At 48.5% G+C, this 108,064-nt stretch overlaps 2 protein-coding genes, 3 long non-coding RNA genes and 1 other non-coding gene across 6 annotated transcripts in view; 2 read left to right on the forward strand and 4 right to left on the reverse strand.

Annotated features, from left to right (window-relative positions):
- The window catches only part of LOC144145743 (uncharacterized), a 265,611-nt gene extending 258,460 nt beyond the window's left edge, over positions 1–7,151 (forward strand). The window contains exon 12 of the mRNA XM_077677448.1: positions 4,286–7,151. Within this exon, the coding sequence (XP_077533574.1) occupies positions 4,286–4,544 (259 nt within the window). The 3' untranslated portion in view covers positions 4,545–7,151. The remainder of the gene's footprint in view (positions 1–4,285) is intronic.
- Positions 7,152–8,875: 1,724 nt separating this feature from the next.
- LOC144144350 (uncharacterized) lies at positions 8,876–14,541 on the reverse strand. The gene is made up of 4 exons (XM_077675767.1): positions 14,333–14,541; positions 12,809–12,874; positions 10,101–10,205; positions 8,876–9,203 (listed from the first exon to the last, which is right to left on the reverse strand). Exons 2-4 carry the CDS (start codon positions 12,867–12,869, stop codon positions 9,091–9,093), a joined length of 279 nt encoding a protein of 92 aa, XP_077531893.1. The 5' UTR covers positions 12,870–12,874; positions 14,333–14,541; the 3' UTR covers positions 8,876–9,090.
- An 18,231-nt stretch (positions 14,542–32,772) lies between these two features.
- Positions 32,773–67,110, reverse strand: LOC144144351 (uncharacterized). Its single transcript, XR_013317222.1, has 4 exons — positions 67,074–67,110; positions 65,757–65,836; positions 35,460–35,543; positions 32,773–32,969 (listed from the first exon to the last, which is right to left on the reverse strand). It is a non-coding gene; the product is annotated as an uncharacterized LOC144144351 (long non-coding RNA).
- On the forward strand, positions 51,136–57,105 carry LOC144144352 (uncharacterized). The gene is made up of 3 exons (XR_013317223.1): positions 51,136–51,340; positions 53,718–53,794; positions 55,421–57,105. It is a non-coding gene; the product is annotated as an uncharacterized LOC144144352 (long non-coding RNA).
- An 11,386-nt stretch (positions 67,111–78,496) lies between the features above and the next one.
- Trnak-uuu (transfer RNA lysine (anticodon UUU)) lies at positions 78,497–78,569 on the reverse strand. Its single transcript has one exon. It is a non-coding gene; the product is annotated as a tRNA-Lys (tRNA).
- Positions 78,570–83,207: 4,638 nt separating this feature from the next.
- On the reverse strand, positions 83,208–95,864 carry LOC144144353 (uncharacterized). Its single transcript, XR_013317224.1, has 4 exons — positions 95,619–95,864; positions 95,140–95,215; positions 84,595–84,693; positions 83,208–83,356 (listed from the first exon to the last, which is right to left on the reverse strand). It is a non-coding gene; the product is annotated as an uncharacterized LOC144144353 (long non-coding RNA).
- Positions 95,865–108,064: the final 12,200 nt, after the last annotated feature.

Here is a 108,064-nt window from a genome sequence, read left to right on the forward strand (position 1 = left end):
GGAACATTTTGCACAGCCATACCTTCCCGATTAACACCTGGAGGGATATTTCGGAACATTTTGCACAGCCATACCTTCCCGATATTCGGATATGCGTTATAGGAAAACTGCAGTCAAGAGGAGGCGAAGGAGTAAGGGGAGGAGGGGAAAACTTTGTTTAACAATTAAATCGATCTGGTTAGTGGGCCGGGTCCTCAGTCCAGGACAAGAGAGTAAAAGTAATTTTCTTCAAATCATAGAACGCCATCCCGAGTAGAATAGGATTTGTTCTTCGCGCCTGGAAGGGTTGAAAAGCAATAAAGAGCTACTTGGAATTCTTCTTCGGTTTCGAGTCTTGTAATATATGCAGGTATACTATTTATTACGTTAGTTAGCGAGTATATCATGCCTTCAACACCGTTATCATGTCATCATTGTTCGAGTTGAGAGTCAGTTCGTGACGATAACGATATAATTACGATAGAAATTCGGAGCACAAAAGCCGCCTTCGAGTACTATGGACTACGTTGTTTAGGGCGCGATCGCGGTGGCGCAGTACAAACCTTCTCATTGTATTTGAAAGTGAATAAACAAAGCACGCTGCGGATATGCACCTTCTTGCATGCAGCCGTAATGAAAGCCAATTTGTGAAGAAGGGAATGTATGCCATACAAAATGAAGGAAATACCCACACGACCTTTGTGAGGCTCCCAAACATCCCAAAACCTCCTAATAAGAAGTTGGTGACGGCGCAGAAAAATTAATGCGTTGGGCAGAAAAAAAAGCAAGAAACATTAATCCCATACAAGACAACAACGAAAGAAACAGAAGAAAGCCGCTTTATTTCCTGCTGTGCGATGAGCGTGTAGAGGCCGCTGCTTGGTACGTAGTATTAGACTGTTGAGTCTTCATAGGAGCATCTCAAAAATACTGCAGGGAAGCCTACGCATTTTGAATATTTATCGAGAAGCTCTGATCACTGATCCTCGCGAATAAGCAAGAAAGGACGAGTTACACACGATCTTCTGACCGATACTCTGAAGAAAGTTGTTCTCTATCTCTTCGTGTGTTGCAAACTTGTGGGGGATACAGCTTCAAATTATTCAGATGCGTCAGAAGCTGGCAAAATAACTGAGTCGCTAGAAATACGCTTTTTAACGCACTACAGCAACGAAGCGGGCGATTTGTAGCCCAGACACTGTTGCTCCTCACAAGCGGAGTGTAGCAGACGACAGCGGCGCGAATCCCTAAGCCGACGTCAGAGCCAGGGGGCGCCACTCAAAGATCTCACCGCCAATAGCATTGATAACCTCCAAGAAAGAAATTTTACTGACACAAGGCTGGTCATCGATTTTTTACACTACCTTGTTTACGTACATGCATTATTATCTTGCATGCGCAACGTGTCGTGTTGGTCTCCATTCGAGGCCTTTCCGATCGTTGAACGTATCTCAGCAGGGAGAACGTTTTCTCGACATCGAAGCTTCCGCTAGCTAGGCACAACAATGTCAGTGTAGCAGTTGCCAGCCCGGAGTAGCGAGCGGTAGAGTTATGGCAAATTTCAATACTCAATGAGTTCGAAAGCTGTGTTTGTGGGGCTTTCTTCCAGCAAGTACTGGTTGAAAACGGCGGACCGACAGCCCACGATTGTGCATATTGCTACTTTGGAAAGGTCCGTTGGGGGAGAAATCTGGTTTAATCCGTTTCTCCTGAAACATGTTCAAGGTGTAAAAATCGGGTAAAATCAGGTTTTACCTGAAAACGATCAACCCTATTTATCCTTCGCTGCTGCTGCTTAATTTCGGTCACGACAAATCGCATGTCAACACCGACCAATGTGGCTCGGTACCCAATCCATTCTGTTGCTGAACACGAGGTGGCCGATTAGATTCCTGCTTGTCAGTTGCAAATACAGTTAAACCTGGATGTAACAAACCTGTGTGTAACGAATTCCTGGATTTAACGAAGTTTTTCAATTCCCCATCGCCAGCCACATTGAAGCCCATGTGTTTGCGACCTCTATTTAACGAAGGCGTTTCTACGGTTAACCTTGATGCAAAGAATTCGCTACGCTGATTAGTCATTAATTGTTTACACTTATTCTGAAAAATCGGCTGGAGACCTGCACTAATGTAGCTAATTTAGCCCGCACCGAAAACTACCATGCGTTTCTAAGTGTTTTTTTTTTTTTCGGTTTCTAAGTGTTTGAGTGCAGTGTCGATTAGGTGCTTGGCATTCCTGTAGGCGTGTAGTCGAGCGTGTCCACTCCTATAATTTCTATCTGGTGTGTCAGTTCGTCCGTGATGACTTCTGCTGGAAGAAAACGAAATGTTTTGTCTTTTTAAGACAGTCTGGCAATTACAAATTCCATCTCTGCCGGCGAGAAAGAAGAGCGTCGCCAACCGGTAGAGTATCCCAGCTAGCACCCTCTCCCCGATTTTGTGTGCGGAAAAGAACATTACCTTCATCGAATTCATGAAAAGGCGGCCTATCAAAATAAATTTGGTCCATGAAACGCATTTGGAATAAAAAAAAGTGCAAAGGCGAAAGTGATACTAAAGTTGCGTTTGTGAATATACGGGGGTAAGAAAGCGACCTTGCTTCTTTGGAGGGCCGTGTAGTTACTAAGCTCGTGGGAAAGCAGTTGGCGCAAATTACGCTGTTTTCACTGCGAATTAAAACCTCGAAGAGTGAGTTCACCGTCACCGATGTCCAGCATTTTTATTTCGTTTTTCCTTCATTCACGCGAGCCTTAAGTCGGAACCTGCATGCAACGAAAACCTGGATGTAACGAAAAATCGTGAATTTTTGTCAACTTCGTTACATCCAGGTTTAACTGTATGTTGTACCGCGACATATGACAGTATGTCGCGGTACAACATATGAAGTGTATGACAGCTGCATCTTACCGGTACTCACCTACGGGGCAGAAACTTGGAGGCTCACTAAGAGGGTTCAACTTAAATTGAGAACGACTCAGCGGGCAATGGAGCGGAAAATGATAGGTGTAACATTAAGGGACAAGAAGAGAGCGGAGTGGGTCAGAGAGCAAACTGGTGTTAAAGACATATTAGTAGAAATTAAGAAGAAATGGACATGGGCAGGGCATGTAATGCGAAGGCAAGATAACCGCTGGTCATTAAGGGTAACAGAGTGGATCCCTAGAGAAGGCAAGCGTTGCAGAGGGCGGCAGAAAGTTAGATGGGCAGATGAGATCAAGAAGTTTGCGGGGATAAATTGGTCACAGTTCGCACAGGACCGAGGTAATTGGAGAATAATGGGAGAGGCCTTTGCCATGCAGTGGGCGTAGATAGGCTGGTGATGATGATGATGATGTACCGCGACAAAATGCTTTGCGGCAAAGCCAACTTTAGCAAATCCAGCAACAAGTCAGGCGCTGCCTTTTCGCTTTCCTTCTTCCTTTTGAGTTCACACGATGCGCTGGCGTCACATGGCTCTGAGCGCTCGTTCCCGCAGCCGACGCTGATAGGTTATAAAACGTGCATTCTTTAGCGTGCGTTTATAAAACCGCGCTGCAATTTTGTGTCACGCCGTGTGATCGTCGCGAAAATTTTCTGGTGGGCACGAAAGGCAAAGATGTGTACAGTATTTCAGGGCATGTAGGTGGCCAGATTGCCTACGTTAATCTGTGTGTTTGCACCACACCATGACTTATAACAAGTGCAGCCGCAGTTAGTAAAGCACCGATTTGAAAACACAATTGCTTTCATGTACGAGTATAAACTGTTTGAGCCCACCAGAAGTACTTTTCATGAGAACTAAATTAACCTTGATTCATGCAGTGCAATGCGACTGGCACGGTTTTACAGTCGAACATGGTTGCGGAAACGCCACTGGGAAGCCTGCCGAATAATGCTTGCCGAGTGGATTCGCATAAATCAATAAACAGAACTACTTTTATCTTGAGATTATTGCACTATATTTAGCGAGGGGATAGGAGGAGGAAAATATTCGTTCTTTGTTCGCACACTTGTCAAGGGCGTCTTGTTAACCTTCTCACTAAATTTGTTTTAAAAACTACTCTTTACAATGCCGCTTTCGTAGTGAGAGTGAGCATGGCCTTTTACAGATACGTTCCTATTTTTTGTGTGGCATTTTATACAACTCTCTCTCTCTCTCTCTCTCTCTCTCTCTCTCTCTCTCTCTCTCTCTCTCTCTCTCTCTCTCTCTCTCTCTCTCTCTCTCTCTCTCTGTCTCTCTCTCTTAAAGAACGTGCGCTCGTGTTTTGTAACCAGAAAGAAAGCAAGCGTGTTTTTTTTTTTTTTTTCAACTGTTTGTCATGCAGGACCGTTGGGCCCAAGCCGTTGACGGGAACGCTGAGTTGTCCCGCCACGCCTGTGACCAGTGCGCCCTCGTCTTGCGCAACGTCCACACCGGCGGCGACCACACCGTCCAAGTCAGAGAACGGTAGCGGCGGCGAGGCGCCGTCGTCCCCCGCCGCACCAGTCACCTCCGCCACTTCCCTGGTCATTGCCGAAGAGGAGAGGCCCCCGAACCCGTTCCTGCAGCACGGCCTGCGAAAGGTCAACGTGCGCCTCCACTGACTGAACGGGCCGAAGGCGGAGACCGTGGCTTGTTGTTCTAGCACCGGTGGCTCGCAGGGTCCTCGACTCGCCAGCGACGAGCCCATGTGTCAAATATGAGTCCCACGAGAAGGGCGGGAGGATACGGTGTTGCGTGAGAGATGCGTCGGAAAGAAAGGACTGAGTGGACGTTGTCTTCCGTTATGTCTTCGTCTCTCCGCGTCGTCGTCGTCCTCTTGTGTGTCGAGACTGTTCCTCGCCTCTGCTCTTCTACGGGCGTGCCAAGCGTTCTTCAGGGGCGCCGGTGATCCCTGCGGCGCTGTGTCCTGAGAGAACGGCTTGATCGTGTCGTTCGCCACCTGTTCTCTTCCCTTCCTCGAGAACGACCACTGCTCGGCCTTAACAGATCACGGACACATATTGGCGCTCGGTGATGTTCTTAGAAGCTGAGCAAGCAACCTTCCATGCCCGTTGGAAAGCAAGAAGCGGGCTCAAATGAGTTGTTCGCTTCTGAGCGTCTGCGGACGCTTTAGTGGATTGGTCTCCCGCGCGCCTGCGTATATGAACCAGAATTTAACCGCTCTGTGGATTGGTGTGAGCGCATATACAGGGATGTTCGCTTCCGGGCGGCGCTGCTGATTAAAGTGAGATAGTTGACGCATATCAAAAATAGATGAAACCGTTGTCATTTACCGGTGTTGAGGTAGCACGCATCAGGTCTTCACGTTAAATGGCCAAGAAAACACGGTGGCGTTTTCAGTAATCTCTTGCGTTCCACAGTGCGGCTCACCTGGACATCGCGTTTGCTGAGGGCCAGGCAGGCGGGTGGGAAACCCCCGCTCCCTTGAATAAAGCTTCGTAACTTTTTTTTCTTGCGTGGTTTCCGTGTGATTCATATGATCCAAATGACTTGCGTGAAACCACAGCGATGAGAAAAAAAAAACAGCAAAGTCCCCAATTTCACATTTCTCTACGAACACTTCGTGACTATTCGCTGCAACTTTTTTGTCGCAGGTAATTGTAAAAAAAAAATCGTACGTCCGTGCCGTAGGGTAGTTGAAGGTTAAGGCACGGACTGCATAATTACTCACTGTCCACAACGTCTAGATGTGGTGAATGCCCCGGCATAGTGTTGCCCGGAGAATGTCCACCGTTGCTTCTATTGTGCCGCTTTCCCAGGGAATGTTTTATTGCGTGCCACACGATTTCCTCAGTGTACCTCGTGGGCCTTGTCACGTGCTGCTGGCGCAGGCGAGCATTTGAAGGTCACTTGAAGGAGACAGGCGCTGTGTGCGGCCACGAACATTTTATTTCGACAGCATCTGTCGGCTGCATACTCTAAACTCGATGAAAGAAAGGGTAATCGCATCTGTATAGCAGGCTTGACAGACAAACTTCGCTCCTAACCCCAGCTTGGCTTATTTCGTTTTCCCCTGAAGGGGGCTAACTTGTTCTGTTTATCAGTATTTTTGTTGCTTTTGTACATAGTTTCGGATTCTCGAAAGCCTGCGCGTGAACGGATTTTATGCGGTGTTTACGGCTTCTATATTCCTATATAACGCGCGCAGGGCCTCTTCTACCATTCGAACTTATTGTTAAAACTATTTTTCTTCGTGATTACGCGAAAAACATGGCGTCATCGTATTACTTCTCCACTCTTACAATGTTACGATACCATTCAGTGCTTAGAAAGTTTTTTCTCCCTTCTTGAATTTTCGTCTGTCATAACCTGTAGATATAAATGACGGTTGTTGTTACATCTTTCCAGATTTTATGCGTTTGTTTTCTTTCCGCAATGTTTTTTTTTTTCCTTTCCTTTGCTGCAATGAATAAAAAGTGCGAATTGCTAACGTCGTTCTTGCAAGAGCTCTGCAAGTGAAAATGAGCCTTGCTACGACTGGAGTTCGCCCTCGGACACAACTAATTAGTTTTTCTTTTTTTTTTTTTGTAATATTTTCTCTGTTGCAATCGAAAGTTTATTAAAAGACAGGGTTTTGCGATTTCGTAAAATATTTCGGAAACATTTATGTTGCAAGGTAAGTGTGATTTATGATGCGTCTGTCGCGACTAAAGAGGCAGCTCAGTCTGTTTGGGGATACTGTTCAAAAACGTAGATTTCTAGCAACGCATAATTATGAGCCACAAAAGGTGTCATTTCTTACACCCAGAAACACAGCTACGTAGGTTTTCTTTTTCCACGTTATTTTTCAGGCACAAAGCGAAGTATTTCCGTGTTCGGTGTACTGGTATATATGAAAGGGGTCAGGGAGAGTACAAGATGGCGGCGTGCCTTTGGCGCACAGCGCAGAAAGACCACGCTTTCTTCAGGTTGCTGGCGTCATTACCCGAGGTGGTAATGTTGTTAAGACACGTTCAGTCCATACTCTGCGCAGGCATGCCGTCAATGCAGCCGATACCATGTGCGGGAACACTCGCGGATTTCTCCGGCCATGCTCTGTTTATCAGCCTGGTTTCTAAAAGTAATAAAAAAAAAGCACGGCGACAAAATCAGTGCGAACGTTTCTTGCTTCCATTTCTTTCCTTGTTAATGTGCCTCTGTGTGTGCGCGAATGCGTGTGAATGTGTACTGTTTTGCAGATGAAAATAAAGTCTTCAGAGAAATACAGATTGGCTGTTTATAAGTGTCCTCTTTCTGTTCGGGAACCTAGCCTTGAATTGGCTCACAAATGGGGCCGCTGGGTTAACAGAATGAAGAGGAGAAAATGAAACACCGAGGCTCAATGTCAAAATTGCCATGATGATGATGATGATGGTTTGGTTTTTATGGCGCAAGGCCGACTAAGGGCAAAGAGCGCCAGAGAAAAGGTTATTTAATGAAGTGAAGTGGTTACCACAAAAAGGTAGAAAAAAAAATTGCCATGATTTTATATCCTCGTGCTCATCCTTAAAGGTGCCCATGCCTTACCGTCGCCAATGGCGGCCATTTAGATAGTCTGGTCGTCGTTGGCCTTGCCGTCACATGTGGAAAAGGACGTTTGTGACGTGCAATTCGTAAGTAAAACCTTTAGGTTAGCAGACTGGATTGCTTCATTTGAGTTTCGCGGCCTTCTGAAGTTATGTTCGCCTGGTTGGCCAGTTGCGAACATCCCACCATGAAGGGGTAGGGGTAGGTACCACATGCAAATACTCTGGACGTAAGTGGAACGAAGCTTCGGGTAATAATTGCGCGAGGGAAAAATAGTTTCTCGGTGTCATGTAGGGGCAGAGTATTCTCAAGCATGCTTCTCGGAAAGACACAAGATGTTGCATGCGAGCACTGCGGTCTTCCTCTTCCTCATCGCTTCGAAAGGTGTGCATTGGCTTAAGCTTTCTTGAACACGGACTCTGGATCGGCGCACAGAGCAAATCACGTGACCGCACATGTGGATAGACCTGCTATTTCGGAACCGTCGACTAGAACAAAGCAAATTGTACAAGAAAAATGAAAACTACGGCGGCGCTTCTGACACCACGCGCTATCCCCCTTCCTTCTGCAACCTCTGAAATCATCGTAATTGGTCGAAGTGGTGGTTACGATGGTCAACTTCTGGTTCCGGTTCATAGAGTTGCGGCTAAGAATACCTGCGTTAAGAAGCCGACTTTTTTGTTTTCCACTTCGGTTTGTTCACTAGCACTCCCGAAAAGTAACGGGAGTGAAAGGAGGGACGTGTGGAACAGGAGCACCTCTCCTTATATTCCTACGCGGAACACCAGTTCGCATAGGAGCACGCTATACACTGGAAAGGATTAAAATGTCCTCACATTAAAAATCTGCAAAAGCTCGAAGAGTTCTCTACTAATGCACAGCATTCTTACAGCGCATGTCTAGAGTGTGAGTTCTGTACAGCCAGATTTGAATATGGCTAGCCAAAGGCGTTTAGTTATTTTATTTTATTTTATTTTTAATTTCTCTTTCGCTTCTTTTCGCCAATGATGTTAAATTCTACCCTTACTGCGATTAAGTGCCTTTAACTCGCCAATTATGTGTTTTTCTGCATATGCGAGGTGTAGGGCCGGGTTGGCCTGTTTTCGCTATTTTTTATTCGTACTTCCAACGCTCTTTCCAGAGTCCTTTATTAATAAAATTTTTATTTTTCTATTTTTCTTATTTTTGGTTTTTCAAAATTCTCGACAAACTACCTCTGTTTACGCTATTATAGCGATTAAATGTTTTACTTCGGCCAGTTAGGCATTTTTGTGCGAATGCAGGCCGCAACGCGGTCCCAGCTGTGGTGGTACGAGGCAAAGAATGGTACTCATCTTTTAAAAGAGACATAAAAACCGGTCACGTTCTGCCCGTCGTGGACACTCGCATTTTCACAGTAAGCCAACCTTCTTGGGAAAACATCCGACTCATTCAATTTCATCTTTATTTGAATATTTTGAGCAAGTTTTGTCCCAAGAATGCAGGCAAAATGATTATTTTCGTAACTGATTCCCAGTGCCAAAGGGATGTGGGAAAGAAACGAGGGCGAACGGCGAGGCCGTGTGTATTTGCCCGAAGAGAGAGCGCCTGGTAAGACATCGTCCGGAGTGCGCATCTTCGGCGCTGAATGCGCGGCCGTGTTCACTTCTTCCCCACGGAGCCGTAACAGTAGCTGGCGGGAGCGCACCGCGGGCAACTGCCGCTCGATGACGGAGGGTAGTAGCAGGACGAAGAACATACGGGACACACCGGCGCTGCAAGTACATGACGAAGGTGCACAGATGAATAAAAACGCACAACGCGGTTTCCACGTGAGCAATGGTTCTGTAAGGAACGACTCGCAGGGTAAACTAATACTCACTAATCTGCGAACTCCTAAATTGCGCCACTAGCGTGCCAACGATAAATGACAGTGCACCGAGTGTTTACTACTGCCCTTCGAAGCACCATTGTAATCCCAGTGAATGATCAATAAGGTAACAAAGAAAACTGGGCGAGATGGTAATAAGGGTTCACGGTGAAAAGAAGCGCGAAGAAACAACGACTACCAGGAGGAACAAATACAATGGGACGTACGGGGATGGTCAAGTCTTGAAGGGCGTGGCCGCCAAGTTCAGCGGAAAATTCGGCAGCAGATCAACGGCCGTCCAACTAGGCCTTAGCCTTCACATTCTTTAAAACGTCCAAGCACCCCCGTTCCGTTGTATTTGTTCCTCCTGGTTGTCGTTGGTTCTTTGCGCTTCCTTTCACCATGATCAACAAAGTCCTCGGCAGGTTCACCCTAAGGCCGCTTGAAATTATGTGCTGAACTTTAACAAAACAGCGCGAAGCACGGGACAAAGGGAAGATGAAGACAAAACAAGCGCTTGTTTTGTCTTCATCTTCCCTTTGTCCCGTGCTTCGCGCTGTTTTGTTAAAGTTATGTACCAACTTGCCCAACTACAAACCCTGCTATGTGCTGAACCACAGGAGGAACGTACCAGGCGTATCACGGCCTGACGAACGCTAAAAGCCATCGACATGAAGACAGCTTTGGCACAGGTATTGACCCCGCTAAGTTACAAACCAGCAACAGACGTTTTGTAACGCAGCGATATACACACACACGCTGCTTGTGTGTGCATATCGCTGATATGAATGCGCATACTTACGGCAGACGCATATCCCGCACCCGCTGGGGTACTCAAGGCCGAGCTCACAAGGGCAACGACATGGCAAGGATGGTAGACAACCAGCTGCTGCATTTTTGAAAGAACCTGTGGTCAGGGACACAGAACAAAGTTTAGCCATATTGCGAACTTGTATAACAAGAACGTTCCACAGTTGTGTGTGGATGATGACTTAGTTTATGTACAAAAAACCTTGGTTTTCACGGGTTCGCATACATTAAAATACTTTTTCTGTCTAACTGCACGAAACTTCTTCAGTGGCAGTTCTAAAAACTTTTCCCGCGCATTTAGCATAGAATTGGTCACAGTATGAAATTTGGGAGGGAGCGCCCTACCAGGCTGCAATGACAGACTAGTGCAAGCCGTGAGCGCAACCTGAACGCAAAATTTTAGTGCGTAATTATACGACAGTTCTAGAGAGTTCTACCACGGCCCCCTGATCGAAGGGCCGTGGTTCTACCACGGCCCCTCGACCTTGCGTGCGCTTGATCGAAGGGCCGTTGTTCTACGAAGTTCTCGCTCACAGCTAGTTGCTCAACGAGAACCTTCGAAATGCTCTGTGCGAAATATGAGCTTTACAAAAAGCATCTGCTACAGGTTTCCGTTACCAATTTGTAAGCCAAGCTCGATGCAACGCTGTCAGAGTAATTTTTTTGTCTGTTAATGTATTTCACTTCCTCGCGTTTCTGAAATGAGTACTTCGTGCCAGAAAGTCGGAAGTACGAGAACCTTTACAGAATATAAAGCAGAGTGCCCAGCGTGTCGCTTCATTTTAACGGGATAAAAAGGATTGGGGTGAGATCAACCGTTGCTCACTGTTGACCTCATTTAAGTTAGGTACTGCAAATGGCCACATGACATTTGACACTACTGCGTATCCTCACTTCGCAGCCAAACAGTGTCAACCGGTTGTTTTTGGGAACTGAACAAGTGAACTGAGACGGGCTAGTTGGTGCATGATGCTACTTAAAAAAATCGTGCCAAAAATGATACGACGGGGAGTAAAGACAAACACAGAGCTGAAATGCCAACTGAGTTTTATTTAGGTTGTTTTTACATCGTTGAAATTTAAGCGAGAACTAAAACAGGGACAATAAAAGGGGACGACACCAGCGACACCAGCGCCGGTGTCGTCCCCCTAACTTGTTCCTGTTTTTATTCGTGCCCAAATTTCAGCGATGTATGTTCACCAACTAGCTCGTCTCTCCATTTTACTTTGGTTGTTTTTATCGCACAATGCATACCTCGCTCAACAGACACATTTGTCCGTACGTAAATATGTAACAAAATATCTCCAGTTCAACTTCAATTCTATATACTCTCCCTAGTGGCGCAGTAGCTACGTCCAAAAAAGATTAGAAACACATGTATTTCTTTGCTGCATAGGTATTTTATGGGTGTCCTGCTCAAGCCTCTAGGGTACGCGTTTTCGCGAAAGGGTTTTTTTTTTTTATTTCTTGTTTTTTGCAGTGGAAAGGCAGGCGCAGTGTCATTATCACAATGGTGCTCCTGGTGGTGGTTTTACGAAGGTCCCGACAACGTATACACATCATGGCTTCACTCGATCTCCTTGTGTGCCCCTTAAAGGGACCTGCAACACTCTTCATGCAGTGCAAGTAAACCTGCGCGACGTTTAGATTAGACTTCCAGGAACACCCGAGCCAAATATTACACATGCACGTGAAGCGGTAATCGCGCAAATCGCCGTGAAAGACGCGGAAAAAACCAACCGCCCTCTCTTCAATTCTCCTCATTATGCACCCCTGGCATGGCCTCTGCGACGTCAATCGGGCCATGGCTGTCCTGGCTGTCCTATTGGCTGTCGCTGGTCAACTTCGCGGCTAAATTCTGGCATTTCCTGTGACGATCAGCCGTCGTCGGCGCTGTGTATGAACATCTTCTATGTCTGAACCTGTCCGCATGCTTTTGGTGTTTCTTTTGTTCTGAGTGCGCGCGGAGTTTGAGTAGGGATCTAAATATTCCACTTTCAACGAGCCCACTCGACAACAAACGTTTATTGCTCCAAAAACGCCCTACCAGCCTGAGCGCTTGCTTGCGAGCAGGCCACCATGCCTGCTTTTTTGTGGCACCAGACCGGAAATAGACCCGTCCACGTTGCGGGGAAAATGACGAAACTCCCCGGCCTGTGACATATCGAAGGCCGCCGAACAGAACGCCGCGCGCCGCCCCCCTCTCCGGGAGAGAGCGCGCAGGTTTCGTCGCGTTGTCCGCGGTTGAGTTGAGAGGGAACATTTATGCGCGATTTTTCATCGCGCGTAGTTTCGGTGATAGTGAACGGATTTTCATAATTCATGCGGGAGGAGATTGCTGGGACAATAGGCTTTACCCCAAAATACATTCCGAGTAGTCGATGGTATGTGTTGCAGGGTCCTTTTAACAATTTTGTATCACTCCTCTCTACGTTATTCCCTCTACCGGTATTATTCAACACTCGTTTGGTCTATCACTTCTCTGTGTCACATATTCTACAATGGTCCCCCTTACTCGGCAAATTTGTGTTAAAATGTCTACCACCACAATCTCGCTCCCTACTCTATCAGCTCACTGCGAGAATGATGGATTATGGAGCCCTTTAACTCCGTTCCCGCGTTCGCTTGGGCATTTTGAAATTCCCGCCTCAATGACGAAAGACTTGGCTAACGCGCCAAAGTTCTTCAGAATTGGCTCACCCGAGGTTGCTTCAGAATAAACAGACACAAGTGCGAGGACGAGGACCAGCTTGAGAGACATGGTATCTGTAGGTAAAACATGGTGTTAGGCATTCAAAAGAGCTTCAATTGTAGTTTCACACTACGAAGGCACACCAGTGCTATGAGGCGCACTGTAGTGGAGGGCTACGGACTTATCACATCACACCTGCGTATTCCGCGTGCGTGGAAACTTTGTAACCAGCCATGTGAGTAGTTAAGACGAAAGGCTTAGATCCCTACGCAAGGACGATCCAGTCTACGGACTTTTCTGTCCAGGGACTATCCGGTGCACAGACATTTTGGTATAAGGATGTCGTCACCAAGTGTTTTAGTCATTATATTTGTACCTCCACCAGACAAGATGTCATACCATGTTGTGGCCGTAGAGAATATTCGATTATGAACGGGGCGTACATAGACCTCGCCACGTATGGGCGCAGAAGGCAGAACCCGTGAGCACATATTACGCCAATTCTAAAGCTTCAATTTTCATGTTATAACAAAAAGAAAACGTTATACCGAGTCTCCTGCGACCAGCTGTCGCCGCTTTCCCGTTGCTACGACAGTTCACAGCCACTTTACATTTTTTGTTGGTTTTTCATGGTGTCTTTTGCCTTGCTTTCCCATTAGATGAGGATGCGACAAGACTTAACGCATCCTTTACTGTTTCCCGTAAAATTTCCCATCGCACCCTTGCGAGTGCCCACGCTACTCGGCTGAAAGAAAAAAGCTGTCGTCAGCGCTGAGGAACCTGGACTCTCGGCGGCCATTTTCGGAGGAGAAGATTCTGTGCCACTGGCCTTCTCAGTCATCCGCTCAGGAGGCGACTAAGGAACTATCACGTTTTCTACGGTCGACGAACTTGAACACTAGGCTATAGACTGAGAGCCTCCAGTGTCAATCACTGTCAGTGCCTCAGTGCTGGGCGTATACGTGTCTGGTCCAACTTTTCCTCTTTTTTTCCTCTCTCTTTTTTGTTCATTTCCCCTTTCCCACGTGCAGGATAGCAAACTAGGCTCTAGCCAGGTTAACTTTCTTGCCTTTCTTCTACATTCTTCCTTGCTTCCTTCTTCCCATCGCACCCATCTCATTGGCTCAGTTGCCAAGACATTCGGCAGTTGAGCACGAATATTTAAGCTCGATCCCGCCCGCGGCGCCGCTTTCCTAACGAAGGCGAAAAACAAAAACGCCCTTTTGTCGAGATTTTGGCGCACTGTAAAAATACCTAAGCGTCAAAATTAATTTGTAGTCCCCCACTACGGCACGCTTCGTAGCCCAGGTTTAGTTTCGGCACGATAAACACCCCAAATTGAAAATCCACCGTCACCACTTGATCTTATTTCTCCCAGCGAATCATTCGTCGAAAGAATTATAACGGTTTCAGTAGTTACAAAGCCGCAATAATAGTAGCCACCGCCACTTTCTATTCTTTAGAATTATTACAATTAATCTCACGCGTAGTTGATCGAGAAGAGGAGGTATAGCAGGTCCGCCTATACTCACCTTGCACCGTTGGATGACTGAAGTTCCGAAGAAAACGAGTAGGACGGCGGCCACGTTTGAGCAACTGGATGGTGCAGTCAGTGACGACCTTTTTAAGCACTGAGTTGCCTTTACTCCGGAAGTACGTCGAGGGGTCGACCCTCTTCTCCCCACCCTCCTCCTGTCCGCCTCCACCAGCTGCGCATCCCAAGTTCGCACGTGCCAAGTGCGGCGGCGAGCATTTCGAACTCCGTCCGGGACCACAAAATGAAAATCTATTAAGCTTGGTGGCACGTGTAGGTTAGCGGGATTCATGAGCCTCAGAGGACTCTGAATCTATATTCAGCTCCACAGGACCCGTGGACCTCACCGCAGCTGGCGGATGTTGTTCATAGGCCACAGGAAATGATACGCACGAGGAAAGTAGCTCTATTGATATAAAAATGAGACAATGTTAACCTGCAGCATGGCTGTAATTAAAAAGCACGAAATGTTTGGTGGGCATCTTATTGGGGCGTGACACATTGCGGGCCGTTTCATTTATTTCATTTCATCATCAGCCTGTCTACGCCCGCTGAAGGGCAAAGGCTTTTCCCATTAATCCCAAATTATCCCGGTCCTGTGCTAACTGCGACCAATTTATCCCCGCAAGCTTCTTGATCTAATCTGCCCATCTAACTTTCTGCCTCCCCCTACCACGCTTGCCTTCTCTAGGGATCCACTTTGTTACCCTTAATGTCCAACGGTTACCTTGCCTTCGCATTACGTGCCCTGCCCACGTCCATTTCTTCTTAATTTCTACTAAAATGTCCTTAATACGCATTTGTTCCCTGACCCACTCCGCTATCTTCTTGTCCCTTAATGTTACACCCATCATCTTCCGTTCCATTGCGCGCTGAGTCGTCCTCAAGTTAAGTTGAACCCTTTTTAGTGAGCCTCCAAGTTTCTGGATAAAATAAAAAAAAGATGAAATAAATTTCATTTTTTTTTCTTTCTTAAAGGCTCAAGGGCATTGCATAAGGGAGGGCAAGTGACGAGGTGCAGTACAATATTGAATATAACATACAAAAAACCAAATAAAGAAAGAAAGCATACAGAAACGAGAATCGAATCCACGTAGACAGTATGAACAACGAAAAACGGGAATGTTGCCACAAAACTAAAAAAATTATATAGGAATTACAAATTTAAGGTACGTAAAACTCTAAAATTCTCGACAGAAAAACATGAGGTAGTCAAATTATCAAGAACGAGCATATTGCTCAGACAAGTGTTCGGCGAACTTAGGGCGTAACATTTCACGGTCGGTGCATGATGCGCAGTGCTCCAGTAGAGCATCCACGGGACCATTGCGTGGGGAGAAAATGAAGTGTCATATTCAGATGTCTTGCCGGTGATACGAGCAATGGGTCTGCTGGGATTAGGGCGTGCTGATGTTCTGTGCGCAGGTTGAAGCAAGGGATGCCTTGAGCGGGGATGATAGTAGTATCTGTGAAGAAGTGATAGACGGGCAATAATTCGGCGGGATTTAAGCGTTGGGAGGGAGAGATAGTGTTTTAGTGCAGTGACGCTGGTTCTATGGGAGTATTGTGAAGATATGAAGCGAGCGGCACGGTTTTGAATAGACTCTATAGTTTGGTTGTTAGGCAGGCTTGTGATGGATGTCAGATTGATCCTGCATGCGAAAGTAAAATAAGCTTTTTTTTTTACTTCAGTGGATGCGCACTTGAGGTTGCGTCGAATATAGCCAAGAGATCTCGATGCTGCAGGGAAGATTGTATCGATATGGGTAGTCCAGAATAGCGATGATGTCAAGTGAACCTCGAGATATTTATAAGATGCTACCGAGGCGACAGAAGTGGTATTAAGGGAATAATGGGAGGAAACTGCTGTACGTTTACGGGTACAGGATAATGATTTGCACTCAGCTATGTTTACCGGCATGAGCCATTTATCGCACCATGCAGCAATGGAGTCGAGGTCGCCTTGAAGATCTGAGACATCGTCGGGGTTGTTTATGACGGTGTAGATGACGCAATCATCAGCGAAAAGCCGAAGATGGGATTTTATGCAAATGGGAAAATCATTAACGCAGATTAGAAAGAAGAGAGGCGATAAACCGTCGCCTTGCGGTACACCGGAAGTTACTTTGGTGAGGGCTGATTTGTAGTTGTTGGTTGAGGTAGACTGCATGCTTCCTGATAGAAACTTCTGAATCTAACTCAATAAATTAGCAGGGAGACCAAGAGAGCTTAGCTTGTGAATCAGGTGATTATAAGGTACACGATCAAAAGCTTTGGCGAAATCGAGAAAGCACCTACCTGAAGGTTGCTATTCATGAAACGGAGTATGTCTTGCGCAAATTCGGCGAGCTGTGTGTCACAAGAATGATGTTTGCGAAAACTGTGCTGTTGCGGATAGAAGAAATTAATTGATTCAAGGCGGTTTATGATACTAGAGGCTATAATATGTTCAAGTAGTTCTAAAGAAACGTACGTCAAAGAGATTGGACGGTAGTTAGCAGGGATTGACCTGTCTCCTGACTTGAAAACTGGTGCTATCTGGGCTTTTTTCCAATCGTCCGGAACGGTGACAGTTGGAATGGATTGTGTGAAAATTAATCAAGAGTGTTTTTAAGAAGTTTGGAAGTACTGCAATCACAGCCAGCGGAGAAAGAAGCTTTGAGGTTCTGTATTATGGCGGGAATTCCGTCAGGGCGGATTTCGGAAGTCGGAAAAGTAGAGGAGAAGATCGGAGGGGGGAGGTGGAGGAGGAAGCAGTTACATTCGCGGGAGTAAATGTTGATGTGAAGTAGTCATTCAGAACGGATGCGCAAACTTCACGATGAATTGGTCTGCCATCGTAATCAACCAGTTCGACTAGGGTGGCCCTTTACTCAGGGGAATGCAATCGCCAGAACTTATTAGGGTTCGACTTCAAAATTGATAGCAAATCTACGGAGAAATATTTTTCTTTAGTTTCAGCCAGTTATCTAATATACTGATCTGCGCACTGGTGATATTTTACCCAAACATCAGTAGTGTTTCTCAATTTCGCAGACCTGTACAGGCGCTTTTTTTCTGTTGAGTAGTGATTTTCATCGTTTTGTAAACCAGGGATTGTGTGAATCAGTTTTAACAGAAATTGCCTATTTATGGCGTCGTAGTTCCCTCGTTTATAATCGGTGATCTGTCTAGATTTGGGCGATTTTTTTTCCTAAAGGCAAGGATAGGCAAATGTGCAAAAAAATGTGATCAATGAAACCAGGTAACGATGACGCTCTTTGCCCTCGTTGGCCTTGCGCCATGAAACTCCAACCATCATCATCATCATCATCATCGAAACCAGGTAACGCACTCTAGTTACACCAGTTGCATCATCAGGGTTCGTTGTAAGTAAAAGATCTAGGGTGTGGCTACCTCTAGTGGGGCATGAAATGACTTAACGTATGCAAGTTGAAGTCAAGAGCAAACTGGATAAATTGGTTAGGATCGTTTGTTGGGGAGGTATTTGGAGTGGAAAGTAGGGGCCAGCAGACTGAAGGATAATTGAAATCGCTGAACAAAAATATAGGTGCGTCGGGAAATTTTTCTTTCACGGTGTTTAGGGCGCGCATGAGCAAAGAACAGAACGAATTGTGGCTATGGGGAGGCCAATAGTAGATGCCATATACACCAGTCAGAGTACGATGCCGCACACATACCCCAGCCAGTTCGAGGCAGTCGTCGCACGATATGAAAGAGGATGATGAGAACGCCACCACCCCTGCGATCCAACCGGTCGCGGCAATATACGGTAAACTTAAAGGGGCCCTAAATAGGCTGCCAAATGTTACGATTTTGCGTGCGCAGTCACTGGAGTACTATCCAAGGAACGTCATCCCGCAAAAATTGTTTAAATTCGTTAAGTATTAGCCGAGTTATCGCTCATTAAAAGGGGCCACCCATAAGGCCTGGGGCTCTCCTCCTCTAGTAGCTCCTCCGAAGCACTGTGGAAGCCGCGACGTCATCGACCCGGCGCAAGACCACCGAGAGAAACAGGGCACTCCATCACCCTCCTTGATGTACGTGCAGTCATTGGCTGCGCCAAGCCCTGCGCGCGCTTTTTTTTTTTTTAGCACTCGACGCACATGCTCCGCCTACCAGATTCCGGTTGTGCGGTGAGCGCTGTCGCTGTGGTTCGCGTTCGCGGCGCCGCACTGGGCAGTGTCTCGTGCGTCATAGAGGCGCGTCAGAGCGGGAAAGAACTGCGTCAGAGCGCGCAAGTGTGGCGGCAAGGTATGGTTGGTGAGCCAGGAGAGAAAGTGAAATCTTTTTGTCGTGTTTGTGCGGCCCCTGCTTTACGCAGAGGTGTAATATTTGGTACACGTTGTCGTGAAGGGGTACTCTAGCGATTGCGCGATTGAAATGGCGACCTTCGGAAGCCTATTTAGGGCCCCTTTAAGATTAGTCGGGGGTACATCATTATCACCTACCTCAGGGTGTAGCCAAGTTTCTGTTAGGAGTACGACGTCAGTATCTAGGTATTCGATTAAGCTGTGGAGATGATCACGTTTTGGTAATATGCTGCGACAATTTGTGAAGGTCACGCTTAAAGGTCGGTATGATAACGGGCGAGGGCGTGATCAGACCGGGGAAGGACTGCCGTGCGCGGGACGTCAGTCAGTGCTAGGCGATGCATTTGCAAATAATTCACTTGTCTACTCCGCTGAGAACTCTGGCGCATTCAGAGACCGAATGATAAGAAAAACGGCATTTGCCGACCAGACGTTAGTCGAGTTTTAGTGTAAAAGCACATTTTGCGGGACGGATGTATTTGAGTAACTTACAGCGAGCCAGGCGAGTGACGCAGCAACAAAATCTTCTCTGATGGCGTAGTTAGTACCTTTCAACTTGGTTCCACAATATAGGATGCCATCTTTTGCCTTCAAGTTAGTAAATTTGACGATAATGGGACGTTTTTTGTCTGTTGAAAAGGCACCGATGCGGTGCGCTCGCTCAACGTTGCTAGAAAGCAGTGGCAAGGTGAGCTGGGTCGAACAAAATGCTTTAATCTTTGCTTCTGATTGTTGCCAGTCTTCTTTGGGATCATCATCGATACCAAAAACAAACGAACATTATTTCTGCGCATGCGGTTGCTCACATCGATGTTAGCAGCTTTTAGGGTGGCAAGTTCCTGTTTTGGATGACCTGTTTCAGCATGCACAGAAGCATTTGATTATTTGTAGGGTTTAACACGCCAACGCAACGCAGGCGATGAGGCGCGCCGTAGTGGAGGGCTCCGGATTAATTTTGACTACCTAGGGGGCCTTTGACGCACACCGAAATCTCGAACACACGGGCGTTTTTGCTTTTCGCCTCCATCAGAAAAGTGGCTGCCGCGGCCGGGAATCGAACCCGCGACCTCATGCTCATCAGGGCAACACAGAAGCATTTGGTGAACACTGCTGAGTTGTTTCGACTGCTTTCATGCGCTACTCAAACGATTGATTTGGATTGATTGTGGGGTTTAACGCGCCGACGCAACGCAAGCGATGAGGCGCGCCGTAGTGGAGGACACGGTGGAAGAATAGACTCTTCCACCGTGGTAGAGGGCTCCGGATTAATTTTGACCACCTGGGGATCTTTAGCGTGCGCCGAAATCTCGTACACACGGGCGTCTTTGCTTTTCGCCTCCATCAGAAAAGCGGCCGCCGCGGTCCGTAATCGAACCCGCGACCTTGTGCTCAGCAGCGCGACGCCCTATAGCCACTGAGCCACCGCGGCAGGTGCTACTCAAACGAGGATAGAAGGTTGGAGTGGTGGCCGAATACTTATTTAATTAGCTTGTTTAACTCAGCACGTAGTTCGGTTTGACCGGCCTCAGCTGCTTTATGGCATCCAATACAGATGGGACAGGTTTAGGTGGCCCGGGGTTTAGTTCAACATCTCCAAAGAGCAGTAATATCAAATCGTACAGTAAAGCGCAGGTAATCATGTCACAGCACAACTCAAAGTTAAAAGCTGTTGAGGATTGATGGGGCACAACATCAACAGCAGAAAATGATCACTAGAACGATAGTGTTCTAAACAGTCAAGGTAACTAACCCGGAAGGTTAACAGTGAGTTGAACATGGTGGGGCATACTGTGTTGTGCCCCAAGCAGGCGGAGTGGCTTGCTGATCTAGGTAGCACTCTGTCGGGCCATGTGACCGGTGACGTAGAGGTCAGCGGTTGTTTCCATGCGAAGCGCGATCCAGCCAAAACTGGGTTTTCGGGTGGGTTTCGATGCTGCAAGGGGACTTCGGCGCTCCAGGGTTGAAGCATAGGAGCTGATCCGGGTGCCCATAGAGGGCTAGCTTGGAGACGGCGCGGTACTGGCTGGAAGGTTAACAGTGAGCTACTAACCTGGCAGGTCAACAGTGAGTTGAAAATGGTCGGGCATACGGTGTTCAAGTTGCAGAGCTATCCGACGACGTTGTTAGATGCCATTTTTGCTGAAGGAGTTCACTATGTTATAACGGAGCGGATAGCGCCAGTACTTCAGTGAAATCGTTCAAAGGTGCATGATAAATGGGTATAAGAGTGTTCTTTTCAATATATAAGAGCGCTTACCTCGTCTCAAATAGCATTCAAAGCATGCTCAGTTGGTAGAAGTGTTGTTTAGTCGTTTAGTTTATGCCCTCTCACGAGGTGTTTCAGTGCGATCAAGAAAACAAGAGCGGAATCCGTACGATGTAACTTGAACGTCCATCCGTACCTCTGTCTTTTTCCTCCCTTTGAAGTGCCGCTTCAAAGGGCCTGGAAGGTAATGGCGAATGAGGGAATGGGGTCCGTTCTCTTCCCTTCTCTATCCGCCAGTTGAAGGCACCGCTTTCCAGCTCCCTACGTCAAAATCAACTTCTGCTGGTCGAGAGGGCCGGCCGAGCCATGATAGCATGTGGTTAGCTTTAAATGAGGATGACGCCGGACAGGAACGTCGCGATTGTGTGTACACCGGCGCACTCCTCCATGAGAGGCAACGAGCACGCCCATCTCACGACCCGAGATCTCGCCCACCAGGTCACCGAGGGGACACCGGAACCCACGCCCCTCACAATCTTCCTCGAAATCACGCAGCACTACAGGCTCAAAGAAGAACATTCCCGGCACCACACCCAGAGCTCACAAGAAACCAAGAAACTGCACTCCGACTAATACAGACAAACACGTTTCCCCATCCAGTCGGGATGCATTTGTTATTCCAGGTTCAATTCGACGCACAACGCAAATTTTGTATTCAATCAGGCACTCTAGGCCCATAATAATAGAAGTGCGACAAAAATCCAGACCCGCGACCTCCTTTTCCTTTTCCTGCCCTGAACTATGGGGGATACTGCTGTCCAGCTCCCTACATCAAGATGAACTTCTGCTGGCCCAGAGCGCCGGCCGAACCGTGACGGCACGTGGTTACCTGAAATGAGGAACTACTCCACGCAAACCATGCTCAATACAGAAGTTTTGTCTCCATCGTCGACGCCTGCGTTGGGCTCCATGTTTTTCTGCGCAATACTTCACGGTTCTGTCAAAACATTATTTGGGGCTCCTTATTTCGTGCAATTATCGGTGTACGATTATTGGTGGAACCCCTCTTTCTCTCTCTCAACGAGTGCGTCTCCGCTTACGTAGGTCGCCATGGGTGGTGGTGATGGTGGTAACACGCATTTATTTTATGTACAAGGGATACAAAGACGTCATGTTACGCTTTAGCAAATTTGGTGTCTAGGGGAGAGGGATTAGGTAAAGGGAGTTGGGGAAAAAGTATGACACATCCAATGGTACATCCGATTGGGTATGAAATTAAAGGAAATGGCAAAGGTCAAAGTTTTCGACGAAGTTTCCTAGAGCGGCGAGCAGGCGCCGTTCTTCGCTTTGATTGGAACGACTTAAATGAAGCCAATCATTAAGGCTCGGTGGGATTGCCAATCCTACGTTTTTGAAGGCTTGTTGTCGACAGTCGGCAAAGCGAGGGCAGTCCCACAAGATGTGTGCGATGTCGTAATTGGCTGAGCACCGCGAACACTGGGGATCATCTAGGCTGCCGTATCTTGTAGCGCGAAAGTGTGGGGTTCTTGCCGATCCAGTTCTAATCCCGTGAACGATCGTGTGCCATTTCCTGGGCCAATATTGAAGAATCACTGGGCGCTTCACTCCTAGGGCCACTCGTAGTTGCAACTTCCTTTCAACCTTGCGGCGGGTGTATAATTCCCAGCTCGAAGTAGGTGAACGTTCCTCCGCTGTGTTTTCACAGTTCTTGCCCACTCCGTGGCGCGGCAGCCACAACTCTCCATATGGACGGATGGAACAAAAAATTATCCGCCATTATACAGAATTGATCCCGCCTGCACTCTTCGAATGCCGTGTGGCCTGGGAAAGCGCGACGAAGCAGTCGTTCACCGCATTCGCCTCAACGTCGCTTTTACCAGCCACTACTTGCACAAGACGCGCCGAGCTGCCTCCCCTCACTGTCAAGTATGCAGTGTCCGTGAGGACATAGAACATGTACTGTGTGTGTGTCCCCGTTATGACACCCCGCGGCTAACCTGGAAGACAACTTTTGGGACTGCGTGCTGATGCACCATTGAAGCTTTGTGACGCTATTGGTCCTTGTCACTCAACTGCCGCGGCACCACGGAGTACACGGGCTTTGGTGTCATTTCTCCGTGACTCCGGCCTGAACGAAACTCTGTGAATGTTTGCCTTAACTTCACTTCTGTTTGTGCGCCGTGTGCGTGATCCTGCATTTGTCAGTTTGTGTGCTTATTTGCTTCCGTAGTGTCTGTATGAGTTTTTGTGTCTTCGTTTCCCTTCATTTTCGCACATCTCATGTTCATGTGGAGTACCAAGCCAAGCTCGCTGCCAGGCTGACTTCTCTTCATTCATTAAAGGCATTCCTCCTCCTCCACAGTTCTCATCCGTCTGCTCATCCTGAGATGCAGATGATGGCACTATGACCGAAGGAAGCTCAGGATAATGCCCATGCTCAGAAGGAGCCCGGGTGATGCAGCTTTTCCCAGTTGATGTGTCCCTTTTGGCTTGTTGCGCAAGTGCGTGGGCCCTGCCATTGCCTGAGATTCCCGCGTGAGCCGGTATCCAGAAAAAGGTCACAAGATGTCCGCAGGTCCGCAGCGTGCTGACTCGTAGCAGGATAATTAAAATGACCTCAGAGGTTTCATCTGGTAGTTTTAGACGGCGTAGGACATTGATCGCGTCTGTAAGAATCACCGATTCTTTGAAACGTTCTTGCGTTTCTAGCCATTGAACAGCTCGCTGAATGGCTATCAGCTCGGCCATCTCAGGTGTCGTGTTGTCGAAAAGGTGTATCTTACGCTTTTCATCGCATTCTGGACACATGAAGGCAGTACCCGCCGGCCCAGTGACTGGGTCAACTGAGCCGTCGGTGAAAACCCTGAGGGCGGTGTTATAGGCCTCGTCTGCCGTTTAAGTGCCAAGGATGCTCGGGCCAGTTTCCGTTGTTCTGCCCTCCAGCCATGAAGGCCGGTGTGGTGTCCAGGGATTGGAGGATATGCGGGCACATCTGCTGTTCACGGTGCCTGCGGGAACTGCCTTCTGGGTCCTTGCGGTTGCTGTTTGAGATGTTGCGTTATGATGCAACGTCCGGCTGGTGTCATAGCTACGCGATGCTGCTGTGCTAGATGCCTGTCGGAGGTGAGGTCGGCAAGGGTGTTCATGCCAGCCTCCGTGTAGAGCTGCAAGCTGGGAGTCTGGGCTGGAAGGCCAAGGGCTATTTTTATGCCCCGCCTGTTCAAAACCTCCAGCTTGGGTCTTGGTAGGGCAGAGGTGCGGTAGGACGTATAGTATGCTAGATTGAATGAGACCTTGGTGTAGGCGAAGGAGCGTCATGGTAGAACAACCCCACTCATAACCTGCGCAACGTTTGAGTATGTCGAGAAGTCGTAGGCAAGTATCTCTAAGTGCGCTAACTTGACTTTGGTTGCGTAGGTTGGCGTCAACTATGAGGCCCAGTATGCGGGCTGTAAAAACTCTATGCACAGCTTGGCCATGAAGGTGGAGTTGGATGCCCGGGGGTCTCCGCATACGTGTACATACCATGTAAGTTGTTTTTTTCTGGTGAGAGTTCAAGACCACGATTGCGTAGAAATTCCACTGTGACGTCAATGCCTTCATGGATGGTTCGTTATGATATCACCTTTTGTCGTCCAGAACGTCGCGTCATCAGCATAAATAGTAGTTCTTAGCCCCGGAACTGTGCGAAGCACCCGGGGAAGGTCAGCCATCAAGATGTTGAACAGTATCGGGCTTAAGATGGCGCCCTGGGGGACACCTCGCTCGAGCACTCGAGGGCTAGAGAACTCTTCTCCCACCCATACCTTATAGGAACGTTCCAGCAGAAAGCCCTCCAGAAACCTACTTAGCGTCCCACCAAGTCCCCTTCCTCTCAAGAGACGTATTATTGTTGCTGGTGGGGCATTATCGAACCCTTTTTTAACGTCCATAAGGAGCAAAATGCCGAGGCCACCTGGTTACTTTGCAGCTTCAAGGTCATGAGTGATCATCAACAGGCTGTCGGAAGTTGATAGGTGTGTCCGAAAACCTGTTTGAACAGGAGTGAATACATGATCCTTCTCTAGTTGCCAACTCAGGCGGCGTGCAACCATGTGCTCGAACGTTTTTGCTATGGTGGATGTCAGAGACATAGGACGAAGGGCCGCAGGGCCATTCAGTAATTTGCCGGGCTTGGAGATTTGTTTGACCCATGCTTCTTTCCATGTCAGTGGGGCGTCTCCTGTAACCCATATGTCATTGTAGTAGTCCAGCAGAGTTTCCTTGCCGTTATGCGGAAGGTTCTTAATGGCGCTGTAGGGTTCCGGGCCTGGCGCACTTTGGGCGTTGCAAAGGCGCAGGGCGTCATCTAACTCCGCAAGGGTAAATAGGTTGTCGAGGGGACCTTGATCATCGAGCGGCGTTGGCTTGTAGGGTTCTGAATGTCTCGTTTTTGAAAAGAAGTTGTCAGCTAAAATTTCCCCAAGTTCTTGAGCCGATACGTCCATGCTAATCATGAGGTATTGCAAAGCAATCCGAGAGGGCCTTGCACCAGTCATTGTATTAATAACATTCCATACTTTTGTGGTAGGGGTGGCACCGTTCAGCGTAGTACAGAACTCGTGCCACTGCTCCCGTTTCAGGCCTTTTCAATGACGCTGTCATTTCGCGCGAAGCCTGTTGTGCTCTGCACGCCTAGCTGGGTCTGTAGGATTTGATTTCAGTCGTTATTAAGCTCGAAGACAAGCAGCTCGAAGGCCGAGATATCGTAGATCGGGAACGGGATCTTGAGGACGTAGTTAGATAGCCTTCGTAGCTTTGGCTTTCGCCTCTTGGACCCTATCTGTCACTGTTCATTGCGCCAATGTGAAGAATTCACGAAATTTGTCCCAATTAGTTACTCTTCGTACAACTTTGTACGTGTTAGTGTAATTATTCAGAGAAATTATAACGGGATGATGATCACTTCCCATAAGGTTTGGTGCCACAGTCCATGAAGCGCTGATTTCCACGGAAGCCCAAATGAGATCAGGTGCCGTTTCCTGGTTTCGCTGCGGAACACACCTCGTCGGCGTTCCATCGTTCAGCAAAATAAGGTTTGCCCTGTCAGTTGCTTAGGCAAGATTCTTTCCAGGTAGAGAAGAATCTGCATAACCCCACTTTGTATGCCTCGCATTAAAGTCACCTCCTATCAGCAGCGCGCCAGGTACAACATCACGGAGAGCTTCAATCCAGTCCATATTGTCGGGTGCATCGATCGGAGTACAATAGAAGCCTCCCCTGCGGGCGTATATAGACTGACACCACAGTGAGGCGCCGTTTTCCAAATACCACGGTGAAAACAACAACACCGCGGTCGGGGGAAGCCAGATTGGAAGTGTCCAGTTGGGAAGCTGGCAGTTGTTTTTTAACGAAAACTACGGCTGACCCTTTTGAGGAGTGTGCAGTGATGGGCTTGAAAACGAGTTGCTGAAGGTTCGTTTCCTGCGTAAAAAGCCCTGAGGAAGAAATTTTACGAAACCACAAGCTGAGCTCAGGAAGTTTCTGCGTTAGTCCACGACAGTTCCACTGGATGATCCTAAGAGGAGAATCCATGTCTGCTTGTGCCGTGGGTTTGCGTGGATGCCAGTGCAGACTCTGTACGATCTGGGGTAGTAAGTCGAAAGTGATTGCGCAGAGCGCCTTGATAACGGGGTGTTCCTGCAGGACGTCGATGTTGGCCTCGAAGGCAATACGTGCCAGCCTAATGGCCTCGTAGAAATTTATTGAGCATAGGTTAGACTCCGATGTGTTCTGACGGTGCGAGGCGTCATTGGTCGGTTTGGGGTTGCTTTGTTTTAGTGTTTGCTTGCGCCTATTAATGTACTTTATATCTTTAGCAGCATTGTGGTTTGTGCTACGAAGGTGTTCAGTCTGCGTAGATGTCTGCGACTGTTCCATTGTTGCATGTTTCCTACTTTCACGCACTGCAGATGCATACGTCGTCTGAGTAGCCTCAGCTTCTTCTCGGGTAGCGTTGGTATGCGTAGCCCGAAATCTGGAAATGTCTTTTTCACATCTACGTGCTGAACAGTGAGGATCTTTGGCCCCACGGGACCTCCTGGAATTGACGCACCGAGGTTCTTCATGGCAATCTGTGGAGTTGTGTTCACCGCCACAACGTTCGCAACGTTCTCCTGGGCGACAAAGATCCACCGTGTGCCCAAATTTATGGCACTGACGACACTGTACAGCTCGCGGCTTGTATTGGTGCACCTTATGGCGCATGGATCCGATATTTAATACATATCCGGAATGCAAACCACGCTCACTGAACAAGGAAGGGAATAAACGCTTATGCGACGAGCGTCGGTGCTGCTCGCTCGGTGAGGGGTGTCACCCGGGTACAAGTAAGGAGCGGCAATAGCTCATGCAGTGTATCACTCCGCCGAAGAGATGGAGCCAGTCGTGAACACGCGCGCGCGTTTTGAAAGTTGATTGCGCTTAATGCGTGGCATAGTCAGTTTCTTCTTACCAGATTAAAAGTCCCCAAAATAACACGGAATGACACGTGTCACGTTCAAGAGATACTAGCAGTAACGCAATCCTTGGCCGCGCGGACGAACATCTGGATGCGGTGATGAGGCCCAGGGGCAACTTCCGTTGTTCTTAAGTTGTACCCGAGAACACACCGGGATACCTAGGCCTTGGCTGGCAGTTCAAGCCCCCTTCATGGGTCCCAAAATCCAGACTTTTCAGGCAGGCCACCCGTTGCATCTAATATGGGGAGTGCTTCGAGGGAAGGTCTGGGGCACCTGTAGTTTGTTGGTACTTCCATGCCGTGCACGTGGTACTTCCATGCCGGTACTTCCATGCCGTACAGGTGTCTGGGTGTTAGAACAGGTAGATGGCACGAAGAAGGGCGCGATGGGGATGCGAGTTGGTCTGTATTCTTCGAAGACTGGTAGCTTCTTGTCTGGATAACGGTAGATGTGTATCCGGAAATATACTTCTGCTTTGGCGGTAGTAGGACAGGATGTCTCTATCAGCGGTTCCACCTTGGGAGCAGAAGGCGATGCTTGTTCATCGTAGATAATGGCCTGGCGTACATGCGCTCGGGCAGCGGCATGAACCGTACTGGCGAGGGATGTGTGTCTGGATACCCAAACGATTTGTATGTCGGGTAGCTGAGCTTTGATTTTGAGGATTGGGACTTGGGCGGGCAGTTTTGGAGATGCGCCACCGTAGGTAATCGTGGCATGCCGCTTACGAATCAGTGAGCACTGTGATGCGTCCTCATGTAGTCGTTGCGGCTCGGGCAATGACCACTTCCCCAGCCGTTTTGCGTATGTGTTGTACGGACGATGAGGGCGGTCATTTCGTGACCTGTTGTATCGATGACACATACTGCATAGGCCGGCTGTTGAACGCGTCGGTGTATCTTGTCGTCGAGTTTTGGCCATACTTCTTGTTCATGACTCTGGCTCGTGCGATGCGGTGAGCTTGATTGTAACCTGGGTGCTTGTGACTTGGAGGCGGGGAATCCCGATCCTTGTTGTCTTCCTTAGGTTCAGTACTTATACTGGAGGGGAAACTGGCGCCGGCGTCAATGCAAATCGCTGGAGGGCGTCCGTGTCGCCATGGGAATTATGGGGAGAGTATAACTTTCCACTATGCTTCGTGATCGGCTTGGCTTGTAACTTTTTAGCGAATGTGAAAATACGCAAAAAGCAGCCAAACCGACGATGAAATGGTTTTTTTACATAGATAAAAGCACGCCGTAGAAGTAAAAAAGGCGAATTTCTTCCGTTTTCTGCTTTGCTTGAGGTTAGGTGAACATTGTCGTCTGTGATTGTCTGCAATTTTGACAAGACAAGCCAGTGGTTACAAAGCACATGTAACTTTCGCAATACCCCACGAAGGCACATTCTAATCGTTTTATTGTTCTTTTAAAAAAGCAAATTATCAGAACAGTCCGTAAATGTGGTATACATACGCAGGACATTTTCACCGCGGTGAACTACACCTAAGCAGTCCTTCTGGGGGCGTCTGTCAGCTATGGGTTGACCGCGGACCTGCCTTGCTAGGCTTGGGAGCACAATTGGTTGGTAACGCGTGGTGACTCAGCGGTGTAACGGAGGCAGGTTCGCGAACGGTGAGGGGAGCGTGATTACAACGCTCGCGCGAACCACCGTAGAAACGATGGCTGCTCGAAAGCTATTGCCCTGCCTGAATCGGTGGCTCAGGCACTTCTGCAAATCAAGTTTATATCACAAGTACCCGTCTACATTCGGCGTCCTCGCCCCGAAAATACTTGCGTTGGAGTGCTGCGATACGTAGGCACTAACATAGCAGATGAGGAACTCGTCAACGCTCTTCGATCGAAATGTTCCCGGGTTCTAAAAGCTCGCCGGTTAGGTCGCTCACCAGAAACTGTGAGAGTTGTGTTCGAAGGAACATCGCTTCCTGAAGATGTAATGCCTCTCATCCCTCTGTGAAGCAAAAGTGTATCTATCTGTCCCTGTCATCACTGTGACATGCATCTAAAGTATATTAGTTATTAATGTGGACACCATTTGAAGATGAAAACATGACTCATAAATCGCATCACTTGTGTCCGCATAATGAGTAGATTACTAATTAAATACACCATTTTTAAAACTAGTAGAGTCAATATAAAGGTGTGTGCATGCACTGTTCTTGTTTTTCTTAATTGTGACCAATATCAACGCTCAAGAGAAACATTTATTTTTCACATACCCTTGGCCTAAATTCTGGGCCACCTCCATGTCGTGTGCTAGAAAGCTCCGCTCGTCATCCAAAATGAGCATCGTTAATTAATCCCCATGCTATCAACTGGCGGCAGATAAAGAGGTGCGCCGTTCGCAGAATCGCGGTTTTAAACACATGGCGCTCCGCGCAGACTCAGCTATCTCTTGGACTCAAATTTGGCCGCACAGTGAGAGGAACGAAATATCAGCGGTCCTCTGATTATCGGTCGTGGACTGTCGGTGGACTTCCCGAGACCCAATTCAGCGATTGATTTTCAGACATATTTTAATCAGACCTCTTGCTCGAGCGGAGCCCTTGAAATATACAGGGCAGGTGATTGAAGAGGCTCGGAACCTGCTTGATGTACACCTAAACAGCAAAATTTGCCAGTGCGCTGCTGCGCACGAGGACGCGGGTTCGATTCCCGGCCGCGGCGGCAGCTTTTCTTATGGCGGCGAAAAGCGAAAACGCCCGTGTGTACGAGGTTTCGGCGCACGTTAAAGATCTCCAGGTGTTGAAAATTAATCCGGAGCCCTCCACTATTGCGGGCCTCATCGCCTGCGTTGCGTCGGTGCGTTTAACCCAACAATCAATCGAAATCTGTCGGTGTATATACTTGAGGGTCGCGCCGGGCGTAAATGTCCATATGCTGCTTTTTCTGGCAACCGTTCTTTAACACACAAGAGTTTTCTTACTCTTTTTTAAACAGAAGCTTTCTACTGCTCACTGGTGCCGTCCATCGTTACGCACGAGCGCACTGCACGAAAGCCAACTTACGCAATGAACGCCCCAAGAAAAAAATTCTGCAGAAATTCAGATATTTATCTACTAATGCGTAGAATTCTTGTGCCGCCTGTCTTGAGGAGGAGGAGGAATAAACTTTTATTCAGGCCCAATCTGACTCCGTGTGTGGAGGCAGACCAGTGGGGAGACTCCTTAGTCCAGGAGTCCCTGGCTCTGGCTGGCAGTCCGGGCCCGTCTCACCAGGTTAAGCTGGAAGCCGGGTTCAGAGCTGGACAGCTGCGCCGCCCACTGTGAAGGGGAGGGGTGGGGATTTGGAGGGAGGTCGGGTGTGTGGGAGCATTTTCATACGATGTGATAAAGTGTACCCCTTTCGGGGCAAAACTTGCACTGTGGTGAGAGAGAGGTGGGGAAAATCAAATGCCAAAGTGTATTGTGAGGGAAGGTCCGGGTTTGAAGTTTACGGAGAGTGATTTCATCGGCTTTTGTTAGAGACAGGTGAGGTGGAGGGAAGGTGCGACGAGAGGGCTTGTAGTGTGTGAGTATGTCATTGTAGGTGAGTAGGGGGTGGGCATCCAGGGTGGTAGGAGGGGGGTCGGGGGCAATGGCCCGGTGTACCACTTCTCGGGCCGCGTCGTGCGCCGCTTCAATGCCGGCCCACCCACAATGGCCAGGGGTCCATAAAATGTGGCACTCCTCGGGGAGGTAAGTGGAGTGTTCAATGATGCGTAGGGCAGTGCGAGGGAGTAGACTTTTTTGAAGGTGTCGGCAGGCTTCCTGCGAGTCCGTGATTACTGTCACGCAGTCACGACGAGTGGAGGTAAGGGTCAGCGCAATGGCTATCTCTTCCACTTCAGTTTGTGTTGAGGCTCGCGTGGAGGCAGTGGCGACGGTACGTTTTTGACTATCTACAGTCGCGACGGCGTAAGTCGATCGGTTGGGGTATGGGGATGCATCGACGTAAAGCGTGTCCGGCAGATGCTGGTAGTGGGTGCGGATGTAGTTGGTTCGCGCGATGCGACGACCATCGTGGATGCCTGGGTGCATGTTCCGGGGTAGCGGGGCGACTTTAATGCGAGCGCGTAGTAGGGGGGGGGGGGGGGGCGGAAGACGTGCCAGGCGGTGAGGCTGAGTCGGGGTCGGATAGCCCAGGCGAGCTAAGGTACTACAGCCAGTGGGTGTAAGCTTAAGGCGTTGGAATTGCGAAGTTCGTTGAGCTTCGCACAGCCCTGTCCAAGTATTATGTATTCCCAAGCGTAAAAACAAGTCAGTAGAGGTGTTAGTGGGGAGGCCGAGTGCAGTTTTGTATGCTTGCCTAATTAAAATGTCAAGTTTCTTGTGCTCTGCTGGTTTGAGGGACAGGTAAGGAGCTCCGTATGTAAGGCGACAGATGAGGAAAGCTTGAACCGGACGGCCAGTTTCAGCTTCTTTGAGACCAGTACGTTGGTGGGTGATCGCTTAACTAGTTGTGCCAATTGAGTAACTGTGCGTTGAAGTGCGAGGATGGTGTGCGAGCCGGAGCCATCTCGTGGGATTGTCAGTCCGAGTACCCTGAGATGGGTTACTACAGGAACGGGGCGAGTCTCTATAGTAAGAACCCGGTCCGGCGTCGGCGCCGTGTGTCGTCCCCGAGTTCTCTGCTGAAGGGTTAGCAGTGCGGATTTTTCCGGGGAGCAGGTAAGACCACATTTAGAGAGATATATGGTAGTGATGTCGATGGCTCGTTGAAGCGATTCTTGTTGTTCGCCCATGGAACCTGAGTTGGTCCATATCGTAAGGTCGTCGGCATATATGGCATGGTGGAGGGATGGGACGGTGTCCAGTAGCGCAGTCAGATCTTTGAGAGCTATGTTAAATAGCAAACCTGTCTTGAGTGTGAGTTTTTTCCAGCCAATTTTTTTGTTGTTTTTTTCTAAATCCTGTCCGACCAATTATCTCCATTTACGCTATTAAAACGATTTCAAGCCTAACGCAAATGTGTGGTGGTGTGTCCTTCAGTGCTTACATAAAATGAAATCCTTTAGCTTCGCTGTGGTACAAGCCTTGCGCGACTTGAACCCAATAGGCTACTGGGTTCAAGCCAACCCTACTGGTTATTGGCTATAGACAATTGGTTTTGTCTATCGGTAATTTTTGCTAGTGTGCGCATACATGCATACATACATAGGCATTCATGCACACATACATTACACACATACATACATACATACATACATACATACATACATACATACATGCATACATACATACATACATACATACATACATACATACATACATACATACATACATACATACATACATACATACATACATACATACATACATACATACATACATACATACATACATACATATACAGGCGCCCACGCCCTAGCGCCCATTACACACGCACGCACGCACAAACGCAGTCAGATCAGCGGGAAACCCGCGCTCGCCGCGCAGGGCTCGAGCGCCTTTATTCGGCGACGATGGCCACCGCCTCGCCCTCCAACTCCAGGGGCTACCGGCCTCGGCTCAATTGTCGTAGTCGTAGCAAAGGTCGGCACGGGCGCAGTGCGGGCAACTGTGGCGCCCCCTGGGCTTCTTGTAGCATTGCGAATGGCACAAGTGGCATTTGGGAGCTGCAGGAGAGACGGTGGACGCAAAGACGCGGCATGCCGTCGGCCGCCACGGGGTTGACGAGGCACATGCGCAGAGGGCGAAAGAAAAGGAAAAAAAACAAATAAGCAATCTAAGTTTTGCACTGCCGAACGAGACAGTTGAAAGAGCGGTGGTCGCCGAAAACTGGACATCGTCGCATGAGTTTGTGTTACGTTAAAACAACACATGCGAGGACATAACTGATTCAACCGAACAGGCGTTTCAGAATCCACCGCGTCGGGCGGAAGAGTCACCAGATGCAGCGTGGACACGATTTTCGGGGAATGAGCCGTGATGTAGGCAAGCGACGGTAGATATTCCGCGGAATTGCTTCTTTTATAGCCATTGGATACGACCAATCTGCGTTTATAAACTTTTTCCGGTTGTATGCACAGTGAAACGTGCGTTCAATATATTCCTTTAAACTGCTTCAGCGGAAACCCTTCGCACGTGTCTTCCATGCAAGTGAATAATGAATGCACTGAGGGCAGTTGAGGGCAGGTTCTTGTTCGTGTACCCTCAGCGTTTAAAATATGGCCGATGCTTTTACTCAAAGACGCGAACTCTTCGGTGATTCCGAATTACTACTGACACTGGTATTAATTTTCTTCCGTCGCATTCTAAGGTTACAGGTACAACAGCTGGTTATGGGAATTACATGATACTGAATGCAAAGCTGTGTACCCCTCATTACCAGCAGTGCTTCGGCGTACCTCTTGAATCCTTCGTTCTTGTAAACATTCAGGGGTTCATTATTATTTAGCTGACCTAATTGTTTTAGATCGAATAAATTATTTATTAATCCCGTCCAAGACTTCGACATCCTTGCAACAAGGTTTCTGTCGCTGAATATTATTCAGAAATCCTGCTGATGAAAGAATAAATCTGATATAATGATATAAACAAGGGTATATATGCTACGTTAATGCGGAATCCAGGCCACGCAAAACTAATTACCGCAGTCTAACTTCTTCATAGTTTCAGCGTAGCTTTGTTATTGACCTGTCGACCTTAACACATATCGCAGAGCTCGTATATCTAATCACGCGATGCGTAATGGTTTTCTCGGTAATTTCGTCAAAATTCTAATTACAGAAACCCCTGGAAAAAGAATCCCTTGCTTTCTGGTCTTATGGCCATCCGTGATAACGCTCGTTTTATCCAGCATCATTCAATACTCTGGAACAATCGTCCCTTTCGAACACGATTCCTGTTTCAGGATTTAGTCGCATAACGTATTCACCTGTTCGACACTACTGGCTTCACTGTTCCGTCCTGTTCCGTCATCTAATCAGCCAAATCGCGAAATAATAGAGGCGTTCAATATAAACAGGCTTGGTGACGAATTTATTAAGTGCAATGCACTTCTTAAGCGACCCTGAACCTGCGTCCACCGGCGATGTCCGCGCACGTGGAGATGGGCGCGCGCAGCCTGGCCGCTGACATGGCACATACCCACGTGGGGGATTGGTCAGGAATCTCCTCGTCTTCCTTGGCAACGGGGGGAGATGGGCGCGCGCTGCCTGGCCGCTGACATGGCACATACCCACGTGGGGGATTGGCCAGGAATCGGGCGTGAGAAGGGCTAATGCACCTGCTTAAAGGAGTACTGACACGAAATTTCAAAGCTGAGATCCGCTCTAGCAATCAAGTACAACGACAACACAAATAGGTGTCTGTGAATAAATGCATCTTTCTTTTTTTGTAGTTGTGTGTGTGTGTGTGATCTCTCTTTCGCGAACATTACCGAACCGCACAAATTCAACTCGTTTACAATTCAATGTTTACAATATCATTCAACCAGTTATTAAACACAGCCCTCACCCCTACTTCTAACATCGCTTAACTCTATGATATTCCGTCGTTTAACCACTATATATTTCGTCATTTAGCACAGCTTCTATTTCTCTCTCTCTCTCTCTCTCTCTCTCTCTCTCTCTCTCTATATATATATATATATATATATATATACAGAGTTACTGGATATATACAGTTGCGAAACTCCGCTTCAGAATCCGGGCGGCGCTAGCCCCCCTGCTCCGTGGAAGCTGAGGGGCAAGTCGACGCGCGCGACACCTAGGAGACAAAAACTTAACTTCGCTAAACAAATATCATTCAATTTTTTTTGTAAAATAAAGGTTGCTTTCTAAATTATAATACATTAATTAGGTGAAATTTACTTGTGTTTTTGCGGCTTTTCTTTTTATGACTTACGGCAGCAGCCGCAAGCACTTGAGTACTACTTCAATGTTCTGCCGACAGACGACAGGCTAGCCAACTTGCCCCCGCTTGCCCCGTGCTTGCCTCGGCGCAGGGGGGCAACCGAAGACCGGCTTTCGATATATGGGGCCTATGGGGAGTTTCGCAACTGGTATATATCCAGTAACTCTGATACATACATACTCGGGTTGAGACCCACCAGCCCAACTTGTTCACTTTTAATACATTGATCGTAGAACAGGGGCACTCACGGCAGACGCAGATGCCGCATCCACTTTGGTACTCGAGGCCCAACCGACAAGGGCTCCGGCAGGGCAGGGACGTTCGACAGCCACCTGTCGTCACAGGGAGCAACCGTGCAAGTCAATCACACAAATTTTAGGGATAACGGCAATTGCTTAGTCGGCAAAGACGCGCAGGCTAGTCGGCCAAATAGGCTCGTGCACATGCATGCCTGTAAGGTCCACTTATGAGATTAGCGGCCAGGCGCCCGGGCTGCGCGTGAGAACTCGCCACTCTGTCTGACGACGTAGCACTGCCAACACTGCAGAGCAGTCGACGCCAATTCGTCACGGCGCGCAAGGGAAACGGATTGTCTGGCCCACCGCATACCACAAGGATAATCCCCCATTGAGAAAGCAGACAGCGCCACCGGATTCCGGAAACGTCTGCTAGACGCGCGGACGTGGAGGGATTACCGGCGTCGGGACGAGCGCCGCACGAGTCTCCATTGTTACCACGTCCCGGTCAGCATGACGCACAGTCGCGTCTTTCGCTCTCATCCCTCGGGGTCGTACGCGCCTGCTGGCCCGTGAGCGGTCCGTTGACCCGGAGATAGCGGCGCCTCATTGAATATTCCATGGCGTGCTGAGTGACAGCTGTCTACGTGAATTTGGGCACTCCCTTTCGCGTGTACGAACGCTACAGGGGCGTTCCCGAGAGAGGGTGATCTCGAGGTTTTATAAGGCCGAACTTGGCCGTTGGAAATCGTTCTCGTCTGAGCGCCGAGCTGGGCAGTTCCCGGCGGGACAAGGAGTCTCGACCGTTAAAGCTAGGTTGGGATTTGTGAGCCCCCTAGGCAAGAGGTTAAGATCGCGTCGGAGGTTAAGGGTACAGCGCCGTACCGGGCAACTAGACGGATCTTGCGGTGAGACTGGGTCTCGACCGTTGTTTCTCGAGCGGTTTGTGTACGCTCCGAGAATAGGAGAGTTAGACGAAGCTGAGGAGCTCGAGCGATTTGTGCGCGCTCGGAGCTAGTGTCTAGCTGCAGTTTGAAGTTTTTCTTTTTATTACTCGTGTACCCAGTTTTCCTACCGTAAATATCTGTATATAAACTAGTCGTTTCACTTAATCAACCCCAACGCCTCGAGTTCGTCAATTCGACCGCCGTCTCCAATGACTTCAACACCATCGCCCTGCCAGCCTCCTGCCAAATCAACCGGAGCCCGGGCGATTGGGTTCCTGATCGACACCGGACTTCGGGGAAACTATCTTTACTGGCGCAGTCGACAGGATTTGGCAGAAGAAATCACCAGGCCACAACCAGGGGCAGCAAGCAGAAGCAAGCCCGCCTTCATCGGCGGCAGCCGAGCTCCGCGCGGAGTGGAGCGGCAGAGCCAACCAGCGCACGGGGCCAACGACGCGGAAGCCGGCCACCGGAGGTGCGGGTGAGTGGGATTTCTTGCGCTTCGTTGTGGCGGTGTAGGCTGAGTCTGGGGTTGCATGGTAGTCACGCGGAGCATGGAGACGAACATGGCGGAAGGAGACGGAAATGGTCAGACAGACGAGGCGCCACATCAAGGAGGCTCGGCAGCAGGAGGATCTCTCCAAGCGGAGTCTGAGGCAATAAATCTTAGACGAATGGAGTTGGAGTTTCAAGAGCGAAAGGAGGAAAGAGCGCGCGAAGCGGACGAGCGAGAGAGAAAAGCAGCGCGCGAAGCGGAGGAAAGAGCGCGAGAGGCGGAGAAGCGAGAGAGAAAAGCAGCGCGCGAAGCGGAGGAAAGAGCGCGAGAAGCGGCGGAGCGAGAGAGAAGAGAGGCGCGAGAATCGAAGGAGCACATGCAAAAACTGAAGCTCGAATCTGAAGAGCGGTTGCGAAGGTATGAGTTGGAGCTGGAGCGGAGAAGGCAGACGCCCTTGCGCTCGGACACCCGCGAGCAGAAACAATGGGGCACAGACACAGTGAGTTTTATAGCGACAGTGAAGCCGAATGGTTCCGGCGAATGTTCGTAAGTTGAACTTTGCGATGACAAAGCAAGCAGCCGTGACTCCCCGCGCGAGGCTAGCATTTCCGCCGATGCCGAACGCGTGGAGATGGACATTGGGAAGAGGAGTAACCAGGAAAGCGCGTCCGGTGATACTGTAGAGCGGTGTAATGAAGTGATGCACGAACATGACGAGCAGCCTCGCAGGCAAAGTTTGGGGATGGAGCTGCAGCGCATAGGGCAGAACCCGTCGAGCGGGTCCAGTTCTGCACTGACAGGAAAGTTGAATGGGGGCAGCCCGTTTTTCAACTCGAAGCCGCGCGAGAACGAGATAAGCGGCCGTGGCTGCGCACGGGAGGCGAGTGGCTCAGCCGTGAACAGCTGCATGGAAAGGGAAGAGAGCGCGAGGAGTGTTCCAGCGAGCACGTCCGGTATAAGAGCAGAGTCAAAGGGTAGCCCCGTTGTCGCGAGCGTATGGCCGCCAGTTACTGTTGCACCAGACACTGCGATAATGCATGCGGAACTTGCTGGCACGGGCAGTACCCAAATTCTAGTCGGTGGACCGGAGGAGACTGGAGTCGCGCAGGAAAGTCTCGGGGCCCGCCGCGCTCCCAATTACGCTCGAAAGTTGCACGAGAAAGCGAACTCCGTGTCGGGCGTTCAGGAGCTCGCCCAGAAGAGAAAGGAGATAGAAGACGAGAAAGCATGTGACGAGACGGAGCGAAAATAAGGCGCGTACGTAGCGTCCCATTCTGTGTCGGCTTTGTTGCGCAGTGGGTAGAGCACCATGTACATTGCGTTCCGCCCGCAGGGCCGAGGGATCGAAACCGGGCGCCGGATAGTATTTTTTTATATATAGTAGGGAGGGGTGCGGTGCGGACTACGGACGTCAACGCGGGTGACATCGTGAGTTACTGAAATACTCTGCATTTAAAAGAGACGGAGTCGACGATCAGGCTGAGGAAAAGCAGGAGTTAGAGGCGGATAAGGGAGCTTAGAAGGTAGACTGGGTTGAACATATAGAAAATGGAAGAGGAAGCGAGAGAGAACGCGAGAAGATGGGGGATGAGGAGCTCAGAACGTTTGAAGAGGGTAGGAACGATACGGAGATGTCGCGTGGGTTTGGTAGTCTTGATGGTGAGAGTGTAACCGAGGAGGCCGATGGAGAACACGAAAACACATGCGTGGAGACTGCGAAACCAAGAGTGAGAGCTCCCGAGGAGGTTGCGAAGGAGAGGGAAAAACCATGTGAGGAGGCAGCTACAGTTGAAACAGAGGAACGAGACGCAATCGGCGATCTCGCGAAACCGGTGTCTGAGATAGAGCTTCGTAGCTTTAGTGTTGGGTGCGGCCATTACCGAGATTTAGTCGGGAGCCGCGCTGGATGGGTTGACGCACTAAGCTCTGCGACCTGGCAGTGTGTCACAGGTCCTAGTTCTGAGTTGTGCCAGGATGAGTGCGTGCTGGGACATCCGAAAAACTGTCTTTGTCAGGCCGCTGCTCAGAACGCACCTAGCGTGCACGAGCGGTTTTTGGTAATGACAGGTGCTTGTGAGGTTGTTGTGGGGCAGTCTGTGCGTGGGGGAAAGAATGATCCCGAGAAGGTCGTCGCGTTCGCGGGCCGACATTCCGCTCCAGCATCAACCCTGCGCTCACGCTGCCAGCGCGCCGCATTGCCTTACGTGGGGGCATTAGAGAGGCATGGCCACTTGGCCTATGGGACAGGAAGCGAAGTCGCATTTTGTGATACCACTCCGTCTTCCCCGAAGTTGTGTTCGCCTCGTGGGGCTAAATTGTAGAGACTTGCGTTGACATTGCGGCGCTACGCGGTCTGGATCATCTGCAGAGGGGCTGGAAGTGCGCGAATGCACTCCCCTGCTTTCAGATTGTTCCTTGGGGAGGCTAGTATTGTATTGCCTCCGAGCCTTAACACCGCCACGACGGACGTGAACATTCCCGTTCACCAGTCCTTTTTCGTCGGTGGTGTGTGTGTATGAGTGTGTGCCGCGGTTGGTTGTGCGTGACGAGATGCCTTGAGTGCTCGATCCGTGCACCGAATTGATCAATCCGCGCACCGAACTGAACTTTCTGTGCACCGCAAGTGAGCGAAAGCACAGCCGAACATTCCTGAAGGAACGTTATCAGGCTACGCCGTCAAGGAGGACATTCGCGTGCGCGCAGAAAGTGACTATGCAAACTTTCTTAACGTTTTATTTTTGTTGACGGCAACATTGCCCGTGTTGTTTGCCAGTCCTTATTCCTTTTGTTCTTGTTGTCGAGTGCCGGAATGTTTGTGCGTGTTTACCGTTATAGCGCGCATCAGTGTTATAGGTCGAGTTGTCTCGTTGTTCGTGGCGTTTACGCGCCCCGGAGAGACCCAATTTCCTTTCACTCGCACTTAGTGTTTTTAGCATTTTTTTGTGTGTTCCCAGTTTGCTAGAGTATTCCGTCCCTGTTGAACGGCTAGTGAATAGGTTGTGTTTGTAGTTTAGGCAAGAGAGAGTTCGGATCAGCTGCAGAAGTAGAAGGGGGCTCATTTGTGGTTATACCTAGCTCCTTCCACGTGTTTTTTATGTTTGTTTGTTTGTTCCGCTGTTATTGCTGAAGGAGAGACGAAACGAGTGGCCCTTTTAAATTCCTTTCGGATTGACTGAACCAAGAAATCCAGTAACCCTCTTAAAGGGGGGAGTTGTAAGGTCCACTTATGAGATTAGCGGCCAGGCGCCCGGGCTGCGCGTGAGAACCCGCCACTCTGTCTGACGACGTAGCACTGCCAACACTGCAGAGCAGTCGACGCCAATTCGTCACGGCGCGCAAGGGAAACGGATTGTCTGGCCCACCGCATACCACAAGGATAATCCCCCATTGAGAAAGCAGACAGCGCCACCGGATTCCGGAAACGTCTGCTAGACGCGCGGAGGTGGAGGGATTACCGGCGTCGGGACGAGCGCCGCACGAGTCTCCATTGTTACCACGTCCCGGTCAGCATGACGCACAGTCGCGTCTTTCGCTCTCAACCCTCGGGTCGTACGCGCCTGCTGGCCCGTGAGCGGTCCGTTGACCCGGAAATAGTGGCGCCTCATTGAATATTCCGTGGCGTGCTGAGTGACAGCTGCCTACATGAATTTGGGCTCTCCCTTTCGCGTGTACGAACGCTACAGGGGCGTTCCCCAGAGAGGGTGATCTCGAGGTTTTATAAGGCCGAACTTGGCCGTTGGAAATCGTTCTCGTCTGAGCGCCGAGCTGGGCAGTTCCCGGCGGGACAAGGAGTCTCGACCGTTAAAGCTAGGTTAGGATTTGTGAGCCCCCTAGGCAAGAGGTTAAGATCGCGTCGGAGGTTAAGGGTACAGCGCCGTAGCGGGCAACTAGACGGATCTTGCGGCGAGACAGGGTCTCGGCCGTTGTTTCTCGAGCGGTTTGTGTACGCTCCGAGAATAGGAGAGTTAGACGAAGCTGAGGAGCTCGAGCGATTTGTGCGCGCTCGGAGCTAGTGTCTAGCTGCAGTTTGAAGTTTTTGTTTTTATTACTCGTGTACCCAGTTTTCCTACTGTAAATAGCTGTACATAAACTCGTCGTTACACTTAATCAACCCCAATGCCTCGAGTTCGTCAATTCGAACGCCGTCTCCAAGGACTTCAACACCATCGCCCTGCCACCCTCCTGCCAAATCAACCGGAGCCCGGGCGATTGGGTTCCTGATCGACATCGGACTTCGGGGAAACTATCTTTACTCATGCCCACGGCAAAAATCGACCACGAGGCGAACTGTTCTATGCCTAAATAGCGGCTCGTCACGATTACTCACAGGACGACATAGAAACGCTTGCACTTTCAAGAAATTATTTTTGGGCTCATGTGTTGCGAAATGCCTAATTGTTGCGGGGTAGTTATTTCTGATTAGGTGAAAATGATCTAATCAACGTAAAACATGGGCATGGGCTGTTCGGCGGGGAGGGCAACCCGCATTTTATAAGAACGGTGCGCTTCCCCGGGAGTACGCCAAAGCTGTATACAGAGAACAAGAACGTAAAAGCGGGCAACAGAAAGAAGAGGAGGAGGTGCATTGTGTTTTTTTTTTGCGTAATAGCGTCTGTAGTGACAGCTTGTTATACTTGCAGACGGTTTAGACAACCAGACCCTTATCTTCCCTTTAGCCGTGCTATACAACTGGCGCCCTTGAACCATTGGCCCAGCAACGATAAATTGGGCATCTGAACTTTCTACATCACATACGATTTGCGAAACTTATAATTCGGTAACAATCCTGGAGGAGCTTATAAAACACATCAAAGTCTGCGACGGACCGAGCATATATCTTTAACACTGGAGAGCATTCTTGAGGCAGTCCTAGACGAGAACCGTTGTGGTTGGCACTCGTTCGTTCTGTTCGTTTGTTTCTCGGCAGCGCAGGAAATGGCGTAATGGCGTAGAAAACCGTAACAATGGAAGGCGCACCTTTCTGGCTTTTTACAGTCGAACTCTTGTAGGCTAACTCCCCCGATTTTTATAGCGAAGGCTACAGTACGGCTACCTCAGGCAGTCTTCGCGGGGTGACCAGTTTTGACCTTGAGAGCTAGAGGTTAAACCAAATCCCCTTCCGCAAGCGCCCAGATTGGAGCAGCGCCCGATGGCTGTGAGAGATGGGCGAGGACGGAACGGACAAGTGCACGGGACCCGTGTCGCCACCTGGCGGAGGAAGGCCAGGATGCCGCCACCGCCGCAGCGATAAGTGCGGGCGACGATGGAAGGCGACGTGCGCGCAGAGCCGGGTGCGATGGGATAGGACGAACATCCAGCTGTATTCGCTCGTACAGCGGTGACGCATAAACAATGCCGCGAGGCGAAGAAGAGGAAACACCCAACTGTTGCGTCCAGCTTCGCTGCCTTCAAGTCTTACGCGTTAGTGTGAGCCGTGGGAGCTTCCTTCATTTTAAGTGCGAATGCACTTTATAAGCGACCCCAAACCATCCACCGCCGGCGGCGGCGTCGGCGGCGGCGTCGGCGGCGTCCGCAGTGCTCCTCTATATTTAAAAAGAAACAGCATCCGGCGCCAGGTTTCGATCCGAGGACTTTGCGGCCGCAGCGCGACGCGCTACCGACTAAGCCACGGACGCCACGCTATCAGTGTGAGTAGCGCGCCTTATATCTTTAACGCATTCAAACTACGTCGTCAGCGGCGTGCGTTGGCGACTCAGCGGCGTTATAGCGGCTTGATAACTGCGTGGTGTACACGTGATACTACAAACCCGATGGAAGAGATGGAAGAGAAGGCGGCGAGGCGGTGGGCTGCGGGGGCCGAGCGCAAGCGCCGCAAGCGGGCCGACAACCGTGCATTCGGACTTTCACATTCTCCCCCTCGGGGAAATGCGGGGAATTTTTTGTTTGTCTTTTTGCGTACGTGAGGCGATAAGCGCCGCTCAATCTCTCCACGTGCACTACCGGGCCGGCCCTCTCAGCCCGCGCCCTGCCTGACCGCACGTGTTGCCCTCTCGAACTTTATGCACGTCCTCCCACCTCAGCCACCTGTTCGCCTCCGGTGCTTTATATTTATACATAAGATGGCGTATATCGACCTCGAAATGCATTGGGGTTTAGAATTGAAGCTGACTTTAAGAAGATTAGTGTAACATTGGTCTTTGTAAGCTGCATTTTCCACGTTGCGGGTTCCGCAGTGTAAAAAAATTACACCATCTTCCCGTAGAGGAACCCTCAGTAGTATCCCAAACAGCCATGGGGTCGACTGAAGTTCCCATTAGTTTTCAGTTCGTCGTTTCCGTTGACGTTCAGCTTCGCGTGCCTTCGTTGTATCAGTAGCTTCTTGACGTAGTTTGAATGAGTGAAGGACATAAGGCGCGTTCGTAGCACATGCGCCCGTCTCGGTTTGTAGCGCAGTGGGAAGAGTGCCACGTACCTCCCGTTGCGGCCAGAGACTCGTGGGATCGAAACCGGGCGCCGCCTAACTGTTTCTTTTTATAGTGGATTGCGCTGACGTCAGCCCAAACGCTGACGGGGTTGAAGAGACGCGCATGCGCAGTAGAGTGCTGACGGCGGACAACGACAACGAGGGAGGAAGGGACACAGCCCCGAACATGAGATGCTTCGCATCTAAAAATAGGCTAACGCCACGCGAACGCTGCTTGAGGAGACCACCGACGACGATCGGGCCGCGGAAGCCAACCGTAAGGGCGAGGCACGTCGGGACCCCGACCCACTGCCCCAAGTGTGGTCAGCTGGATACCCTGTATCCCTCTCTTTGCGAATGTCCTGCTGACCCATACTCCCCACTCCCCTCCTCATCCCACTGGGAGCAGGCCCTGGGCAGCTCCGAGGAGTCCAGCGAAGTGCTGGTCACCTGCCGAGCTCTGGCGGTCGCGGCGGACCTCTGGTCCTCCGCCACGCCCCCTCGCTAACCCGGTTTTCTTTTTTTTTTAAATAAAGTTTTGTTCTCTCTCTCTCTCGGGACCCCGAACACGGCGGGGCGGGAAACGCAAAACGTAGGCGTTGCTACAATCACACCGAACGCTTCCACGGCGCGACGGTGCTGTTTGAGCAGGAGTTTGTGGCCAACCGAAAATACACAAACTCCTCACCTACCGCTCCGCAGAGTGGAATGCACTGATTTTTTTTACCACGGAAGTGTTTTATTCCAGGATACACGAAGATTTCGCTGACGTCATATCCGTCACGGAAGTGACGCCTGTACAATGAAGCAAGCGGCCTGTAAAGGGTGCACCCCTGCACACAGGATGTTCTTGGGGGGAAGCAAAGTTTAGTACTAAAGAGTACGTTATACTTGGGGTTGTTCGTTTTCGGGTTTTATATTTTAACTAGAAGTGTGCGAATATTCGGAAATTTCGAATATTACTCAAAAATAAATATGTTATATTCGTATTCGCTTCGAAAACTATCAGTTCGAAACATTTAGAATATTCGAACGAGTTCGAATAATCGGCTATTATCGAATATTTGGATGATTACTTTAAGGGGCGGCATGTCTTTCAATTTCAGAAAAGGGACCACAACATGGTTTTATTAAAGCCACATATTCGGCTTCTCTGTTTTTTATCCTGTGTGTTTGCAAAGTTTGTCCGCCGAAAACCATAGCAAAGTGGTATAAAGAATACTTTTGCCAGCTGCGGTGAGAAAATGTCAGCGGAAATGGGCCAAAAAAACGGCAATTTTAGGAGCGCTGTATCTACGCAAAGGTGCCACCGGGCGTGGCTGTTTGGTACCATTGGATAGGCCGAGTGACCCTATTTCCGGATCTTGCCGTGTCTTTTATCTCCGTTCATTCACAAATTCACGAATGGCAGGAAAGGAAATGCGCACAAACGAAGGCAGAAATAGATGCTGAAGCGTGGTTGGCCTTCCAGTCGGCGCGCGTTGAAACGGCCCCCCTGATTGGGCGTCGCGGCGGCAATGCAAGATGGCGGCCGCCTGAACTGTGTGGTGCGTGTTTCTAGGTTCATTCGCACTGCCTCGCTCGTACAAGTTTCTGTTCGATCATTTTATCTTCTATGGTATTCAACACGGGCATTAGAGCGATGGCAATTCCTAAGATCACAAGCGGTATACGGGAAGTTGCGTGGCTCGAAAGGCGGATCGATCACCGAACGGTTTTCGTGGTGCGCGTGACTTTACCCTGGAGGGTGAAATGCGGTGTGCGCGCTTGTTGCAGCGGTTCGCGCAGTAAAATTTTCGTCTTCTTTGAGATGCTTTCACGCTTAGGTATTGCTAAGCTTGACAGTAGGTTCGCTAGCCTTGGGAAAGAAAGGACCGACGCGTCAACAGCTTCGGCGCGCACGGTGTCGCCGCTGCGCGTTGGTGCATCACTGGCTGCACAACCTGGCACGATTGAACACCAGTAGTTGTAATTTATGCCTGTGACTTTAGATTTATTCTTGGGAGCGACCTGGCGGACCATGTCAGGGATAAACAAAGTATGACATGTAGCGGTATACGAGCGGCGCGATGCGGTCGAGCCACATCGCTTTCTTGCGCAACGTAAGACTGCCATGACCTCGCCCATTCATATGGGAATGCGAAGCACTTTGAACAAGTTTTCTATCATGTTTTATAGGCCGCTTAAGCTCGGTGCAAAGTGGACAGAAAGAAAATTTTATGAATAAAAAGTTTTCAAAATATTACTTTGAAATTTTTATGGTGTTATCACAGAAGCACTAGTCCAGTTGCTGCGCTAATTGTAATCAAAATTCACAAAAAATCAAACAGTTGATTTCTAGAGCCACATTCCCCCTAAATTATTCGACATTCGATTCGATATTCGAAGCTAGATATTCGTATTCGATTCGTATTCGAAAAATTTGATATTCGCACACCCCTAATTTTAACACGAAAGTGTCTTACGCCGGGATACACCAAGATTTTACTGACGTCATATCCGTCACGGAAATGACGCCAGTACACCTTTGCCGAAGCGACCCGCCAGCAGGACGTCACTCGCCAAGCCCACCCACAAGATAGCCGCCTACCAGCAAATCATGCTCAGCTGCAGATTTCGCTGCACATTTCACTTTCGTGTTTTGCCGATACCTGTGACAGAGGAATCAACCACAGTTTTTTTTTCTCTCTTTCTGTGGCTTACCTTTATACGACATATATTAGTTTTGGCCTGATCTTCGTGCAGACATGGATATCTATAACTCCACACGTGTAAAGAAGGAAGGCGATAACAAATCCCGATCGTTAATTTAAACGACAATCCTGCAATTCACAGAAGGGTTTGAAACGTCGCTAAGATAAACATAAGATGTCAGATTCGCCCTTTAAAATCTCATTGGCGGAAGCTGCGCACGAGTAAAGAGCTTACCATATATATCCTCCAAACACGTGAATCTAAAATGTTTTATAAAACGTTTGACTTTAACAGGCACAAATTTACCCTCCTCTGTACGACAAAGCTTTTTTGTGAAGCCTTCCGGCACGACCAACACTGCGCACATGCACACACACGAAATCGAGACGCATTCAGGAGGAGTAGGATTGCTACTCGATGGTGGGGAAGAGGTGTGTCGCGACAACAACACCTTCGTTAAGGGAGAGAGAGAGAGAGAACAAAACTTTATTAAAAGAAAAGAAAACCGGGTTCCCCTCGTTAAGGGAAAATAACTGTATTTACATCACATTACAGACAAAACCCCTCAGATAGCCACCATCTTTCCTCGTCGTCCTCTTTTACCAACATCAGCACTTCACTTCTTTCTCCTCGGGGAAAAAAATTCCAACAGGGGTGTGCAGGGAATGAATTAAAAATTTTCACCCCCGTATGCGAACTAAGCCGCCGAAAAGAATAGGATTTTTAATCCTCAACGTTTTGCATGGGTATTTTTGGGGTGAAAAAATATAGCCGCCTTATAAAAAGAAGATCCCAAGGCATTACACTACAGAATTACCTGGTGTAAAACAAAGATGGTGAAGATCCCTAGCATTCGGCGTGTTGTGGTTGTCAGCCGAATACAGTGCGTTTTGTACTGCGACCGCGCAACTGTCGCAGACATCGCAAAGTAAGTCTCCCGATGCGCGGTGCTATAATTACATTTAATTTCTGTTTGTTCCACCCGTGAAACAATTTCTTTGTATGCATCCATGGCATGTTCTGTGGCGTTCTCTTACAGATGTTGTTCGTGCATGATAATGTGCGGCTATATACACTTGCATCGGCTTTCCCTGCACCATTGAAGTTATCTCGCTCTCTCTCTCTCTCTCTCTCTCTCTATATATATATATATATATATATATATATATATATATATATATATATATATATATATATATATATATATATATATATATATATATATATATATATATATATATATATATATATATATATATATATATATATATATATATATATATATATATATATATATATATATATATATATATAAGTAAAGAGTCGGATACACAGCAAGAACAATACCAAACAAGGTTTACTTACGTAGCGGCAACGGGACTTGCCTTCATCAGAGTAAAGTTACAAAGTTACATGATTTTGCTGTCGCAAACATTTCGAACACATTTCTTATATAGGTTTGCAGAAAACTGTGAGAGGAGCGGAAAATGTTTCGGAAATGGAGAGTCCTCTCGCGCTATGTGGATAATCTCATTTGCGACATTCCGCCCAGCTTTCCCTCCTTCATTAAGGATACCAATGACTTTCTCTCAGACATCTCAAAAATTGAAATTCCTGATAACTGCCTTCTAGTCACCCTTGATGTTGCGTCACTGTATACTAACATCCCCCATGAAGATGGCATCGCCGCTGTATCCCTTGCGTATGAGCAGTCATCGTGCGACAAACCTATCGATTCTTCTGCTCTCCAAACATTCCTTAGGCTTATTCTTGAACTTAACAATTTTGAGTTCGACGTAGTTCATTACGTGCAAGTCAGCGGAACGTCAATGGGAACTCGAATCGAACCTAACTACGTTAATATCTTTATGACTCACCTCGAATCAAACTTTCTTGACACCCAAAATTTAAAGCCAATGTACTATAAAAGGTATATTGATGACATATTCATGATCTAGCAACACGGTGAGGCGGAGCTCCTCACCTTCATTGAGGCATTTAACCTAGCCCATCCTAGTATTTCCCTTGCTCATTCCTATTCGGAACATAGTGTAAACTTTCTGGACGTCACCGTTACTACCTTCCAAGGTGGGCTTCAAACTAAACTGTATAGAAAACCGACAGACACGCGGCAGTATTTGCACTTCCGAAGTAGCCATGTCAGACACTGCAAGACGACAATACCTTACAGCCAAGCCCACCGATTTAGGAGAATTTGCTCAAACCAAGCCGACTTTGACTCAAACTGTCGAGAACTCAAGACCGCCCTCCTGAATAAAAAATACCCGGAAAAAGTTATCGACGACGCTATTGTGCGAGCCAACCAATTAGACCGTAAAGAAATCTGTAAGAAAAAAGCCCCGAACGAGAACCCGCAAACTAACTTAGTTTTAACCCACTCATCATCCGCTCCAATTAACACTCTAAGAAAAAAGGTGGTCAAAAGAGAGTCCCGGGCGCCGCGACTACCTTTTACGCTTGGTGAGTCAAAACGGAGTCACCGATCAGAGTCATAATTTTGGCGACTCTCTTTCGACTCGGTACGGGGCGCAACTTGGCGGGAGAGGGGAACCTAGTCGAGGAGCATAGAAAACAAAAAAAAAAGAGATGCCGCTCTTATTGGTCGCCGCAGGTGTGACGTCAGGCGTTTCCCGCGAGCAGACGAGCAGAGTGCTGCCACTGCTACTGATTTATCAGTAGATCTGCTGATGTTGTTCAATCTCTGCTGATTTAGTGATAAGAGTGCAAAATCTACTGATTTTTTTGCTTTCTGCACATCAGGTTACCGAAAACTACCCCAATTTTGACCTCAGCTCGAGTTAATGAGGGCGTCGCCACTTTTTCGGGAACCTATTCTGATTGGCTTTTCGTCAAGAACTGAAAGCCAACCAAAAAAAGAATTTGCTCCAATCCACGCTGGAAGGTGGTTGGAAAGCAAAGCTTTAAACGACACCCACAGCCATTGCCCATTAGAAGTCACTTGAATTCACACACGTGGCTCTACAAAGAGTGAAACCAGAGATTTTGCCAGCCATTACTTTGAATTCGCGGGGGGCGGTGGCGGCGTCCCGAACGCCACAGCATCGTCGGCCACGGCCGGGCTAGAGCGGCGGACGCCGCCGCATCCCCGCTGTAGCACGGCCGTGAGGCGGAAGAAACAAAAACTACCACCTCCCCTCGCGGGAACCCCTGTGTAGATGCGACGCATAGGGGGTTCACGTTGCAGCGTTGGACAGCGGAGGAACGGCGCTGGAACGATGGAGCGGAGCGACGCAGGCACCGCGTTTTATAGCGCGCATAACGGTGAGGGGACGCGCCGGCGCCAGTGCGTCTGCCGCGGCTATGACGCAACACAATCCAACACAATCCACTTTAATCCAATCCAAATCTAATCCAATCCAAGACAAGCCAATCCAATCGAATCCAATCCAATGCCCCTCGCGAGAGAGTGTTCGCTATCGGAGAGGAGAGGGGGTGAGCGGCGGAGAGCGAAGCTGGCGCGGCGAGGAGAATGGGGCAGGGCCGGACGCCGACAACAACGACGCCGACGCCGGATGGAGGGACAAGGCGGGTGAATGAGATGCGTGGCATCTAAAACGGAGAGGAGCGTCTTTCGGAGGGTGAGACAGCGGAACCTAGCCATCCTTATGTGCTAGCTTGTGGCTACACCACCGCGCGACACAAGCGCAGACACCGAAACGATTTGGCGTGTGAGCTTAGTGATTCCCATTTATACTTATTTAAGCAAGTGAGAGCTGAGGGAACTTTTATAATCGTATTTATCAGAACCAGTTTCTCCTTTTGCCTTTTGTAATACCTCTTAAAACAATAGGTATTCACCAATTTAAAAAACGGGGTCCCATACGTGGCAAGCTGCGGTCAAAAGGTAGCGTTTCTCTAGCGGCCAGATGTCCGTATGTGGTTTCCGCCCTGCAAACCAATCCTTAAAATATGTTTGCCGCACGGCCACTTAATCCAGTGGGGTGAGGGTTACCCTGGTGGTGCTGTCGAACAAGTTAATCAAGCCGTGCAAAGGCAGCGCGCAATGGACGCGAAGCTGCGCCAAAATAGGCCCAAAAACAACCGTCGCTAAAGCAGACGACAAAGCCGTACCGCCGACGCCGCCGCCGGCGAGCAGGCACTTTCGCGCGGGGAACGCTGGGTAAATTCGCCTTGCCATCTACAGTGTGCTCCGTGGATGAACCCCCCTCCCCCCGCCCCCGCCTCCGCCGCGTTGGGAGTTTGCTGCCCCGCACGCTACGAAAGAACCGTTGGCTGGCAGAGCTAGAAAGCTTTGCTTTAAAACTGTAGTTTCCGATACGATTTCATTGCGAACGCCTCAAAATTCAGTAGGAACGATGCAAATGCGTGTTTTATTATAACAATGTAATTAACATAAGGGGTATAAATAAAGGGTATAAGGGGTATTCAAGTCAGTTTAATGAAACTCACCGGAATTAACCAAATAAAAAATTGGGCCCATCTCCCCGCGAGGGGGACTCGAGTAAATGCGTCGCATAGGGGTTGGGTGTATTGCGTTAACGTTTAGTGTTTGGGGAGTTGGTGGTAGTGAATGCGTTGTATCAGCAGCTTCTTAAAGCGCGTTCGTAGCCTCCCATTCTGTGTTGGCTTTGTGGCGCAGTGGGTAGAGCACCATGTACATTGCGTTCCGCCCGCAGGGTCGGGGGATCAAAACCAGGCGCCGGATAGTATTTTTTTTATATAGTGTAAGGGGAGGGGTGCGGACTACGACTACGGACGTCAACGCGGGTGACATCGTGAGTTACTGAAATGCTCTGCATTTAAAACCGACGACAGTACCCGCCGTACACAGTTCAGTTGTTTGCGACACCTGAAAAGAAATAAAAAGAAAAGAACCATAGTTGCATTTGCGTATCTTCCCCCTACGCGGCGCCACCATACACGTGCACGAATTGGCTAACGAGCGTTAAAAAAGAAGTTGGAAATGAAAAGTTGCTTTTTCTTACTTGTTTTGAATAGAAAAATCTGCTGATTTCTGCTGAATTTTGAGCCAAATTTTAATGATTTCTGCTGATTTTTCAAGCGAAAATCTACTACTACTTTTTCTTTGCCTGTGGCAGCACTGGACGAGCAGCCGGAGTGGAAGTTTTTGAACTGCCTGCGCGCTCCGCCGGAGAGGCGTTCTTTGTGTTGTGACCGTTAGGGCGGTTTTCGTAACTACGTGGTCTCGCTGGTCAGTGTCGCGACAATTTTACAGTGCTTTTGCCGTGCTCCACGTGAGGACAGCGTCCATGATAAGGGAAGATATACGGACGGAGCTGCGGCAACACAGAAACTGCATCTGATAGAGGTAAGTGAAGTATTCACCACGGCGAGAGATTTTTCCTCGTGAAAAAACTTCGTGCACTCTGCGAATAACGCTCAATTGTGTAAGATATGCTGCTTTAATAGTATGCGGACAGTCGTGGCAGAAACGTCCAGCCTCATTTCTGCGTGAGTGGCAGGTTTTTCGACGGCCTCAGTATGCGAACAGGGCAGCATGACCGTTGGCGCGAGCCGCCGCCGATGGCTCGCCGCCGACGAAACGGCGACCTTGAACACGATGGCCGCTCCACGGCCAAGGCGCAGTGAAAGTTTGTTTTACTTCCTCTGGCGCTTTTATTTGACCCTGAACACGGAATGCTGAGTGCGCTTTGATGAATTTGGCTCAGGCTGACAGAGGGGCGAAATGTCAACATGAAAAGAAACGAGTAGGTGTTCGACATCGGCTTATTTCGGCGCCAAGCAGCAGTCACTTCGTACAAATGCGGGACGCGTATGTATTGGTAGAATATAATTTTGCGCGTACAGTCATGGACAATTCAAATACGAACCGCGGAGCGCACAGCCGAAGATCCCGGTGCCGTCACCTGGCAGCGGCCGAGGAAAACGCACGGACATGCGTTGTTGAGATATCGGGAGCGAGGCTGCGTGTCCCACTGCGATATGTTGCTGTCTGCTAGCTCGCATGTTTGCTTTGTCGCCATGCCGCAAGAGCGCTGACAACAATTGTTAGTGATCCGGCGCGAGATAGTAGGGTATCTACGGCCACTGTGTGCTCGGCTCACACGAGTGCCCGCTCCCCCTGTGTGCTGGCGTCACATTGCCGACATAGCTTTGCATGTAGGGTGCAGTAACTTGAGCAAATAACGATGGACATCTGGTTCGCACCCAAACCATGCTCAGTACTGCCCGCTCCGCAGATTTTACTAGCACTAATGGCCTGCCCTCCTCCCCTCCCCCAGCCCTCATTCTCACTATAATGTTTGCGAAGGTAAACTAGTGTTAAATAAGTTCCCTTTGATAACGGTTTAAAGTGTATCAACTGTTCCATTTCAGTGGCCATCAACCAAAGGAAACGCCGGGTACCTCGAGGAAGCTTGATTGATTGAAGGGTTTAACGCACCGACGCAACGCAGGCAATGAGGAACGCTGTAGTGGAGGGTTCCGGATTAATTTTGACCACCTGGGGATCCTTAACGTGCGCCGAAATCCCGTACACACGGACCTCGAGGAAGCTGGCGTAGCTTTGTGGTTAAATGGTACGGCGAGGCACAGTGAAATGCGGTTTTTATTTTTCAGCTTTTTCAGGTTATGATGTCTGAATACCGCGTCGGTAAGCTTACAGTGGCTGGTGCTAGAGGAATATACGCGGTGCGCAGAACGCTTTTAATGCTACTTCTGTGGCTGATTCTTGCGCAGAGACTGTGCTCGTTACTAGACCATTTCTATGTTTTGCTCGCAAGCCTGGTCTCGCCTGCTCCAGCAACGCGTAGATGTTTTGTTTTTTGTATAAACATGAAATTGCGCACCATCCTGCTGCAGCTTGCGCACCGTAAGCGTTTTGTTCATAGGCCGCCGGTCTAACGAAAGGTATATTAGCATTGTGTGGGCTTTGGAGTGAACTATTATTATGCGTTAGGGTGGCGCAAGAGCGTTTGCAAGGCCACATTCGTGAGCAAAAAGCGGGGAATATCCTCCTTAACGAGCACACGTACGTGGAAATCAGGCACAAGGAAGCAGGCAAGGAAATTTGTGTGCACGCCATGTCCGGCTATACCTAAGTATACTCAGCGTTATCTTGCACTAGATGACAATTCCTTTGTAGTACTATAGCTCCACACCGCTTTTGACTCGATTTATAATTGCCAACTTCACGGCGAAATGCAAATTCGGCCGCTTCGCGCTAGCTGAGCCGTCAAATAAACGTTTCTAGCGCTAGCCACCACAGCTACACTTCGGAAAAAAAGCCTAAAAAGCGTGAGCACTACAAACTCAAAGAACGAAAAAAAACCTGGTGGACAGCCCACGATCATTTTTTTTTTTTTGCATGGGGGTGCAACAACTCGCCTTAGACGGCGCAGGTGCGTTACGATAGGAAGGGAGAGCGAGAAGGAGGGAAGGAGCCGCCAACTGATGATGAGCGGCCGAAATAAATGTGCCGGCGGTATTTCTCTTTCACCTTGAGGAAAAGCCAACTTGGTGGGGAGGGGCGCATTCCTGCGTCATTTGCCGTTCGATATAGCGGGTTTCGCTTGTATTTTTATTCGATATAGACGTAATTTTTGCTATATTTTTCACTGCAACGATACTGTTACCGGAAGGAGTTCGACATACTGGATAAATCGATGAAAATGGTTTCCATCAGTTGGGTTCGGCTGTACAACTATAGTTTGTTCTCTTTACAGATGCAAAAGGTGTCAGCGCTACCGTTTGGTTGCCCCATTCGGTGAAGGAAAGAGAGGATGACATCTTCACGATACTGGTGAGAACAGTGAGCTTAATTTGCGAATCAGATGGCAACATTGGCAAAGGGCTCTTGGCTTGAGTTGCCCTCGGCATTAAAAATATTAGGGTGTACCCAATCTTAAACTAAAAGAAATGCTGTACATGTAAGAGAGAGCAACTGGGAAAAAATTGTTGCTCTTTAGAAAGGCTGGCTGACGTGTTTAGGCTTAACGTTTATGGTTACTTTGACCACCGGTAGCGAAATAGCCCTGACCATGAAATTTTTTGCTTTCCTAAAGGTGAAGTGCACTCAAAATTTCGGTTTCTTGATAACCTCAATTTTGTAACTTACCATTAAGAGAAGCCTTAACGGGAACTCCAGACCCTGGGAAGGAACCAGTGTGTTTAAGATATCAGCCAGCAAAGTAAAGCTTTGGGAAGATCCACAGTGGGGTAGTTGCTAGTGCTTTTTAACATCTTGAAGTAGCACAGACTAGATACAGACATGAGAAGTCGAAATGGACAGACAACAGCGCTTTGTAAATGGTTCGGCGTAACATGGTATTTACTGTGTAACTTGTCCTCATGTAATTTGTGAGTGCGTGACCTAAGCACCTATTCTTAAAAAAAAAATTTACTTCCACATAATCTGCGCTCCAAAAACGTTTTGCTGTGTTAGCTGTGTGCCAAGGGATAAAGCTGAACATAGCAAAAGTGCGAGAATGCAAATGCAATGGGTGAAGCAGGACATTTGCTAAATGGAACTGCCTGCTGTTATTCCAAAGAAGCAACGAATGTAGACGGAAGGGTCGGCGGTAGCTCAGCGTTTTTTCGGTCTCTTCGGTTATTTTGATCTTGTCACCAAGCGTGAGTGGCATTGGAAGCATTTGTTTGTTGTGCTCATCCAGAAAAATAAAAATTGACCTTGTGGCTCTGAGCACCCTTCACCGATTGTGAACTAACAGAAAAACAGGCACGAGCGGCTGCAGTCGCGATTGCTTGAGATAATGCCTTGAGCATACTGGGGTAGTAAAGAAACGAGTAGAAAAAAAGTGGTGCCACAAAGAGACAAGACGGGAGATAGCGCAATGTAAAAGGCTGTGGCTAGCGTTCCGTCGAGACGGAACGATATACAAGTGCTAAAGTTCCGTCCAGACGGAACAGAGCGCTGTGAGTTATCCTTCCCAGACGGATTACAACTGAGAGCTTAGCGTTCCGTCCAGGCGGAGCCGGCGTGAAATTTGTACAGTTCCGTCCAGGCGAAAGTAAAACCGGCTGATTAGACCCGACCTTGAGTATTCATATTTGGTGTAGGGGTTGCGCCTCGGAACCGCTATAAGGGTGTCAGGTTGCGAGTCATGCATCACATGAAGCTAGCTGCGTGTACTTGTGCGTTATACAACCGGCGTATTTAATGTGTAGGTTCTAAAGGCAGTTTGCTGCGACCCCAATGATTAATCATAAGAAGCGGGTCTTCGCATAACCGGGGGGTGTACTATAACTGAGCTTTCCCTGTAACTTATCATCGCAGGTATTTTAGTTATCAGTCCACGTGGCATACTAAAGACAGTCAGAGTAATAATTTATACATATTGATGGCTGTCCACATAAAGAACTTTTTTACAGCAACTAAATTTCAGCATTATTTGTCTTTTTTTTACAGGACCCAGATACTGCATACTCGCAACCGACTCTGCTGTACACGGGGAGCAGCCCACTGTGGTCCGACTCAATTAAGGTGGTGTGCGAACATGTATCCGTTAACGTCTTTAACTTCACGTCAGGAATCGCTCTTGTATGTGCCATGTACTGGGCATACAACCTGCAGTACGTGAAGTCTGCAAAGCAGACCTTTACAGTTTTGGAGGAACTGATGGTGGTGCGAAAGGGCGCATGCTTGAGCACCTTAATGCCGGCGACAAAGGTAGTCACTACCTTGAGAGCTCGTGCAGGGGCAGCGAGGGAATAAATACATTGTCCAGTGCCAGCAGATCAAGTGGTGGGTGTTGCAACGTATAGCCTCCGAGTAAATTTCTGTGTTCTAAAATGAACAAAATATTCTCAGGAAAATTATAACAATCATCAATTAATAATTCTTTAACACCCTTTTTTTAATGTTCATTTGCATTGCGCATGAGTGGTCAAAGTGGTCTTATCATAAAGCCGAACCTAGCTGTATGTATGAAATATGAATGTGTTCAAGATTACAATTTTATTAAGCAATAACACTCCCGAACTCTGTTTTGTGTATTTTATTGTCCTGTTTTCAATTTGCCAGTTGTATTGTTCTAGAATTTTTTCACTTCAGTTGTCTAAAGTGACATTTTCAAATATTTGTTATAATGTGGTTTTAAGAAAATTTGTGTTTTCATATTCACTTAATATTTTGTGAAGTTGTTGAGCCAGCAGCTGTTGGCTGATTACTGTTGTAGGGTTGTGTTTTGTATATGTGAGCTCAAGTGTTGCTTGTCCCGTTCAATGTTACAATTTGTTTTTTGAGACACGAATGTTGTCTAAGGTAATAATTTTGAATCTTGTATTTTTGACATTTCTTCTAGTCATGTATATGTTGTCTAAGGCAAACTCGTGATTTTTATTTCTTGTAACATTTTTTCTATAAATGTGGTTTTAAGAAAATTTGTGTTTTCATATTCACTTATCATTTTGCAAAGTTATTGAGCAACCAGCTGATGGCTGATCACTGTTGTAGGGTTGTGTTTTGTATATGTGAACTCAGTGTTGCTTGTCCCGTTCAATGTAACAAGTTTTTGTTATGTGAGACACAAATGTTAAGGTGATAATTTTGAATCTTGTATTTCTCACGTTTCTTATAGTCCATTGTATGTTGTCTAAGACAAAAACTCGTGATTTTATTTTGTATCAATTTTTTCTATTCATTGAGCCAATGCATAATTTAAAACGGTTGTAGGCTTTATTTCAATAAAATGGTTGTTTTGGTACTTTGCATTGATGTTTCTTGCATGTATGCATGGCTGTCCTTATAGGGTCATAATAGTATCTGTATGGTATTTTTTTATCCTATCGACTCTGAAGCGATTCTGTTTGCTCGAGTCGGAAAATAATCGACTGGACTTTTTCTTTGCAGATTTTCAGTGTCGGTGACGGTGCTGCAGAGTCCTGCATGCTCTATCTCAGGGGTCGCGGGATTCCCTTTCAGCAGATCAGGGCGACTTGGCTGGGGTCATGTAGTAGCCAAAGTAGCCAAGCGGGCTCTCTCTAGCCAAACGGAGAGTCTGTGTGACTACTTTTACTACTCGCAAAGTAGTCATGAAGACTCTCTTCGTTTGAAAATTAGGAGTCGAGGTGACTTCCCTTACAGAGTCCTGCATAGCCTTTTTTGACTCGGTCTAACAGAGTCACAAGACTCTTTTCCAAACAGAGTCAGGACGACTCTCATTGCTGGGCCATAACGTAGTCAAGCAGACTCTTTTTGTTTACTATTTCGGAGTCACCATGACTAATTTTCAGGACTCCTGCAGACTCACTTTTGACTCTACGTCACGACTCCCTCCCTAAGAGTCCCAGGACTCTGTTTGAAAGAGAGTCTGGTGACCCTCCCCATAAGAGTCCAAAGGTAGTCAATTCTGTAGCAAGCCAATGACTCTGTAAAATGAGTCAGTACTGACTACCTTTTTTTCTTAGAGTGAAGAGTGTCAACCGTGCTAAAAAAACATCACAATATCCTAATGCAAAGTGACCGCTTAAAAAGCATATTCCCCGAACCACCACGCGTTGTCTACCGGCGTAATAAGAATTTAGGTGACTTTCTTAGTAACTCTCGTATCAACCGACCGGCAACTACTGGCTGCACGCCCTGCAATAAACCCCGATGTAAAGCGCGCCACCAGCACGGCTTCAGACTACTACGTAAATATAAAAGGTAACTTTAACTGTGACTCCGCTAATGTCGTATATCTTCTAGAGTGCACTGTTTGTAGGCAACAATATATCGGCCAAACTGAAACGCCCTTCCGAATACGGTTCAATAATCACCGCTCTCATGCAAAAAGCTGCCCTTATTTGCCCCTGTCAAGACATGTGAACAGTCCCGGGCATGCATTTGAACATCTCAAAGCAACGATTTTAGAATCCGCCTTCAAAACGCACCACGACCGCGAGGTTCGGGAATCTTATCTCATTTATAAGTTTGGGTCAGCCACACTTGGAATAATGAAAGTTGCGGAAAACTAACGTGCTCATCTCTAGATTAAAATTAGCGGCTTCATAATTTTTATAACTGTGTTCATTATTCCTACCCTCGAGTTTCCCATCAGAATTCGCAGAAACTCTCATAATACAGCAGCTTTATTAGCCTAATGCGGCTCAACAATGCCATTTGTCCTGGGGAAGGAGGCCTCGTTCCCACCACCACTTAAGAATGTTTAACTTTTTGTGATCTATTCATGTTTAACCTTTTGTGACCCTACCTATTTCCTGTCCAGTTGCTAGCTTCTGTGAAATGCTCTTTTGTGCCCCCTATCTATTCTCTTCATCCGCGGGGGGCACACCCATCTTCGCTTCCGCCCCACCCAGTCTCCCCAGCCACTGAATACCTTACTGTATACTCTTCCCTTTCTTTTCAAACCGCGTGTCCAGTTTCCCCCATTGTCTGAACTTGCAGCCCGCGCGGCATACGTTGACCCGTCATGGTGCAACCTTGAACGCTGCATTGTTAACGCGACCCCTTTTTCTCTCTCTCGCTCCCCACACCCCCTTTTTTTGTTGTTGTAACATAGGCGTAGCCCGACTGTATGCACACTCTCCATTTCCGAAACATTTTCCGCTCCTTCTCACAGTTTTCTGCAAACCTATATAAGAAATGTGTTCGAAATGTTTGCGACAGCAAAATCATGTAACTTTACTCTGATGAAGGCAAGTCTCGTTGCCGCTACGTAAGTAAACTTTGTTTGTTATTGTTCTTGCTGTGTATCCGACTCTTTACTTATACTACTTCTGCGCGCTTTGTGAGTTTATCTTTCTCTAGATTTATATATATATATATATATATATATATATATATATATATATATATATATATATATATATATATATATATATATATATATATATATATACAAGAGAAGAAAAACTTCGAACAAGGTAAAAGCACGATTGTGGCCTACGTTTCAGCACAGAGAATTTGCTTTCCTCAGGGCAATCTCTCGCCTGGCAGGCACGGTTTATATAGGGGTAGGACCCCAGGTGAAAGGAGAGAGAAAGATGGAAGGGAAATTGAGCAAGCTGATTGGTTTGGGAGTGTGTCGGGGGAGAGATTGAGGGGCCAAGAAGGTTGCCTAGTTTAAGCCGCGAAGTAGGTCACACGGAAGTCAGCTGGTGGTTGATATTCGTGGAATTTTTGGAGATAAAGGATGAGAGGGTGTTTATTGACCCGCCGGGGGGTATATCTCAGAACCGCCGGAAGCAGACCAGGCGGTGAGGGTGGGGTCCTTATCAGAAACTATCTGCAAGCCTCAGGTCAAAAGAAAAGATAGAGACGGGGGGAAGCTAACTAGGTCAAGGAAAAAAGAAAAAAAAGGAGAAAAAAAACAGGGAGGGAAACCACATAAACCCACACACAAAAGAAAAAGCAATGACCCAGCAACTGAAATGGCACGTGTCACCCACGGCAACATTCCTGGAACAGGCCTGTCCTGAAACTCAAAAACGAAAAGATAAAGTTAGAGTGACGTACGGGGCACAAGACCACGGGGAGTAAAAAAAAAGAGAAATAAAATAAATAAAATTGAATTCCAAAAGCAAAGGTTGGAGGGATGAGGGCGAGTATTAAGCTAGACGCTAAGGAATGAAAAAAAAAGAAATTAGGTGACCAGGTACAGAGCAGAGTGAACGGTCATAGTCTTTGGATGAGGTATATGCACGAAAATGCCTAATGCTGTATTACCGGGGAATATCGCAAGGATTCCAAGTTGCCCTTAGACGCATTAATTCCAGCAGGTTCCATGGAGTTGAATTTGTGAATTAAGTAGGATTCTCGGTATTTCCTGTCCCTAGGAGACTTAAGATTTGACTGAAGTATATATAACTTAAGGTCATCAAAATTGTGGCCTGGTTGGTTGAAATGCTGCGCTACAGCTATGGAGGATTTGCTAAGAGCATCTGCCCGGTGAGCATTAAGCCGTAGGCTCATAGGTTGACTCGTTTCGCCTATGTCCGCTCTTTCCAGCCCCTACAGGTGGCGCTGCGAAAAACGGCAATGGCGGACGAGACGGTGATCCAATCCCGGTAGCAACATGCGTGCCAGCATCAGTAGCGGCCTGAAAGCCCATTGCTCCGCTTGAAACGACTACTTTCTTGAAAAATAAACGCATGCATACGTTGCTGATCGCGAGACAACATTCGATTTGTTTCAGGGTGTCCGCTGCGGTGGGAAAAGCGCTGTGTGCGAGGCAATCCGCTGCGCATGGCTCGGCCGCACGGAAGTGGTTTGAGAACAACCCCACCTCATTGGGCAAAGAACCTGGTACAGATTGTGCAACGCTAAGTTTTGGGACATTATTGCAGTGTACGTCATCGCAGTGTACGTTTTACTTCAGGCGTGTTCGTTTCCGTGGGTACAAACTAAGCAGAAGCCCGTGCGCACCATGCGCGGGCGATATGTGCGTATTGCGGTGTTTTACTTGGGTGTAGTAAAACCAGTTATGACATTGCGCAGTAAAACGGCGAAGACGAGGCACCCATTACGTCATATCAAGTTGTATACAAACGAACGAGTTAGCATTATATGAAAATATAATTATTGTACGCCCACGTATTTACGCGTGCAGGTAGCTGACACTGGCGTGTGACATTGAAGTGTACACTGTTAAAATACAGGCCTTTACAGGTGCGCTTCTGGCTTGTGACAATTCAAGAGGAATCTCCTGGCTGAAATTACGTTATTTTGACTTGACGGCGGGTAAGATTTTCAAGTGTGTCGATGCTTATTACCAAAACGAAAACGGGAGCTACCAAATGCACTCAAGAGCTCGCATCTGACCTACCAGACCCATTTACAATATTGACATTTCTTAAACATCTTGCTCCGACACAATTATTTATATATTCAGTCATTAATCAATAAACGCATCCCCACATTCGCTTCTCGCGTTCGTGTACGTGCAAAAAGTTTTAATTTGTTTGCGTGCAAATGCAAGCGGATTGGACAGCCTTTGCTACTTATATGTTTGAAAGCAGTGGAATTGAGCCAATTTAACAACAGATAAGCGAAGATCGGCTGACACATTATGCGGCAGTAAATGTAAATAGCACCCGAATAGGACGATCACAAGGTTATACAAAAAGCCTACAAAATAGGAGTCCTCACAGCAAATAACTATTAAATGTGGCAGCCGTAATTAAGTAAAAAATAATGAAGGCCACACGTATGCACACGTGGGTCCGAAAGACTTCCGTTTTTCTCCGTAGCAGACACCGATGAGTCCCAAAACTCTTTGTTCGTTTACCTGCAGCTTCTATAGCTTCAAGAAAGTTTAGAGAATACGAACACTCGTTCAGCCTATATTTTCAGATTATTTGTACGGCATTGTCGATTACTATAATTGCGATTTCTATTTTCCTTTCGCTTCTGCGAGCCCGCTCGGATGCCGCCGGCCGCCTGCACCGGAGCGACCGGTCCGCCGATCACCGTCTCCCGGCTTCGCACAAATTCCGCGCGGCGTCACTAGCGTCGCTGGAAAGAGCGAATACTGTTTGTGGCACATTGAGCATTCCAACATATACACAATGTTGGATGAAGTGCACGTAAAACTTGAATTAATCTTGTGGACATAATTACTGGCTGTTCTTTTTACAACGCAGTCTGTTTGCAGGTGCCTACAAGTCTTGCATCTGGGGCGGGAGCAGCTGGCTATGACTGGTTGCTTTGAAGGCCCTGTTTTAGAATGCACTAAAATATCTTTTAGATTGCTGTTTCTCCGGTAGGTAACCCTTGGTGCTTCCGGGAAAGTCTTTTTAAGTCGGTCCTGTTTACCTACCGGAGAAACAGGAATCTAAAAGATATTTTAGTGCATTCTAAAACAGGGCCTTCAAAGCAACCAGTCATAGCCAGCTGCTCCCGCCCCAGATGCAAGACTTGTAGGCACCTGCAAACAGACTGCGTTGTAAAAAGCACAGTCAGTAATTATGTCCACAAGATTAATTCAAGTTTTACGTGCACTTCATCCAACATTGTGTATATGTTGGAATGCTCAATGTGCCACAAACAGTATATAGGCGAAACGAGTCAACCTATGAGCCTACGGCTTTATGGTCACCGGGCAGATACTCTTAGCAAATCCTCCAGAGCTATAGCGCAGCATTTCAACCAACCAGGCCACAATTTTGATGACCTTAAGTTATATATACTTCAGTCAAATTTTAAGTCTCCTAGGGACAGGAAATACCGAGAATCCTACTTAATTCACAAATTCAACTCCATGGAACCTGCTGGAATTAATGCGTCTAAGGGCAACTTGGAATCCTTGCGATATTCACCGGGAATACAGCATTAGGCATTTTCGTGCATATACCTCATCCAAAGACTATGACCGTTCACTCTGCTCTGTACCTGGTCACCTAATTTCTTTTTTTTTTCATTCCTTAGCGTCTAGCTTAATACTCGCCCTCATCCCTCCAACCTTTGCTTTTGGAATTCAATTTTATTTATTTTATTTCTCTTTTTTTTACTCCGCGTGGTCTTGTGCCCCGTACGTCACTCTAACTTTATCTTTTCGTTTTTGAGTTTCAGGACAGGCCTGTTCCAGGAATGTTGCTGTGGGTGACACGTGCCATTTCAGTTGCTGGGTCATTGCTTTTTCTTTTGTGTGTGGGTTTATGTGGTTTCCCTCCCTGTATTTTTTTTCTCCTTTTTTTTTCTTTTTTCCTTGACCTAGTTAGTTTCCCCCGTCTCTATCTTTTCTTTTGACCTGAGGCTTGCAGATAGTTTCTGATAAGGACCCCACCCTCACCGCCTGGTCTGCTTCCGGCGGTTCTGAGATATACCCCGCGGCGAGTCAATAAACACCCTCTCATCCTTTCTCTCCAAAAATTCCACGAATATCAACCACCAGCTGACTTCCGTGTGACCTACTTCGCGGCTTAAACTAGACAACGTGAGGGTTCGAGCTAGTTGGTACTCCATAGTGAAAATTTAAAGCGCAACAAATTTAGACACAAGACGAATGACACAGGGACAAGCGCTTGTCCCTGTGTCATTCGTCTTGTGTCTAAATTTGTTGCGCTTTAAATTTTCATTAAACTAGACAACCTTCTTGGCCCCTCAATCTCTCCCCCGACACACTCCCAAACCAATCAGCTTGCTCAATTTCCCTTCCATCTTTCCCTCTCCTTTCACCTGGGGTCCTACCCTTATATAAACCGTGCCTGCCAGGCGAGAGATTGCCCTGAGGAAAGCAAGTTCTCTTTGCTGAAACGTAGGCCACAATCGTGCTTTTACCTTGTTCGAAGTTTTTCTTCTCTTGTGTTCTCTACCATCTTCAAAGTTCTACTACTCCCTATATATATATATATATATATATATATATATATATATATATATATATATATATATATATAGTATAAGTAAAAAGTCGGATACACAGCAAGAACAATAACAAACAATGTTTACTTACGTAGCGGCAACGGGACTTGCCTTCATCAGAGTAAAGTTACATGATTTTACATGACTTTAGTTACATGATTTTACTAAATGCATGTAACTAAAATCATGTAAATCATGTAGTAAAATCATGTAACTTTACTCTGATGAAGGCAAGTCCCGTTGCCGCTACGTAAGTAAACATTGTTTGTTGTTGTTCTTGCTGTGTATCCGACTCTTTACTTATACTATTTCTGCGCGCTTTGTGAGTTTATCTTTCTCTAGATCTATATATATATATATATATATATATATATCAGGGTGTCAAACCGGAACCGAACCGAACCGAAAACCGGAACTGAACCGAAAAAAGAAATAACGGTTACCGGTTTATGCCGAAATGGTTCGACCCTCCGAGGTTGATATTGCACAGACAATGCAATTCAGGCCTTTTTTCTTTCACGTACCTTCGTACCCGCTCGTGCACTTTCCCCTCCAGACAATTCACGCTCTATGTAACAACAGCGGAAATGAATGAGCAACAATGCAGCAATGGTCTGTTGCTGCTGGAAGCGCGAGCGTAGTGCAAGCTGACCAAACGAAATGTCATTCTCGGCAGCTTGCAGGGGATAAAAAACGACTTTGCCCTTCCTTAGCTGCGACTTTATTGGAGCGATAAGGCTGCAGGAGTGCTCCACTGCGCAACAGCGACAGCCCAAACCCGATCTGTGCAAACTTTTTGCATTTCATAATTTGTTTAAAAGGTCCGACACCTGCAAATTGTTAATACTTGACAGGTGTGACCGCAGAAGCTGCTGAGTGGCTAAGCCGTGCGGCTGATGCAGTTTTGTATCTTTAAGATCTGCTTTTTTTCGAAGGTGCACTTGTACTGACTGCCCAACTCGCTACATTACTTCTACTGCTAGTCGTTCCGGAGGGGAGTACTGCTGTGGACGAATTAAAGAGCGTCTAGCCAAAAAAAGTCCCATCTCATATGCTCCGCGCGTCAAATTTCCCTTTCATTTTGTAACAGCATAATCTCTTATAAGATTCCGCAATGTAGCACACGGAACGATGGCAGGGGTTCAGGCGGTACGATGACATACTGGTTGTAATGCACTCATCCGGTATAGCTACCGCAAAAGGAATTGCAGTGGTCAGAGCAATAATGCAGTGACAGAGCGTTAACTGAAACTTACTTTTAACAAAAGTGTGGCTAACACATTCGATAAGGTGACAGCTAACAAATTAATAAGGGTGACCAAATAATCTAATTCATTGGTAGTATATATGTGCCTGTGGTATGATTTTACAGTTTTGTTACAAATATAAAAAAATGTACGCCAATGGTTTATGCAGGCCTAAATTTAAGGTTTCAAGGTTATCGTGATGGGCGATTCCATAGCGACGATTGCGATTTCAATAAAAAAGGAAAAGGCAGAAAATATATCCCACCGTCATACCTCTTCGTGGTGGCTTTATGAATAGTCGCTAGGAGAACATAAGGACTGGGCGGGAAAGTAGGTGGCAAATCGTCGCCACTTCATTTGTTTTTCTAATATCTCGTAATTGTTTAAACTTTGCTTTGCAATTGCACCACTGACCTTGGGGAACAACAGCATTTTGAATTTTTGTTTGTATTTTGATTTGACTGTCGTTTTAAAGTAATAAATGTTTTCTTTTTAAATTCAGTCGTAATTCAACTCATCGAACCGGTTCAAGCTCCTGAACCGGTTCGCGAACCGGTTCGGTGATTTTGTCGAACCGGAACTGAACCGGAACGAAATGATTTCGCCTGAACCTGAACCGCAACCGAACCGGTATTTTTTTCGGTTCGACACACTGGTATATATATATATATATATATATATATATATATATATATATATATATATATATATATATATATATATATATATATCCCAACACATAGCCTGATGCATTCCAACATTGTTTTTCGTCAATATTTTGTTCCTCATAAAAAGACTTGCGTTCTTGTGGAGAAATATAACACATATCTTGACTTGATATTTTCATATCATCATATTTTCCTCAGATAGTAAAATAATGTCACTGCCTCATAGAAAGTAACAAAGTAGTTCATCTTTCTTTTTCTTTGTTCATATCAAAATACGTTTCACGCTGTGAGGAACGTGTGTTGTGTATGTGTGAGTGGTATAGGGGCTGGAGACACACACGAAACGAAATCGTCAGTAGCGCCCGAAATACAACCATTAACAACTTCGCCAAAAATGTTAGAGGAGCTTTGCCAACGTTGCGTCCATGTCATTGACCGAGAGTCTGGGTGCACACTTTGTACGCTAAATTCATTCCTGGCACCCGCTATTCGAGTGAAGAACAGCCGTAGCTCGGCAGCACCAACCTGGGACGCCGATTGGAAGAAGAATGAAGACTAGGAGGGCAAACATGACTTTCTGCATTTTCTCTTCCTGCTTTCTTGCCCTGGAAATTAAAACACGGAGGTAAATATTTCACAGAGCCTAAACATCAGCGTTAATGTTCGCTCTCGTGTGTTAGCGAAACACAAGGCACACAAACTGAGCCACGATAAAAAAAAAATGGCAGCATCTCCACTCCGTGGATGACGCCGAGGGCGCGGAGTACGAGGACTCGAAATGACATCCAACTTGCACCCCGAGTGACATCCTATTTGCGTCCCGACTGTCATTCGATTTGAGCCGTGAGTTGTACCTTGATTATTCTCTAAATGAGACTGCAACTCACGGCTCAAATCGAATGACGGTCGGGGCGCAAATCGGGCGGTGTACGCACGGATGGACGCGGACGGACATCGGGAGGTCCTACGGTACTTGGCACAGTTACAGGCGAGGGAGTAAGCCGTTTGAATCTCGGGCGGTACCAACTCACGGTCGTAGCCCAATGGGTAAGACGAATGACACTAACTCTGTCTGGTCTACCAGGCACAGGCGCGAATCCTGCCGGTGCCTTTGTGATTTTTTGCGATTGTAAATGCTATGCGCACGGATGCGGACGCACGTTGGTGCTCCGCACCTAAAAAAACTAATTTTCACACGATGGCGGTTAAGAAGCGCGTACTTAACCCTGTAATGCCGAAACAATATAAACAATAGGTGAAATTTTAATGAATTTTTACATTGTAGTTTGTGACTGAAAGAATAAAGAAACGCGAAGAAATTGTTTTTCTCCCATGGTTATAAAATTACATAATGTATCACAAACGCATAAAAACTAAGTATATATATATATATATACCTAAATATACAATGTAGGTATACATGCAGCATATACCCGTTTAATTGCAGGTATATGTATAGCTACATATAAAGTAGGTCTATAATGTGTCATATACCCCTTAAAAGTGTATCATACACCCTTTGAAAGTAGGAGTAGACCCACCCAGCGCGCTTACGGTGGAGGAATAAATTTTTCAAACAGTATTTTGGACTCCATGCGGCCAGTTATCGAGCTATAGGTTTTTGATAAATACTTAGGAGGTATCAGAAATGATACATCGGGCATTTCTTGGCGGTCCAAAGGCCCAGGTGCGAGTAAAAAAATCCGAAAGCTGGCGGATCTTATATGATATGTTGGACATTACAGGGTTAAAACGGAGAAACAAGAAAAACCTTCCTTGTTAGTATTTATCCTTGAACGACAGCAAAGGGGTCAAGTGGCGAATACCTCGTTTTGAACTTACCTGTGAAGCGCCAATTGTGATCGAAGAGAAGTATACGGAGAGCTCAAAAGGCGGTTAAGCCAGCTCGGCAGTCTCTCTTATTGCGCCCCTTCCCACGCACCTCTCTCTTATCTCGCTCTCCTCAAGCTAGTTACGCTTCGAGGCTCCTCGTAAACTCTCCAACTGCGCCTCGTTTAGATGGCTGTCACCCTACATCACTAGCCGCAATTGTTGCTACTTTAAAAGGGCCGACCCTTCAATAACGTTCCCACGCGGGAGGTTTCCATTTTCTTTGCAGCTATATTGCTTCCGCAGGTTTTTCTCTCCCGTTATTTTCCAGTGCACGTCTTCGGGACCAAATTGGAAACTCGCGTGTGTACACACTGACAACAAAAAGGCCACTGTCGTCAGGGTGAAAATCACCCGCGTCGATCGAAACTATTCGCAAGTAACTAGTAACTCACCTTCAACGGGCTAAGAGAAAGATACACCGTCACAGTATACGGCCATTCGGTTCCCCGTTAAATGCGTGGCACGCAACACGGGACGAGCGACGTCTTTCAATAACTATGTTTTCAGCTGCAATCGAAGCGTCTCTCGTTGGATTTGCTTCAAAACTCACCGATGCCGAATAAATTTCACCCTTCGAAAAGAAGACGGGAAAAAAGGCGGTTGACGGTTCCCACACACAGCTGTTTACGATATGCGGCGAGGCCTACGGTGTGTTTATAATATAAATATATACAAACACGTGCGAGATTGGGGGAAGCGTCGTGCCGTGGGGTCGTATATGTGTCGCGCCGCATTTCCGTTAGCATGACAGTCGGTTCACGATTTCATAAACGTCGCCCGGGCGCAGCTTAGGCAAGCGAACCTGCTGCGCGGTGCAATCAAGATATGAAAGGGTGAACACTTGCGCGCTCATCACGTCTTGATACGTGTCACGTGCCTCATAATTGGGCACTCTCATTAGGCGACAGGCTACAGCTGCCGGGTAACTGTCGATCTGTGTATGCGCTTAGACTCTGGCCGCGGAAGCCTGTCGCGTTGTAATGTAACATTCGTTGGCTGGTAATTCGGTGTTTCGAGGGGTTCGGACCAAATATTGGTCGAGGCTTTTCGTGCTGCATTCTTTTTTCCTGGTGGGAAAGGTCACTATGTGCCTTCCTAATAGCGACCCTGAAGACGAAGTATGCGAGCGCAAAACCTTTTGTGCATGTTCACATTGCTTAGCCCGCAGATAGTTTTCAGCAAATTCAGGGCGAAAAACAGGTACATAAAGAAAAATTACAGCATTCATTCATTTAAAATTCACGTTGGGTAAGTTTATTCTAAAATAAATGTTTTAGAGAGAAACTAGGAAAAAACTCCCACCTCCCCTCGCGGGAACCCCTGTGTAGATGCGACGCATACGCGGAGTGGCGAAGGGACCACGTTTTATAGCGCGCATAACGTTGAGGGGTCTGCGTAAGCCGGTCCCAGTCGATGACGACGTTGGCGTACTTGTAAAGCGGCGTGGACTCTAGGTGTTTGAGCCAAGCGTGGATGTTGCTTCGCCGGAGAACGGCATACCGGCTATATGCGCAGCGCGCCCGAAGGAGAGGAAACCGCGGAAGAGAGAGTACTGCACATGCGCCGGCCCCAGCGCGTCTTCCGCGGATATGACGCAACACAATCCAACACAATCCACTTTAATCCAATCCAATCCAATTCCAATCCAAGCCAAACCAAGCCAAGCCAAGCCAAGCCAATCCAATGCCCCTCGCGAATGAGTGTTCGCTATCGGAGAGGAGGGGGGGTGAGCGGCGGAGAGCGCAGCGGGCGCGGCGAGGAGAATGCGGGAGGGGCGGACAACGCTGACGACGACGACGACGACGCCGGAGGGACAAGGCGAGTGAATGAGATGCTCTGCATCTAAAAAGTGGACGCCATCCCGCCCTGCGTAAGTAGATGTTCAGCGAAGCTATTGTAAACCACTACACATGCTGACCGGGGGGGGGGGGGGGGGTATCAAATGTTCCACGTTGTCCTGGCGGGCTTGTCGCTTGCACTCGACTTCTCTGGAGGAAAATGCTAGGTCCTGACGCATGCGCTCAGAGTTTTGGGCAAAAACTGCTGGGTCCTGCCTATATCTGACGCATGCGCTACCCTCGAATGATGTCAACCCCCACCCTTTCGAGAGCAGCCAGACCTAATTTTACCTGAACCCACTGGAGAGGGGGAAGGGCGGTTCCATTGTTCACCTGCGCCTTATCATAGATCATGCGGGTTCGATGCTTGTTTTGTGGGGGTTTTTTTCTTTACACGAATACTGAACTCTATGCTGCACGCCTGATTAGCCTGACGCATGCGCTTTGCGTCTTGGGCGAGAACTGCTGGGTCCTGTCTGGCTTTTTTGTTTACGACACGAAATTTTTCTACCAAAGAGAGGCTAACAGCTTCGCTGTAAAAACCTATGTTGATTCAAGTGTCGTAGGAATCGGTAAAACACGAAAGTGAAATGTGCAGCGAAATCTGCAGCTGAGCATGATTTGAGAGTCCGCGGCTGTTTTGTGGGTGCGCATGGCGAGCGATGTCCTGCTGGCGGGTAACTTCGGCAAAGGTGTACTGGCGTCATTTCCTAGACGGATATGACGTCAGCGAAATCTTGGTTTATCTCGGCATAAAACACTTTCGTGTTAAAATATAAAACCTGTAAACGAACAACCCTAAGTATAACGTAGTTGATGTTGATGATGATGATTGCTATTGGTTTCCCCTTTGTAGCGGGTGATGACATGTCATCTTACCAAAAAGTGCGAATATACCTGTTTTATACTCTTGCTTTAAAGGGACACTGAAGTGAATTTGTCAAGCTCCCGTTTTTGCTTGAACTGTGTAGACTGGCTCAAATTAGCACACTTTTCATCGTTTATTCGGTTGACAAATCGGTAATTATTTTACAAAGCGCGAAAGAAGAAAAACTACCATGCGCGGTTTGCGGCGGCCGCACCAACTAAGCTGTGACGTTGCGAGGAGGGGGCACGTTGATTGGACGATGCCCAAGGTTAGCAATCAAACAAGTTTCGGTTTCGGTTTCGGTTCTGTAAAACATAACCAATGGCTTTGTTGGATGGGCATTCTCAATATCTCAGTAATCATCGTACCGCGCTTCTGCCATGTTTTCGGATGTAAAATGCATAAGATAAGCCTCCCAGGACGGCTTGGAATCGTAGCATTCACTAGCCGAGGCCTACGCAGTGCATGAACGCCCTCTGCGTCCCCGCAGACGCACAAATGCATGCGCTTTTCCCCCATATTTGGAGCTTGCCTCACTCATGCCTGTATCGTAAAAAGCGTGTTCGCACCAGGCCAAGGATCTGTTGATTCTGGCCTGTGCCCACTGCCCGCAAGCAGTCGGTGCTATGGCAAAAGCACGCCAACGAGAACTCGCTAGCGCGCCAGTGCCAGGCTGCGCGAGTTCTGCGGACTAGTTCGTGGAGCAGTGAACGTTGCGGCCCAAAAAAAGGTGAACTCAATATAGAAAACATCGGCGAAAAACAAAAAAGTTACCTTATATAAAAAAAAAAGCTTGTACCCGCGGGGCTTCGAACTTGTGACGGGCAAAACAGTTGTGAAGATATACCTAGCGCTCCAGTCCACACGGCCACGGGCGAGATTTTTTTTTTTAACAAAACCAGGTTTATTTACATAATAAGTATGTACAGGGCAAAACACAGGGCAGATATGTACAGGGCAAGACACACTACTATACATGCTGCTGCCTTTGTTACATTGTTGATGCCACGTTCCTGACTGGCGTGTTACGCTGTTCAATAGAAATCACACTCATACACTATAGAGAGAGCTTTTACGGGTAAAAAAGGAAAAAAAAAAGGAGTTGTGTTCCGTTGCAACCTAGCGTGTTGCTGGCTTCATATCCACTGAAAGCGTTCCAGCTCCTTTGTTTTAAAAGCTACCGTCGCACGGCAGCAGCGCGCAAGGGCTTGTCCTAGTTCTGAGTCTGAGTCGGGTGCCCCGAGCGCACTGACGGTCCACTTCATCTTGTGGACGAAATGCCTCCACGCTGGCTTCGGGGTGGGAGTACACTCCACCGCATCCACTCGCGCACGCCACAGTGAATGTAGGCCAAGTGTAATGACGCATTCGCACAGCTCCGAGTGTTCTATCGGAACGTCCAGGTAACGGAGACCTGCCCAGTCAATGTCCCAGTGGACGCCCAGAAAACACTGCACCTCGTCCCAGAAGTAACGTGCAGTGTTGCATTCTAGGAACACGTGCTCCGCCGTCTCCAGCCTCCCGCACAGGAAGCAGCCCGCACCGCGCGGCAGAAAGAAGCCACGTTCTTCCTGTCGTGCTCCCACCGGTAGCACACCGAAGTGGAAACGGCAGAAATAAAAATTCCCCCGCATTTCCCCGAGGGGGAGAATGTGAAAGTGCGAATGCACGGTTGTCGGCCCGCTTGCGGCGCTTGCGCTCGGCCCCCGCAGCCCACCGCCTCGCCGCCTTCTCTTCCATTTCTTCCATCGGGTTTGTAGTATCACGTGTACACCACGCAGTTATCAAGCCGCTATAACGCCGCTGAGTCGCCAACGCACGCCGCTGACGACGTAGTTTGAATGCGTTAAAGATATGAGGCGCGTTACTGACAATATCAGCGTCGCGTCCGTGGCTTATTCGGTAGAGCGTCGGGCTGCGGCCCGCAAAGTCCTCGGATCGAAACCTGGCGCCGGATGCTGTTTCTTCTTTAAATATAGAGGAGCACTGCGGACGCCGACGCCGCCGACGCCGGCGGTGGATGGTTTGGGGTCGCTTATAAAGTGCATTCGCACTTAAAAGTTTTCCGTCCCAGTCGGAATCGGCAGGCACATGATTCGCTTTAGTACGCCCTGCTTGGCCGCCTCGACTGGTGGCTGTCGGCATACAGGGGTGGGGGAAGGAGCTTTGCGAGTAGGTCGCGGTATAGCCGGCGGGGCTTAACTGCTAGAAGATAGCCCCATGGGAACTGCTGTTCCAGTAGGGTGATGGCGCCAGCGATTTCTCTATAGAAAGGGACGGCTCGCGCGCCATGGTGCAGTTGGACAGTTGTGACCTGCCCCTTTGATATGTGGGCAGAGCCGATTGACTGGAGTGCTCCACGGAGAAAAGGGTCGGACTGGTCTCGGGAATATATAAAACGTTGGACTGTCAGCCTAATCTCCACGTGGACCAGACCTAGGCCGCCGGCCTCTAGTCCCCAAAAGAGATTTGTGCGTCTCATAGGCTCGTACGAGGAGCGCCAGACGAAGACCGCCCACTGTCGGTGCAACTTGTTCACCGATTTCTTGTCGATGGAGGTGACTCGCGCCGAGTATAGGGTAGGCGGGTACACTACGACGTTGCAGATGTGTGCTCTGGCGACCAAGGCGATGTGGCGTGTTCTCCATGGTTGCAACTTGGCCTCCGCTGCCGTTAGCCTAGGTCGCCATCTGGCTGCGTTGGCTTCCCATAGCGCCATCTTCACGCCCAGGTAGCGGTGTATTGTATCCTTCCAGCGAGCCCCGCAGAAGCTGGGGGGGGAGGGGGGGTTGAGTTCCCATTCACCCAGCCAATAGCCCTCCGATTTGGAGAGGTTTAGCTCCGCTCCAGAGAAGCGGCAGAAGCGACGTGCGAGCTCCGCGACCTCGCTCACCTGGGTTCGTGATGTGCATACGACGGCGATGTCGTCCGCGTACGCTAGCACGCGGAGTTCTTCATTTCCGAGGACCAGTCCCCTGATCGAATTGGAAGTAGCGATCATTCGACAGAGCGGTTCCAGATAGAGCGCGAACAATACAGGAGACATTGGACATCCCTGGCGGACTGACCTGCTGACCTCTATCGGTGGTCCGAGTGCTCCCCCCAACATCACGCTTGTTGTGATGTCTGCGTAACACGTTTCTAGCCATTCCAGCATTGTTTCCCCTATCCCACAGTGCTGAAGTAGAGCGAAGAGAGCGCTGCCGACAGTGGAAATATAAGGTATATAATGTATAACCAGTTTACACTTTTATTTAGTTTTAGTATTTGAAGCAGCTTAGGTGACTATTTGTTGTATTGCGCTCGTGCAGTAAGCGTCCCCCGAGTTTCCACAATAGCTCACGTCTAGCAATTGCATTTCTTAGACGGAAAAGCGTTCGCAGATGCGTAGTCGTGCTGCTGACCACTGTGTTTGTTCGCCCAGCGCAAAAAAGCGCTTCCCGCACCCTAGTTTACGCTGTACGGAAAAATATCAGTTGATTTTATTTCCTTAGTACCTATATTTACTTTGCTGACTCTTCTACCCCTTCAAGAGGCCTTATATTTTCCTACTGGCGTACCAATCAGCGAAGCGTAGCATGTGCGCTTGCGCAGCGCTTATGTGATGCGACCAATTGACTTGGAGCTAGATACAGAGTACAATCTAACGAAGTAAAGAAAGGCACATTCTTCCATTCACAAACGTGTCCTGGCTTCGTTTCAACTAATCGAGCGACCCGTCGGCGGCCGGCGGACTAAACGTTGGGCCGACTGAGTCGGCCGCGGAAGGTCGGCGAGCCGTGCAGTAGCGCAGCCAATTGCCAGCTCCTCTCCTGCTGACGTCACACGAAAACGCCAAAGAAAATGGGCGAGAGTGCAGAGGGGAGGACAACATTTTCGAATTGATTTTTCTACTAAATAAATTCGCGTAAACGCGCTCAGAGTGGTCGAAACAGGGTCTAGGGTCTCCGGACTGCAATTTGCGCTCGTAATCCCGCATTGTTTACAAATCACTTCAGTGTCCCTTTAATAATAGCGCTGCTTAGGGCAGGCACAAAAATTAAAGCCGTTCCACTCAACGTGAAAGCTGTCGTAAATGCAGAGCAGTGATTCGCCATAACGGCCTGTGGCACCGTTATCCGCTTACTGCTACTACCGATCACGCTCTTCACCTCCCTGTCTCATTTCTCTCTTGATGAATTTAACGGAGGTTTGTCCAAAGCAGTTCAAATTTCCCGCCTTCGCAGTGCTCGCGCGCCCCCTGCCTGGAACGAACAGCGCGAGCGGTTCTCGCACGTGCCGGCACCTTACTTCGCAGTCCACAACGCGTTGTTTTTGGCGGTCCCATCTCCCCGCGAGGGGGACTCGAGTAAATGCGTCGCATAGGGGGTGGGTGTATTGCGTTAACGTTTAGTGTTTGGGGAGTTGGTGGTAGTGAATGCGTTGTATCAGCAGCTTCCTGACGTAGTTTGAATGAGTCAAGGATATAAGGCGCGTTCGTAGCCTCCCATTCTGTGTCGGCTTTGTGGCGCAGTGGGTAGAGCGCCATGTACATTGCGTTCCGCCCGCAGGGTCGAGGGATCGAAACCAGGCGTCGGATAGTATTTTTTTTATATAGTGTAGGGGGAGGGGTGCGGACAACGACGGTGCGGACTACGACGGACGTCAACGCGGGTGACATCGTGAGTTACTGAAATGCTCTGCATTTAAAAGCTTATTAGGCACAAAATGCTTCTTTTTTTTCGTTACAGGTGGTAACTGTCCTAGGCAATATTCCCCTCTCTGCTTTTCGTCCACCAGCATTCGAACCTTTTTTTCGTCCCCTCAACAGCCTTGAAGTTAACTTCCTCTGTGCTACTCTTAAAATCTAGAGCTTCTGGAAACCGAATATTTCCCTCATGTAGATTTGGATGGATACCCTCACATTCTAACACTATGTGCCGCTTTAGTCTTTAGTACTTACAGAGCAATTTAAAAATTCAAATTCACTCTCATGTCAAGAGAATTTTTTTAAATCGCTCTGTAACGTAAATATAACACGCGCCTTCATCCACACAGTCTGTTTCATGCCTGGCATGTTTTGTAAATGATACGCTGGATTATGACGTATGTATGATGCCTGGTCACATGGGTTTAGGTTGTAGTTTTTAAGTGTGTGTCTGTTCTAATAAAAAATCAGTCTTGAGTCATCGCTGTGGTTTGTCGTTCCTTTCGCTAGGGTCCATGTTTAAGAGCGCTACCTTCAAGATGTCCCATATGTATTACCAACTAGCCCAGTTGTCACTTCTTCTAAAGGATATATGGCGGGTTCTCCCGCTGCGGCGAGAGGCGAGAGAGTTCGCGGGCTCGAATCCGGGCGCCGCCGCGTCAATCGCACATTTTTCTGGCGTCGTCTTTTACATGACGGTTATGACGTCAGTGAGATCTTGGTGCACCCCGGCATAAAACACTTTCGAGTTAAAAACGTGGTACTGATGAGTTAGTCTCATCACATCTACGTACAGCTCCAGGAGCTCCGCCGTAGGTTTTAGACCGAAATGGGATGCATAACGGCGGTCAAATAAGGAAGGAGATATGCTTGGCAGTTTATATTCTTGCAAACGTTAAAAAATGCTTAGCAACTAAGAGACCCGACTAAGCAACTTAGCAATTAAGTGTCTCTTGAACAGGGCACGGTGTTTTTTTCTTCATCAATTACGTCCGTAATCAAGTGTTTATTCCCAAGCCACGCTCCATCCCATTTAATAAAGTATTTCCCTCTTCCCTTTATTTCCGTCCTCAAAAGCCGCGTCACGCCTTCCAAAATAACTTCATCCAAGCCTCGATGCGCATCGGCAAATGCGGAAAGTTTCAAAATACAGGCATAGCAAAACGCGCGTCTTTTCAAATCCCTTTCGAAAATCCTTTCCCGTGTCTCCGTTGCATGAATTGCGTATTCGGGCCCAAAAACTTCTTTTTGCGAAGAATCTGCCGAGTGTTCCCATACCCGAGCCAAGCTTTTTTTCCGTAACCGGTAAAAAATTGTTAGTTCTTCTCCGAATCGTGTACCGTGATTTGATTGTTCATGTCCGGTGCGCAACAAAAAATCCGAAAGTGGCCAAAATGAACCAGGAGGCCACCCAATACGCCCTGCCTCGTATTCATTGAGTTAGTGGCTGCAGCACTAATGCAGTGGAATTAAATTTACTGTTATAAATGTTACACGTTGGTAAAATAAAATGTTTAAATGTTTAAAATAAAAGGTTTAATCAGGTCGGTCACTTTGTTATGCCAGGCCCACGCACGCACACACGCACACACACGCGCACGCACATGCACACATATGCGTGCGTGCGTGTGTTCGTGTGTGCGTGTGTGTGTGCGTGTGCGTGTGCGTGTGTGTGAGTGTGTGTGTGTGTGTGTCTGTGTGAGTGTGTGTGCGTGTGCGCGTGTGTGTGAGTGTGTGCGTGTGTGTGAGTGTGTGCGTGTGTCTGTGTGAGTGTGTGTGCGTGTGCGCGTGAGTGTGTGTGCGTGTGAGTGTGTGTGCGTGTGTGTGTGGGAGTGTGTGTGTGTGTGTGTGTGTGTGTGTGTGTGTGTGTGTGTGTGTGTGTGTGTGTGTGTGTGTGTGTGTGTGTGTGTGTGTGTGTGTGTGTGTGTACCCGCCGTGGTGGCTCAATGGCTAAGGCGTTGCGCTGCTGAGTACGAGGTCGGGGTTCGATTCCCTGCCGCGGCGGCCGCTTTTATGATGGAGGCGAAAAGCAAAAACGCCCATGTGTACGAGATTTTGGCGCACGTTAAAGAACCCTAGGTGGTCAAAATTAATCCGGAGCCCTCCACTACGGCGCGCCTCATCGCCTGCGTTGCGTCGGCGCGTTAAACCCCACAATCAATCAATCAATCTGTGTGAGTGTGTGCGTGTGTGTGTCTGTATGAGTGTGTGCGTGTGTGTGTGTGAGTGTGTGTGTGTGTGTGCGTGTGAGTGTGTGTGTGTGTGCGTGTGTGTGTGTGTGTGCGCGTGCGTGCGTGTGTGTGTGTGTGTGTGTGATATTAAAACTCTGCGCCTATGCGCGGTGGCGGATATCTGAACACTCTTTCGCTACGGCGGAAAAACGGCCGATTTTGAGTGCTTCCACAAAACTATTTTTTTCTCTTGAGCTAGTGGACACATTTAGCCTTACTATGCATGAAATTGTAGCTTGTAGATTTCTCTTATAAACACATAACGGCAGTTTTGTGAAAGGTGCAATTATTTACAGTTCATCGGTCAAATAATAAGAAAAAATGCAGATAGGTATATAAACAACGTATATAGTCGATTGTACTGAGCCTAAAAATTATTTTAAGGATTCTAAGGTATACAAATTGTTCCTACGTCCATTGGCTATGATCCAATATATAAATCAGCGCTGTACGCCAAGTTTTGGATCTTTGCGGGCCAGTTTCGATGCAGCGACTCCGGCAGACCTTCACCGTCTATTATTGACATTCCCTGGAACCGAGGATACTCGAAGGAAACATGCGGTGGTGGCAGGCTACATTTGCGGCAAGTCACTCGTTACCATCGTTGGCTCCATGATCCTGCCTACCGTTCCTTGCAAAATCATATCCGGGAGGCTAAACTAGCTTCCTAGATATAGCTCGAACTCGCTTCGCATCCACTAAGCCTCGAGGCTATGAAATAAACGAAAACACAACAACAACAACAACAACAACAACAACAACAACAACAGCAGCAGCAGCAGCAGCAGCAGCAACAACAACGGAAACAATAACAACCAAAACAATAAATCAATCAATTCAGTTTATTTTATTTTTTAAACCTGTACGTTCCGTTAGAATAACAGTGCTCATACTCGGTTACAACTCAAGAACGGCACCACCTCATGTAGTGTATCACTCCGCCAAAGCGCCGGACTGGTTACGTCAGTGCGCGCGCGTTTTGAAAGGGGTTTGCTATGAATGCGTGATATCGTCTGCCTTGTCTCACGCAGTTTGCTTGTCGTCACTGGAGTCGTTTATAGCATATTAAGACCAAAAAATCACCGGAACGGCTCACGCCATGTTCAAAATATTCCCAGTAACGCCCTACTTGCGCCTCGCGGAGAAACATCCGGCTATGGTGATAAGGCACAGCGGCAACTTCCGGTGCCGTTCTTAAGTTGTCACCAAGTATAGTGCTCGATACACAGTTTCTGAGTATGAGTGGTTAGTGCTAAGGGCACCTCGTTGTCTTGCACAAAGACCTGACGTTATATGTGGCAATATGAATAAAGTGCGGGCGTAATGATTTAGCCTCCTTTGTTTTCGCGCGAACCCGATACTGCTGCCCAATGTAAAAATCAAACTTAACCTTATTTTTCCTAAACATTTGTCATGCACAAACACATTTACGGTTAAGGCGGAGCTGTCGTCCGAATTGAAGTACTTCTCGCGAAAAGAAATTTCGCTGATTACATCAGTCTCACAAAGCAATAGCTAACCAAGACAGAAAATGTCCCAGAGGTTATTCCGAATTCCGCTAGTAAAGCCTCCTTATGCGTCGATAGGAGATCGAAGAAAAAACGTTCGCATTGCACGTGAAGTGTGCATGCGTGAACATAATTACAAAATTGCCGGGAATAAATCTCAAAGGAAATTATGAAACCTCGTCGCACTGGCCGCGGCAAATACAGCGCGAGCAATTTTTAAGCAACAAAAAAGAAAAACAGCGCCCGAACGGGGGCTCGAACCCCGGACCGTTAGGTTAAAAGCCTAACGCTCTACCGACTGAGCTATCCGGGCGAATGGTGCAGCCATAGTTAGTGTACGTTGACATCGATTTTGTAAAAAAACAAAAAAAAAAAGTGATGGGGGATCTTTGTCCATTGCTGACCCATGGCGGAAAGAGGGGAGGGTGGGTGCACGTGGAAAGGGTTGACGCCTTTCAGTGTAGCTTGAAACGAGACTGAAGGTGCAAGCAAAAGACAACCGACCCGATAAATATTTTTTTTTGTTACAGTAACTTTATTTGCAAATATAGATACAGAGCCACATGACGCCATTGCATATGTTTCAGAGAACAAGGTACCATATGCACACAGAAAAATACGCGGATTGGAGAATTGCTCGAACCAAAATTCAGGATGTTATTCTAGGGAAGCGACATCCCTTCGAGGGGTAATACTAGCGAAGCCACAGAGTGCTGGAGAGATTTATGCTAGAAAGATTGCCAAAAGGGCTGCGGTGACATTTGAACTGCTTGGAGGGAGCCGGATTGGAGCAAAGGGATGGGGATGGAGTTTCTGCAACTGACCGTCCAACGTGGTTCGGTGCTAAGGACCGAATGACATACTATGGGGAAATCACCAAAGCCTATCCGCCTGGCTCGCAGGACCTTCCCACCTCTGGACCCGGGGTTCAGCCGGGCGGAAGCAGTGCTACTAAGGCAGCTTCAAACCGGGTCCCTACCCAACCCGGCTCTGATGCACCGAATGTACCCGGAGGCACACCCGACTGACAAGTGCCAGCTCTGCTGCAGGGAGACTGCAGACCAGAAGCACATCTTATGAGACTGTGTCACGAACCCAATGGATGCGACGTCAAGAACCATCTCTCAACGGCTTTCAGAAGCCCCGCAAGGAGCTACACCTACGAAAATCAACACTGGGCCGTCCAGCAGGTCCTGCGGGAGCTCGCAAGGCATGAGACTCGCGAGTCGGAAACGGTGAGCTCACGTCTCGGATGAGTAGCCACCAGGACGACGCCGAGGCCCGCGTCGCGGCGCGTAAAAATGTCGTTCTGCCGGCTTGAATAAATTTTATTCAATCCAATCAATGTAGGAACGTCGTCAGTAGGCAGCGGTGGACTATAGTGCTTCCCCGACTCAAGCACTCAAATCGAGTCCCATCTCCTCTGCTGGTGTACCCTAAACTTCTTGAGAGCTCGCGATCCCCGCGCCAGTGCATCGCGAAACTCAAAGGCTGCATCAGGCCCGTCAAGCGTGGCCACTGCCCGCTGCGCCTTCCGCACAAAGTGCCTCCACGCCGGCTCCTGTAGGCCCTAAATTCTTCTGGCTACGCCTGATTCTTTTGCGAACTCCCACAGGGATAGTAATGTCTCCTTGGCATGACTGGGATTCGTGGGCGTCGTCCACTCTTCTTATGATGGCACCTGTTGGGCTTCTCGGGCTCAAAGTTGACGGAGGCCCCCACAGTATACCATAGGAGGTGTCGAATGCCCTGCTTGACAGTGGAGTACCTTGCAGTACGGGCAGGGGTACATTGGGTCGATGAGAGCGGCGGAGCCGTCGCGTCTTTCTGGGTTATTACGTAGGAGCGCCACCTGTGCAGCACATCCTCGGTAAGGGCAGCCACTGTTCGGGCCTTGTAGGTTAGAACTTGAGTCCCTCTGGGGAAGCCCTTTGTAGAAGGGTGCTCATTGTAGGAAGTCATGTCTCGCAGGTTTGCCTTTCTTCGTTTTTTTCTCGTGTGCAACGAGGCTTGCGGGGTCGACATCAATCAGTGGTGGCACCAGGTGTTCGGGAATCGAGGGGAGAGTAAAATTGTGCGCGCTCGCTGTCGCGTGAGCAAACACGTTTCAGAGGCTACCCGCGTCTCCCGGGACCCAGTCGATGCATACCTGGACGTTGCGGTTGTTTCCTGGTGCTCTGCACTACTTCTTAATGAGGTGACACACTGAACCATCGATGCTTGGTCCAACGTTACTGTTCTAGTAACGTTGCCTTGGTCCTCGAAGCCGTTTGATGGCTCCTGTGTTGTCGCACATTATGGTGATTTTTTAGATGCGAAGCAGCTTATGGTCGCGCCGGCAAGCAGATCCTGAACTTCGGGCTCGGGAAGCTGAAGCGGCACGTCAACGTCGCAAAGACGATCCTGAGCTGCGGGCTGGGGAAGCTGAAGGGCGCCGTAAACACCGTCAAGAAGCTCGGGCTCGCGAAGCGGAAAGGAAACGTCAATGCCGCCAAGAAGCTTGCCGCCAAACGGTAAATATAGCGGTAGCTACGAACCTCAACTTAACGGAAACGACGAACTGAAAACTAATGGGAACTTGAGTCGACCCCATGGCTGCTTCGCATACTACTCAGGGTTCCCCTACGGGAAGATGGTGAAATTTTTTTGTCGTGCCGTACACAGTGAGCGCGCCGCCTCGGTGCGTACCACGAGTGTCGGCTGCCACAAGGCATGGAGTTCTAGTTGTGTGCTTGTAGGCTCGTGATATTTGTAGGCCTGTGAACTTCTATATGACCCAAGGGTGTGACCACTGCAAGGGTGGCCTCCCGTGTCTCCTCATTCTAAGCGGCATCCGTGTAAACGGTAGTTGCCTGAAGCTTGGGATCATTGGTGCTGTGCACAAGCCTCCCGTTCCTTCGTGTGACGCTCCTTGTTATGTCTCCGTGGCAGTGGTTTTGGTCGAGTAACAAGCGTGTCCTCCCACGGTGGTGTCATAAGCTGTAGTGGGGGTAGCTCGGGACGGACCCATTCATCAGCAAAGCGTATGATACGCGTGCCAGCGTTCGTTATAGTTCGCCTCGAGGCATTGCTGTGGCCTCGTGGCCACACCAATGCCTCCAATGAGCGTGGCCTCCAAGAAGGGCTGTCGAGCGTACTTATGTAGGTCCTCAACTTTTGTGTGGCGTGGGAGGCCGGTGTCCCCCCGATTGGAGTCTCGGTGCAAGACTTCTAGCTTGAGCATTTGTGCCTTGGTTAGGTCAGACCATGACTCCGTAGCACGCCTTAGCTGTGAGGACCGTGGTAACAACAAGCCTTCGCAATACTTCGGTGCAAGTACCGCCGAAGCGGCTGCCGATCCTCTTTACTTACGTGCAGTATTGATAGCCATTCGTTGGGAGTGCCACTCTCCTAAAAGGGAATGCCTAGTCTTCGCTTCCAGCGGTCTGTCAGTCGCGATATGGCGTTTCCATTCAGGGTAAGATGGACCTGGGTACGCTCAGCTTCAGAGCCCAAATGACTCAGGTACTGCATCTTGGTAGGAGACACTTGCATGCCCGTTGGTTGAGGTGTTCTGAGTTCGGTCTTTTTCGCGCTGCTGCCAAGATGTTGACGCTGTAAGTGTATACTCACCCACGGCATTATTTTTCTGGCACCAATTGTTAGTGCTGCCCGACAATTCGGCCGTTTTTGCTGGGATTGTCTGGTAACAGGCCTTGGCTCTTCCGAAACTCAACTTTACGCACCACTCAATTGTACAAACACTTTTTCCTGTCTCGTATACGTCAGGCCCGTGAAGCGGGTCTTGCCTGTATACAGCATGCAAAGCACGAATATTTATGCAGTTTTGAGCAGCTACGTACGTCATGTGTCTCGAATTCACGTCCCGTCTTTTTTTTTTCCGTATGCAAGCGCAAAACACTGCCAGAAGCCGTAGGCGATACAAATGAATCATACGACGTGAAACTCCCTCTCCTGCCGTGCTCGCCAATATACTTTGCACCCGTCCTGCTTCTGCGTCCGTAGCTGTAGGCCACTGACGCAAGCGTCATCATTCGAAACTTCCGCATACTCTAAGGTCGTGGCACTTACTAACAGAACACTATAGCCAGTTACATGTCACAGTATCCATTAGGAAATTATTGCTTTTACTAACTGTTCGCGTACCGGCCGCGGCGGCCGCTTTTCCGTGGGAGGCGAAAAGCAAATACGCCCCTGTGTACGAGATTTCGGCGCACGTTAAAGATCCCCGGGGTTCTAAATTAATCCGGAGCGTGCACTGCGGCGCGCATCATCACCTGCGTTGCGTCGGCGTGTTAAACCCTACAATCAGTCAGTCAGTCAGCTTTTACTGTCGATGCATAACCTAGTAAAAAGCTACGCGTGACAATGTGGATCGGCTGGGCGCGCAGCACGATACAGACACGTTCAACACGAGCATATCCCACTTTGACAACAAGTAAATTGATCAGGAAACGCAAAGCGATGCACGAGTAGAGCGAGTATAACTTAATTACCTTAGAAACTTGTCTGCTCTTCTTGCTTTGATAGCCAGCAGCGGAAAGTCCTCCGCAGTGATATAGAGTCGGTGGTATTGTCGCAAAAATCAAATATATTTTAGCGGTAATTTTAGAATTATGCATTTTATTATGACCATGTATAAGTCAGCATGTGGATTTGCAAAAGCTTTTTAATCGCAATTTGGGGTGGGAAAAGTGTTGTGGTTATTATGTTCAATAAATCATTAAATTTTGTTACTGTCAATGAATGTTAGTATCAAACAAGCAGCAGTTACTAAGTGCGCGGTAGTAACCATAGCATTTAGGTACCATACTTAGTGGCAGAACCTACGAACCATTCTGGGGGTAGTAAAGTTCGTAAGGAGTTAGTAAATACCCCGCTACTACCTTTTTACTAGCATTTTTCTTAAGAGTGCATCACGTCAGAAATACATGCCGGAAGAATTGCGAACAAATTTTTATTTATTTCCCCGTATCTTCGGCAACAGGTTCGTACCAGGAGGCAGTCAGTTGTAGCAGAAGCTGGCGGGTGCGCAGGGCGGGCAGGGACGTCCGTTCGCTGGGAAGTAGCAGGCCGACGCACATATCGGGCACTGCGGGACTGGGGACAAAAGGGGCGAAACACCTGGGCGTCAGAACTGCTTTAGGGTTAGACGAATACCTTTAGGAAAACAAGAAATAGTTAGTGGGATCAGGACACGAGTGTTAGAGAATTTAAATGAGGATGGTCAAAATGGTCTCTTTGTACAGAGCTAATTTGAATAAAACTGGTCACAGAAACCTAAACGGTCCCCAGCGTTGTCGTGGCGTCACGTTTTAAAGCGAAGCTTTGTATGGCTACGCGAAAGAAAAATCCAGAGGCCCCGAAAACGTAGAAAACTTCTCCGGCGGGACCCCATGCGCATGCGCGAAAAAAAAAAAAAACAGGTTGGAAAGGAGTTAAAAGTAATAGAAGGATATTTGGCTGGGTTTGTAGATGACGTGGCTACACCCTCTCATCTGCCGACACCGGTAAGTGGGAACGACGCGTTGGAGGAAGCGAGAAAGAGTCTCTTGCGCGGCAGAGCGCGCGCGCAGCGAACTACTGCGTGCGGGCAGAGTAGCGTCAACGCGGCAATGGCCACACGTTGCAGCTTCGCTGGTAAATCATCTGTACGGAGTGCATGCGCGCATTTCTTTTAGTACCAAGTCAAAAATGGTCATCTTGATACACGTCAGCGTTATTTTGCATGTTCCCCAGCGCTTTAAACGCGGCTACGAGTTTTGCGCGATGCTGTATTTCCGGAGGCTGATTTTTTCACGCCTCCCACTGCTTTCTATCGTGATGTGAAAAATGTGTTTCTAATGTAATTACCTGCGCTTCTGTCGTACATGCATGTTTACCTTTTACCCAACTGTGCCACAGTTATGACGTGTGCTTGTAGGAAATCTTTGTGAATTGTTACAAATACTCATTCTTTTTATTGTTACGAAGTTCGCCACTGTGATAGCCCTAGTGCTGTTTTGGGCAGGCAATAAACCAGAATTAATGAGTGAATGAAAGCCGCCCTTCGGTGCAAGAGATAGGGAGAGGGAGTGAAAATAAACTTTGTCGCGAGCATCAAAATGTAGGTAGAAGTCCTCAGTTCAGAATGCCATTAGAGACTCCTGCTGCAACGGCCCATTTCACCAGCGGAAGTTGAGAGACCGGACCGATAGTTGGTGTCGTTCATGCTCGTATCACACGTTCGCTATATAGCGCAAGGCATGCGAATGGTGCTGAAAGGACAAGACAATCCTTCGTCTTGTGCCCAATGAAGGCATCGGCTCTCGGAGTCACGAAGTATAGCGTATACTCACGGCAGACGCAGATCCCGCATAGACTGGGGTGCTCGAGACCCAGCTCGCACGGGCAACGGCACGGCAAGGACACCCGGCAACTGCCCCAGCTGAAGAATCCTGCGCCCGAAGCGGCCCAAGTTGTCATTGACTCAGTGGTCATAAGCGTTAAATACATCCTGCAACAATAAAACGCCGCATGCTTGGCGCAGAAAGATTCAAGAACCTCAAATATTTCCGGACAATAGCTCTAACGCACAATGCCCCTCTCAAAAATTCCGCTGCACCAGACGTGGGAAAATTCTGACAGTACGGTCGAACCGCTTTACTGTATCGAACGCGAATATTTCGCATTATGGCTTATATCGAATAGCTCTAAAATTTCCTAGCCAATATCATGTAAATGTATGGGAACGCAGTGCATCTATATCTCCAGTAACCCCAGCAACGCTGTGATAACTTTAGTAACACCGAGACACACTCCGCCAGGGCGCTCTTTAAATTTTAAAAATGTGCGTGTTGCTGCTTTAGAGAAACTTCGCAACACTTTCCGCCGACCATTCGGGATGCCTTTGGTGGAGGGCCACAAATCTCCTGCCGCAAGAATTTTTAGAATCCGTTCAATATCACCAGAGTCATACAAGATGAAAAATCACGTTTGCCATATTATGATTCTTTCCTTCTGTGTTCAATCTTACACTAACACGACGATGTATGCGCGATAACCTCGAGAAGCTGAAGCAGGGGTGGCCGAGGTCGAGTCTACGCCTCCAGCTGCCTGTGATATTCACAGTATTTCGCAGTTTGTCTTGCTCTCGTATGTAATACATGGCTTGTATGTCCCCGGCCGTGTAATCTGAAGATCGTGCAAGTGTATTTGCAGTGTTCAAGAGTGCAGTTCGGGTCGTAATTCCCGACCGTGTGTAATTCGGGTCGCTAAATTCAGAGCTAAAATCCTATACGGTTTGCAACAGCACCCAAAAAATCCACCATAAGTTGGTGGCGTGCCGTGCAGGATACCACGACGGGTTCTGCTCACCGACAAGGCGAGGACAGGCTCAAAAAGGTCGAGACGAACCACAGGTGGTTGAATCAAGCACCTCGTTTTGGGGGAGGTTGTACGTACTTGTCTTTGTTTATCTTCATTTGGCGCCTCATAACTTCGAAGAATAATTTCAACCTCTGCTTTCCTTCAAATGCTTCGCTGTTCGTTAAATTCGACCGCACTATTCGATAATTAGCAGCTTCGAAAGCATGCTCGATTTGGACGTGGCAATCTTTAGTGCGTGTAATTGTGATTTAGCGAACTATTTTATTATTTCGGTTGGATCGGGTATACAGTCGAACACGGATATATCGAACACGGGTATATCGAATTATTGTCTATATCGAACTCATAAATTGTCCCCTTGAAAATTCTGTGTAAAAGTATAGGAATTCGTACGTTTATATCGAACCGTATTTTTCCCTACATTAGGTATATCGAACGCCGCGCGAGCTGGAAGGTGCTCTTCGACGGTCGCTGCACCCCCGATTAAGGTTGAGGAGGATGTAAGGAATGCGCGGGCATGGCGAAGACTGGATCGCGGAACTAATCCCCCCTACCGGAAGGAATTTGCGTTGCCCAGTCGGGCCCCCCTACCGGCCGCCGTAGCGTTAGCGGACGGAGCCCGGTATGCTAAATCTCTCTAGTCACACAAGCCCGAACGCTGGGAAAATGTGGCAGTGCGAGGTAGGGATGCCCCGACTGGGGGCCATACATATGATGACAGGTGCTTGGAACGGCATGAAGAAGGAGACTGTGGCCAACTGCTTCCGGAAAGCAGGCTTTGTGACGGCCGAACTTTCCGAAGCTTGCGAAGACGGCGACGACGACAACGAGTGCATGGGCGACACGTTTCGTGAGTTGTCATCCCTTTTCCCGGCTGCTGTTCCAGCCGGAGTGTCTGCCGACGACTTCGTGAACGCTGACACCAATGTTCAGGCTGTTGCGAGCCTCGGTGACGAGGATATCGTGGCTGTGGTCGCAGGAGCCCAGGCCGATAGCTCGAGCGGCGAAGATCGTCCGGACGAGGAGGCGGCTACACGATCGTACTCCGCGGGTGAAGTGGCCGCTGCGTTCAGCTTGATTCGCCGTTGTTGCGACGACATGGAAGGAACTGGGCTGTCGCACCTGGACAGGCTCGAGAAGATCGAGATCAGCGTCTTTCATTTCATTTCCAGGACGAAGAAGCAGGCCAAGATCAGCGATTTTTTTTTTTACGGAAATAAAGCGTCCTGTTGCGTCGTGAGTGCGGAATTGGTTGTCATTCATGAATGCGCCGATCGGTAAGTGATCGTCCGTCATAGGTGAGGTCTCAGAGCCCATATTTTTTATATCGAATTTTTCATATATCGAACTATTTCGCGATCCCCTTGGAGTTCGATATATCCGTGTTCGACTGTATTAGGTTCTTCGTTCGGTTCTTACGGATTCATTTCGAAGACTGCAAGCGAGTGGAACCACCTTCCCGTCTGTGTAACTGCTATCTCCGACGCCATTCTGTTCAAGACTGCTGTTTGTAACCATTTGCAGCGACTTCACCATTTCAACTACTCTGTCTTTTTTTTTATTTGTTATGTGTATCCACCACTGCGTCCCCATATTTGACCGTTGTTTGATTACGTTACTATGACGTTACCATTGTAACCATTCTTACGCAGTTTTATTTGATATATCGCCATTTTATACTATGCTATACTATGATATGCCAAGTACACTTGGCAGAAGCCATTCACTCAAATTCAACGTAAATATAATCTGGGACACCAGGACGCCAACTCCTGTACAGCGATAGACCGACGCCTCGGCAAGTATACCATTCACGATGCCTCCGCAGCCTTCATTTCCTCTGGACTCAATTTCCCCATCGTCCATCGACAAATAATGAGAAATGAACGTTTATCATTACAAAAAAAAAAAAATAACTGCGGCTCTCCACTCATGTATTTATTCAACCTTGTGTGTGGAACCTTCCTGTGGGGAGAGGGGGAGGGGGGGGGGGGTGTCGTAAGGAACATTGTTCACCAGCGTTTGAGGACGTGGCGCTTCCACGGATTCGTTTCGCTGCGGCCCTCGCACCAGCACTCGGCAACACGTGGCCAGGGAATCTACGGTGACCGTTTGGGCCCACTTGTCCATGTTGTTCCACATTCGGATCGGCAAGCGGCAATTTCGTTGGCTTTCCTGGTCTGCGAACTGTAACCAAGCTGACGAATCGGCCGCAAACTGTGCCTCTTTGGGTCGTAGCACCGAAGACTCTTAGAATTTGTCGCCGGGAACAACCTGTTCCAGGGCATTTAACCCCACTTGCCTCCCCAAGATTATGCTGCGGATCAACCTTTCGAGAAAAAGGGCGACAAATCATGGGACGACGACGACGATGATGATAATTATCTGCGGCGCGCTCGCGGGATAGAGAGAGAGAGATAGAGATATATATATATATATATATATATATATATATATAGAGAGAGAGAGAGAGAGAGAGAGAGAGATTTTTTTTAACCAAGGGTTAACGCAGCTTGGTGGCCGAAGACCGTAGTGCTTCGGCGACTATTGCTGCCCCACCCGTGAGCGCCTTCTGTAGATCAAGGTTTGAGTAACCCAGCGCTGCTTTCGAGCCCGCAGCGGAGCAGAAGAGTTTGGGGCTCTGGAAGAAGGGCACCACCCCTAGGAAAATCGTGAAACCTCTATTTTTTTAAAGCAAAACATTACTACTTTCGTAAAGCGGTTTAGCCGCGGATGCGCAAGTTCACCTTTTGACCGCAGACGCAGACCCTGCGACACAACCCTTGAAGCGTATCGCGTGGTTCGCCGGGCCCGCTTTCGGCGCACAAGGCCCCGTTTTCAGTCATTCTGCTCAACTAGCGGCGGCGACCGCCGCGGTTGCGGGTACTCAGCTGATCGGCAGCCGACAAACCTCGCCGCCTCCCACGCATGCGCCGCTGGGTCGTCTTGGGCTACGTGACTCGTCTTGCGCCCGGCGAAGAGGAACACCGCGTTCGCCGCGAATGAAAGCGAGGAGGGTTTACTTCTGTGAGCGTTGCACGGGACCAAACGGCATTGAGCCGTGGTCGGCAATACAGCTACATCAAAGGTTAACCAAGCGAAACAAAGACTCAACTAGACTAAGCCAAGCTTCTGCGTTGCATATCCAAGGTTGGTTGAGCTAAGGCGCAGCAATTTTTTTTTTCTAATAAACGTTTCTCACCTCCTCTCTCCCACTGGTCGAGGGAGGTGATGAGATGGAAGGCGTCAGATTTGCAGGCCCACGCGGCGAAGACATATAACAAATCAGGGGATCGGCGAATAACCCACCGCGGTGGCTCAATGGCTAAGTCGTTGTGCTGCTGAGCCCAAGGACGCGGGTTCGATTCCCGGCCGTGGCGGCCGCTTTTCAGCTGGAAGCGAAAAGAGAAAGCGCCCGTGTGTTCGAGATTGCCGCACACGTTAAAGATCCCCAGGTGGTAGAAATGAATCCGGAGCCCTCCACTACGACGCGCCGTATCGCCTGTTTAGCGTCGGCGCGTTAAACCTCATTATCAATAAATCAATCGGCAAACAAACCGGGTTACAAAATATTAATTCTTGGCCGGCTTTAGGTACAGCTTAACCCTTTTATATGCCTTAAGGAAGGAGGAGAACAAAATACCCAATAGCGACAGCAACCACAACAACAAAAGACAACTAGGAGAATGGAACAAATAATGGAGGAATACAATTACGTGCAAGAATAACACAATTCATTGCGGAAATTGATTCAAATTTTTAATTAAACTCAGAAGGGCGAACCATTCATCTTGGCGGGAGACACCGTCTCCGAAGCGCCGAATGAAAGAAGTACCACCTGATTGGATACCCACTAGTGTATTGAAAAAGGTCGTTCTAATAAACTTCTTTTAATACGACGCCTTGCACTGTCATCTTCGTAGCAAAATATATAGACGTAATTCAAAGGGTGCACATAAAGTGCGATTTATGGCGCAGCCTCCCATTGCAACTCCTTTTAAAAATTTAATTACCTGGTTGAAGTCCCGCAAGAACGAAGATTCGCACACGATATTTACGTGCAACCAATAGCACCTCCCCTGAACATATGGCATGCAATACATCTTGCGTGCCCCGATTCAGTCGTTCCCTGCGGCGCGCTTCATTCGGGCGATGAAATATTTAGAACACGGCGCAATATATACCGTTTCTAAAGAACGCCCACCCAAACTATGGAGACATCAAGTGAAAAAAACCCGATGGGCGAACTATCAGGTCCAGTGCGCAAAAAACAAAAAAGTGGCCTCACCGCAACCCAAAACTGCGGATATATTATGCAAAAAAGCCGGACAGGATGGGTCTCTTTCGCTCGAAATCGAGGCATTGGCGGTGTTCGCGACCGCTGGAAGTTTTCCTGGAGGGAGCTCCCCGGTATTTTGAAGGCGTCAAAGATAGCGCGATTTTAGGGGGTGGGCGATCTTTGAGGTCTTTTCATAAACTGAACATTTCAACCTTAGAGGGGGGAGGGCGTTCTTTCGGAACTTTAGTGCGCGCACGCACGCACGCACGCACACACACACACACACACACGCACGCACGCACGCACGCACACACACACACACACACACACACACAACCACACACACGCACACACACGCACGCACACACAACCACACACAACCACACACACGCACGCACACGCACGCGCGTACACACACGCACGCACACACATACGCACACACGCACGCATACACACACACGCACACGCACACACATGCACTCACACACACGCACGCATACACACACGCGCACGCGCACACACATGCACACACACACACACACACAACCACACACACGCACACGCATACACTCACACGCGCACTCGCGCACACGCACACGCTCACGCACGCACGTGTGTGTGTGCGTGCGTGTGTTGTGTACCATGCTTTAGGCCTATAGATATGCAGTTAACATAAATGAGCCTACACCTCCATGCCTTTCGGTCATTGCGTAGAAAAAATTGCAGTTTCCCTCTAAGCTCTATAGGCACAGTCCTGCTCCAGGCATGTGCAATGTTTCGCTTAAAAGGAACCTAAACCGTATGTAGCAATTTTCGACCAGCCTCTCTCAGTCTTTTTCTGTTTATTTTTTTTTTTTAGAGCGTGGAGGCGCCAATATGGGTTTCGAAAGCTGTCACAAAAGATACATAACCCGAAATCGCTGATGAAGATGGGAGCTGACGAAATAGCAAGGGCAACACAGTAATCATGATAATCATGACCTGTTCTTAAATTCATTCCGTTCCAAATCCGAATGTAGCCTATTTGTGCATTGGTCTTATGTGTATAATGAAAAATACAGAAGGAGATATATCAGAGTCGATGTCTCCAAGGGACCCTCCCATATGAAATCACAAAAAACATATTCACAGTAAAATCATTAACGTCTCACAGGTGAAAAAATAAGGAAATACGAATTAACAAGCCCTAGGGAAACTCCGTGGTTGTCCATAAGCTTCGCATTACCAGTAAAATGTAGGTGCGCAGTTATTGTTGTGGAAGAAGTTAAAGAAGACTGCTCTTTAGATAGAAATTAGATAGAGCTAGAAATTACTGCACCCTTTAGTTCGGCACCAGCAGCCTCGTGCGCACACACACAAAAGAAGAAATTTGCTCCCTGATTCCCGATGTTATCTCGACCACCGGAAGACTCCATTGTTAAAACAATCTTTCCATTATGTCGCCCTCACCCCTACGGAGAGAATCTGATTATTGTTGACTGTCTCTTTTCAATTTATATTACTTTCATCATTACATTTGCTAAATAAATAGCCGTTCTCAAGCCCTGACTAATCCCCTCTATGGGTTTGCTGCATTAAGGTAAAGGAACTGTCAGTTAATTACAAATACCACAGCAACAAAGTGGGGCTTTTCTATTCTGCAACTGGCAAAAAAATTTCAAAAGCTTTAATTTCCGGGTTTTACGTTTTGAATTCTGCTCCTGGTCCCGTGGAGGGCTCCGAATTAACTTTTACCACCTGGGGATTTTTAGCGTGCGCCGAAATCTCGACGCACGGGCGTTTTCGTTTTTCGCCTCCTCGAGAAAAATCAGGCCCCCTGGATAACGTCTTTCATTAATTTAGACGACAGAACTGCGAGGCCATCTTTAACTGCCGCAATACCCAAGAGCGCGTTATCGGCTGTAAGGTATACAATGCGAATTGCCTGGATTTTAATGTGTTGTAATGACACCAAAATGAGGAGGATGGGCGCTATTCCATGTGGATATGCAACGTATACGACGTGACGGCGAATAAAAGCACAGAAAAGTAACGTGGGTGAACTAAATGACAGGAGCACTTTCAATCCCACTCTAGCAGTTTTTGTTTTACTGTACGCATGAAATTCGCCCAATGTGCTTTGCATTGAAGTCAACAGTAGCACCTAGGAACATGCATTTATTAACTGCTTGAACGATGCGATCGCACGTTGATGCTGATTATCGTTTCATGCGAAAAAATGCCTCCGGTAAAATTACAAATCGCAAACGTTGTTTTAGGGGCACGTTGATGTTTCAGGCAGTTCAGGTGACACTGAAGCAAAATTTTGTCAATACCAGTGCTCAGCTTTGAAGTCAAAGAATTTCTACATATTTCAGTAGATATTATTGTTGCGTGATGAGCATACAAAAAACAGCATATCCCCAAAATTAAGCACAACAATATGGAAGTGGTTCGACAGCCAACTTGAATGCACGAGTTAAAAAAGAACTCATCTATGGGGCCCTCTAATCCACAACGCGATCTGGAAAAATCAATAGTGAGCCACGTCCCACGCACGTCAATGTCACGCACTGGACAAATCAGCCCACGATACAGCATCACTGCGGCAACATAATATAGCGTCGTGCCAACACTTGATTGCAGAACTGTGTGCAGTGTACAAGAGTCGCATAAGAACTCAGAGTGACCTTCGTCTCATTGAATCTAAATAACCCTTATACTGCACAAACAGTATTATGTGCATTTTGTTAATGAATCTGTACTCAGGATTTGAGCTTGAAGTTGTGTTAAGGATAGCATAAAAAATCCCAGGCCATCTCCACTAACGTGAAACCTCGGAGGGGCGAAGCAAGCAGTGTATAAGTGTATTCTTGGCCCCTTTGCGTTTTTGTCCACGGAGATGAAACCGTTGGAAATGGAGGTATACAGCTTTGCTGTAAAAGTCTCGTGTCTTTGAAGCACGAGGCGTTCTAGCGCGAAACGTAAACGAGTGTCCCGGTGTTTTTTTAGTACACGTTACGAAGCGTTCCAGCGCGAAGGGTAAACGAGAGTCCCGGTGTTTTTTTAGTGTACGTTGCGAAGCGTTCCAGCGCGAGGCGTGTCCCAGTGTTTTTTTAGTACGCGTTACGTTCTGCCGCGAAGCGTTAACGAATGTCCCGGGATTTAAGTACCGTGACTACATGAGATATGCTTACGCTGACGACAGGAGACGCCAACAGTCCGAGCCACGACGGGGCTTCGTCCCTAAACGCTTCGCGGTTTGTAACGTAGTCCCGGAGTACTCGGAATAAATTAAGAAGAGAATAGGGCCAAGTATTGGCCTTGCGGCGGGCCGTTGTCGGAGGATTTGAAATGATAAAAAGTTTATCATTTTTTAAACTGCTTGACGTCAATCAGAGAGGTTTGATTAATTAGCGCCAGGATCAAGTTTGGTGACGAGAAGTTCTACAATTAATACAATCGAAAACTTGGTCAAATCAAGTAAAATGGCTCCAGCTTAATTTTCCTTCATCAATTTCATTTTTAGCTTTTCAGTGACGAATTTAGTTCAGCAGCAGAATGCGCTTCGCGGCAGCCAAGTTTCTTGCGAAAGTTTTGTGGCTTTCAATCTGATGTAGATATTTTAGACACAATTCACGATTCAATTAACCACTAAGACGACTTGATCATTGCGCCAAGTTTTATTTATTTAGTTCCCAGTAGAGCTGTAAACGTTGCGAAATTGGGATCCGCTGCTTCTACGGGATGAGTGTATTGGTACAGAAAATGGCCGTAACTAGCGCATGGCAGAAAGTTGGGCGAGTTGGGTTTTTGATACATTATGGAAAAAAAGGCGCGGAAAAAGGCGGCGAGGCAGAATAGAAAATACAGAATCGCTTCTATTGTGCGTCGCTGTATTTTGGGGGGACTTTCTTCACATATGACTCGTGTATTACCGAAATCAACTAGAAATAAGTCGTTTGATTGTTCAAACGACTGATTAACCTTGAAAAGTTTTTTTTTCGATTCAAGTAACATGAAACCATCGCTCCTAAGTCTCTCCAGCTTCATCACAAAACCACCGTGAAATCGGCAGCCCCGTGTTTCTCTGCTAGCATAAAAACAAGTTAACTCAGAAGTATGCCAAATCAGAAATTAGAAACAACGTTTTGTTTCTTGCACTCGCTTGGACTGCGCCCCGGCCCATACGCTAGTAAAATGAGTATTGTCCAATTGTAATTAGAAGCTCGTTTGTCATACATTTTGAGTACCATTTTTACTGGTATTTTAACAGCTTCGCTTTACTATCCTTTGGGCGGAGAGCACTGTTTTTCTATTTCACCGCTTACACTGCTAAAAATTGGAGGGTTGAAATAGGTTCATGATCAGAAATTCATGTTCGGTCCCCATTCTTAAAAACGGGCATGACTGTAACGTTGTTTTTCGTTTTTCGTTTTTTGTTGGAGCGGTAATACATCGGCTTTGAAAACCAGGTTAGGAAACAATTGCCTCAGCAGGAAACCATGGCACCGACTCACGCATGTATTTAACGGATACTTTTAGCTCCAAAAAAGACAAAAACCACGAGCCATCCCCCTTTGTGAAGGTGGACGACCATGCGAGGCTATTTAACAGAACTTGTCAAGTGAGTTGGTTCATTTCTGCGGTAAAAAGAACAGGGCGCTAAACAGACGAAGACGAAGGTAGACACAGACGACATTTAAAGCCGCCTGTATATATATCGTTTTTGTCTGCCTTCGCCTCTGTCTGTTTCGCGCCCTATTCTTTTTACTGTAGAAGCTTTTTAGCACACAACGTAGGGGTGACACAAAATTAGGTGGAAGCTGAGCAAATTTTATTTCTTGTTACCGTTAACGTCGGTCATCCTTAAGAAAAATAACATACATACACGCACACACTTTTATCTTGACTCTACTGATCTACTGAACCAATTTAGGCAAAATGGTTATCCAACTAAGGAGACATATAAGCTTAAGCAGCTTAAGGTCTAAGTCATGTTTTGAACGGCGTTCGACTTTAATGGCGACCGCGTGCGAATACCACACACACCGGGACGTTCGTTCTCCTACGCCTCGCGCTAAAGAACGCCTCGCGCTTCGAAGGCACGTAGGGCCTCCAAAGTTTTTGCTCGCAAATTTCACGGAAAAAACACGGAAACCTAATCGTATAAGCTTCGCTTTGAAAAAAATTTAGTACGATCCCCTCGGCCTGTGAGTTTTTATTATTAAAGCAAATGCCATGTCAAGAACCTCACCTTGAGACATAATGACCATGACGGCCAAAAGCGTGACGATGGGTACACAAATATGCTTCAAGCCCATGGCGTAAACCTGGAATGGAGAAACGGGAACTCACAGATCGAGCATTCTTTTGACAGGCGAACACTTCGACATTGATGAAGTCTAATTCATTTTTGCGTTTTTGTGGGGGCTTTCAAAGTATCGGATAACAAGGGTCATACCTTCTGGCAGCTCAAACCACCCCCCTTTAACTTACATCCGAACTTACATGCGTTGATGTAAATTCTCTGTTTCGGAGTAAGTGATTTAACCTAATGGGCATTTCCCTGAAAAACTAACAAACTAAAAAAAGGGCTTCGTAACACACTGCCACTATTTCAGGTAATTCTTTCATATTAAACTATTCCTGGAAACCTTTTCAATAACAGGAGGGGGGCATCGCAAAAGCTTTACAAAAGGGTATCACAAAAACTGGGCATCCAAAAAGTCTTACCTAGAATAAGAACTACTGAAGAGCACGGCAGGAAGGGGTCGTGTGTGCTCCGTTTCTAAAACAGGTTTGAAGGGAACAATATTCCAAACCTTGAACTCTGTTACTTTTCTTTTCTTGAACTGCGCGCGTGAGCTAAACAACGTATTCCGTGCTGATGTCCCGAGGAGAGCGTTTCGAGTGTCAGTTCGCTACTTTAAAACATTTTCTACGTTTGGCGCACTTTTTGTCCGTGCGTGAGTACGCAAAATGGTGTCATGGGTATATGCCATCACGCGGGAAAGTTTACGCGGCGTTAGGACTCCGCGGAATCCGATTGTCTGCAAACTGTCGACCTTCGCTTTCGGAGCACGTGGATTGTTTCCCGGTGACTTGTCAGGCTCAGAACGGGTCAACAGGTGTGAAAGAATCGTCGTGACAGTTTTAGGCTTTAAAAAGACAGCGCTGTGAGGAGGTTGGAGGCAAAATGTCGGTCAATGATAGTAGCATCGTATATCGTAAACTATATCTATAAAAAGCGGTGACTGACTGACTGATTCACTATATATCACTCAACCTAGCCCTGCAGAAACTGCTTTTTTTTTTGCCCCAAAATCAAAACGGTCTTGCGCTTTAGCCGCGAGCTCACGTTCTGCAGTAACGAAAGTTTCTCATAGCTAATGCGCGAACAGTGCAAGCGCGGGAAATTTAAATTGATGTGGCCAAATCTACACCGTGTTTATCGTGAACGGAGCACGACGGGAGGTGAAGAACGTGAGATGTGGGCAGGGAGAGAAGAGGGGCTTCTGCGTATACCAGTGGCGGCAGAAGACCGTCGTCTTTCGGCGGCATTTGCAGTGGAGTGAGCAGATACGAGGCCAATATTTTTTCTTTTATTTTTCCTCCTGGCGCCATTTCATTCGGACGCCGTGTTCCAAGCGCGCCCGTGGAATTTCGGGCCCTCCCGCTGCTCACAACGTCGTGTCATCCGCCTCATGTATACAATAGGAGTTTCTCGTAACTACAGGGAATGCTTGGAACTTTCTACGAATATGAAGGCGAAAGCCTATATTGGACCTTCTGTTGATCTACTGCTAAACTTTCTGCTGATATTTCATGTTTCTCTCGTCGGGCAGCATGCCGCAGCTTCGTGGAAAGCCGCTCCCTTCCAACATCAGTTACTACTAGGCCTCTACCGCCGCGGCATACTTTCTCGGTCTCTCTCGCCCGCAACTAGGTCCTGGTGCGTCGCCACCCATGGCAATGGGTGTGGAACGAAGCTCCGAGTGCGCGAAGGGCGCGTCTATAACGTTCTGCCGTTTTCTGCCCTTTTTCGGAACGCTCCTCCGGAGCTGTTGTTACGGTTTCACGGCGCGCACTCCACGGCTTGCGCTCCGATTTTCTGCACCTCTACTCCAACTTTCTTGTACGCTTTTCTGTGCCTCACAACGCATGCAATGAAATATAGAGATCTAAGGCTTTCATTTAATAGGTCAGAATATGTTGATTTGGCCGCCAGTGGTGGCATGCTGACCACGAGTATACATCGGTTCGACCAGGTCGCTGTGACGGCCCTAAAGACTAAAACGTCCCTATAGATTTAGGCGCACGTTAAAGATCACCAGATGATTTGAACTCATTTGTACCTCTATTATGCCGTAACACATAGCTCATGTTTCACGCGAGTTTGCTCAAAAGGCCGATTATGATTAGAAGTGTATATGTGTTCTTGCCTAACATATCCAAACACAGTTGTTCTAGAAGATTTAATGAATAACATAAAGCAAACTACGCAAGGCAGTCCGAAAATGAGCTACGTACTGCAAGGAAGTAATTCCAATCCATCTTATGGGGAGGCGGAGGAGAAGGAGGCGTAAACTTTATTTAATCGAGCCTTAGGTGCTGATGTCTGGGCCCCCACCCGGTGGGGGGTTTCCTCTAGTCCGGGATACCCTGGCCTGCGCTGGTCACCCGGGCCCTCTCCACCAGGCTACGCTGGGAGGAGAGGTCGGAGCTGGTCAGCCGTGCCACCCACTTCTCGTATGTAGGTTGGGGATTAGGCGTAGGGGACGGGGTTTGTTGACACCCCCATACCAGATGGTGTAGGGTGCCAGGATGGGGGCAGTATTTGCAAGATGCGGTGTAGAGGGTGGGGTACATTTCATGGAGTAGGGTATTGTGGGGGTAAGAGTTGATAGTCGCCGGAGTATTGTACCTTCGTTTCTGGATAGGTGTGGGTGGGGTGCTGGCTATTGTTGGCGCCCGCGCTGGTAGTGGGCGAGTATATCGGCGTATTTTCTCAGCGGCGTAGGCTTCAGGATGTCGTCGTCTTGTAGTTTTTCACCCTCTTGGGAAACGGCCCGGTGTGTAGGCGCGCGGGCGGCTGCGTGTGCCGACTTATTTCCTTTGAGTGATTCGTGGCCAGGTGACCAGACAATCTGTAGTGCTGGAAGTTCTTTAATTTGTCTTAGTATAGCCAATGCTGGTGGGGATATTCGTCCGATTAGGAAATTGCGGAATGCAGCTTGGGAGCCTGTCAGTATAACTGTATATTCTTCGCAAGTCGGGGCTACTGGAGCGATAGCAAATTCTTCAGGCTGTTTGTATAGATTTTGTAATGGCCGTGACTGCAGTTAATTCTTTTTCCGTTGGCGTCGGTCACACTGGTAGCGTGGGCGGATTTGCGGAGGCATGGAGAGGCGTTTGCATAGCGAGTGAAGTGGAGGTGATCATACTGTACATGTATTGCTCGTGCCCTTGCTGCTCTTCGTGCCTTGTAATAGGTCGGATGCATGTTACGTTGAATTGTGGGGTCGAATACCCTAGCCGGCGGAGGGTCGCTCTTCCCGTGGTGGTGAGTTGCAGGTGTGTGAATAGAAAAATTCGATGGTCTTCCTGGATTTCTTCCCACATATTGTGACGCCTGGTTGTAGTGACTTTTTTGTTGCCGTTTGGGGTGGCAATCCTCGTACGGTTTTGTAGGCTTGCCTTATCGCGGTGTTCCCTTGTTCGGAGGGCTTTAGGGCCCCAAGCGCGTTATCACTCATCTGCATGTCCACTCGAATCTGCATTGTACTGTTGGCAAAGCAGCTCGGCGTTACAGTCAACAACGAACTTATGGCATTCTTGCGTGTACGTTGTCACAATTCCCGAGTTCTGTAGATTTATACAGTATACTCTTGTTATTAAGGGCAGCTAGAAAGAATCGGCAAAACCTGCTCGTTTTAGTCAATAATTCTGGACGTGTTATACTGATATAGAATGTCAAATAACTTTTTGCGCCTGCACCTGCTTCTTCGACGCGAAGGGGAAGGAGGGGAACAATTAGTGAGGAGTGATGTGGAACGCCCTGGAGCTTGGTGAGCAGAGGGTGAAGCGTTAGCGCCCCTCACGAGGAGTGAAATTTGTTACGTGGCGGTGGAACAAAGGACGCGAAACATAGTTAGATAAGATAAGATCTTTATTTTTCCAGAAGAAACTGGAAGGTCATGCGGGCTAAAAGCTGCTAAAAAACAGCTTGACAGTGGCCCGGAAACCCTCACTTGGCAGGGTTCAAGAAAGGAAAAAAAAAATCACTCATAACGAAAGCAATTGAAAGAGTACATCCTTCGTACGTAGTTCACAATAAGCTGAATTCGAAAAGTTATACAAGAATTATGGTTTCAAAATTCTCAATTCATACAAATTAACACAAAAGGACACTTCTATACACAGGAAGACACGAAACAACAGCAATAGCACATAAATACAAAACACCAGCAGTGATTGTAACAGTGATGGAAACTACAAGTTTACGAAGTATTGCCGCAACTGTTTGCGGGAAAAGCAATGTGTATGACTATGTTCATTTAGAATGGTGGGAATGTTGAAGTGCAGAGCCTGATATTTATAATTAGTGCGGAACCGCAGCACTACCCATTGTTCTGTGCTGCGCGTGCGTGAATCGGCATCCCTTGCTGTAAGGGATGAGAGTGATATTAAAACGCTTTTTAGTGCGTTTGATGCAGAAACAAATGCACTTAAAATACGAAACCTGTACAAGTGGTTTACTTTGATAATGTTGTATTTTGGGAAAGCATTTTGTGTTGATGCCAAATACGGAATACTGGCGATATTTCGAATCATTCTCTTTTGCAACCTCAGAATTTTTATTTCATTTGTTTTATTTGTCGTAGCCCACACAAGACTACAATAGTTAACATGCGATGCAAATAATGCGTCGTAAATTTGCAGTTTGACCTGTGCAGGAAGGAAATTCCGGCATCGCGATAATACTCCGGTGACTGAGGACAGTTTATTGCAAAGGTTAACTACGTGTGGGTCCCAACCTAGGTGTGCAGAAAATGTAACGCCTAGAATCTTGTGTTCGTGTACTATGTCAATAACTTTATCCTCATAAATTATGTTACTTTGCAGGTTAAGTGCTTTATTTTTAGACCTGAAGATAACTACTTTGGTCTTATTGGAATTAATGCTAATTTGATTCGACTGCGACCAAACGGATAGCTTCCGAAGCACATCGTTACATTTTGCAATTAAATCGTTGACATCAGTACCGGAAATAAGTATAGTGCTGTCGTCTGCGTACATAATAAATTTTGCAGTTGTATCTATTTTTGCGATATCATTGATATACACGTTAAAGAGCAAGGGCCCCAAAATGCTTCCTTGCGGTACGCCTTTTGCAATAGAAAGAAACGGTGACTTGTAGATGTCTAGGTACACGCATTGCTGACGGTTGTGTAAGTATGAGTGTAGAAAGTCCGAAGCCTTTCCCCGAATACCACATGCAGATAATTTTTTTATTAAGATATCATGGTCCAGGCAATCAAAAGCTCGACTGAAGTCAATAAAGAGACCTACAGTGTATAGTTTTTTCTCAATGTTATCTATTATGTGTTCTTTAAGTGTGAGTAGCGCGGTTTCCGTTGATCGACCACTACGAAAACCAAATTGTGCATCAGATAGAATATTTTTCTCAGAAAAGAAATTTTCCATGCGATGATAGATCACTTTCTCTAGGCCCTTAGAAAAAACTGGAAGAACAGATATTGGTCTGTAGTTCGACACTGTTGATTTATCCCCCCCTTTATGTATTACAGACACCCTTGCTTTCTTCATCTCAGCGGGAAATACACCTAATTCTATGGCTAGATTATAAATATAAACTAGTGCGGGAGCAATGTGTTCTATGACGTATTTAACTGGTTTGATCTGCATGTCATTGATGTCCAAAGCTTTGCTATTGTTCAGGTTCATAAATGTTCGATAAATTTAATTTATATCGGTTGGATTAAGAAAAAGGCTTCCAATAACATTGTTTTGAACACATTCGGACTCTTCGGTAAACGGCCGAGCATGTGTCTGAATTGTGGTGTTGACAAAGTACGTGTTAAATTGATTAGCAATGTCACTACCGATTACCTCGCGACCATTTACCAGGATTTTGTCGGGTGTGAAATGATTTCGTCCCCGCCCCAAAACGCGGTTTATAGCTTTCCACGCAGTATCCGGGTGCCTGTTATCTATATCTGCGAACAGAGAATGATAATAAGCAGCTTTTGCTCGTCTTAGTTTTTTTGTTGAGTAGATTACGCTGCTTCTTGAATTCCTGCAGCGTCGTCGGCAGTCTTGTTCGCAAGAATGCGTGATACAGTTTGTTTTTTCGTTTGATCATTTTCATGTGAGCTCGCGTTACCCAAGGCTTTCTCATTTTCTTGGATTGCGTGAAGGTTGTGAACGGAAAGTGCCTATTGTAAATGGCGAGAAACGTTTTCATAAACTCAGAATAGGCGTCATTTGCCGAATTCATATCATATACAAACGACCAATCACAAGCGCTTATTTCGCATTTAAACGATTCTAAAGCCGTCGAAGACACAACCTGGGTCTTGATAGACTCAGAGTGATGCTTCTTGTTTTTTGTTTTGTTATCAGATATCATAAAAACTGGACAATGATCACTTAGGCTTGATGCGATAGTACCGGCAGAAAAAACTACAGTTTCAACGTTTGTAATCAACAGGTCAAGGGCAGACGAACTGGTTGCTGTGACGCGTGTAGGTGTTTTGATTAGGTTTGGAAATCCAACTGAACTAAGTGTAGTGCAAAATTCGGTGACTGTTGCACTATCTTCTCAGACGTTTATATTGAAGTCACCGGCACAAACAAGATGAAACCATTGTGGGACACATGGTCTAAGATATTTTCGAAGAAATGCAGAAATTGTGAGATATTGCCTTGTGGTGGCCGGTATACAGCAACCATGATGTCTTTGTCGTATTTGAGTGCCACTATCTCGTAGTCATTTGTGACTACTGAAAATTTCGAAACTAATTCACAGTGCATGTTTTCTTCTACGTAAATAGCGACTCCCCCTCCTCGCCGATCAGGACGGTTCATAAAGAAGTTATTGTAACCCGGAAGTTGAAGCATTTTACAACCATCACTATACCACGTCTCAGTAATCATGACAACATTATATCGGAAGGAAAACTGGCTGAAAAAATTGTAAATTTCTTCTTCTTTGTTAGTAGCGGAGCGTACATTGAAGTGTATCAAGGAATGTTGTTTTAAATTTTGATGTCCGAAACATTCTGGCAAAACGAACTGTCGGTAAGCCGACTGATTCATTATTACTGCGGTAAGGCGGTTGCGGATTGTGGGCTAACGTACGGGATAGCAGAGGACCCCGGCTAGCTTTGCTAGAGAACGCTACGCGCCGTACACTAGCCCCGCGGAATCCGAAGACTCACGCAAGGGTTCGAGTACTCACATGCGGTAGACAGGCTCCGGCAATCCAAAGTAAGGCTTTATTGCCTGGCAGATACAGTGCATACACCAGACAACACGACTATCGCTCGCGGGGAGACAGTGGCTCCTGTCGCTCGCTCAAGCCGCTGGGCTCAGACCTCGATATCCGTCATCACGGCCGCGGGAGCAGGGGAGGCATCCCAAGGCGACCGATCAGGGCAGAATCTCTCGGCAGAGTCCGTGGAGCCAACTGGGTTCACCGTCATCGAGGCATTCGGCGTAGGCACAGCCGAGCCAACCGACTCCGACCAAATCACCCAGTCGACTCTCCGCCGGAGCGCTCGTTCGTCCCGCAGGTCAGCTCGGCGGGGAGAGGAGATCTTCCCCAGGTCGGGGAGAGGGTGGCGCTAAGGAAGGTGACAAACTGGTCCTCCTTCCCTCGCGCCCTCGCGCACACGTTCGCGGCAAGCCGGTTCGGCGCGTCGCGCGGGGTCATGAAGAGGACACGACCTACGTGACGCGCCGGCTACCCAAAATGGCGGCTCCCAGCTCGCGGAAACATGTGCAGGCGAGGTGTAGGGGAACACGGGCCCCCACAATCCCCCCCTCCTCAAGACCGAGCCAACACCGCTTGGGCAACCGCTGCCGAGCAAAAGTACAACACACCCCGAAATTAACAGCACTCGCCCCCGGTCAACAAAGGTCCGCAAAGTTCCTAACAGTTCTCCCATCTCGAAGCAGCACCACACCACACGCACAGTCCACGACACACCTTCAGTCCAGCGCGTCTTGTAGTCACCGGAGGTGGGGCAGCCCAGGAACAGTAGTTCAAGGCAGCAGATGTAAACAGCAGGCGAGAGCGGCAGGTGTAAACCGCAGGCCGAGGCAGCAGGCGGGCCGACGTCTCTTCAGACAGGAGGGGCCTCTTAAGCCAGTCGTTCGTCTGGCAAGGCCACCAGCGTCCGCCAAGGTCGTGAGGGCACCAGAAGAGCCCATCGACACGGGGTCGTGGACCCGACAGTGTGCAGGCTAGGCCCGCCAAGGACCAGCCCAGAAGAGCAGCTTTTGGAGTGCTCGTGTGCTGCCAGTGAAGCGCCCGTGGCAGGTGCCTTGGAGAGGCGCCAGGTGTGCCTGCTCAGGAGGCCGCATCTCGATCGTCGCTGGACCGCGTCAAGCGGGCTGCGGCCTGGGGACGGGGCCTGGGCTGCCGGGGATGGTAGGCACCAGCAGCTTCCGGAACCGGCGGCGTGTGGTGTGGCTGCGGGCGACATGACCAGACCGGGGGCAAACGCCAGGGGGGACGTGCTGCAGAAACAAGTCGGGAGTAACGGCAAAACAACGCCCAACTTCCCTGCTGCTGCTTTCCGAGTGGGAAAGCGAAACAGTGTACTCGGGCCAGGCTAGGGCCAAAAAAAAAGGAACCCTAACACTGGTGCAGCGGTTGGATAACCCGGAATTTCGTGTGCTCAGGGCAGAAGGCCGCCCCGGTATCACACACTACATTCGAGGTTATCAAGCGAAGTCACGGTGTGGCAGAACTTAAAATGTAAGCCTTTGGCCCCACTCGTGACCGGCCGCCCGCGAGTCGCATAAAGAGCTCAAAAACCGCTCTTCGCCGACTGCGCGGGATAACCACCTTGAAGGGGTCAGAGGCCTCCTTTGATGGGATGTATATCAGCAGAAGTTCGTTCCCCTTAGGTTGAGCAGAAACGTAACCTACCAGAAAAAGAACAACCAGAAAACAAACAAAGCAAAACAATCGAACAAACAAATAAACGCGCCTGCAGCAATACGAACTGCTTTGCGCTCGGCGCCGACAGCAATACCAGCTGTTAGCGGACGCCACGGCGGCCGCGCCGCCCCCCTCCTCAGACTTTCGGCTCTTCCTGGCCTGTCAATGATTCGGGTTCACAAATATTTACAACTTGGTGCCGACAGCAATACCAGCTGTTACCGGACACCCGGTGGCCGCGCCACCTCGCTCCATCTCAGAGCACGGCTCTTCCCTGAGCCCAACAAAAACAACAACGAAAAACAATATATCCCTATAATATACAGGCTATTTACAAAACGGATAGTTCTGCTCACCCTTAAGGAACTCTTCGCTGCTGAACGCCGTACCGGAATTGTAGGCAGGGGCTACTGCCGGAATGGGCGGTAAGGGGGGGTTGCCCGGGATTCGGCGCGGGGTGGCAGCCGTCCCTTCGGGGCTCCCTTTGTTACGCTGCGCGATGGGAGGGTGCGTGGGGCGCCGCGAGATGCGGTGAGCGCCCGCGCGAGCTCTCGGAAGCGCAAGGCGCGCTCGTCGAGCTACCGTCGCGGCGGCGGCTGCGCGGGTGGGAGACATGGCTTCCCTGCCCGCTCGCGCGGCCTCCGGAGTGCAAAGCGTCTCCGGCAGCGTTGCGTTTTTGCCGCGCGCGCGCGAGATATTCGGAGCGGAGCGCGCTTCCGATACCTCGGCCAGCTTTGCAAACGGGAGCAGGGCTGCATGAACGCCTTGCCTATACCCGCCGTTGGCAATGTCAATCACAGTCAATCACAATGCCTGTACGAGCCAGAAAATCACGGCCGAGAATTACAGGCACTGTGAGGCCCGGGAGATGTACGAATCTGTGGCGTCGCACTCGTTTCTCCCATCGGACCACCAACCTCGCCGAGCCGCCTGAGTTGGCTTTCCCGCTCGCTAGGTGGAAAGTGATGTCGCAAGCTCGCAATCGAATAGCTCTCCGATGCAAATGAGCGAGGACATCATCGCCGAACAGCGTAGCAGACGCTCCGCTGTCCAGCAACGCCGCAAACTTTCGACCAGCGATCGTAAGGGCGATGAAAGGCGCTCGTGCGTTGGGGCATTTCACCCTGCACGCCATCGGGATTAGGGGCTCAGGCTCACCACCTAATGTAGCCATAGCCGTCGGCGACGAAGTGCTCACCGACGGCGGCTGGCGTTTCCCGAATTGCGCTGCCTTTCCGGCGCCGGGCAGGGAGCGGTGCACGCGCGGGCATAGTGGCCCGTTGCGCGGCACTTGTAGCAGACGATGCCGCGATGCGACTGCGCAGCCGGAGGCCGCTGTCCGCGCAACGCTGGCGGGTTCCCTTGGCTTGCCACACGGGCGTAGCGGTTGGGTTCCGATTGCGCTACTGCTCCCTGACTGTCGCGCTGCGCGTTCGGTCCCCTCGAGCTTTCCACACGGGCGTAGCTGTTGGGTTCCTCATGCGCGTTTTGTCCCCGGCCGTAGCCGTGCTGCGGCATGTCTTGCTGGGCGTCAGAACGCGCCCGCATGGCGTACGAGTACGGGTCGAGCGCGCGCTCCGACACATCGCGCGGCTCTATTTCCGTGCTCTCCGCGTACGCTGCTGTTGCCGCGGCGCGCGGCATGGGCGGTGGGGACGCACCCTGCCATGCGCACCTTGGCTCCAGCGTGGCGTGGGCTGGGGGAGGCGGCCGATAGCTGCGAGCAGCTAGAATATCGGCTTGGATGCGTTTTGCTTCGCTGGCCAGTTCATTGAGGTTGGCAAACTGACTGCCTCGAAGGTACGCTGCAAAAGTTGGGTGGGCTTGTCTCGTCACCCTCTCAACCTTTTCCGCCTCCGACGCCATGGGCTTTGCGAGCAAAAACAACTCCTGCATTGCCCTGACGTATTCGAGCAGAGACTCATCTCGGTGTTGAGTTCGCATCTCTAGCTCGTTCAACATGCGGCGCTCGTAATCTGGGGGCAGGAATTCGCTGCGAAAGAGCGCTTCAAATTCGCCCATCGTACGAGCGTCGCGTCCCACCAGCCGGTACCACCGTGCAGCCTGGGCGGTCAGCGATATAGGCAGAACACGTCCTATAATCACGCTGTCGTCCATACCCGACGCCTCCTGATAGCGGTGCAGCGCCTCGAGGTACTCCGTAGCACTCATGCGGTCAGAGTAACCGCCGTACTCGGGTATTCTGAGGCTACCGAGCGAGCTGTTAGGCCTGACGCTCGGTTGTGCGCGCACCGCGTTGATCAGGGCTTGTGCGAGATCGACTGCTGCCGAAGGCAGGGGTGGTTCCTCGCGAGACAACGCTGGCGTAAGGCAGGCGACGTGCGCCCTAGCCGTAACCGCTTGCGAGGTCTGCGTGGTGGGGTACGTTCGTGGCGCAAACACGCCGGCGAACGAGGCGACCGCCGCACCGCTAGAGCCGTGAGGCTCGTACACGGCGGGGTCGGGTGCGCTAGAGCTGCGGCGCAGCTCCTCCTTTGCAAACATATCCGCTGGGTTGCTACGACCAAGGCCCGGAGGGCATGATCTCGTTGCAGCCCGTGGTGACGGCAGGTGGTCGCAAGAAGCGTTCCGCCCGCCGACACCATGCGGCACGCCGGCAGGAGTGGGATGATAGCTCCCGTGACTCTCCCGCGCGGCGCTTTGGTTGCCTGCTAGGATAGCGCCGCCTGGGCCCCAGAGGGGCCTGGGCGTAGTGGTGGCGGCCGACAGGCGCGGGACTGGGTAATCATCCCTCGCGCTGTCGGAGTGCCTCACGCCGGCAGAAGTGGGATGGCTCCCGTAACTCTCCTGCGCGGCGCGTCGGTTATCGGGGAGATCGGCGCCGCCTCGACAAAGCTCTGGCGTAAGCGCGGTGGCGGGCAGCAGCGGGTCGACAGTGGCGTCCCGCAAGCCGTTACCACAAGAAATCTCGTCCGACAACCAGCCCTCAACTTCGGAATCAAGCAACGAGAAGCGGGGGTGCCGCCCTGTCATCGCAAAAAACCTTGGTTGGGCGCCAATGTGGGCTAACGTACGGGATAGCAGAGGACCCCGGCTAGCTTTGCTAGAGAACGCTACGCGCCGTACACTAGCCCCGCGGAATCCGAAGACTCACGCAAGGGTTCGAGTACTCACATGCGGTAGACAGGCTCCGGCAATCCAAAGTAAGGCTTTATTGCCTGGCAGATACAGTGCATACACCAGACAACACGACTATCGCTCGCGGGGAGACAGTGGCTCCTGTCGCTCGCTCAAGCCGCTGGGCTCAGACCTCGATATCCGTCATCACGGCCGCGGGAGCAGGGGAGGCATCCCAAGGCGACCGATCAGGGCAGAATCTCTCGGCAGAGTCCGTGGAGCCAACTGGGTTCACCGTCATCGAGGCATTCGGCGTAGGCACAGCCGAGCCAACCGACTCCGACCAAATCACCCAGTCGACTCTCCGCCGGAGCGCTCGTTCGTCCCGCAGGTCAGCTCGGCGGGGAGAGGAGATCTTCCCCAGGTCGGGGAGAGGGTGGCGCTAAGGAAGGTGACAAACTGGTCCTCCTTCCCTCGCGCCCTCGCGCACACGTTCGCGGCAAACCGGTTCGGCGCGTCGCGCGGGGTCATGAAGAGGACACGACCTACGTGACGCGCCGGCTACCCAAAATGGCGGCTCCCAGCTCGCGGAAACATGTGCAGGCGAGGTGTAGGGGAACACGGGCCCCCACAGGATTGACTTTACTGTATTTTGGCAAGGTCACTTTCGTCGGCTATATGGATCATTGGTGAAGTTTCAGTTTTCTTTGCGTATATCTTGCCCTTGAACTACCACACTGATTTCCACTTGTGGTCGTGCTTTTTTTTTACAGCCATGCCAAGCAAACGCTTCAGGGTCGGACACAGATGTTCATTAACATAGATAAGTAATGTGCTTTCATATCCCAAGTCTTCGTTTGTCAACCTCATTTTTTTTTGCCTTTTTCAGAGCACATTCACGTTTATC

This window comes from Haemaphysalis longicornis, unplaced genomic scaffold (assembly GCF_048455015.1).
Source record: "Haemaphysalis longicornis isolate Haplotype H1 unplaced genomic scaffold, Haemaphysalis longicornis Haplotype H1 scaffold_7, whole genome shotgun sequence".
In the NCBI taxonomy this organism is placed as follows: Eukaryota; Metazoa; Arthropoda; class Arachnida; order Ixodida; family Ixodidae; genus Haemaphysalis; species Haemaphysalis longicornis.

Coding starts and splice junctions, on each gene's coding strand:
- LOC144144350 (XM_077675767.1), bottom strand. CDS start 12,869: ATGTCTCTCAAGCTGGTCCTCGTCCTCGCACTTGTGTCTGTTTATTCT. Junction 10,206..12,808: donor TTATTCTGAAGCAACCTCGG/GTGAGCCAATTC, acceptor CCCTGACCACAG/GTTCTTTCAAAAATGCAGCA. Junction 9,204..10,100: donor GTGCGGGATATGCGTCTGCC/GTAAGTATGCGC, acceptor ATGTACTTGCAG/CGCCGGTGTGTCCCGTATGT.